The 143,367-nt window shown below is 49.0% G+C and overlaps 2 protein-coding genes across 3 annotated transcripts in view; both read left to right on the forward strand.

The window, feature by feature from the left end:
- The first annotated feature begins 1,972 nt into the window (after positions 1-1,972).
- On the forward strand, positions 1,973-115,557 carry RASGRF1 (Ras protein specific guanine nucleotide releasing factor 1). Of its 2 annotated transcripts, XM_003413852.4 has the most exons (28): positions 1,973-2,248; positions 28,892-28,998; positions 37,497-37,644; positions 45,104-45,196; positions 48,506-48,759; positions 58,275-58,354; positions 60,546-60,739; positions 61,468-61,577; positions 65,127-65,245; positions 67,757-67,917; positions 71,689-71,752; positions 73,005-73,141; positions 75,748-75,830; positions 77,376-77,670; positions 79,247-79,251; positions 81,097-81,470; positions 83,899-84,024; positions 85,643-85,813; positions 86,942-87,048; positions 87,551-87,663; positions 88,089-88,149; positions 91,416-91,519; positions 93,592-93,676; positions 98,540-98,737; positions 103,304-103,383; positions 109,294-109,411; positions 111,794-111,862; positions 115,110-115,557. In XM_003413852.4, exons 1-28 carry the CDS (start codon positions 1,973-1,975, stop codon positions 115,200-115,202), a joined length of 3,825 nt encoding a protein of 1,274 aa, XP_003413900.2. In that variant the 3' UTR covers positions 115,203-115,557. The 2 variants fall into 2 exon arrangements, with proteins under 2 accessions (XP_003413900.2, XP_003413899.2); XM_003413851.3 differs by lacking the exon at positions 79,247-79,251 and having other exon boundaries at positions 77,418-77,666.
- Positions 115,558-133,685: 18,128 nt separating this feature from the next.
- The window catches only part of CTSH (cathepsin H), a 22,158-nt gene continuing 12,476 nt past the window's right edge, over positions 133,686-143,367 (forward strand). Inside the window, exons 1-5 of the mRNA XM_003413850.4 lie at positions 133,686-133,816; positions 138,575-138,606; positions 139,228-139,333; positions 140,736-140,806; positions 142,197-142,301. Of these exons, the coding sequence (XP_003413898.1) occupies positions 133,726-133,816; positions 138,575-138,606; positions 139,228-139,333; positions 140,736-140,806; positions 142,197-142,301 (405 nt within the window). The 5' untranslated portion in view covers positions 133,686-133,725. The remainder of the gene's footprint in view (positions 133,817-138,574; positions 138,607-139,227; positions 139,334-140,735; positions 140,807-142,196; positions 142,302-143,367) is intronic.

Genomic DNA, 143,367 nt, shown 5'->3' on the forward strand with positions numbered 1-143,367 from the left:
GGTCAGCAGTTCGAATCTACCCGCTGCTCCTTAGAAACCCTATGGGGCTGTTCTACTCTGACCTATAGGGTCGCTATGAGTCGGAATCGACTCCACCACAAGGGGTTAACAATAATAGGCTTCCTTCTTTTTTTTTTTTTTTTTTAGTAAAAAAGGTTTAAATAAGGAGAGTCTGGCTTAAGGACCCCAGTCTTGAAAACTTTGCCCTCCATCAAAAAGGCAGAAGAAAAGCAAAGGTAGTCATTGCGCAGGGTTCCTCTTGAGAAGACAACTGAAGATGCTCAGCCTGCTCCTTGTTTTCATTATTTCTGAAGAAAAATCAGCACCAGAAGTCCTTACAGAGGTGCCCTTGCCCGCAGTGAGACACTGGGAGGGACGACTGAGGTCAGCCCTTCCCTTGAAAGGCTTCCCACCTAGGAACACAGGCCCGCACCATTGTGCCAAGGCCAGGGGCGGCTCCATTTCTCCACAGCAGTAGGGTCTCTCTCCGAGGACTACCCTTGCCCTACCCAGGACTACCTGATTCCCAGACCCACTGTCTCGCGCGTCGTGTGTGTGTGTGTGTGCGTGTGTGTGTGTGTGTGCGCGCGCGCGTGTGTGTGTGTGTGCGTGTGTCAGGGAGGGGCAGCTGCAGGATCCCTGCTGAAAGATGGTGTCCTTCCTCCCAGGGCTGCGTGCCCGCCCATCGCCACCGCAAACAGGCCGGGCCGGCGCCGCTCCCCCGTCCGAGAGTGGCCGCTGCGCTCTGCGGCAGACGGTGGTGCGCGCTCCCTGTTCCTCAGCTCGCCTGGCGGCCCGTGCGCCCTCCCGGTGCAGCGGGCGCTGTGACGTTCTCGGATAAATGCCGTGTAACTGTGTAGGCGAATGGGAGCTAAAAATAAGAACGGAAAATCTATCATTAAGGTATCATTGCGCCAGCGCAGCTATTTGAAGGCTCCCATAGTCCCCGGCGCCTGCGTTTGAAGCCCGCCTTCAGGCTTTGGGGGGTATTTGCAGAAAACTCCCAGCAGCGGCTCGCCAGCCAGACCTCAGGGCTCAGGGGGTGGAGCCGGTAATTATGGCAACGCTTAAAATAAAATAAAATAAACCTTCACCTCTCCCTTCCCCATCTTCCCCCCCCAGCCCCCCGCATTGTCCCCAGGTAGCTGGGGAAGCTGCCAGGAGTGGGACAAGATGCTGAGATGCTGGTCGGTTACGCAAAGATTAGGGCTGAAAGCGCTTTCAAATCTATTTCGCCATCCACTTTCCTCCGTCCACTTCGAATTAGACAAAGTACGGGGGGTGGGGAGGCCTTTGGAGGAGAAAACAACTGGCACTTGACCCCGGATCTACAGTGCGCCGCGGTGGGGCGCAAAGATGCAAACTCCCGGGATGGCGAGTCTCTGGGGTTCCACTGAGCTAAATGAAAATTGATCTGATTTGCTTTATAAACATCCGAAGAGGAGAAGGGGAGTCCCGGACGGGGGGCAGGATGTGTGTGTGTGCGTGTGTGTGCGTGCGAGTGTGCGTGTGTGTGTGTGTCCGAGGAAGGGGAGGGGGCGCCAAGGTGCAGCCTGCGAGCGGCTCTGCGCCTTGCCGGGGCTGCGTGCGTGTGTCCCTGTCCTCGCTGCTGAAACGGGCTCTTCGAGGGATCGGCGTCACATGACTCCGCCTGCCCCTCGCCAGCGCGCAGCTCGCCAGTCCCTCAGTTTGCCAGGCGCCCGGGGAGGGTCGGGCGGCATTTCCTGGGCCCGGGGGCTCTGCAGAGCAGAGGAGACGTGCGGTCGGGGAATGGCACATCTGGATTCGGGAAGCCGCGGTCTGGCGCCAGATCCTGGAGTGTAGACGTTTGGGGGAGGGAAGGGAGGAAAAGGGGGAGAGCAAACGAGCCGGCGCCAGAGAGAGGCAGCGCGCAGCGCGCACTGACTGGGGTCTGCGGAGTGCCGGCCGGAGAAGATGTAAGCGCGTGGGGTCTCGCTGGCCTCCGAGCACCATGCAGAAGGGGATCCGGCTGAACGATGGGCACGTCGCGTCCCTGGGACTGCTGGCGCGCAAGGACGGTACGCGAAAGGGGTACCTGAGCAAGCGGAGTTCGGACAACACAAAATGGCAAACCAAGTGGTTCGCGCTACTGCAGAACCTGCTCTTCTACTTCGAGAGCGACTCGAGCTCGCGGCCCTCGGGGCTCTACCTGCTGGAGGGCTGCGTCTGCGACCGCGCGCCCTCCCCCAAGCCGGCGCTCTCGGCCAAGGAGCCGCTGGAGAAACAGGTGAGGCGAGCGCCGCGTCCTGACCTCCCCGCGCCCGGACCGCGGTCCTCGGGGTGCAGAGCCTTCGGCTGGCCGATGGATCCCGAACTTTGGTCCTTCTACGCTCGCCGCCCTCGGCGGGAGAGGAAAGTTGGCCTTAACCGGGGGGGTGACCCCCTGGCGAGCAGAGGGGGCAGGGACTGCGGACGGGGAGTAGGTACGGGCTGCGGCTGCCCTTCGCCCGGCAAGCTGAGCCCCGTGGGAGGTGGGGACAAAGGGGCAGAGACCGGGAGATGCGGAGGGAGATGGGGTTGGAGGGATCAGACAGAGACGATGAATCTGGACCCAGGTCCAGCCAAAAATGGTCTTCCCAACCTCCTCTGCCACCACCCCACCCACTTCCCCCAGCGCGGGACAGCCCAGACTGTCAGGCCAGGAGGGGAGGTGTAATTCCCCGCGCTTAGGCACCGGAAGGGCTACACTGAGGCGCCCGAGGGCCGCAGCCCCCTGCCTCGCAGCGCCTGGGAGAGAAAAGGAGCCTGCGCCCGCTCCTCGGAGTTCGGGGTTGCGGAACCGCAGGATCGGTTGGATGCGATCGAGCGGTAGCGGGCTCCCAGCCGACTCCGGCCCCGAGCAACAAACCGAGGGGTTCGGAAGAGCGCTCTGACGCGCCGGGGGTAGAATCCGGGCTGCTGCGGGGGCGCTTTTTCCTCCCCCGCCCCCTGCGCCGCCGCCGCCGCCGCCAGCGCCGCCACTGCCACCGCCGCAGTCGTGGCTGTAGCGCTGCCCTCGCGGTTACTGAGTTGCAAGGCTAAAGGGCTAGGCCTGGACCTGCCGGGGGGCCTGGGCAGGATGGGGTGCGCCTTTGGGGTGGGGAAGGGGACAGGGGCACCTGTAGTTAAGGAGTGGGAATACCCAGACAGCGAGAGAGCGATCTGTAAGCTTGATGCGTTTTCCAAAGGCATTTGGCCCAAGCCCCTGGTTCTGGGAAGGTAAGTAATAGTGGATCCTAAAATGTCACCGATGGGACGGACCTGAGATCTGTTGGACCCAACCAGCTGGTTATTGCCTAGATGGGGACACTGAGGCCCAGAGAGAGAAATCCACCTGCCCAATGTCATACCAGGAGTCAGGGCCACCCCAAGGTTCTGGTAGGCAACTGAGATCTCAAAAGCCTTGCTGCTGGCAGACTGCTTGTGATGGATTGCCCAAAATAAAGCAAGGCTTAAAATACCCTTTCCTCCTAGTCACCTCCCCTCTAATCACCAGGACAGAGATCCTGGTTCAGTCGCCAACACACCTCCTCCTTCCCTGCCCTCTGCCTGCTCCTGATGGAGATGTTTCCTGGGGGCTGGGAAATGTGCAAAGGAATTTTTGAGGGTGGGCCTCTGGAGATGGCGAGCCACATGGCAGGCAGGGGCTTCCAGATGGCAAAGCATAGCAAAGAGCAGGCGGCTCCTTAAGCTTAGAGCACAGATGGGGCCTAGAGGACTCACCTGGGAGAGCCAGACCCAGGGAGGGCCAGAGATGCTGCTCTCAGCCCTTGATGACGTGCCCCAAGACAGCCTTCCAGAACATTAACAGCCCTCACTGTACTTACCAGTGACCTCCAGCACCAGCCTGAGCCCACCTCCATCCTTCAGCTGAGCTCCTGGGGGCAAGGAGGGACAAATGGGGGAAGCCAAGTTGGCACTGGGCTCAGAGTGTCAGTTCTCAGCACCCTGGACACAAATTAGACGGCCTGAAACTGAATCTCAGAGTTGCCACTTCTTGGCTGTGTGACCTTGGTTAACACACTAAACTTCCCTGAGCTTACATTTTATAATCTCTAAAATGGTGATAGTAACACCTACCTTTCCAGAGTCTGAGAAAACTAAATTAAATAATGTATGTGAATGCTCAGAGCACCTTTTAGTTGAATCTAGATAAATCTTAGTCGAATCTGAATTATACCCACCTGGACAGGCACTGGAAACCCTGGTGGTGTAGTGGTTAAGAGTTCAGCTGCTAACCAAAAGGTTGGCAGTTCGAATCCACCAGGTGCTCCTTGGAGACCCTATGGGGCAGTTCTGTTCTATAAGGTAGCTATGAGTCGAAATTGACTCAACAGCAATGGATTTGGTTTTGTTTGTTTGTTCTTTTGGCAGGCACTAAAGGCCTTAGGTCACAAAATATCAAAGGTGAAAGGAACCTCAGCCATTGTCCAACCCATCCTTCCCACTTTATAGATGAGGAAACTGAGGGCCAGAGAGGGAAAGGGAGCTATGCTAAGTCACACAGTAAATCAGTGGCAGATTCAGACCTAGAATTCATGCTGTGTCTAAGAATTCCTAAAAATGAGACTGTATGTTGATTCCAGATCATTCAATCCTGGCTCAGGTATCAAATCAGGCTAGGAGAGGCTCATGGAGAGGCAGGAGTGCAGACCAAGTGACAATCTGCACACATGTTCAGAGCTGTAAGCGTTTCCTCAGAACACCAGCAAAGACCCTCAAACATGCTCACAAGAGTAGCCCTCCTGCACTGGAGAACAGAACCGGGTTGAGAGTACCAGGCAATAATTTAGTGCTGCGCAGTCAAGGTGTAAACTTTCGTTAAAGTCTCACATCTCATCTCATACACTTAGAAAGGCTTTACGTCCTACTCTAGAACAAGATTTTGGTACGTGTGGAAAAGTCGATCCTGCTCCTTTGGCCTCCGTTGTTGTTGTTGTTAGGTGCCATCGAGTCAGTTCTGACTCATATTGACCCTATAGGACAGAGTAGACATTCCCCATAGGGTTTCCAAGGAATGGCAGGTAGATTTGAACTGCCGACCTTTTGGTTACTAGCCAAGGTCTTAACCACAGTGCCACCAGGGCTCCACTCTAGCCTCTATGTGTGTGCAAAAAATAATTTTTTCTAAATGTTTGCATAAAGTTGATGGCCCCAGAAGCTGCCCCGTGTTTATCCTTGACTTGAGCACCCCATGACAGAGCCCAGTGTAAGAGGCCCAGCTCCTGGCCATTCTGTGACCAGGTTTGCCTTGTGTCTGGGCCCGTAGGAAGTCTTGGCTCAAACCTACTGGGCAAGTGGCCAGGCATCAGCATTAAGAGGCCTCAATGAGGTGATCAGTTTGACAGGACTGGTTAGTATCTGGAGGTCTGTGGATGGCGCAAACAGTTTGCACTTGACTGGTTACCAGAAGGATGGCAGTTCAAACCCACCCGGTGGCACTGGGGAAGAAAAGGTCTTGAGATCTGCTTCCATAAAGATTAAACTAAAAACCAAACCGAAGGCCATGGAGTCAATTCCAACTCATAGTGACCCTGTAGGATAGAGTAGAACTGCCCCATTGGGTTTCCAAGGCTGTAATCTTTAAGGAAGCAGACCGCTACATCAAACGAACAACCTTTCAGTAAGCAGCCAAGCACTTAACCACTGTACCACCGGGCCTCCTCCATAAAGATTACAGCCAAGAAGGCCCTATGGAGCAGTTCTACTCTTTAACACACGGAGTCGCCATTAGTTGGAATCAAGTCAACGGCACAAGACAAGTTAGTATCTGGGGCAGCAGTTGTTCAGTGGTAGAATTCTCACCTTCCACGTGGGAGACTCAGGTGATTCCCTACCAGTGCACCTCATGGGTAGCCACCACCCACCTATCAGTGGAGGTTTGCATGTTGCTATGATGCTGAACAGGTTTCAGCAGAACTTCCAAACTGAGACAGACTAGGAAAAAGGCCTTGCAATCTACTTCCGAAAATTAGCCAGAGAAAACCCTATGGATCACAACGGTCCAATCTCATTGTGTATGGGGTCACCACCAGTCAGGGACTGCCTGGATGGCAGCAAAAAACAACAAGTTAGTATCTAGGGAAGACTTGGTTTTAGAAGGACATCATGTTTACCCAGATCCAAGCAGGCAGCTTCCTCCTTGAAGGCCCAGCAATGGTTTCTGAAGGAATAGAAACCAAGGTTTTGTTGGGAACCCACCCAATGGCAGGAGTGGGGTCTTATTAACCAAGGACAAAGCACATAGTAGGTGCATGGTGCCTACTGAACTGGACTTGTTGGTGTATCAGATGTTAATGCCACATTTCATGTTCTGAGGACTGACTGGGCACCAGGTCCTGGGGCCATGTCCCAGCCCTAAGAAGCTGTATCGTCACAGTCCCTGGGCCCCTGGGTGAGACAGATGCAGATAAAGATGAAAGTCACCTGCTGGGAAGGTGCTCTACTAGCAGGACGTACAGGTGCTCTGGGAACCCAGGCTTGGATCACCAGGTTCATCCCAACATGGTGCAGCCTCGCCTGGCTGCTTCTAGATTGGTCCGAGTCATCTGGTGCAGCTACAAGGTCCTGGAGCCCTGCCTGGTCCCAAAGCCTCCGTAAGCCAGACGGGCACAGCTGTTCCCCGCCCCGTGTCTGCTGGCACCTGCAAGCTGGCTCCCTGGCCTGGACCCTATTGTTCACCCTTGACTTCATCTCCTCCTGACCCTACAGTCCACGCGGCCCATACACCGAAGGCCTGAGTGCCTTGGACTCAGACTTTGAGTTCAGCTTCCCGTGAGGTTGACCCTGGGTGTTCCATAACCTGCCTTATCGTGGAGTCACCCACACTGCCTTTTCCCATCCTTGTCCCAAGCACACTGCAATAAGGTTTCCAGCCAGCTTCTGGGGTGGAGGGGCAGCCAAACCAGCCCCAGCACCCCCCAGCCCCCAGAGTGGTCAAAATGTGGAGACCAGGTTCTTCATTCACCTAGGACCGAGGCAGGGCCATGAAGAGGTGCAGGCAAATCTCTTCAAGCCAGAACCTTACCGGTGATGTGGGCAGAGACGCTGGAAGCTGGGGGCTACCTAACCAGTTGCCGTGGAGCCAGTTCTGATTCATGGCAGTCACATGTGTGTCAGAGTAGAACTGTGCTCCATAGGGTTTTCAGTGATTGATTTTTTGGACATAGATCACCAGGCCTCTCTTCCGAGGCACCTCTGGGTAGACTTGAACCTCCAACCTTTTGATTAGCAGCCAAGTGCGCTAACCATTTGTACTCCCTAGCTACTCTGAGAGCCACTCGGTACCTACTGTCTGCCTGGTTGGACCCTTTCCCTCCTAAAAAAAAAAAAAAAATTTTTTTCCCTCCTAGAAAAAAACCGTAGGCCTAGTCCTTGTTTATAGAACATGTTACCCATTGGCCAGGTCGATGCAGGTGAGCCACGGCCCTGAGGCCATGAGTGTGTCCCCTTTCAGGTGGAACAGTCTCTTCTGTGGTCACCCAGCAAGGCAGTGGCAGAAATGAGATGAACTCTTTAGCTTTCTCACTCTGCAGCTCTGCTCCCTCCACTGCAAAGCCCGCCCTCCTGATGAGCCAGCTCTAGCACAGTCTGCCTCTCAGCCAATCAGAAAAACACAAATGTGAACTGCAGGGGAATAAGATTGCACTAGAAACGGCACCCCTTGGACACAAAGCCCCGGGACTCTGGCCTAAGCAGTGCCAGCGGCCCAGACGATGGAGTCCTTGCACCTACGGAAAGGCTGCAAGGCTGCCTGACGGTCCAGGGCCAGGCGGGCACGGAGCCCCAGGACTAACCGTGTGGGCTGTTCATCTCCCTATTCCATTTCCAGGTTGGGGAGGCTCAGTGATTACATCTGGAATGAGACAAGGAAGTACCAGGCACTTGCCCCTTTGCCTGGTGACAGTGGGGCCAGGGTCAGGGACAGATTGTACCTACACAAGCTTGAACTAAAATTTCCGTCTTACTTATTTGTGCAGTAAACATCTTAGCTCTCACACCAAGCCTGTGCTAGATCCTGCAGATACAGAGAAGAATAACATTTAACCCTTGTCTTCAAAGCGCTCACAGTTGAGTATGGACCTCTCTTCTAGATTCACTCCCACAGCAATAACACGCACGCACGCGCGCGCACACACACACACAGCAGTTGCCATTGAGCCACTGAGTCACTTCCGACTCACGATGCCCCCGTGAGTGTCAGATTAGAACTGTGCTCCACAGTGTTTTCAATGACTGATTTTTCAGAAGAAGATCACCAGGCCTTTCTCCTGAGGTACCTCTGGGTGGACTTGAACCAGCAACCTTCTGGTTAGCAGTGAGGTTAAACCGTTTGCAACACCCAGAGACTCCAAGTACTGGAAATTCTCTCTCCTGAAGACTCAGACTCTCTCCCCCTGCCCCTGCCGGGGTTCAGGGGCTTATGGTGTGACACTGGATTTATTGAAAAACAGGGCCATTGTCTCACCTGGACCCACCCCAGTTCCCCCTCCACACTGCAAGTGCCAGAGTTATCTTTTAAGATGCAAATCAGGTCATGGTAGTATGCCACTGACAGCATCAGGATCTCCCCTTCACCTTTAGGAAAAATTCCATCTCCCAGCCATGACCTGGAGGACCCAGCGAGCTCCAGCCTCTCACTCTGTCCCTCCCCCACTCTCCTTCTTCCTCACCCTGCTCAGGCTGGTCTTCCCACTCCTGCACTGGCCTCCTCTCTTCTACCTCCAGGCCTTTGCAGAAGCTGTTCCCTCTGCCTGGAATGATTTCCCACCCCCACATACTTTGAATGACCAGTTCCTTCTCCCCCTTTAGGGATAGAGTGGGGAGATGAGCACCCCACACAGTCCTGGGGCCCTATTCCTGCCAGGCTGGGCCTGCCTCTGGAACTATGGGCAGCCTTGCTGGCCTTTCCATAGGTGCGAGGACTCCACAGTCTGCAGGTCTTAGCCAAGAAGCAGCCCCCTTGAAGAGAGGCCTTCCCTCACCACGGAGCGGGAATAACCCCATGTTCCCATCGTGTTCGTTGATAGCACACTTCTCTTCCTCCCTGTCACCACAGTCTGGGATGGGTTTACAGATTTGGATGGTTGTTTGCTGTCGATTGTCTTCCCCACTAAAACCGAAGTGCCGGGAGAGTGGGCTGAGGGGCGGGAGGTAGGCCCCCATCAGGGGCTGTTGCCATTAGTAGTCTAGGTGACAGATGTGGAAGTCCTGAAAGGGCGAAGGAACGAGGTCTTTATGATAAAGACTTTACCAAGAGATACTCGGGTGCGGAATTGGCAGGATTTGTGTCCAGTTAGGAGTCCCTGGGTGGCCTAGATGGTCAAGCGCTGGGCTACTAACAGAAAGGCTGGCAGTTCGAGTCTACGCAGAGGGACCTTGGAAGAAAGGCCTGGTGATCTACCTTTGAAAAAGCAGCCACTGAAAACCTTACAAAGCGCAGTTCTACTCAGATACACATGTGGTTGCCATGAGTTGAAGTTGACTCGACAGCAGCTGGTTTGGTCTTGGTTTTTGTGTCCAGTTGGATGTAACAAACCCTTCTGTCCGCGTTTATGCCTTAGGAATCTGGGCAGATGCAATGCCACCACTGAGACAATTTGGAGGAGAAGCAGGCTGGGAGGGAGTGGGAGACAACAAGTCCCCTTTTGGGGAGTCTCTTAGTCTGGGTTCTCTAGAGGAGCAAAACCAGTGAAGCGTGTATATAAGTAGAGAGAGAGATTTACTTCAAGGAAACCGCTCACGGGTCAGGCGGCAGGCTGGAGGCCTCCGTCGGCTCACAGGGTTCCAGGGGCTGGTGAATCCAAAATCTGCAGGTCAGGCAGCAAGCTGAAGACTTCTGCAGGCTTTTGTCCTGAGAACTGGAGGTCAGACGATGAGAAGAGTGTTGTTGTTGTTAGGTGCCACCGAGTCGGTTCCGATTCATAGCGACTCTATGTACAACAGAACTTTAAGAAGAGTACGGGGTCAAGAAAGAGAAAGAGATTTACCAGAACATCCATTTATATACTAGAGGCAGGCCACACCCCCAAGGAAACGCCCCTTTCAACTGATAGATCACATTGTGGACAGGCAGGCAGTCCGACGTCTGCCAAACCCCTGCGAATCATAGCCTAGCCAAGCTGACATACAACGTTAATCATCACAGGGAGGTCAAGCTTGAGGTGCCTAAGGGCAGAAAAGGGCTTTAGCCTCTCCCAAGGCGTGGTGAGGATGTTTATTAAAGAGACAAATGCAGTCCCACAAGGACAGCTGGGGAGTGTGCTGGAGGGATGGGCTGATTGGAAGGGCATGTTCAGAGGCTCAGCAGGTGGCACCCTGTTGCCCAGAGCCCATGGAGTGAAGTGATGTGGCTGCCAGGTACACAGCAGGGGACATGCAGGCTAGGCAAGGGCTGGTGGAGGACAGTGCCAACTGGGCAGAGCCTTCATGTGGTCTCTTTGGGATCTGCCTGCTTTAGACACTTTCACAGCTGGCTTAGCCAGTCAGCCTTTGCTTCCTCTTCTCCAAGTGCAGGCACTGGTGTGAAGGTCACTCGATGATACGGGGACTTCCTACAGGGTGGGGGCACAACCTCTCTCCTTTCAGTTCTACTACACTGCCAGGTAGGTATTTTCACTCCCCGTCACAGATGGTGGTGCAGTGGTTAAGAGCTTGGCTCCTAACCAAAAGGTCAGCAGTTTGAACCCACCAGCTGCTCCTTGGAAACCCTATGGGGCAGTTCCACTCTGTCCTATAGGGTTGCTATGAGTCAGAATCGACTCAATGGCAACAGGTTTGGTTTTGGTTCAGTCATAGATGGGGAGCCGTGGTGGTGCAGTGGTTAAGAGCTCCACAGCTAATCAAAAGGTCAGCAGTTCGAATCTACCAGCCACTCCTTGAAGACTACCGGGCAGTTCCTATAGGATCGCTATGAGTTGGAATCAACTTGACGGGAACAGGCGAGGGTTTTTTTGGTTTTGGGTCACAGATGGAGGAAGGGAGGCCCAGAAGGTTTGCCAATCCACACTCCTGAAGAAGGGTTTGAACCTTCTTTCCCTCCCAGTGACTGGACAAGTCACTCAACAACCCTGGTCTACGGTTTTCCTGCCTCATTCAGAGGAGCCTTGGGCTTCTACAGGGGCTCTTAGGTGGCCACCTTTGGGGCTGGGAGGCAAATGAGGTGGGGAGCATGCTGGGGGCCACACCCCTATGTCAACCACAGCAGAACAGCTTTTAGTTGTTGATAGTTGCAATCTCGTCGGTTCCAACTCATGGCAACCTTATGGATAACAGAACGAAATGTTGCCCAGTCTTGTACCATCTGCATGATCTTTGCTATGTTTGAGGCCATTGCTGTGGCGATTGTGCCAGTTCATCTCACTGAGGGTTTCCCTGGTTTCGCTGACCCTCTACTTTACCAAACCTGATGTTCTTTTCTAGAGATTGATCTGTCCTGATGACGCGTCCAAAGTAAAAGCAAAACCACGTCTCGCCATCCTCCCTTCTCTGGTTGTGTTCTGGTTGTATTTCTTCGAAGCATTCTGGTTGTATTTCTTCTGAGACTGATTTGTTTGTTCTTCTGGCCATCTACAATATATTCAGTATATTATGTTGCTGTTGGGTGCCGCTGAATCAATTCCAAGTCATAGCGACCCCATGTGACAGAATAGAACTGCCCCATAGGGTTTTCTAGGCAGAGGCAAATTGCCAGGTCTTTCTCTCGCAGAGCCAGCGGGAGGTTTTGAAACGCCGACCTTTCTGTTAGCAGCCAAGCAATTAACTGTTGCGCCATCAGGGCTCCTTCCACAGAGAGAGAGAGAGAGATGTATGTATTATAGTATACATTATATATGACGTTTCTGCATAAGTCTGACCTTCACCAACAGATAGTGCTTCAGCTCTGACATGCTATGAGTCCATATTTAAATATATATAATCTTGTAGCAGGATCCTTCAACACACTAGACCAAAAATACTGGATAACAATTTATCAACCATTTATCAAGCACCTATGATGTGCCAGGCACCGTAGCACATGTTTTACACAAGGCACCTCCATTAATCATCCCACCAGCCCTGTGAGGTAGTCACTAATATTACCACTTTAGAGAGGGCAAAACTGAGGCTCAGAGACATTAAGTAACTTGTTCAAGGTTACAGAATGAGTATGTGGCAAAGCTGGCACGTGATCCCAAGTCTGACATCAAAACCAGAGCCTTCAACCACAAACACACAATATAAAGATTTGGGCTAGGGACTGCTCGATCCTCTGCCAAGATAAATGAAGGAAAAATGGAGAACTAACAGGAAGTGGAAATAATGGCACAGCCTCTCTGGTGACTTTGGTGAAGGCGGCTTTTGTTTCTGCTTGGGTGGGAACCTTGTAACTCTGAATCCCATGAGTGTCGAGGAAAAAAATCAGCAAAGCAGGCATCCACGCCCTGCAGTCCGGTTTCCCTGGAATCCGTGGGAGTCTGGAGCTGATACCAAAGCCGGTGTTTCAGCCGTTGCCTGCGCGCACGCAGCCAAGAACAAGACTCAGCCCCCTGATGTTCATGCGGGAGCATCAGTGACGCGTGGACTTGAGAGGGGCCCAGAACACTGCCAACGCCCAGACGCTTCCGTCAGGGCGACTGTCGTGCAGGAGCAGCTGGGGGGCTTGGACACTCCCGGCTGAAAGAGGAGCACGCAGCCGCCAAATGCGCAGCCGCGATTTCCGGCCTCCCGCTTCACTCGTTGATGGAGTTCCACTGCCTTTAAGGATGAGGCAGCGTTAGGGAAAAACCATACAGACCTGGCTTTGTATCCTGGCTCTCCCCGCTCCTAGCTTGGGAAGTCTTCAAGCTCTCTGAGCCTCAATTTCCTCATCTGTGAAATGGCCGCCATAATAGAGCCTACATCCCAGCACTGTTCTGAGTGTTAAATTGGATGATGTTTGTAAAACCCTAGCACAGCACAGTTATTGCGATCCCACGTAACAGAGTAGAATAGGGTTTTCTAGGCTGCAGTCTTTACAGAAGGAGCCCTGGTAGTACAGTGGTTAAGCCTTTGGCTGCTGCGGTTCGAACCCACCAGCTACTCTGCGGGACAAAGATGTGGCAGTCTACCTCCATAAAGATTTCATACCAAAACCAAACCCTTTGGTTCGAACTCATAGTGACCCTATAAGACAGAGGATTATAGCCTTGGAAACCCTATGGAACAGTTCTACTCTGTCTTATGGGGTCGCTATGATCCATCCTTGTCGCTCCCTCGCTTCCCGCACAGCTCTAGTCCAGGCTGCTGTCATCTCTCAGCTGAACTTTCTTGGTGGCCTCCTAACTGGTGTACTAGTCAGGACACACTGGGTTGTGCTGCGGTAACAAACAACGCCAGGCCCAGTTAATACAACAAAGGTTTATTTCCCGCTCAGGCTTTATGTCCCGTGCAGGTTGGCAGGAGGGTTCTGCTCACTGTGACTGCTCTGGCCCAGGCTGGTAGGGGCTCCATCCTGACACCTGCTTCCCAGTCACCTGACAGAAGGGAGGGAATGGGACCAACCCCCTACTCCTGAAGCTCCCACCCAGAAATGATCCACTCCCCATACAGTTCACTGCATGAGGCAACTTGCACAGCCCTAGTGTCAGAGGTGGGGGAAGTGCAGACCTCCCGCGGGCTGGGAGGGCAGAAGTACTAGGTTGACAGCACTGATGTCACCCACTGTCTCCCCACAGTCACTGGGTCCTGCAGTTCAGAACAGTCTTTCCAAAATGCAAATCCGATCATGTCACACATACATACACAGAGTAGCTGAGGAGAAAGGCAAAGGAGCCTTAACGATGGGCTTAGTGGCAGGAGGCAGGGAGCCTGCTAAGCAAGCTGTGCTGATGCTTAGAGGGGCGGGGTCCTTGCCAGCCTCCCTTCTGTTCATCAAGCTCAGTGTCTCTGTCATCCCTGACCAAGTGTGACAAGAAGTACTTTAGCAACTGGGCTTCCCCTGAATTAATGAGGAAGAGGATTTTAAAGGCTGACATGGCATTCTGAGAATGTTAACACTCCCCATCAGTACCTTTGGCTCAACAGGGATTTACCAGGGCCTCCTAGGAGCCCAGGTACCTGGATGGAGCAAACGGTTAATGTGCTCGGCTGCTAACCGAAAGGTTGGAGGTTCAGGTCCACTCAGAGGCACCTCGGAAGAAAGACCTGGCAATCTTCTGTCAGGCTATATGAGTGAAATATAATCAACTTTGCTTAAATGACTCTTGGGCTCTTAGTCAAACTCAGGAAGTTGGTGGACTCATTTAGGAGAACCTGGTCAGTGTGCAGTGTTCTCAACATGCCTGGTTTCCCCCATCCCCTAAGCCTGCTGCTACCCTGCCACCTGCTTTCCTCCCACGCAGGGCCTCTTCTGCCCTCTTGCCACACTCACCTCCTGGTCAGCTCTGCAGGCAGTGGGAAGCTGGGGCTGGGAGGGGCTGGTGTTCCAAGAGGAGAGCAGATAGATAAGCTGATACCAGTTGGGCAGGGGTGAGGAGAAGGGGGTCATTACGTCTGAAAGCATCCTGTATTCTGGACAATGAGGGAAACAGACTGTTATGGAACACGCACTGGCCTGTAGAAAGACACAAACCAGCCAAGAAGCACTTGTGTCCCAGGGGCTTGTACAAGGGGCACCAGCAGGGGAGTGCTGCTGACACCAAGGACAGAGTCACTGCAAATAGAGAGGCCTCCCCTATCTGCCAGGGCCCTCAGGGGAAGCTGAGCATGCTCAGTGATGACCACTCTCTGGAAGGCTGGAACGTGGAGTGTCCTGGTGGCCAGACAGTGTAGGGTGCAGCTCGGAGGAGTAGGGGGGTGGGAATGGATGTCACCACACCCCTCAGACAGGCACTCCCAAAGAGCCACTGTCTTCTTTTATTTTAAAATTGTAGAATTGGCCACACGTTCCCATGATTCAACATTCAAGAGTGACACCCCTGACCCCAGCAACCCAGTTTACCTCCACAAAGGCTGCCATCATTACCAATTTCTTATGCGTTCTTCCAGAGTATAGATACATACATATGTATATATGCAAATACATGCATATATGTGCAAATACATACCAAATCAACCAGTTGCTGCCAAGTGGGCTCCAGCTCATGGCGACCTCATGTGTGTCAGAGTAAAACTGTGTTCCATAGCGTTTTCGATGGCTGAGTTTTTGGAAATAGATTGCCAGGACTTTCTTCTGAGGTGCCTCTGGGTGGACTCGAACAGCCACCCTTTTGGTTAGCAGCTGAGGGTGTTAATCATTTGTACCACCCAGTGATTTCACAAAGACATACACGTATATACAAATACGTGCAGATATATATATGTATGTATGCATATATATAAAATTATTGTACAAAACATACTACGTTGTAACATATTACAAATGCTATTCTACATCTTGTTTTTCTCACTGTGTGGTGGAGACAGTTCTTTATGAGTATATTGACCGTCATCGTTCTTTTTTACAGCTGCATAGTATTCCATTGTATGGACGTCTCCTCTTGAGGGACATCTGAGTAATTTGCAGTCTTTTGCTGGTACAAACAGTGATGCAATTAATAAATACCTTTGTGCTATTTCACTCTCGTTCAGATGGCTAAGATTAAAAAAAAAAAAAAAAAACAGAAAATAACGAATGTTGACGAGGATGTGGGGAAACTGAAACCCTTACCCACTGCTGGTGGGAATACAAAATGGTACAGCCATTGTGAAAAACAGTATGGCCATTCCTCAAAAAACTAAAAATAAAATTACTATATGACCCAGCAATTCCACTGCTAGGTACATACCCGAAAGACTTGAAAGCAGAGACTTAAAAAGAGACATGTACACCGATGTTCACTGCAGCACTATTCACAATAGCCAAAAGGTAGAAACAACCTAAATGCCCATCAACAGATGAATGGATAAACAAAATGTGGCACATACCTACAATGGAATACTACCCAGCTGGTAGGAGAAATGAAGTCTTGATACGTGCTACAGTGCGGATGGAACTAGAAGATATTATGCTGAGTGAAGTAAGTCAATCACAAAAGGACAAATATTGCATGACCTCACTTATATAAAAAGACAAGAAAAGACAAACATATAGAGACCAAAGTTTATTAGCAGATACCAGGGGTTCAGGGGAGGGAAGGGGGGTTAACGGTGATGGAAAAATCACATTCATTAAGGGTAGGGCTATATAGCCAAGTACTGTAATTGCTGTCGATAAGTTGTATACCTGTAAAAAGTTGAACTGGCAAAAGTTGTGTGATAGATATATTTACAACAATGATCAAAAAAAACGTAGCTGCTGAGGCTGCTTATATACAACCAACCAAAAGCCTCATGGATGTTCCTTGGTTTGGAGGTTTAGGGTCATGGTTTCCTGGGACATCCCAGTTAATTGGCCCAACAACATGCTTAGTGCTTCTGTTCTACCTCCTAGTTCATTGCATAGTGCCTGGGGTCTTAAAAGCTTGCAAGTGGCCATCCATGACACACAATTGGTCTTTATTTCCCCCCAAAAAGGAGAGTCAGGAATAGGAGGAGGATATGGAATGTGTGGCTAATTGCCTCCATGGACAACTACCTCCTTTTCCATGAGTCCAGAAGAACTGGATGGTGCCTGGCTACCATTACTTAACATTTTGATCAAAAATTCCATAGAAGGATACTGATCAAAAGGGGGGAAATGCAGAACACAATTTCAAATTCTCATGGACTCCAGACTTCCCAGAGCCATGGAGGGTGAATGAACCCCTGAAACTATTGCCTTGACATAACCTGTAAGCCTTAAACCAAAAATATCCCCTGAAGTCTTCTTAAAACCAAACAATAGTTTAATTTAACTGGTAAAAAATATCTGCCTTGAGCATTATGCTCTTTTAAGAACTATCTATAAGGGATCGAATTGACAAAAGCAACTTGAAAGATTCGTTAAGAACCTTAGATGACAGTGAGTTTATGTTAATGGACGAGGAACAGCTCAGAAAAGGGGAGTGAGAATGGTTGCATAACTCAAGAATGTAATCAGTGTCACTGAAGCGAACATTAGAAACTGTAAAAATAGATACATAAGTAAATAACCTTTATGTATAGGTCATTTCTAACCAGGTTTTTACAAAAGCTAAAGGACAGACACGTGCAGACTAAAGCTCATTCCCTTCTACATTTGGCAGACATCTAGAGGTGGTTGGGGGAACATCAAGGGCAAGCTACCTGATATTCATGCAGAATCTGCAAAGTGGGACAGCCGCCAGGAGTCATTTCATCCCGTGGCCACGACTCCTAGGGCCTGGAGTTGTTAGCTGCCATCGAGTCGGCCCGTGACTCATGAAGACCCTATGCACAACAGGATCCCATTGTGATCCATAGGGTTTTCAGTGGCTGATTTTTTGGAAGTAGATCTCCAGGTCTTTCTTCCTGGTCTTAGTCGGGACACATCACTGAAACCTGTTCAGCATCATAGCAACACACGAGCCTCCACTGACCAGTGGTGGCTGCACATGAGGAACATTGGCTGGACATTGAACCTGAGTCTCCTGCATGGAAGGTGAGAATCCTACCACTGAACGACCACTGCCCAGCAGGGCCTGAGTAATATACATTAAGGAAGAGACTGTTCTGTGGGCAGAATCTCAGAGGGCCACACTAACACAGGCCCCCAGACATGGCCAAGCTCTGCCTGGTTCCAGGCAGATTCTGAGAGAGGGGCTTTCACAAGTCTCTTAAGTTCTGACATTGCAGTTACTTCCCAGCAGATCTCCTCCCACCTATTTCACCGCTGTCCCCAGGGAAGGCCAGGCAGGACATACAGGTGAGCAACTATATGGTGTTCAGAGGTCAGTTCCTGGAGCAGGCCTCAGTCCTGGTCTGAGTTGGAGGCTGGAGCAATGCATGGCTCAGGCCCCATCGGAGCCCAGGAGCCTGAGACAGGCACTCAGCATGGGGACAAAGCAGAAATCCTGGCACAGTCACCAGGACCCTGGAAGACTCAGACCTGGGGACTAGGAGGCAGAGGTTGGTTGGAATGAGGCCACTGGGAATGGGGGAGAGGGTCGCAAAGGGGGAGTCCAGAGTCTGGGAAGCCTCATCAGGTGAAGTGGGGGGTGGTGATTTATGCAGGGTAGATATGTCCTTTCTGGTGGGGGAGCACCAGGGGCGTTGGCTGAGGCCAACACGGCTGTCAAGCAAGGCCCATTGGGGAAATCCTGGACCCAGTGAGGCCCCCACTGTGTGCCAGGCACAAGGGCAGTGCAGCCAGGGCGGGAGAGGATCCAGCACCTGATGAGCACGCGGTGTGTTGCAGAAGCTGTGAGAGAGGCCAGAAGACACTCTTGGGATCCTAGAGGTGAGAGGTAGAAAAAGGTCCTGAGGTGTATGTGAGGACCTAAGGGGAAGCCTGGATGGATGGCCCTGACTGAAGGAAGTGAGGGCAGAGATGACCAAATAGTGGGACTCCAGGCCAGGGCACGTGCATGCACACACACAGACACACATGGGCACACACGGACACACACACATACACATGGACGCAGACATACATACAAGGCTGGGGCCCCATCAAGTTCCCTCTAACACAGCCCCTTCTGTGGACTGGAACATCAGGCCACATCTGGCAGAACAGGGCTAGCTTGGGCACAAGGCCAGCTGAGACCTTGGAAGTGGACCAGGAGGGAGGGAGCCAGGACAAAGCGGAGGAGAAGAGGCCCTGCCTGGGTGGGGCAGCAGAGTGGGACCAATAAGGCATGAGGCTGGCCCAGCGTGAAGGCGTCCATCCTGCCTCAGAGGACCCAGCCCACTCCTCCCCTAGGAAGCCGCAATGAGCAGAGGCCCTGATAGTAGGCCTGAATCCCAGGCAAGCAGGATAAATTGGAGGGGGCGAGACTAAGGACAGGGAGACCGGACAGAGCCGTTTCATAGTCCAGGTGGCAGATGATGAAGCCTTGAAGCAGAGTGTGGCAGTGAGGATGGGGGCAAGGCATAGATCCCAGAGATATCAAAGAGGAGAAACAGAACTTGGTGACCAGTTGACTCTAGGGGATGAGACCCAGGAACTGAAGGTGATAGAGAGGATACCACAGATTGCTGATTCATAATAACCCTCTGATCTTGGCACAACTGTGACCATTCGGTTTATAAGACCTCCCCAGGCATGTGTATACGTGTGTGTACGCGTATGTATGCTTTCTAGTAATTTGCCACGGTCAGGTTGATGAGACCCGTCACATTGGCCTTGCAAAGGATTCAACTGGCTTAAAAGCCATTATTGAGCACTATATGAATCAAGAGCTTTCACACCGTTATGTTTTCAACAGAAGTGAGGTGGGTAACATCATTCCTATTTTGTGAAAAATTGAACAGGTCCACAGAAGCTAAGAGAGGTACTGAAGACCCCCAAGACTAAGTAATAAATAATAAATTTGAACACAGATTTATCATAGACCAAATGGAGGTCTGCCGACTCCAAACCCTGGCACATGTCACCACCCTAGGGTCCCAAAGTGCACTCTCTAGGAAGATCTACCACGGAGCAGCTCTACTCTGTAATACATGGGGTCACCATGAGTTGGAATGAATTTGATGGCATAGATTTGTTTTAAATCTTTGTGGAAGCTGATTGCCAGGCTTTTCTTCCCCAGGACTGTTGGGTAGATTCAAACCACCAACCTTTAGGTTAGCAGTCAACCACAAACGATTTATACTGTACAGGAACCTGTCTGGCTGATAGTGGGAACTTAATAAATTTTTGTTGGATTAATGAATGAGAAATCATTCAGGTAGGGAGTAAAAGATGGCAAGAGCTTTGTTTTCGATTATTAATAACCCTTGTTTTTAGCTGCCTGTTTGCCAGTGAGGAGCCTAGTGCTGAGAGAGAGGGAGGGGCTCCCCAAAGCCCCTTAGCTCCCTAAGCAACAGAACTAGATCCCAAACCCAGCTGGTTGGTCGGTTTGAACCCCTGCTAAGAATTTGCATTTCTAACAAGTTCCCTACTGAGAATTTGCATTTCCACCCCAGATATACTGAGTCAGAATCTACATTTTAACAAGATTCCCAGGTGATTCTTCCGTATAACTTCCTGGGAACTTGTTAGAGCTGCAACTTCTCTACAGGGAACTTGTTAGAAATGCAAATTCCCCACAGGGGTTCAAACCTGAGCAAACTGGTTCAAAGCCGTGGTTGAGACCCACTGGTTTAGAGATTAGAGCCTTGGTGGCACCGTGGTTAAGAGCTACGGCTGCTAACCGAAAAGGTTGGCAGTTCAAATCCACCAGCCGCTCCTTGGAAACCCTATGGGGCAATTCTATTCTATCCCATAGGGTCGCTGTGACTTGGAATCGACTGTACAGCACCCAACAACAACAACAAGGTGTTTATTAAAACCTCCAGCCCCACCCCTAGAGATTCTGATTCTGAAGGCCTGAGTGGGGCCTGGGCATCCGCATTTTTAGCAAGAGCCCCAGGTGATTTGTATGTGGACAGCTGGGATACCACACTAGGAGAAATGCCCCTACTATATCTAGTTACCTCTGGTGCAGCCGCAGCAAGGCGGAGCGATGGGTCTGAGCCTGATCCTGGAAAACAGGTGGGGTCCCCGTGACGCGGTGAATACAGACGTGGATCCCACGTGTGGTTTCATCTCAAGTAACAGAGCTTTGTCATAAGCAGTGGTTCTTACACTTTAGCGTGTATCTAGATCACCTACAGGGCTTATCTAAACACAGATATCTGGGCAGTTCGAATCCGCCAGGCACTCCGTGGAAACTCTATGGGGGTAGTTCTACTCTGTCCTATAGGGTTGCTATGAGTCGGAATCGACTTGACAGCACTGGGTTTGGTTTGGGTTGGGTTGGGTTGGGTTGGGTTGGGTTGGGTTGGGTTGGGTTGGGTTGGGTTGGGTTGGGTTGGGTTGGGTTGGGATGGGTTGGGTTGGGTTGGGTTGGGATGGGCTGGGTTGGGTTGGGTTGGGTTGGGATGGGCTGGGTTGGGTTGGGCTGGGTTGGGTTGGGCTGGGATGGGTTGGGTTGGGTTGGGTTGGGTTTGATCTGGGCCCCATCCCAGAGCTTCTGATTTGGGATTCTTGGGTGGCCTGAGAACTTGCATTTTCAACAAGTTCCCAGGCGACACTGACAATGACGCACCAGGGACCGTGCTTTAAGAGCCTCTGTTTTTGCACATCATGAAAAATGTCGTCAGTACCGTTGGATTTCAGATACGGAAGCTGTGCTGGCAAATGTTCTGCTGTGTGTGTTCTCGCCACAATAAAGAAAAGAACCTCTGGTTTTAAGGATTCTCGCGGCAGTGAGGGAGGTGGGATATTCCTGGGAAGGACAAGAACCCCAGTACAGGCAGCATTTCCAGCGGCCATAATCGGAAGACCCGGAAGCCACAGCAGCTCCAGGGCCAGGCAGTCTGTCCCCTACCCACACCTGGACCCCTACAGCCAGAGTCTATGGAGGTGCCATCTAGGGTCCCATTCCTGCGACTCAGCCCCTCCCCTGCAGCACTGGCCTTGCCTTCAAGGCTCCATGTGTCTCTGTTGGGCCTCCTGCCTTCTGCTGGCTCATGGCCCTTCTTGCCTGCTCCTGACCCACCTCCTAGTGGTCTTCCGATGTTACTGCCAACTTACTGCCTCTTCCCATACTCCCCAGTGCAGACCCCCAGCCTGGCTAGTGCCCATTGTCTCTGTCCAGGTAACTTGGGGAGCCCAGACCAGTCTAGAGCTTGGTCCCTTGTTTCAGGTGCCTAAAAAAAAAAAGTTTTTTTTCTTTTTTACCCCTGATCTAAGTGGTGAAAGTTAATGCACTTGGCTGCTAACTGAAAGGTCAGAGGTTCAAGTCCACCCAGAGGCACCTCGGAAGAAAGGCCTAGCTACCTACTTCCAAAACATCACCCCTTGAAATCTCTATGGAGCACACAGTTCTACTCTGACATACATGGGGTCACCATGAGTAGGTGTCAACTCAATGGCACCTGGAAAAAAAAACCCTGATCTAATTGGGCTCTGGTCCCGTTCAAAAAAGAGCTCAGGCCCAACTTCCCTCAGCAAAGACCATGCAGGGGTCAGAGGCCCATAGAAGAGGCCATGGGCTTATTAGGTACTGTGATTCCGTATCCAGTATCTCAGTGGGCTGGTGAGGGCCTGAGGGTGAGGCTGGACCTGTTTCTGCAACTCTAGTTAGGCCTCAGGGATGCCCAGGGTTTGTTTCTGTATTTATCCTATATCGTTGACAGCACACAGTGTGTGAGTCCTGATCCCACCCACTGTCCCGAGGAGGCCTCAGATGTGGCTCTGTATTGCAATGGAAAGTTCTACGGTGTCCCCAGGGCTGAAATAATGCTGCCGTTCTGTAGAGGCATACAACTGGGATCCAACAAGTGTATGTAGTCACCTTGCATGGCAGGGGTGGCTCAAGTCCTATCCTGCAGTCACACTGAGTCGCAAGGGTTGTTCTGGGGGAGTCTTCTCAACTCTGATAAGCTCCGAGGTGGTTCTGGTTGGCCACTGTCTCACTCTGGGGTTGCCCAAGATGTGGCCCTGGCTTCCTCTCAGCAGCGCCCACGGGGACCTGGTGTGAGTCTGGTTCCCACTCTGCAGCTTCAGATGGCTGTCTCCAAAGTCCAGGTGTGGTTCAGCTCCCAGGGGTGACTTGGTGTCTCTCTATGAGCCCTGATCCAACACCAGCAGAGGTTATAAGGCTGTCTCCTCCAGACTCACTGTTCCACTCTGGAAGGGACTGATATTAAAATTGTGATTTATCCAGAACCCCCAGGAATACCCAAATCCCATCGTAGACCACCACGTTTGTGAGATCCTCAGGCAAGAGGCCATTCAGGCAATGCAACATTCTTTAGGACTTTCTAGCTTTGGCTGCAGGGAAGAGCTGGCCTGGCCCCACTGAGGCTTTGGAGCCTGAGGCCTGGTACCAAAGCAGGCCAGTGGCTGGTGCTTTCTCCTTCCCCCCTGAGCCATGCCTCAATCGCAAGTCTTATGCTCTAGCATCAACAAAGCCTATCCACAAACACGCCAGAACCAGATGGACAGGAGCATAGAGAAGGGAGAGAGAGCGTCAGTCGCAGGCTCCCAGGGCTGGGGAGACAGTGGGAGCCCCTGCACCTGGGGCAACCAGTCACCAGGCAGAGGAAGAGGCGTGAAGCAAGAAAGGCAAAGCTAGAGGGTCCTGTGTCTGGGCCGCTTCTGAGAGGGGGCAACAGCCTCGGCCATTGACCTCACCTGCCCTGTGGAAGGAAGCTAGGAGAAGTGGGGAGGAGACACAGGGATGTGGAGGAGGAGAGAAGCAGGCCAGAACAGAGACCCAATGAGAGAATGAGACAGAGAGGCTTGGAAAAAGGACGAAAGATAGACACAGAGAAACAGCAAGAACAAAAGAAGAGAGAAGGGAAGACGATACCTTTTCCAGGCTCAAAACACCAAGAGGTGGGCTCCTCTTTGAACTGTGGCCCAGCTGATCCAGAGGACCCTGGCTGCCCCAGGACACATGTCCACACCTAGGCCCTCAGGCCACTCCAGGCTGCACACCTGAACCTGGATCCTAGCCGCCACAGCTCCACAGGGAAGTCGGGCCATGCCAGAAACACACCAGAGCCTTCCCAGAACTGTGGGGAGAGATCAGGAACCACCCAAGGCCATCCAGAATGCCAGGGAAAGACCCAGAACACACGCCCTTTCTCCATCTCCGTATCTCCCCTTCCCCTCATCTCTGATCCCACATACAACAGTCTCATTCATTTGGCTGCCCAAAGCCAGGATTTGTGATGACTCAGAATTGCTGGGTGGAAGTTAACTTTACCTTAGCAAACACGTTCTACTAGTCAGTCAGGCTGTGCGGTCGTGTAAACCAGAATTCAGGGAGAAGGTTCGCAGTCATGGAGGGAACAAACCACTCTCAAGTCATTTGAGGCAGTTATAATCTGGCTTCAGCCCTGAGTTCTAACATCACTTATGCTGTTTCCCGGCCTGGTGGCCCTGGGCAAGCCACTGTGTCTTGCTTCAGCTTCCTCCCATTTAATGGAGTGGATAGTATACTTAACTCCTAGAGTGGTCATGTTTCTAATGTGGTATACTGACAACCTAGCACCATGCCAGGGGCATAGTTGTTGTTGTTGTTAGGTGCCATCGAGTTGATCCCAACTCATAGCGACCCTATGTACAACAGAGCGAAACACTGCCCAGTCCTGTGCCAACCTCACAGTCATTGTTATGCTTGAGCCAAAGGAAACTAGCACCATGCCTGGGCATAGTATGTCCTCAAATTTCCCTTCCCCTTCTACCTTAGGGGAGTCCCTGGGTGATGTAAATGATTAACGCACTCAGCTGTTAACCAAAAGTTTGGCAGTTTAAGTTCGCCCACAGTGCCTTGGAAGGAAGGCCTGGTGATCGAACTTATAAAAAATCGGCCATTGACATTAATCCAAAAAACACAAAATAATAAATGTTGGAGAGGTTGTGGAGAGACTGGAACACTTATACACTGCTGGTGGGAATGTAAAATGGTACAACCACTTTGGAAATCGATTTGGCACTTCCTTAAAAAGCTGGAAATAGAACTACCATATGATCCAGCAATCCCACTCCTTGGAATATATCCTAGAGAAGTAAGAGCCATCACATGAACAGATATATCCACATGCATGTTCATTGCAGCACTGTTTACAATAACAAAAAGATGGAAGCAACCAAAGTGTCCGTAAACGGAAGAATGGATGAATAAACTATGGTATATTCACACAATGGAATACTATGCATCCATAAAGAACACCAGTGAATCTGTGAAACATTTCATAACATGGAGGAATCTGGAAGGCATCATGTTCAGTGAAATTAGTCAGTTGCAAAAGGACAAATATTGTATGAGACCACTATTACAAGAACTCCAGAAATAGTTTAAACATAGAAATACTCTTTGATGGTTACGAGAGCAGGGAGGGAGGGAAAGAGGAAGAGGCGGATTCCCTAATTACATAGTAGACAAGAACTAATTTAGGTGAAGGGAAGGACAATACATAATACATGAGAGGTCAGCACAACTGGACTAAACCAAAAGCAAAGCAGTTTCCTGAATAAACCGAAGACTTTGAAGTCCAGCGTAGCAGGGGCGGGGGTTTGGAGACCATGGTTTCAGGGGACATCTAGGTCAATTGGCATAATAAAATCTATTAAAAAAACATTCTGCATCCCATTTTGGAGAGTGGCTTCTGGGGTCTTAAACACTAGCAAGCGGCCATCTAAGATGCAACAATTGTTCTCAACCCACATGGAACAAAGGAGAATGAAGAACACCAAAGACACAAGGTAAGTATGAGCCCAAGAGTCAGAATGGGCAACATAAACCAGAGACTACATCAGCCTGAGACCAGAAGAACTAGACGGTGCCCGGCTACAACCGATGACTGCCATGACAGGGAACACAACAGAGAACCCCTGAGGGAGTAGGAGAGCAGTAGGACGCAGACCTCCAATTCTCATAAAAAGACCAGACTTAATGGCCTGACTGAGACTGGAGGGACCCTGGAGGTCATGGTCCCCAGACCATTTGTTAGCCCAAGACAGGAACCATTCCAGAAGCCAACTCTTCAGACAGGGATTGGACTAGACTATAAAAGAAAATAATACTGGTGAGGAGTGAGCTTCTTGGATCAAGTAGACACATGAGACTATGTGTGCAGCTCTTGTCTGGAGGGGAGATGTGAAGGCCGAGGCGGGCAGAAGCTGGCTGAACGGACACGGAAACACAGGGCTGAGAGAAGGAATGTGCTGTCTCATTAGGGGGAGAGCAACTAGGAGTATATAGCAAGGTGTATACAAGGTTTTGTATGAGAGACTGACTTGATTTGTAAACTTTCACTTAAAGCACAAAAAAAATAAAATAAAATGTTAATGAAAACAAAACAAAAAATCAGCCATTCAAAACTCTGTGGAGTGCAGTTCTACTCTGATGCATGTGGGATCACCAGTCGTGGTCCACCCAATGGCAATTGGTTTACTGGTTTCCATCTTAGGCTCCTGTAGCTGCCAGGACTGCAAGCCCATTGGCCACTCCCCAAAAGGTGCTCCGGGCATTCCCCAGAGCCACATCCTCCCCGGCCTCTGCAGCCTGGTTGTTATGAGATGCTTATGGGGCACTCCTGGGTCATGCCTTCTGCTAACACCCCCACACCCACCCCTCCACTTCACCTCAACTTCCAGCCCATAGATCACTCAGGGCCTCGAAACTGTCCCCAAAGAGGACCACAAATTCAGGACACTTGTTAGGAGGTTGTCACAGTGAAAACAGGAGAAAGGCCACAGGCCTAACCTAGAGCGGTAGCCATGAGGACGGAGGTAAGCCGACAGGAGGCAGAGTAGAGGGAGGAGGTGAGGGGCAGAGCAGGGGGAAGCCTCTGGGTAGCCTGCACCAAGCTCTCTGCAGCCTCAGAAGCCGTCCGTGTTCCTGGTCTTAGGGGCAGTGAGCTGAGCACTCCCACCCGCCAGAAGTTAGAGGTCCCTGGTGGCTGGATTCAGGCCTGGGGACTATCCTGGGTTCTTTCTCGCCTAAGACTTACTGTAGGGGCTGAGGTGCAGGCAACTTGCAGTACACAACCATGGCAAATGGCCTTTGCTTCTCCACAAAGCAGGGCCAGCTGGGAAGAAGCCTCTGTTAGGAGGGAGGGGCCTCAGCCAAGCCCATCACTCCCTACAGCTCAGAGAGGGTCCGGGCTGGCTTCAGAGCCCCCCAGACCCTCCCAGGGCCAGCAGCCCAGTGGGGAAGGAGGTCAGTCCTGCCCTGGGAACTCACCTTGGTGCCACAAATGGGTCCAGCCAGCTGTGACATCTGGCCCTTGGGACTCTAGGGGGACCCCGCCACACCACTGAGCCCCAGAGAAGCCCTGTGTGCAGTGGAGAGTGCCTTTTGTCTGGGTTAGGACCCCGAGTCTCACCTGACTACAGGCTTCGTGAGGTCAGGACCTCGCATTTATCATCTTTGCATCCAAGTGCCAAGCCAAGGGCCTGAGTGTAGGGCAGATGCCCAGGGAAGGTTCGTTCTCCTGGCTCCTCAGCTTGCCAGCTGTGTGACCTTAGGCAAGTGGCTCAGCTTCTCGGAGCCTCAGGTTTATCAGCTGTAAAGCAGACATAATCACCCCTATTCCACTTGGTTAATTTGGGAATAAATGAGATCATGGGCCACAAGCGTGTGTGTATTCATTATCTAGGTAGCCACCTGCAGCTTCCTTCTTTAAGGGGAAGGCGGGGGTATACCCATTGGAGCCTTCTGAGTTCAGTTATTCGAGGCTGCAGCTGACATTTCAGTCTACAGCCCCAGTTATCTGTTTCCTAGGAAACAAGAGAGACATTGACTCTGCAGCTTCTCTCTCTTACACACACATATAAACATACACTGGCTGCCACTGAGGCTGTCAATTAACAGAAATATGGTGAATGTCAGCAGAAACTAAAAATACTTCACACCCCGAACCTTGCGCTGTTGCTCCCTGCAACTGCACCCCGAGAGACAGGGGGTGGCCCCCTCTCTGGCACAGTGTCATGCCCTGGGGCTGGCCCACGAGGGTGTCTTCTAAGTGGGCAGACTGAGGGCTCTCCTCTGTACCCTACCTCCATCTCCCTCCTCCTGGTGTCTTCAGGACCAGATCCGGGTCCCCCAGAGGTTGGGCCCCAGCACTTTGCTTGTCTGCCATCTCACTAAGTGGCTCCTCTTCCAGCCTTCCGCTCCTCCCTGAGACTGACCCCCCAACGCCCATCTGCAGCCTGAGACACAGGGACTGAGGGAAGCAGAAATGTCTGCCAGTGTGGCTCACGGGCACTCACAGTCTGTATGTCCATCCCCTATCCACCACCCCTAAAGCCTGCTCTTTATCCTGCTAGTGCCCCACTCCAGTCTACTGCATTACCACCACCTGGGCACCCAAGCCAGAAAGCTGGGAGTTGTCCTTACCACTGTCCTCCCATCCCAGCCCTCCACCCAGAGCCACCACCCAGGCCCCTGCCCACCTGCCACTGGCACCCCTTATTCCTTCTGCACAGTCTGTACCGCCCACTCCAGAGCATGCCACATGCTGTAGACCTCTGTGCTGCCCCCCACCCAAAAAAACCATTCAGCTGAAGTTAAACCCAGGACCAATGTCCATCCTCTGGAAGCCCTCCCTGACTTTCCTGGGCTGAATCCGTGACTTCCCTGTGCCCCCGCAGACTTTCTTTCTTATCTCCATTACTGTAGTGATTGCTCCGCATTCGTTAGAGGGAACACTTTCATAGCGCTTACTAGGTGCCAGGCATTGTTCTAAGAGCTTTATGTGTATTTAGCGCCTATAACTATTACCTGTGTGTCTAATGTCTGGCTCCTCTGCTTCCCTGGGAGCTGGGGAGGGGGCAGGCACCATGGTTGACCCCGCTGTGAGTCCCCTGCCCCCAGCACAGAGGTGGGAGGTGGCTATGGTAGGCTTTCATGGGGCCATGTCCGTATTCACTGCTCTAACCCCAGGACCTAGGACAGGGTTTAGCAGATGTTTGTGGAGTGAATTAAATGCATGCTGGATTGAACTGGTATCCAACTCCCAATGGGACTGTCCTCTTGGTGTATTTTCCTGTCTCCCCTCCGACAAACCTGATGGTTTAAGACCGGCTTTTTTGCAGTTTGTTGGCAAATAGGGCTTTGTGGGTTGCGCTTCCTTCTTAGAACTTCCTAAGCATAGGTTCTGTTGCATCATACAAAGCCTGTCTTAATCGAGAGTTGGAAACTGCTAAATAGTGGCATCCTGACGATCACAAATAATGAATCTGTGCCTAGCTGGTACAGCAGCGAGCACGTTGCACAGCAGCTAGATTGACAGCAGGACGCGGCACTGGCTGTGTGGATGCCCTAGTAATCGGAAATATCTTTTCTTGGTGCAGCATTATTTCACGGTTAACTTCAGCCATGAGAACCAGAAAGCCTTGGAGCTGAGGACAGAGGATGCAAAGGATTGTGACGAGTGGGTGGCGGCCATTGCTCATGCCAGGTATGTCTACCCCCATCATAGGGTGGAGGGGTCCCACAGTCCAGGCAGTAGGGACCAATCCTAAGGGCCCCATTCTTGAGCAAACCCAAGCCTCACGGTGGGGAGGGCAGGTCAAAGGAGGAGAGAGAGGGGAAAAGAAAAGCTGTAAAGAGGAGCTCCTGACAGGGTCCACCCTTAAGCCGGGAGCTCTGGGCCTGGGCCCTCGAGGCCACCACAGTGAATGAGAGACCTTGAGAAGTGGTGGTGCGGTCTCCCACTCCTATCTCCTCCAGACTAGTTTTTAGTGATACTCAGGGAACTGAGTAGGATTTAGTTTGGCTAAAGGCTTTTATGGCTACCAAAGTCTAAGGCTGCCAGGACTCTAACCGAGACGCTGGGTGGCCGTGAACTAGTCGTTTCTTCTCTCCTGGGCCTCGGTTTTCTCACGTGTGGGCTGAAATTTTCTGAACTTTGATATTCAAGGATTCTAGGCCTGCTCTTCCCACACCCCAGCAGTACATGCCCCTCTCTGGAGGAAACTTACTGGGCCAGATGGGGAGAAAGGCAAGAGGAGTGTATCTGTTGCAGAGAATATAGGGCGCCAAGCTGGACTGAGCCCTTTTGGGTCCTGGGGAAATGAGACATGTAGGCTGGGGTACAGTCCCAGTGCTAATGATCCCCTGGCAGAGCTGAGTATTGTCAGGGAACAGAGGCACCCAGACTCACCCTTCTGAGCGGTGAGACCTCTCTGGCTCAGTGAGGAATGGTGTGTTTCCGTATCTACCTTCCCACTCAAATGTGAGCTCCTGACGGAGGGACCAGCTATGATTCTTTGTATCCCCAGGGACTGATAAAGGCATGGTCAAGGTGCTCAGCAAATGTAGGTTAGAAGAATACAACGATGAAAGGGTTGATGGAGGATGGATACAGGGATGAATGTTGAATTTATAGATGGGTGATGAATGGATGAGTGAATAGAGAATGGATGAGTGTTGAAAGTGTATATGGAATGGATGAGTGTTAAAAGTATACATGGATGATGAATGAGTGGATGTGTGGGTGGGTGGATGGATGGATGGATGGATGGATGGATGGATGGATGGATGGATGGATGGATGGGTGGGTGGGTGGATGGATGGATGGAAAGTTGATGAATAAATGATGGATGGATGATACATCTATCATGGTGGGATGGATGGATAGATCAGTGGGTCAGATGATGGATCGATCAACCCCAGGGTCCCTCCTTGAACTTTGGATCAGGCCAACTGGTCTTGGCCCTGAGATCAGACCATTTCCATCCCTGTCCTCAATAAGTGTCTAGTCTAACTGTGGAGACCAGGTTCTCACACATAAATCAATACAGTCAGGCCTTGTGCTGAGGGGACAGGGATGGATGTGACACATGTGTCCCCCAGGGATATCATAGTCTAGTCAGGGAGACATTAGATATGTGCACAAATAGCCTTGGTGGGTGAAAGCTGTGTTAAGTACAAAACACCACGGGTATATGGAGGAGAGACGCGTTACTTCCATCTTCAGGGAAATGGGTGAATCTGGGGAAGCTGGAAATAGGGTGACATTTGACCTGAGTGTGGCGGGGAGTCAGAGGCAGATTTAATGAGTTTAGATAACAGCATTTCAGACTACCCTTCCCCCACCATAGATTTAATTATGTCCCCCCAAAAATGTGTGTATCAATTTGGCTGGGCCATGATTCCCAGAATTCTGTAGGTATCCTCCATTTTGTGATTGTAATTTTATGTTAAAGAGGATTAGGGTGGGATCATAACCCCCCCTACCCAGGTCACATCCCTAATCCAATGTAAAGGGAGTTTCCCCGGGGTGTGGCCTGCACCAGCTTTTCTCTCTCAAGAGATGAAAAGGAAAGGGAGGCAGTCAAAGAGTGGGGGACCTCATACCACCAAGAAAGCAGTACAGGGAGCAGAGCGCGTCCTTTAGACCCAGGGTTCCTGTGCAGAGAAGCTCCTAGTCGGGGAGAACATTGATGAGAAGGCCGACAGAAAGAGAAAGCCTTCCACTGGAGCTGACACCCTGAATTTGGACTTGTAGCCTACTTTACTGTGAAGAAATAAACTTCTCCTTGTTAAAGCCATCCACTTGTGGTATTTCTGTTATAGCAGCACTAGATAATTAAAACACCCCCCATCCCCTGCCAAAAAAAAAAAAAAAAAACCTTGAATAAAGGCACTGATACAGCAAAGAGAATTCTAAGAATGATGAAAAGATAAAGTTGGGGTGCCTAGAGGTAGATAAGGTTGCACAGTGGGCTGAGACAAGACCGTACCCAGTCTTGACCACCCAGCCGAGATTTTGGGCCTCTCCTCTGTAAGCAAGGGGAGCAATCGAGGATTTTACAGCAGACGAGCAGCCTGATCAGAGCTATAATTTGGATGGAAGTGGCTGGTGGTGTGGAGGATAGAATCCACTGGGGAAGATCTCAGATTCAGGGGAGCAGCTAGACTTCTGTCTCCACAGCTGTAAAGTAGAGCCAGTAGCAGGGTTATTTTGGGGACCAAATGAAACCATGTACGTGAAGGGGCTTTGGAAGCGATGAAGCATTATAGAATTCTAATTTGTTATGCATTCCGAAAACCAGGGCTACATTGATTTAGAAAATCGATTAATACAAAAATTTTCTAGACGCAACGAGCTACCACCCCATATACACTGGAATGGCTTCAATGATAAAGACCAGCAACACCAAATGTTGGAGAGGGTGTGGAGCAGCCAGCACTGTCATGCATTGCTAGTGGGAATGTGAAATCATACAACCACTTTGGAAAATTTCAGACAATTTCTTAAACAGTTGAACATACATCTACTCTATGGCCAACCAATTCTACTTCTTGGTATTTACCCAAGAGAAATGAAAAAATGTCCACAAAGAGCCTTGTGCACAAATATTCTTAGCAGTTTTACATACAATAGCCAAAAACTAGAAGTAGCCAAGGTGCCCATCAACAGACAAATAGATAAACAAACCTTGGTACATTCACAGAACGGAATATCACTCAGCAAGAAAAAGGGACCAAGGAACCAACTACTGATATGGGGGCGGGGAGCAGCGATGGTTCAGTGGTAGAATTCTCACCTTTCGTGGGCGAGACACAAATTCAATTCCTAGCCAATGCATCCCAGGCACAGCCACCACCCATCTGTGAGTGGAGGCCTACATGATGCTATAATGCTGAACAGGTTTTCAGTGGACCTTCAAGACTAAAACAGACTAGGAATAAAGGCCTGGCAGCCCACTTCCAAAAAATCAGCAGTGAAGACCCTGTTGATCACAACGGTCTGATCATGTTGTGCGTTGGGTCGCCATGAGTCAGGAACAGCTCGACAGCAGCTAACAACACCACCAATACCTGTAGAAAGATGGATGAATCTCAAAAACAATACACTGAATGAAGGAAGCCAGACACAAAATAGTACACACTGTATGAGTTCAATTATATGACACTCTAAAATGGACAAAAGTAACTGTGGAGACAGAAATCACAGCAATGGTGGTTTCTAGGATGGGAATTGACTGGGAAGGGGCATGAGAGAACTTTCTAGGGTGATGGAAACTTTTTACTCCATTAGGGTGTGTACACTTGTCAAAACTGATCAAACTGTGCACTTAAGATCTGTGCTTTCCACTACACATACATTAAACCTCACATCTAGAAAGCGAATAGTGTATATCCATTCACTTTTTTTGCTGCATAACAAATTACCACCAACTTAGCAGCTTATGGGCTGGGTTTTAGCAGCTTAAAACAATACCCGTTACCTCACAGTTCTGTAGGTCAGAGATTGACCCATCATGGTTGGGTTCTTTGCAAGGGTATCACAAGACTGAAATCAAGGTGTTGGCTGGGCTAGACTCTTAGCTGGAGGCTGGGGAGGTCTTCACTTCCAAGCTTATTCTTATTGTTGGCCGAATTCAGTTCCTTGTGGTTGTAGGTCTGAGGTTCCATTTCTTTGCTAAGTGTCAGTTAGGGGTGGCTGTCAGTTCCTAAAGGTCACCCATATTCCTTGTCATGTGGCCCCCTCCTTCTTCAAGTCAGCGACAGCATGTCAAGTCCTTCTCCTGCCTCAAATCTCACTTTCTTGTGACCAGCTGGAGAAAACTGTTTCAAAAGGCTCATGTGGGTAGATGAGGCCCACCAGATAATCTCCCTATCTTAAGGTCATCTGTGCCATATGACATAACCTAATAAACATAACCTAATAAGGGAGTAAAATTCATTGTATTCCTAGTCCCAGGGATTATGCAGGGCATGTACATGGAGGCTTGGACAGGGTAGGAAATCTTGAAGGCTATCTTAGAATTCTGCCTATCACAAAGAGAGAACAATAATTTTTTAAGCAATTCACTAAATTGAAGACTGACTCTCTTTAGCCAATAAAATAATAACCCAGTTTACATAAAAAGAAAAACAAAAAACTGCCAATCCCATCTAGGAGCCTAACTGAGAATGTTTCACATCTGAGGGTGCTCCATCTTCACAGTCATTAACCCCACACTCACCGCTGCTGTCTAGTTAACAAAGAACAACTGTACAGTCCTCTACAGGCTGTAAAACTCTTTCACACAGTGTGTCATTTTCTCGCAGACCACCCAGCGAGTGGGTCCCTCCAGTCCCATTTGACAGACGTGCACAGTGAGGTCCAATGTCACAAAGGGCATGGATGCCTGAGTAGAGATGGGGGTGCCTCAGATCCTGGCTCCCAGCTTAGGGCTCTGTGACTCCCAGGTAATGCTGATTCAACCCAGGCTAGAAGCCTGCGCACCCTCAAAGGGGAGCAGTAAGGTGAATGGACTCCATCTACCTCTGAACCAAAACCTCTTCATACTCATCACCCTTTTGGAAGCTAGGAGATGTGCCCATTGGATGTGCTGATTGCTTCTCTTCCCTTGCCAAGCCCTGAGGTTTGGGTCAAACCACTGGCCTCCCACTATGCCCCCCATTCAGTCTGAGTAGGGGGCAGAATGATGATCGCTGGTAAGGGAAACCAAGTCGACTTCCCTAGAATAGTTACCATCATGAGCCTTCAGACTCTTACTTGGGGAGCTATCTATTTGATTAGAGGGGGATCTATAAATGGTTCTTTATTATTGCCAAGAGCTTTATTTACCCTCAAACCTCATACATCGTGTGTGTGTGTGTGTTTGTGTGTGTGTGTATCTTGACGGAGAAACTGGCTCTCTTCCACAGCCATATTGAGTATTAAGTATTTTTACATACTCCAAATTTAGTTTTTATTTGCATAGACATACAGATACAGTCTATATACAAAAATAAACACTGTAGTGTATTAATATCATATAGAGACACAATGTACTCTCAGGACATATCTATAATGGTCTAGTATTATGGGATGCCTCTGTGGTGTGTATATACGCAATGTATAAAATGCAATACACGGTGTGTCCTTACCTTTCAGTGAGGATAACTAGATGCCATACTAGATGGCCACATAGGAAAGTGAAGAAATGCACTGTTGGCGATAGAGTCGGATTCCAGCTTCGGCTTTGACGCTAATTGACAGTTGTTTTGGGCAAGGCACTGCCCCTCTCTGGGCCTCAGTTTCTTCATTTATAAAATAAGACGGTTAACCATTATTAAACAGAAGGGACAGAGAGAGGGAAGATGGGAGACAGAGGGAAGGAGAGAAGACGGAAGGAAGGAAGGAAAGGGAGAGTGGAGGAATGGAAAGAGAAAGGGAAGACAAAGGGCAGAAAGGGAGGCAAGCCAAGCTGAGACGCTATGGCTCTGGATTTTGACTGAGTGAGGCATTAGGGTGAAGCCATTGGCAAGAACAGAAAAATGAAGAAGCCGCGTTTTCACACCCCTGGAGAGGGGAGAGGTGTGGTGGTGTGAAAAGAGCCTCCTTCATGCTCTCAGCTGAGTTTCCTTTGCAAGTGAAGACAATTAAGTCTCTTGGGAAGTTGGAAAAAAAAAACTTTAAAACTTGATATTCTAGTTAAAATTCATTTTAATAAGAGAAGCACAAAATCCTCTTTTTAATCAAATAACATTAAAACCAAAGAATTCTCCAGTATAGCCTGTTATTTATCTTTAAGGTTGTAGTGGGGAGAGACCGTAGAGTTGGCAAGCAGAGGACAGTTGGGGACCCCAGAAAGGGAGGCAGTTCCTGGCTGGGGGCAAACATCAGACTGTCAAGGGTTGAAGAGGACAAAGGAATTGAGGAAATAGGACAATGAGTCAAGGCAGTTCTTTCAACAAACCTCACGTAGAAAGGGGGAGAAAGGGGGTAGGAGCTGGAGGCAAAGTTACGGAGGAAGGACAGCTTGATTTTGCCCTAAAGAGGAGCAACTTGAGCAGCCGAAGCGGCTGCTAATACAGAGGAGAGAGGCAGTACCTGAGGGACAGAGAGCCCTGAGGAGGGGCCAGGCACAGAACCTTGAACTTGGACTTGAGCTCACTGAGAAGAAATGGAAACTGTAGTTCCTACAGCTAACAGTTACCCAGCACATACTCGGGTTGGGGCACTGAGCTTCCTGTGTCGACTAATTTAGTCCTCACAGCAACTCTGTGAGCGAGGTGCAATTATTATCCCCATTTTATGGATGAAAAAACTGAGGCACAGAGACAAAGTGGCCTGTCCAAGGTCCCTCAGCCAGTGGGTGCAGGAGCTGGGGCTGGGCCCAGGCAGGCTGGATCCTGTGGGGCCTCAGCCAGGACACTATATATATGTTAGAGAGAGGATGGGTGTGATAGGCCGTGGGGCTGGCCAGGAAGTGACAGAACGTCTGTGAGGGATAGGCTCTGAAGTAGGAACAGGATCACCTGCAGAGGAAGGTGAGGAGTGAGGTACAAGTTTGGAGACAGGGAAGGTTTGGGGAGGCCAGGATGCTGACAGAGACACCCGGAATATTTCAAGGCCCAGCCAAGGCTGAAAGTGGGAAGCATGGAGCTCTCCACTGCTGGGGGACTGAGACGGGAGACACAGGACTGACCCAGAGATGGGGTTCTGCTAGTAGGAGGGAGAGAAGGACAAAGGTCAGAGGAAACTGAGGATATTGGCAGAGGGAGGCTTCTGGGGTGGCCCTGGGCTAGAGCAAAGAAAGATGGGACAAGCAGGAGGGCTGGGTAGAGGGGTCCAGAAACCTCTTAACTTTCCCCCAAATCAGTGCCTAAAATGTCCCTGCTCCCACCCAGCTGGCACTTCCTCCTGGGTTACTGGGGTCCCCTTCTCAGAGCCTCTCTGCCCTCTAAGGCTGGACCTACCTTACCTGGAATTGAGTCTTGCCCCAGTTCTGACACCTTCAAATGGCCTCGTTGGTGTTGTGGAGTGTCAGGGAGAGGCCCAGGCCTGCGAAGCAGGGGTCCAGGCTCTGCCTGGTATTCTTGGACAAGTCACTGAACCTCCATGGTCCTGGCAATCTTCCAAGCCCCCCTCCATACTGACGCTCTGCAAACTGAGTCATATTAATTTACGTAAATCCTGGCACTGCCACTCCACCCTGTGCTTATCCTCTGGGGCCCTCTCTGATCTGGCCCCAGCTAACTATCCAGCCCCACCACCAATTACCCCCAACACAAGCCTTCCACCCGAGGCTGCCCTCTGATGGGCATGTGTCTAGAACATTGGATTTGGAGTCAGAAGGCCTGGGTTCCAACTCAAGGGCCTCCTCCTCCAGGAAGCCTGCCCTGATTACAAGTCCTCACTGCTGGCTCTGCCCTTCACCCCACAGCGCTAATAGCCCATGACACACCATATGGCACTCAGGAGTACTATGCAGGTTCTGCAGATGTCCCTCAGATAGTGGCATGCACGTCCCTGACTTTCTATGTATCCCAAAGGGCTTGACACATCCATCCACCCAGTCATCCATCCACGTAACGAATGTTCACTGAGCACCTTCTAGTGCCTGGAGCTGTGCCCAGCCCTGGGGGTACAGAAGCAAGCAGCACAGACATGGCTTAGCCCTCAGACTATGCAGAGTCCAGTGACAAGGTAGACAAGTAACTGGACGACCCCTAACCAGTGTGGCTGGTGCTATGGTAATGGAAGCCCAGGGTGCTGAGGGGACACCCCATGCAGTCTGGAGACTAGGGAAGACTTCCTGGAGATAGCACACTTCAACTGGAACCCAGAGCTAACTAGGAAAGATGGTGGAGGTAGCCCAGGGAAAGACAGAGAGAGGGAGGAGGCATGTTTCAGGTCAGAAACCTGCCTGCGCAAAGGCCCAGAGGGGTGTGTGTGTGTGAAAGAGAGAGATAGAGAGAGACAGGATGAGAACTAGACGCGCTGGAGGAACCAGAAGTCAGTGTGGGAGGCAGGGGCTTGGGGAGGGGGCTGGAGCGCCCAGCAGGAGCCACAGCAGCCAGGTCAGGCCCCGAGCAGCACCTCTGAGAGTCGGGGCCTTCTCCTAAGTGCAGGTAGGCGGGTGAGCCCCACTTCTGGTTGGATCTCCAGGGAACAAGGAGGCAGTATCTTACCCACCGTGTCCATCTGTCCATCTGTCCATATGTCCGCAGCTATAGGACCCTGGCCACAGAGCATGAAGCACTGATGCAGAAGTACCTCCACTTGCTGCAGATCGTGGAGACCGAGAAAACCGTGGCCAAGCAGCTACGACAGCAGATCGAGGACGGGGAGATAGAGATCGAGCGGCTGAAGGCAGAGGTGACTGTTGGTGGGGCAGGACGAGGCTCAACACCTCCAACCCCAGGCGCCTGCGGGCTCTGGAGGCATATGGGCCTGGTGGGTCATGCTGGGTGGGGAGGACCAGCCTCCAGCTGCAGCTTTGCTGGGGTGGGGGAGAGGTGGGAGAGCCTGCCACCCCAATCCATGGCAAACAATCGACTCCCAAGGGATTGCAACGCAACCTCTGTGCTAGGATGTGCCTGGTGCCTTGTATATGAGAAACCGGGCTGAGAGAGCTCAAGTGACCTGCCCAGGCTCACACAGCTGGGAAGAGGCAGAGCTGGGATTTGAACCCAGGCCTCCCTGTGACTTGCTAGTCTTTGCACCATATTCACAGCTCTTCCAGGGAGCCCAGCACAGGGCTGCACTGCCTCTAAACCACCTGGTTTATTCTGGGATTAGTCCCGCTCTGAAGTCAGCCCCTGGGATCTCTTAGACCAACACAGATGCCTGAACCCAAGCTGACCCCCTGTAAGGGATCACGGAAGGAGTCTGGCCCCAGAGCCAGGTTATTTGCTTCATCACAGAGGATGTTTTCACTCATTCTTTCACTCACTAAATACTTAAGATCACCTAACCATTAATCTAAGGAGCCCTGGTGGTGCAGTGGTTAAAGCACTCGGCTGCTAACTGAAAGGTTGGCAGTTCGAACCCATCAGGTGCTCCAGTGGGAGAGAGATGTGGCAGTCTGCTCCCATAAAGATTACAGCCTTGGAAACCCTATGGTGCAGTTCTACTCTGTCCTGTAGGGCCACTGTGAGCTGGAATCGACTCAAGGACAATACGTGTAGCCACCGACCTCATCCCCATCCCCAAGCACCCTTCTCTCCAGTCCTGTTGGCCCTGGTCCACCTCTTGGCCTCTGCACATGCTGGGGCTTCTGCTTCGAAGGCCCTTCTCATCCTCACTCCTCCCCTCAGGGGAAATCCTACCAAGCTCAAATGCCTCCGTCTCAGGACACCTTTCTCTGGCTGTGTGTCTGTTGTCTCATCCAGCCTGGTGGGAATTCCTGGAGGGCAGGCTCTGTGCCCTTGATCACTCTCCCCCTTGTGCCTGGCACAGAGTGGGTGCTCACTGAGGGTCTGATGCTGGAATGAACGACAGGATCTGTGGTGGGCATGAGGGACACGGAAGTTTTTCCCCTTAGGGTCCAATCACAGTGTGATCAGTGCTGCTGCAGAGCTTGCAGTGTGAACCAAGTGAGGAAGTGAGTCAGTTTTTGTGTAGGTTCATGTCTCATGTGGCTTTGAAGGGTTTCAGCGGTTTGTAGGCCAGAGAAGGGGTGGGTGCAAAGGGCGGAGCCCCCCTGGTGCTGGGGAGCAGAAAGCAGGTCAATAGTGAGAGTGTGTGTGTGTGTCTCCAAGTGGCAGCAGAAGCCCAGTTGGTGGGAATTTGGATCAATGCTTCCAACTGTGTACATTACCCTCCAGGGCAAAAGATATTTTTAAAGAAAACTTTGAAAGAAAGACCAGCTTGGTAAAGCTTTCTGCCTGTAGTTAGTCTCTCTCCCTCTCCCTCTCTGCCTTACACACACACACTTCCTCTGAATGAGCTGCAGGAAGATAGGAACAGAGCTCATTTTCTACGAATTAGGCCATCAGGAGAATCCCTGGGTGGTGAAAATGATTAACATACCCAGCTGCTAACCAAAAGGTTGAAGGTTAAAGTCCACCCAGCGATGCCTTGGTAGAAAGGCCTGGTGATTGACTTCCTAAAAATCAGCCATAGAAAATCCTATGGAGTACAGTTCTACTCTGACACACATGGGGTGGCCATGAGTCAAAATCGACTCAACAGCAAGTGGTTGGTTGTTTAGGCCATCAGGTAGACAGGAGGCACTGAGAAGCCAGACGAGTGATCAGTGACCCCAGTGATGAAGACGGAGGGCCTTAGAACACCAGAGCTGGGAGAAATCTGAAGACAAAGACGCCGAAGTCCATAGAGAGGAAGAGACTTATCAAAGGCCACTCAGCTATTGCGTGCTGGAGTCCAGGCTCAAACCTGGATCTCCTAGCTCCAAATCCTTGGTCTGTGCCTGCACTACCACAACGTACCTCTTCCCCAGTGTGGAGACAGGCCTGGTTAACGGGGGCCTATTAGGGCACTGTGGAGCCTGGATGGTCCCAAGCTCTTACGGTCCACCTTTCCTCTGATATCCAAATAAAATTCTTCAAGCTTCCATCCCACATATGCCTGAGGATTTCCAGGGGGCCTACATTCCCCTGGTCACCCCTTGCTTTCAAATTCTGCTCTCCTGATTCATCACATCCCTTCCCACAGCAGCTGTCCTCTTCTCAGTCTTTATTCCTCTTTATCCCTTGGGTGGCCACCACATGTATCTGTCAGGATGGGCTACTTTCTGCTGCAATAACAAACAACCCTAAAATCTTAGTGGCTTAAAACACCTAAAGTTGATTTCTCCCTCACACTGTATGTCTTTTGTGGGTTCTGCTGAGGACTCTGGTCGACAGTATCCTCCCACAGAGACAAGGACACAGGCCAACAGGGCTTCCACCTTCAGGAAATTCTCCAATCACATACGAGGGAAAGGAGCATGGCAAATAACCTGTCTGCTCACATTTCATTGGCCAAACCCAGTCACATGACCATGGCATCTGAGAAACACAGTCCTGCAAGGAGAATTAGAGCATTAGCAAAAGCCCTAATGACTCCCAGACTGTGGCTCCTCCTTCATTCCCCAAACCCCATGACTCAGGATGTTGTATGTAACAGACTTCCCTGAAGGTTTGTACACAATGGAGGAGTATTCCACTACCCAATGAAAAACACCTTAAAAATGCATAGAAAACATCCCTGCCCTCAAGTCTTTCAGCCTTTCCCGTTGTGGTTAGATGCCATTGAGTTGCCCTGACTCATGACAACCCCATGCACAGTGGGATCAGGTGGTTATGATCCAAGGGTTTTCGCTGGCTGGTCTTCAGAAGTAGATATTCAAGCCTTTCTTCCTAGAGCATCTTAGTCTGGAAGCTCCACTGAAACCTGTTCAGCATCCTAGCAACAAGCAAGCCTCCGCTGACAGATGGGTGACGGGTGCTCATGAGCCGCGTTGGCCGCCAACCAAGCCCGGGTCTCCCGAATGGAAGGCGAGGATCTACCTCTGAACCTCCACTGCCCCTTCCTACTGGAAGGATTTCTCACCGTTCTCCTCTCCAGACATTCCCGCATGTGTTTTTTGTTGTCGGTGTTCACGATCTCTTTCTCTACCAAAACCCTCACCCTGCATCCAGGGATGTGCCGGGTCCAGCCCTCACCAGCTTACAAGAGCCAATTGTTAACATTCCAAGAATCTGATTGTTAAACCTTTGTTAGCTTGACATGGGGCCGAGGTAGGATGTTTACACTACAGATATTGGCGGATGCTACAAGTCAGAGCTTTTCTTTCAGAGAGCTGTTGTTTGAGCATTTACCAGCACACCACTGTGTCTGCGCCTCTTTTCAGGATGGGTTACATAATTTTTGGCCCCAATGCAAAATGAAAACGCAGGGCCCTACAGACTTTCAAGATGGCAATAGCAAAGTGTTAAACCAAGTGTTGGGTCCTTCTAAGCATGGGACCCCATGGGACTGCACAGGTCTCGTGCCCATAATGCCCATCTCTCCTCCCTCTGTGCCTTCCCCACCCTGAGCTTCCTCCCACCCCTAGCCATCTCTCTATATAGTAGCAGGAGATCACACCCAAACACTTATAACTTTCTTTGGCAAAGAAATCCACCTCTGTCTTAGTCTCTTCTTTCCCATCTAAACAATCCTCTCAGCCCCCACCTTTCATAACCAGAAGCCCCATCAAGGAACCATCCAAAACAAAGGAAACATCTACCTCTGAGAAGAATCCTCCCCACCCAAGAACGCTCAGTTTGGCACCATTTCATTTTTTTAATAGCTAGTGTTCTCCCATTTATGATTGGAAGTGAATTTGGCGAGTGAAGCCAGGCCCTAAAAGATAGTGTAGGAGTTTACAGATAGTTGTAATATTTTATTGGCTTGGAAGCACTCAGACTCCTAGAAAGTCGACTTGGGAAAAAACTGCAGAGATCTTTACTTCAGTTCAGGGTTTAAAATAAAAATTTACCCATGAAATCTGTTTTGCAAACGAACTTTGACTTAACGTGGAACCCCAATATATAAAATAGGTAAATAAAGAGGCTGCTCTGGGGAAGGAGGAGAGGAAAGCCCTGACCCTTCCCCACCCGACACCTTCCCTCATCAGGGCCCACCACCCATGCCTTGACCCCCTACTCTATCTCTCTTCCTACCATCCACCCACCGCATGCACCTGCTGACCTGGCACATAATGCCCTACCATACTCCTACACCTTTGTTCATATCATCCCCTGCACTCAAATTCCCTCCTTCCCATAGCCCGTATGTTGACCCCCTACTTACCCTTCAAAGCCTCTTCTGGGAAACCCTTACCACTTCCGTGGTCAGGCCCTCCCGTGGCAGTGGGTGCATGCCTCTGGTCTGGTCTTGCTTGTTGGATTATAAATTACCTCTGTGGATGTCTGACCCCCTTCTTAGGGGAGCATGGCTGGAAGCTCCTCAAGGGCAGGGATCTGACTTATCCATCTCCAGCTCATTTCACCAGTGCTTAGCATGGCGCCCAACACAGAGACACCATCAGAACATGCCAATGGCGTTGGTACAAAGCAAGATGGAGATGGATGCCTCTTGGGCTTGGCAGAGACTAGAGGGAAGCAAGAAGTAAGGAGAGAGAACTGAGTTGTATGGCAACTGTTTAAAAAGCAAGAAATGCAGAGATCTTTAGCAAAGCTGCTAACAGAGTGGGAAAAAAAACCTGGATTAATTTCACCATCAATAATTGCACCAAGTAAACACATTCCAGACTAAAGAAAGTATCTCCAGAGAGGGTGGGGCAGGAGCCAATGTGCTGTGCCCAAAAAGGGTGTTACAAACCAGTACTTGCCTCAGACAGACAATCTGGGGGTGCCAGGTGGCAGGGGCCAGCCCAGATACCACACATTGAACGCAGCATGGAGTCGGACAGCCAGAGCTGGACTCCAGCTGGTGTGTTGAGGTACAAGGAAAAGGTTAACACCTCATGGCCATCACTGACAAGCATCAACTAAGCTAGGCCTGGACGTCCGCTGAACAAACCAGGGTCCAAAGCAAATTCATTCCCGTAAAGCACCTGCCAAGGTTAAAGAAAGGCAGCTTTCATGAGCCTACTGGGCCTGGGGTTTCCACAGCCACCTGGTATCAGCTCCTGATAGTGATGACCTTCACACCCTGAGCAGGGTGCCCTGCTCAAGACTTCTGCAGGGTCCCCAGGCTTGTAACTCTCCAGAGCTTTGCACACCCAGACCAATCCTTAAATAAAGATTCCAAGACTGCTGGTATTGCCTCTGCAGGTAGCAAAGCGTCTGACCTAATTGCATCTATTTTTTGCCCTGGTCCCTGCTGAGTGGATGTCCTGGAATGCCTCTCTCAGAGAAGGGCACTGTCAGTTTTAAATACAGACTCCCTGCTCCCCCAAGACACACGGCCATCCTAAAGAGAGAAAAAATATATATATATGCAAATCCCAACACCGGTGAGGAAAGCATACTGGCTTGGAGGTGATAACCAGCCACCAGGCCAAAGGTGGTGGTATTGGCTGGGTATCTCTGCGTGTTGGGTAACTCCAAGAGTGTGTGTGTGTGTGCGCGCGCGCACGTGTGTGTATGTCCCCTAGCCCTTCAACGTGCAGATCAAAGAATCAGCCTTTATTTCAATGCGCAAATTTTCTCAGATTATCAAAAAAAAAAAGAGGAGAAGAGAAAAGAAAAGCCCTTCTCCGCCTGAGTGTTTCTCCGTTAGATATTTTCAGCCACTCTTCAAGCAGAGGCAGGGGTAATTTTAGCAACCAGGGAGTGAAGAATGGTTAACTGTTACATTTGCTTTCGAAGTGCTCCATGCGCCCAATTGTGAGAGCCCATTCATTCTGCGGTTCAGCAAGTGGCCTTGAGGGGACAAAGCCACGTGTTCTGAAGAGGCAGCAGCGCCCAGCTTGGTGGCAGTGTTTGTGGGATCCCCGGAGCTACTATCTTTAGACGTGTGGGGCTCAGTGACTGCAGTGTTTTTCTTTGGTGGAGGCTGTCGTTCTGATTTTTTATTATTCTTATTATTCACTAATTTATGTAGCTAACAAGTACGTGTTGTGTGCCAGGCACCGGGCTAGGCACGGGAATGAGTCAGTGAATTATACAGCTGCAGACTCTTCTCCCACAGAGCTCACGGCACAGATGGAAAGGTAACTAGGCAATTCCAGCACTTTCAGGGAGAGTCCACAGTACGGAGAGAGCCCTTGTGAAGGGCGCCCAACAGCGAAAAGACTTGTGGAATCGGGAATGGTTGGAAGGAGCCCAGCCCTGCCCATCTGAGCGGTCCCAGCGCCCCAGCTGCAATGTGGCTTCAGGTGGCCCTGCTGCTGGGCACCACCCTCCTTGTGTTGTTCTTGCAGCTATGCCGACCCCTCTGATCCCCAAATCAGGCAAACGGAGACTTTTAGGCAGCTCAGATGTTAATCCAAGGGCTGTCTTCTTGCTCTTGCTGTTACCTGCCGTTGAGCGGGCTTCTACTCATGACAACCTTATGTATAACAACGAAATGTCGCATGGTCCTTCACCATCTTCATGATCGTTGCTATGTCTGAGTCCATTGTCGAGGCTATGGTGTCAATCCATCTCATGGGGGGTTTTCTTCATTTTCGCTGGCCCTCTACTTTATCAGCCATGATGTCCTTTTTCTAGTGATTGGTCTTTCCTGCTGACATGTCCAAAGTAAGCAAGCCCAAGTCTCCCTGTCCTCCCTTCTCAGCAGTATTCTTGTTGTATTTGTCCTAAGACTGATTTGTTCATTGTTCTAGGCCAGGAGTTTTCAGGTAGTGCTTAGAAGAGGTGTCTAGTTCAGGAAAGTGCTTTGGGGTTGACCAGGGAGGGGGAGTCAAGCAAACAGGGGTTCACCCAGAGCCATGCATTTTTATCTGGTTTCCATGTCAGGGCTCTAGGTGAGGTTTTGTTTTAAAAAAAATAAAGGGACTGGTGGTTTGGGAGGAAATAGGTGGGAGTGAGAGGAAAATCAGAGATTGGGCCACAGCTCTAACATGACAAATGAGACGCCTGCCCCCAGGGAGGGGAGCAGCCTTGTTCATGGTCACTCGAAGAGTGAGCAGACCGGTCAGGCCTGGAACCCCAGTGGACAGGTTCCCAGTCCAGTGCCTGCTGTTCCATAGAAGTCTGGAACGTGTCTGTTCAAACAGCCTAGCTGCACAAAGCAGAAGACACACTGAGGAATCAGTGGTCCTCGGGTAAGAAAAGCAGCAGGGTCCTCCTCACCATGGCATGCCTGCTGGCCAGCCAAGGGTGACGGTCTGCCTGCCAGCGCCCCTCCCAGCAGCTGACCTATGTTTCTGTTGCAGATCGCATCCCTGCTCAAGGACAATGAGCGTATCCAGTCCACCCAGACTGTCACCCCCAACGATGAAGACAGTGACATCAAGAAAATCAAGAAGGTCTGTACCATCACCTGGGCTGGTGGGACAGCCCCAGAGGGCCTCCTGGCACACCCCAGCTTCAGCCCTTACTATCCCACTGCCCCCAGGATGTACCGTCCACCCACCCTCAGCTCCAAAGACAGAACCAACAGCCCCCTACCCTGAAGGTCACCTTGTCAAGCCATTTCTTCTCATTACCCCTTTAGGTAGGGTGATTTGGCCCCATTTTATAGATAAGAAAACTGAGACTCCAAGAGGGAAGGAGTTGGTGGAGGCAGGACAGGAACCACGGCCACAAGAGTCTCAGCTGAGAGCTGTCCTCACAGCACCATGCAGCCTCACCAAGATGCCAAGGCCACCCCTTTCCACTTTCACTTGCTGGTACCTCCGCAACCCCTGCAATCATGCCAACACCCTTTGGTCCCCAACAGACCTCAGCTTGGGGCCACATAGCAGACCCCACAGTTTGGCCCTGATACAGAGTCCAGAAGGGGCAGACATCTTAAAAGGCACCAGCTGAATCCACCCAGTGGCCAGGGTAGTGACCAGCACCATGGACCATCCTGTCAGGGGTTGAGAAAGGGGAAGAGCATGGCTTGGGTCTGCAGCTTGCCAGACCGGGCAGGGGAGCCTGACTCACCCTAGGAAAAACAAGTGAAATCAGAGAGCCTATTCATTGAGAGCACAAAACCACCACCACCGGCCTCCCCGTACCTTGCCACCAGCCCAGAAGCTGCCAGCCAGCATCCCAGGGGCCAACTTCAGCCCTCCAGTGTGTTTGGGGTTTTTAAGCTCACACAGCTTTTTGGCTTTTTTTTTTTTTTTTTTAATTAGTTGCCAGTGTTTTAAAAGGTAAACATCTCACATAAAAATCTGGATTTCTGATTCCTCTTGAGACCAGAAATTGCTGACATTCATTAAGCACTTTCTATGTGCCAGACACTATTCTAGGAGTTTATGTGGATTAAGTCGATCCTCACTGAAAACCCTCTGAGGTTTTATTATTGTCTCCACTTCATGTATGGGGAAGCTGAGGGGCAGAGAGGCAATGACTTGTCCAAGGTCACACAGCTAAGTATTTGCAGAGTCATGTTCACAGCTTGGCTGCCCAGCTGAGAAGCCCATGCCCTCAATCGCTGGGCTGCACGGCCTCTTGCAAAAGCAGAAGGTCCAGCTGCCCCCATATGACCACAGTCGAGGGGTTACTGTCCCCGTTAGGTACCCACCTGGCCAGTTTCATACATCTATAGCACCTGCCAGGCCCCTGCAGGCATTCGAATTTGCCACTGGGCTTCCCAGCTCACCCTGTCTGCCACCAGCCACTTTTACAGCCATTCTGGTTACAGTATTTTTTTAAAAACCAGCTGAAGTTCACCTCCCATCACTCTGATTTCACCCTCTGAGAGCTCCTGGGAGGTGGAAATGGTTAACACCCGCAGCTGCTGACTGAAAGGCTGGAGGTTCAAGTCCTACCAGAGGTGCCTTGGAAGAAAGACCTGGTGATCCACTTCAGAAAAATCAGTCACCGAAGGCCCTATGGGATGCAGTTCTACCCTGACACACACGAATCGCCATGAGTTGAAGTTGACCCAAACAGCTGGGTTTGGGAGTCTCAGGCCAAGCCGTACCACCTTTGAGAAAGTCCTTTCTACCTTCACAGATAACTGCTGGGGCTCTGATCAAGCCTCTCCTCTCCACAGCAAACACCCCTGGCCAGCTGTTGACTGTGTATCTGCTGCTTATGGCCAGTGCCCCTTTCAGATGATGATATTTTGATTATCACTCTGCCTGGTCCCTCAGCAGATGATCCCCAGAGCCAGACTCTCAGTACCCCCACCCCAGCTCCAGCCAGCCATCTTGCTCTGTTTCCTGCCCCCCACATCCCTCCCTGTGTGGACACTCAGCTTGCACACAGCTCGGGATGGGAGTGGTGGGGAGCCAGGTGGCCCCAGCGTGTACGTCTTGAGTGACTGACTCTCTGTGTATGTGAATCAAGGCCCTTTCCCAAGTTCTTGCCAAAACGAGGCCACTCCAAGCAGCCTGACTCCAAGTCAAAGAGTTAAGTGTGTGCCATTCCCCTCTGAGGCAGGAGGAGAGGCTCCGGGCAGGCGCCAGCACTCACAAGCCACCGATGAGGCCCAGACATAAAATTAACTAATTTGCCATGTACTATTCAATTTGATAGTCACTGTCTCTCCAGACGAGCTGTAATTGAGACTTCTGGGCTTTCAGGCCAGTCATTAGAAGAGATAAGGTGTGAGCCGTGCCCAGCACAGTGGCAGCCCTCTGTCCTCAAGCTGCCTTTCATGGAGACGTGGGGCCACATTGTCCGCCTTCAGAAAATGCTTCTGCTTAAAATGCAGAGTCTGATCCAGTGGGTCTGGAATGGGGCCTGAGAATCTGCATTTCTAACAAGGAAGATGTTGATGTTGCCAGTCCATGGACCACACCTTAAGTCCAGCCATCATCTCGTTAGCCCCACTTTACAGATGGGAAAATTGGCTCGGAAGGACCAAACAGCTTGCCCAGCATCATGCAGGCAGCAGAGCCAGGCCTGATCCATGTCTATGCTCTTTCTCCTGCAAGCCCAGCATGCCAAAAACAAAAACCCAAGCCTATTGCCGTCAAATCAGTTCCGACTCATGGCCACCCCATGTGTTACAGAATGGAACTGCTCCATAGGGTTGTCTTGGCTGTAATCTTTTCAGAAGCAGATTGCCAGGACATTCTTCTGCAGTGCCACTGAGTGGGTTCAAACCGACAACCTTTCAGTTAGTTGTTGTTGTTAGGTACCGTCAAGTCTATTTCAACTCAGAGTGACCCCATGTGACACAGTCGAACTCCATAGGGTTTTCTAGGCTGTAGTCTTTATGGGAAGGGGTCTTCGTGGTGCAACTCTTAAGTGTTTGGGTGCTAGCCAAAAGGTTGGTGATTCGAACCCATCTAGCAGCTTTGTGGGAGAAAGACCTGGCAGTTTGCTCCCATAAAGATTACAGCCTAGAAAACCCTATTGGGTAGCTCTCTGCCATATGGGGTTGCTTTGAGTCAAAATCAATTCAACGGCACCTAACAACAATCTTTATGGAAGTAGATTGTCGGGTCTTTCTCCCACAGAGCCACCAAGTGGGTTTGAACTGCCAACTTTGGGTTAGCAGCTGAGTGCTTAACCATTGTGCCACCAGGGCGTCAGTCGGGTGCAAACATTTGCAACACCTAGGGACCTTGGGGGATGACAAAGCCTTGGTCCCCGCTCTTGGAGAGCTCCAGCCTGTAAGGACAAGAGAAGCCAAGACTAACGGGAGACTCTCCGCTGGTCTGGGCACCCAGGTGCAGAGCTTCCTGCGGGGCTGGCTGTGCCGGCGCAAGTGGAAGACCATCATCCAGGACTACATCCGGTCGCCCCATGCCGACAGCATGCGCAAGAGGAACCAGGTGGTGTTCAGCATGCTGGAAGCCGAGGCCGAGTACGTGCAGCAGCTGCACATCCTTGTCAACAACTTTCTGCGCCCGCTGCGCATGGCCGCCAGCTCCAAGAAACCCCCCATCACGCACGACGACGTCAGCAGCATCTTCCTGAACAGGTGAGCACTCCCAAAGGTTCGCCCCACCTCAGTGCATGTGGCCAAGGCGGGAAGAAGGGGCCTCACCAGTATTGGCCACAGGGTACCGAGCTGAACTTTGACAGGAGTTCTCGTCTAATTCCCATGAAGTGCAGATAAGGAAACTGAGGCCCAGAAATGAAGGAAATTGCCCAAGGTCACGTAGCTAGAAACCACCCTGCCCCAACAGTTGTGGGGCCTGGAGCAAAGTCAATGCTTCTGTACTGGGACAATGGTGCTCCGCAGGGGACATTTGGCAATGTCTGCAGACATTTTGGGTTGTCGCAACTGGGAGAGGGTACTGGTATCATCTAGTGGGTAGAAATGCTGCTAAACATCCTGCAATGCCCAGGACAGACCCCACCACAAAGAATTATCCATCCAAGGTTGAGAGACCCTGCTTTAATAAAAGTTATAAATCAAGCTACAAAATGTTAAATAAAATATGTTCCGTTCTCTATGTCGATACTGTCCTAATGGCCTGGGGGCCAAGTTCAGATTTAGAATTCTTAGACCCCTCAGAGTGCTGCTCTGTACCATGCTCCACCTGTACTTGATAAAAACGGTCACTTTTCCCAGCTGGTGGCTCTGGGCATCAGGATGGGCTCTGTGGAACTTCAGAGGCTGCGCTGATGGCTATTCTTCTGCTCTCAGCCTCTTTAAGGATTTTCTAGGAAATGGATTAAAGGAGCTTCTTGATGGGCAAGAAAATTGTGTAAACTAGATAAAAATAACAAAACAGGAAAACAGAGAGAGAGTTCTGTTTGCAGACAATCTTCATCTAGGAATTAAAGCGAGTCACTGTGTGACCTTAGACAGTCTCCGAGTTCCCTAGTGCTGCTGTAACAGAAATGCCACAGGTAGTGGGCTTTAAAGAACAGAAATTCATTTTCTCACAGTTGTGGAGGCTAAAAGTCCAAATGGAGGTCTAGGCCATGTGGATTCCTTCCTCGTGGGTAGCTCTGGGTATTCCTTGGTTCTTGGTGATCCTTGCATGGCATTGTCTTCCCCAGTATATGCTCGAATGTCTCTGTGTCTGATCTGCTCTTTATATAACTCAGAAGCAATTAGGTCTAGGATCTCCCTTACACTGGTATAGCTTCAACTGACTCATTACATTACATTATGGAAGGTAATTACATTACATCTATACTAGATTACATCCACAGGTATAGGGGTTAGGATCCCAACACATATTTCGGGGGGACACCATTCAGTCCATAATATGGTAATTCAGCTGCATTATTAAAAAAAAAAAAGTCATCATTCAGTCATTTCACTAATTCTGACTAGCCAAGCACTCTACATAGGTATTCGTGACCATAGTCACCTTCTCTGTGCCCTCCTCTTCCCCCTTCCCCTGCCAGTGGTGTGGTGAGTTTGAGGGGACTTGGGACCCCCCAGGGGAGGTGGGAGAGGCAGTGGATGTGAGTCAGACACGGATCTGATGCCCAAACAAGAAATGGAAGCTGCAAAAGCTGAAAGTCATTGGGGTGGGACAGGGCTGACACCGTGGACATGGATGAGGCATCAGAAGAACGGGAAGCAGAGAGGCAGAGAGAGAGAAGCAGGAAGGGAGCATACTTTTGGCCTTACAGAACCTTCTAGAAACCCTGAATCAGTGAGTCTGACGATGTTAATCTTTAACATTGTCAATCTTTAATACACATGTTGAACACAATTTGTAAACATTACATAAATTACCAATATAAAGAAAATGTATATTATCTTTTTATGAAATCAGGTAACATTGGCCTCAGAATATACAGCTGAGTCTTTTAGACTCAGCGACTCAAATTGGCTGGAAAATGAAGAGCTTGGTTCTTCCTGAGGAAACCTTGGACAGTTCTGCTGCGATCCCCGCCTTGCTCTACAGCGAGGTGCTCACGCCTGAGCCTAGAACTTGGGCACTACCCTCAGAGTTTCTCAATCTCAGGGTCTGGGGTGGGGCCCCAGGATTCTCATTTCTAATAAGTCAGCAGGTGCTGCTGATGCTGCTGGTCCTGGACCACACTTGGAAATGTCCGCCTTTAGGTCAGCATGTTTGCCTGTATTGGTAGCTTGGCCTGGCCAACTCCTTCAGGAATCCTTCAGGAAGCCTTGTAAGAGTTTTATGTTGTTTGTATTTTTCAGGCCATTATTGCAAACTTTCAATGACTATTCTCATAATCACCAAGAGACAAAGGTTTTCTTTTGTTTTTGTAACTTTGTTAGACTGTATTGATCTTTAATGGAATGTTTTTAACCTAGAATCTTTGATTAAGAGTATTCATGCCAGATCCCAGCATTTGTTCAAAGGCTGTTTGAAAAATCACACCATGATTTTTATTTTTATCATTTAAGAAATGAATGAATTCGTGGGGCACGCCTGTAATCGAGAGTAAAGAAAAGGGAGGAAGGGGGACTTTTGCCTTCTCATGAAGCTGATATTTTCAACACTGACCCTAAAAATAAACAAGGAGGTAGAAACAACCCAAGTGCCTATCAGCAGATGAATGGATAAACAAAATGTAGCCTATACCCACAATGGAATATTACTCAGTCATGAGGAGAAATGAAGCTCTGATATATACCACCACATGGATGAACCTTGAAAACACTACACTCGGTGAAATAAGCCAGACACAAGAGAGCAGATATTGTGTGATCCCACTTACAGGGTCACTTGCATGATCTCACCCATGTGGAAGAGGTAAATCCATCCAGACAAAAGAAGAGTAGTAGTTTAAGGAAAACATTGTCACTGAGGGATGATACGTGTTGGGTGTGTACAAGAACTGAATATTTGTTTGCCAATTTTAGTGACGAGCAGGTCAAACCAAGGCCTAGGAAGGCAGGAGTAGATTTAAAAGGAGAATACTTGGGAAAAATAAAATTTTTTTTTAAGTGGGAGGAAAGATATATGAATAGTTAGATGATAGATGACAGATAGATAGATGACAAGTCAATAGACAGATAAATGACAGATAGATAGATGATAGATAGATAAGATAGGATGAATCTTGACACAAAAAAATGGGAAGTAGGAAATGATGGAAAATCTGTAGCAAAGAAAGCCATAAAGGAATAGGGAGAGGGGAGCTCACGCCGTGAGGGTTCTCTTCCTGCTCTCTATCTCAGACACAGCCACCTAGCATCCATTCCTCAACTCTAAACCCGAACCCTAAATCTGAAACAATCCCCAGCCTTGCTTCTGAAGGAGCTTTCGTGTATCCACTGTTGACCTAGGAACAAATCAGCTGAGTGTCTTTAGAGATATTATCGCTACCTCTACCCCTACCGCCCCCGCAAAAATAAAGAAACAGAGAGAGACTTCAAGCTAGACCCATGAATCCTCTGGCAGGGCAGGTAGATAGATTCATCCAAATCTGTTTTCCCCTCCCTGTTGTTGACAGGAAGCCAGCCTTTAGGAAGGGATCCAGCAATGATTAGGGGTGGAAGGAGAGGACTGGTGAGCAGTGGCCCCACCAAAGGCAGGGGCCATTCGCTCATTCTTTCAACAAATACAAATGAGTGGCATCCGTGCCGGGCTGCATGCTGGGTTCAGGGATGCGGAGGTGGGCCTTGTGGGCCCTGTCATCTCCCCAGCTGCTTGTTAAATAATGAGCTAGAATCTCCCCACCGCCCTCCCCTCTCCCAGACTGTGGCTTATCACAGCGCAGGTCTCCAAATGCACTCTCTCACGCTTGTCGGGTTAGATAACTTTCCCTTGCACATCAGCCCAGCCTTCCTCTTCCTGTGGGGACCCAGGGCATGCCCCTCCCCTGTCTCCCTGCCTCGACCACAGCCCAGAGCTCTGTGCATCAATAGCCCAGGGCAGAGGCTGGTAGCCCGCTTACCAGAAAGCATGGTAGCACATAGCTTTCCCTTGAATTGGCTTTTAGGCTGAAATGTAGAGCCACATTAAAAACCTGATGCTAATTTGGTGATTTAATTTACTGGAGCTCATTAAAAGAGGTCCTTGGGAAGTACAAGGCCTCCCTTCAGGTTGGCAGATTCATCCAGGATGTTGCAGAGCTCGGGAGGGTGTTAACTGTGGGCTTTACAAAAAGAGGAGAGAAGATCTTGGAGCTAAACAGCTGCAGCAGGCTTTGTTTCACCCAGACAATAAGCATATAAACTTGGACTATTTCCCTTTAATGAAAATCATGCCCACCGTCCTGTGCTTGCCCCATGATGAGAGCCGTCGAGCCCCAGGGGGCAAATAGTTTGTATCTGATTGATTGGCAGTGGGTGCCTGGAGCCCTGGGCTGAGAAGGACAATGAGGCCACATCCAGCTCAGTGGGGGCGAGTGCCACGATCAGTTTGTCATATCTGCATGGGCTGAGGAATGGGGAGGGGCAGGTGCCTGAACCCATGATGTCTGGAGAAGTGCAGCTGGCAGAGGGTGGGGCGGGAGTGAAGAGGCCTGGGTTCTGTCCTGCTCTGACCAAGCCCTATGCACCTTGGACTGGCTTTGGGCAGGTCAGGCCCCTTTCTGGGCTCAGGGAGGAGACAGGGCACGGTGAGCACTTCCCAAGTGTGTCCTGCTGACCAGCCATTTACTCTCCCTGGAAGATTCTTTTCACCCTACTCTCCTGTCAGTTTTCTCCTACTCCTTTTTTAAGTCTTCCCCCTGGATGTCACGCCCCTGACTAACTCCCATCCCCCCTCCCCCGACCTTGTTGCTCTTGGCTTATGTCCCCTGGTTTTACACTCCCAGGATCCCCGTGCTGCCCTTTTGTAGCATTTTTCACACTTAAATAATGATTTCTTTCATGTCTAGATTCCCCACTAGACTAAAAGCTCCCTGTGGGCAGGGTCAGGGCGGTAGAACACAGCTGTACCTGCTGTGTGCTGCACAATCCAGGAAGCACCATTCATATAGACCAGGGGTCAGCAAACCTTTTCTGTAAAAGGCCGAATAACAAATACTTCCTACTTTACAGGCCATATTTTTATAGTCTCTGTTGCAGCTGCTCAACTCTGCTGTTGTAGCTGGAAGCAGGCATGTGTAATGCATAAATGAATAGGCATGGTTATATTCACTAATTCCCTAACATTAATTATGTGCAATTTTTTATATGTCACAAAATATTCTTCTTTTGGTTTTTTTTTAACCATTTAAAACTGTGAAAACCATTCTAAACTCGCAGGCCATACAAAGACAGATTTGGCCTGTGGGCATAGTTTGCCAACCCCTGATATAGGGTAGGATGTAAATGGTGCCCCCTAGAATTGTGTGTCCAGTGGCCCTGGAGGGGACTATTTCTATTTTTATCTCTGCAGGAGTTAGACACAGGGATATCAATGTCTGACCAAGTGCCTGATACCTAGTTGGTACTCAGCAACCATGTGTTGAATGAATAAATAAAACACTAGTTCTGCAGGATGTTAATGGGTTGTTCCACTTTCAAAGGGTCATGTAGATTTAGGAAAACTGCACAGTAGTTTGCCCCTTAACCAAAAACCAAACCAAACCAAACCCATTGCCATCGAGTTGATTCCAACTCAAAGCCACCCTAAAGGACAGAGTAGAGCTGCCCCATAGGGTTTCCAGGGCTGTAATCTTTACGGAAGCTGACTGCCATATCTTTCTTCTGCGGAGCAGCTGGTAAGCTCAAACCACCAACCCTTCAGTTAGAAACAGAGTGCTTAACCACTGTGACACAGGCTCCTAGAGAGTCATAATAAACTAAGCATTTTAAAAGAGTCAGTCATCCTTATTTCAAGCTGTTATAGAGCATAGAAAAATATGGAAATTTTCCCAATTTTTTTTTTCCAAAACTCAATTAAAAAAATAGCACATTTCCACATGGACATACACACACCTCAGCCAGGCCACTCTCATTAATGACAGAGGAGCTATGCCAACAAAGAGAGTCAGTCAAGAGTGCTCCAAGCAAAGGGAATAGCCTGTGCAAAGGCCCTGAGGCAGGAAAAAGTATGGCAAGTTCAAGGAAGAGAAAGAAGGCCAGAGTGGCAGGAGGAGAATAGGGGAGAAGGAGTAACTTATGAGACAGGCAGGGGCAGTTCTTGTAGGGCTTTAAGGCCGAGTTAAGGAGGGTGCCGTTATCCCACTCCACAGGATCAGATTTAGGCCTTTAAAGGATGAGTCTGGTGACTGTGTGGAGAAGGGTTGGGACAGGGACAAGAGTGGAAGCAGGGGACCAGTTGGTGACCCATTAATGGTGGTCCAGGCAGAGATGATGGGAGTGGCAGGAGTGATAGAGGGAACAGGAAGAGCAGTGCTTGATGGGGTGAATGTTGGGGGTGGGGTTGGGAGGACTGATGACTCCCAGGTGCTGCCTGAGCACCTGGCCAGATGAGGCTGCTATTTAATAAGATGAGAAGCTAGTGAAAGAGGAGCAGCTCTGGGGCGGGCAAGATGAGAGTCAGAATCAACACTAAAACTGCTATGAGTTCAGATTGTGAAAGAAAGAGACCATCCAAATCAGTAGTTTTCCCCTGTATCTACAGTAACCAGTTAGAAAATATAATGTGCAAAAAGGATCCCATTCTTAATGGCACCAAAAATTTAGGCTACCTAGAAGTAAACGTACAGCCCGTGTGGCAAGGGCATAAATGAAGACGTCTGTAGGCAGACAGACATATCAGCATCTTGGATGGAAAAGTTCCATCTTGCAAGGATGTCATATTCTCCCAAAGTTTTCTGTAAATTTCATATCATTCCAATTGAAACATAACCTAGCGAAATGATTTTAAAGCTCAACTGAAGGAATAAATGTGTACAAACAGATAATAACGTTCCAAAAAAGAACCCTGTAATTAAATTATAAAAGTTTACAAATATAAAGCGTTAACTATGAGCCCTGGTGGTTAAGAGCTCGGCTGCTAACCAAAAGGTCGGCAGTTCGAATCCACCACCCACTCCTTGGAAACCCCATGGGGCGGTTCTACTCTGTCCGATAGGGTTGCCATGAGTCGGAATCGATTCGATAGCAACGGGTTTGGTTTTTTTGGTTTTTGGAGGATCAGTGCCGTAACAGACCAGTAGATCATGAGAACAAAATAGAAGTCCAGAAACAGATTCAGATTATATGAGAATTTAGTAAGTATGAAAAGACAGCCTATCAAATCAGTAGGAAACAGATGGGTAGTCAATAAACAGGACTGGGAAATTAACGAACCAAGTTGAGAGGAAGATTACATTTATATCCATTATTCACATCTTACACCAAAGTAAATTCTAGATATATTAAGTATTTATGTGTAAAAATGAGACAATAAAATCAATATATTATAAACTACAGGAGAGCACGAATGCAACCCGGGGGTGGGGGCAGACACGATGCCCAAGGCAGAAAGCTTGGTAGACCTACAAATGCAGAAAGGAAAAACTTGAAAAAATATATCTATATACACACACAAATAAAAAAAAAATAGCTAAGCAAAAATGTCTATGGCACATATGTTCAGGTTATATGCTTGGGATGTAAACCAGAAAAAAAAAAAAAAACCTGTTGCTGTCGACTTGATTCCAACTCACAGAGACCGTATAGGACAGAGTAGAGCTGTCCTATAGGGTTTCCAAGGAGCAGCTGGTGGATCAGGATATTTAAAATTCATAAGATAGAAAATAGGAAATGGACATGAATAGAAAAAGCAATTCGCAAGAGAAGAAATACAAATGACCAATACATATGATACATATGAAAAAATGTTCAACAAACCCATAACAATGATTTTTTTTAAAAGCAAAGCAAATCAAATCAAAGTGAGATACCTTTTTTCTTCCTTATCAGATGAGTAACAATGGCAATTTCTAGGTAATAGGATTACAGGTAAAATACTCAAAGTTCACACTTTAAAAAAAATGTAGGCTTCACCAACTATATTTTCATAGTTCCAGCTTATGCTATTCCTGACATGCTACTACACCAGTCTGTGCAGTACTGGAATTTAAGGAAGTTTCTTTCCTCTGGGGTGTATCCTGACAGTTGCCTGCTGGGGCTGCCTGGAAATGGCTTTCCTGAGCCTTGCTATGGCAATGTGCAGGGCCGTCTAGATCCTCCTGACTGTAGGAAGGAAGAGAACAAACAGCTCCCTCAGGAACCCCATGGAAGTCCCCTGACCCCCATCCTGTCCCCACTCAGGTCACATGTTCTTCCCTCTGTGCGCTGTCACACACCCAGGTGGTTTCTTGCTGTAGAGCTTTTTGAAGAATCTTCATGTATCGACTACCAGAGTCCTTAAAACTGGGAAATTTTGTTTATCCATTCAGCAAACTAGTTCAGGGGCCATGGTCAGACAGAAACAAGGATGATTCTTTAGGAACTTGCTACCTGACAAAAATGCCTTTCTCATCAGGTGGTTCCGGAAATCAATGTGTACCCACGCCCAAAGGAGCCCTTTCTCTTAGGACTTGAGGGAAATGATAGACAAATTCACAATCATGATGAGACCCACACTCAGGAATGAGAATGTGGGAAAGTCTTCTCCACTGAGATTGTTTTAAGTTCCCACTAGTTTCAGTATTTATGACATTTTCCTTCCAGTACATTCTGTGGAATGTAATGGAGTTCCAATGTTCTCGAAGGCTTGTCCTGGGAGAGGTGGGGCTTGCTGTGTAGCGGGCAGCTGCTTGGGGAGCGGTGGACAGGGAAGGTGGTGTGGGAGGGGAGCCTAGGCAGATGTGGCCTAGTGCTCAGAGACGCAGCCCAGCCCAGTGCTAGGCTGCTAGGGAGAATGCATGTTCCCGGGCATGTTCGGCAATGGCAAAGCAGGGAGATCCTGGGTCCTTGCGCTTCTGTGACTGAGATTCCCAGAAAGGGGGCGGTCATGGGGGTGGTGGCAGGAAACTAGCATTTGCTGAGCGCCTGCTGTGTACCAGGCACTGGGGTAGACACTTCACCTGCTGGAGTGACCCCACTTCACCTTCATATTTTACACTGAAGGGCCTGAGGTTCAGATATGTTAAGCATCTCACTGAAGGTCACACAGCTGGGAAGGGGCAGAAGGTGGATTCGAGCCCTGCTCTGTGTGGTTCCCAAGCCCTAGCTCTTTCCACATCATCAGTGGCTTTTACTCTGTGTTCCCCAGAGCCCTGGGTTCATCCAAGATACCTCAGGGGTGCCCCCAGTAGGTGGGGGCTCCAGGAAGCAGGGGCGGCCATCAGTCTAGGCAGCTCCACGCTATGGGCAACTGACCTGCAGGGCTGGTTTCCTGGGCATGCAACCCTTGAAGTTGACAGGGCCCCACACTTATTTAATGGTCTCTTAGTGCCGTCTTGACATTGTTAGTAATTTTTGAACAAGGAACCCCACATTTTCATTTTGCACTGGGCCCCAGGAATTGTATAGTCGGTTCTGCTCGTTGGGTATCCGCACAGGGACTCACGTGGGAAGGAGCTTTGCTGCTAAGAACTTCCACAGGCGGTGGTCGCTGGCCCTATCCCTCAGGCCCCTCAGCAGGGCTGAGTTTCGGAGACCCCCTAGGCCCTGGAGGGGCAGGAACACACTCCCTTGGCCGAGCTTACCCTGTGCTTCTTTTCCAGCGAAACCATCATGTTTTTGCACCAGATCTTTTACCAAGGCCTGAAAGCCCGCATCTCCAGCTGGCCCACGCTGGTCCTGGGTGAGTAGACGCCCCTGGCAGGGGCCCCAGCCACTCCTCGCCCCAGATGTCCCTGTCCAGGGGCCCTTGGCTGCCCCTCAAGGCTGGGGCACCTTCCGGAGCAGAATCCAGTGGCATCCTAAAACCCATGGAACCCCTCTGAGGGACAGAATGGAAAAGACAAGTTGGCAAAAGCTATATTTCTAGGAGGAAAAGATATATTTTTATCTCTTATCTGCTTTTCCCTTTTAAAAATAATGCACACGTCCACATTTGGGAAGATTTGAAAACCCAGAAAAGTAGAAAAAGTTTAAAAATATCAAGCACAGTTCTGCTCCCCAAAGATCACCACTATAAACACTTTGGGTGCTTTCTTCCAACTTTTTTTTTCTATGCATAGATCTTTTTTCCCCCATTTTTACATAATTGTAAACATACAGAATTTGAAGCTTGCTGTGTGTGTGCACGTGTGTGTGCACTTACACTTAACCTTATAGCCTAAGCATTTTCTCTTGCTGAAAACATCATGTTGGATCACTGTGTCACCCCCCAGTATGGTGAATGAGCCATCATTTATATAACCGGCTCCATTGTGGCCTCTTAGAGTTGTTTCCAACTTGTTATTGTAAATAGTCATCTTTGCACACAATGTTTTCTTCATATTAGACCTCGCTTCCCAAACGTACAATTACTAAGACAAAGGGTATCGATGCGACAAAGGCTCTTGCTTCATGCATGCTGTCAAATTGCTCTCCAAGAATAACATACACGCAAGAAACTAAAGTATCTCCCGCGCCTCACCTCACCAGCACTAGTTGTTTTGGGGAGTTTGTTGTTGTTACTATCTTAATGCGATAGGTAAAGGTGAAGGCTGGTGTCACCTCCGCCATGAGGAAACAGGCTGAGGGAAGTGCCAAACCAGACCCCAGACCCGGGGCTGTCAGAGTCTATCAGAGTTTCTCTGCCCTCGAGCTCTGGAGACTTCCTATGTGCAAGTGGGGGCATTTGTTTGTCTTCTCAAGCCTAAGACCCATAGGTCAAAACAAGAAGAGGTCTTAGCAGGGGCAGGGGAGCATTTCCTACGGTAGCATTGTTGAAGACACCATCCATTGGGTCATTGAATGCCCTTTTATGAGAGCTTCTCGTTTCACATGTATTACGAGGAAAGCATTTTTTTTTTCTTTTTTCAATGAGGTTTGTAAGCAGAAGTTTCAAATGGTTTCATCGGTTCCCGTCAAATGTTGAAGGGCAAATTCGGGGAGATGGCTTGGGCTTTCCGGGGGGGCTAGAAGGGCAGGATATACCCAGGAGAACCTGGGGGAGGTCAGAGACAGATGGGTCAAAGGGGGCACTCGTGACTGAATCAGAAGGTGCAGAGCTGGGGAGGCCTGGTAGGGACAAGGACAGACGGATGAAGGGACAGACAGACGAAGGAGCAGAGATTGACAGGAGGGCTTGTCATGTGGTGGGGAGAAACCATGGAATGGGAAAGTCAGGAGACCCAGTTCCCGGCCAGCTACTGACTCACCTGTGGCCTGGAATGTGTCACTTCCTGTCTCAGGTGGGAGAGTCTGGGATGGAGGTCTACTGGGGACTGCTCTCAGCAGCAACGCAGTGGGGAGGCGAGGGCAGCAGGATAAGGAAGAGGGAGAAGCTGGGCTTCCATGCGGTTGCAACAGAGGCCTCGGCCCACCCCACAGAGAGCTCTGGAGCCAGGTTGGCCCTCAAGAGATGTCCCGAATTGAAGCAGGGGGCTGGCCTTTATACCCTCACATGAACCAGTCTTTGGATGGGGCATGACCTGGGCAAAGCACCTTCCATCATCAGAGAGCAATTTTTGGACGGTGACCCTGCTAAGCACCATGAGCCACCATCTCTCCGGGTGGCTGGGAGAACGAATCCTGAGGGGATCCGGGCAGCACACTGCAGCAGCCACCACACCATGTGTGTGCTCTGACCCTGAGCAAAGAGGCGTCAGACGAGACAGGGCCCCACATCTCCAAAGATCTGTGGTTCCAACGTGATCCCAACAGCTGGGGCCCCTCTCTCTGGTCCTGGCTAGGGCAGCGGTACCAGCGGTACTTAAAGGCAAGGATCTCTCAGGGCAGGGGCTGAGCCTGGCCCCTGGCCTCACTGAGTGGTCTGCGAGATCCGAGGGCACACGGAGCATCTGTCTGCCCCGGCGCCTGGCTGACGCCCACCCTTCTTCCAGCCGACCTGTTTGACATCCTGCTGCCCATGCTCAACATCTACCAGGAGTTCGTTCGCAACCACCAGTACAGCCTGCAGATCCTGGCCCACTGCAAGCAGAACCGTGACTTTGACAAGCTGCTGAAGCACTACGAGGCCAAGCCCGACTGCGAGGAGAGGACGCTGGAGACCTTCCTCACCTACCCCATGTTCCAGGTGGCCACCAGCCCTGCCTACCTGGGGGCCCACAGCGGGGAGGGCATGGCGTGAGGGCCACAGCTGAGAGGAAGCCATGCCCCAGGGCACCGTCCCTAATATTGATTGCAGCTCTAGGCTGCCTGGGGAATGGCATTAGGACCAGCCCTGAATCCTGGCTGCTGGAGGGTAAGCTGGTGGTGGTCCACAGAACAGGTGGAGGAAGGAGCGGGGCAGCTCCTGGAGACGGCCATCAGGAGGCACTTGCCTCCCCAGGCCCTGCCTCCTGCCAGGGCGGAGCTGCCAGTTCAGGGTCTGGTCCCCAGAGGAGACCCTAGAAGGGCCTCTACAGTGGAGTCTGCAGCCCATCTCCTTCCTCAGCCCTGCTGTGGAAGTCCTCTGGGCTGAACAAATTGTTCTCTGCTTTTCTCTCTTTCTATCCCTCTATATTGCTGCTCTGTCTCTGTCTTTCTTGCTTCACATTGTCTCTCTCTCTCCCTGTCTCTGTCCCTCTCTTGCTCTTTGTCTCTGTCCCTGTCTCCCTGACCCTCCCTATTTTCCCATCACCTGTCTCTTTCTCTGCCCTGTCCCTGTCTCTCTTTCTCCATCCCTGTCCCTGTCCCCCGTCTCTCTGTCTTTCTCTGTCCCTGTCCCCCGTCTCTCTGTCTTTCTCTGTCCCTGTCCCTTGCCCCATCCTGTCCTTCTGTCTCTCTTGGCTCCCGGTCCCTCTGCGTCTCCCCTGCCCACAGATCCCCAGGTATATCCTGACACTACATGAGCTCCTGGCCCACACACCTCACGAGCATGTTGAGCGCAACAGCCTGGACTATGCCAAGTCCAAACTGGAGGAGCTGTCCAGGTAAGCCCGGCTGCCCTGCTCTCCCCCAGACAGGTGCACAGGGCAGGCCAAATACCCCTCCCTGGAGGCTACTGAGCCCCAGATGCTAAAACTCACGTTCAGATTCGGAGGGAACAGCCCGCCCCATCTCGAAGCAGAATCCCCTGAAGAGGTCCCGAGAGGTTTCAAATCAAGCCCAAGTGGGCACTGATGGGGACAATGTGGGTGAGTGTGGTGTCCCTGGCACCGTGTGGGGACAGTGTGGGTTAGTGTGGAGTCCCTGGCACCATGTGGGGACAGTGTGGGTGACTGTGGAGTCTCTGGCACTGTGTGGAGACAGAGTGGGTGAGTGTGGTGTCCCTGGCACTGTGTGGGGACAGTGTGGGTGAGTGTGGTGTCCCTGGCACTGTGTGGGGACAGTGTGGGTGAGTGTGGTGTCCCTGGCACTGTGTGGGAACAGTGTGGGTGAGTATGGTGTCCCTGGCACTGTGTGGGGACAGAGTGGGTGAGTGTGGTGTCCCTGGCACTGTGTGGGAACAGTGTGGGTGAGTATGGTGTCCCTGGCACTGATGGGGACATTGTGGGTGTGTGTGGGTTCCCTGGCACCATGTGGGGATAGAGTGGGTGACTGTGGGGTCCCGGTAGTGATGGGGACAGTGTGAGTGTGGAGTCCCTGGCACCATGTGGGGACAGCATGGGTGAGTGTGGGGTCCCTGGCACCATGGGGGGACACCATGGGTGAGTATGGGTTCCCTGGCACCATGTGGGGACAGCATGGGTGAGTGTGGGGTCCCTGGCACCATGGGGGGACAGCATTGGTGAGTGTAGGGTCCCTGGCTTAGATGGATCCCAGGAAAAGCCCTGGGCACTCCAGGTGTGCCCACCAGGTGCGAGAGTGGGAACACTGGAGGGAGTTCAGACCTGAGAATGTCTGGAAGGTGGAACGAGGAGGGTTTTCTGATGGATCAGAGGTGAGAGGGGAGGGGAAGACTGGAGTCCAGGTGCCTCCAGAGTCGGGCACCCTCACCCAGATGGAGAAAATGCAGGCAGGGCTGGTTTAAGGGCAATTCCAGGAGCTTTATTGGGGAGCATGTTCAACTTGACGTGCCAATGAAGCATCTGAGTGGAGATGACAAGGAGTTGGGTATTTGAATCTGTTGTTGAGGGGAGAGAGAAGCTTGAGAGTCATCAGCCTGGAGGTGGTAGTTAAAGTCACAGGACTGGCTGAGGTCCCAAGGGAGTGAGTTTACACAGAAAGGGACAGGACCAAGGCCTGAGCCCTGGACCTCCACCATGGAGAGGTCAGAGATGAGGAGCCTGTGGTTAGGATGGGCTGGCCCAGCCCCCAGCCCTCCCCAGGGCCCTACCAAGCCACTCAACACCCTAAACAGCTTCCCAAGTCTATCAGGGGCAGCGGGCCAGGCCACAGCCCCCAACTGGGCAGAGGGGGCAGAGGCTGGACCAGAGCGGGATGCAGGCTATCCCCTGTGATCCCGCCAAGGCCCAGCTGAGTTACAGACCCCAGAGTGGAGGGTAAGGGTGCAGAGGTGACCAGGATGTGACTGCAGAGTGACACAACCATTGTAGGGCACACCCCAGTCCTCACATGCACCAGGGAGCCAGACCCCACACACTCCCCTATAGGAGAAGACTTGGGTTCCCTGAGGCAGCGTGCTTCTCATCACTGCGGGACGCTCCATTCTGGTGCCATGCAGGGGAGCAGGTGGCAAATGGGTACCAAGGTATTTGGCCTAAGATCATGATCCCTTTCCCCTGGGTCCTGGGTGTGTCAGCCTGCTCTCTCTTGGTTCCGTCCAACCGCCTGTACCTGCCCTGAACCCCGCCCTGGTGGCACAGGAGAGGGTTTTCCTATTGCCATGACAACGGTCCTCTCATCCTCCTCATACACTCCCATGGGGGAATCCTGGCAGGAAGCCATCAGATAAGCAATGCAGGCCCACTCTGCTCAGAATCACACCTCCCCTCTAGGGACTGGCTCTCCCCAACCTCGGGCCTTTGTCCAGCTATTTGGTCCTGAACCCCCAGATCCTGGGTGACCCGAGTCATCACTTCCCAGAGCTCCCCAAATAAGTATGCGGCATGAGTCCCCAACACACACCCCAGCCTGGAGCTGGGACTTATCCTGAGCAGCAGTGGTATACACACACCTAACAGGAAACCAATGCTGCTACTTTGAAATCACCCTTTGTTTGTCACCAGATACAGTCTTTCCCAGCAAAGTCCCCACCTGCTCAAGAGACCAACTGACCAACCCATTGCCTTCGAGTTGATTCCCATTCATGGTGACCCCATAAAAGTAAGAGTAGAACCACACTCCATAGGGTTTTCAATGGCTGTGACCTTTCAAAAGCAAATTGCCAGGCCTTTCTTTCAAGGCACTCAGTTTGCAGCGGAGCACTTTAACCGTTTATGTGCACCCATTAACTCCCGATCAAAAAGTGCTTCTGATTACCTTTGGTTACTTCCAAAAATGAATGTATCTCCAGGAAACCAGTATATGCCCTGGAAGGTATCTCCTCTCAGACTTCCTTTCCAGAAGAGGGCTGGGGCCAGGGCTTCTGGGGAGAGCATCATTGCCTGAGGGGGTGGAGGTGGGACTGAGGCCCTTGAAGAAGAAATTCCATCTAAATGCCCCACTCTCTTTATAAGTTGAATAGCATCTGTGAGAGAACTTTGTAAGCTGCACACGCTAACCAGCCCTTTTGGTGGTCTTGGTGGAACTGCAGGCATAAGCGGACAAATAGAAGGTTTTGTGCTTTGCTTGGAGTAGGTGGGGTACTTTTTCCAGAGGACCAAAAAAATCACTCGCCACTTTCCTAAGACCCCTGGAAACCCACAAGATTCAGCAAAATTGACAGCTTACACCCATCCTTTATGTGCAACTTTTAGGAAAAAAAGTTAAATGGCGCCACCTTCTGGACAGGAGGGTTGTTGCAGCAGTCAGGATAGGGACAGCTAGGACAGTTGTCTTATTCTTGATTCAAGGGCCAACTGTGTCCTGCTTTCCTCCCAGACCTTCTGGAGCCAACTAGATTGCCAGGAGTTCCAAAAATGAGCTATTCTATGGTACCAACGACAGTTTTTTTTTTAAAAAAAACACATGAAGATCAGGGGAAAGAGTTTTCAGAGAAAGGAAACAGCAAGTGCAAAGGCACCGAGGCAGGAATGAGCATGGTTTAGTCTATGGATGGAAATACTATGGCCAGTAGTGGAATGAGGGGCAGGATGTCACCTGGACTCCCATCTCTTTCCCAGTGCTGGGGCTGGTCCTGCTGCCTCTGTTTCACATGGTTCAGACTTTGAAATCAGACCAACCTGCTTCTTAGTTGCTAACTTCCATTTTCTTTTCTCTGAAATAAGAACAGCTGCCTCCTTGGGCTGACAGACTGATAAAATGAGATCACACCTGTAAAGTGCCCAGCACACAGTGGGCACTCAGTAGATGCACGTTCCTTTATGACGACATCTGGCCAGAGACCCAGCATTCCCTCCTCCCTGGGAAGCGGGCAGCCCACCTCTGACCATGTGATTTATTTCCCGGCCCCACAGGATCATGCACGACGAAGTAAGCGAGACAGAGAACATCCGAAAGAACCTGGCCATTGAGCGCATGATCATTGAGGGCTGTGAGATCCTCCTGGACACCAGCCAGACCTTCGTGAGACAAGGTATGGCCCCTGCACCCTGCCTGACCTCTACAGGTGAGCCCCAACAGAGGCAGGGAGGTGGCACTTGGGGACACTGCTAGTTGGTGAGGCTGTCTGGTGCCAAAACCTGCCAGTGTGCCTGCCGAGTATTCCGGGGCTGCTGGCGGAACGTGACGGCTATATGTAGATGTTGGTATCTATACATATAGATGCAGATATTATTGGTTTTCACAGTTTCCTTCTCTCCAGATGTAAACATAATCCTACCCAGATGGCCTTGATTTGTCTATTGTATGTCATAGTAAACATTGGTATGTCCTTTTTGGGGAGAAAGTATGGCTGGAGGATGGAAGATAGATAACAATTGGCTCTTACTCAGTGAATCGCAAGCATTTTCAGTGCCTGAGAGGAAGTGGGTGTTGGCTCAGTCCGTCTGTCCTTTGGGCTTCTTGTACCTCTTGGGGGAAGCCGTGTTCATAGTTGTTCTCACAGGTGGAAGGCTTTCTCCACCCTTCCGCCTCAACTTACTTGAGGACAGCGTTTGAGAGATACACCGTGTTGAAAAAGCTGAGTAGAGGCTCCTTGTGACTGAGGGGACTGAAGACACTCAATTTGAGGCTTCAGAGCCGGAGTGTACTTAAAGTTCAGCTTGTTCAAATTCCATGTCCCGTGAGAAACTCAGCTTCTGCTTGAATGCCCCAGAGGTGACGTCCAACCTCAGGATGGACCCTCCAAGTCCCTTTTCTCTAACCTGTTGCTGTCAATTCCAACTCATGGCAACCCCATGTGTTACAGAGTAGAACTGCTCCACAGGGTTTTCTTGACTATAATCTTTAGAGAAGCAGATTACCAGGCCTTTTTCCCATGGTGCCACTGGGAATTGCGAACCTTTCGGTTAGTTGATCACAACTAGGCTCATCTAGCCCTGGGATTCTCTGATTAGATGAAAAACCTACCAGCGCCCCCTACTGGCCTGTGCAGCTGTCTCAGGCCCCTGCTGTCCTGGGCAAGGATAGCATCCTTGGAGTTTTGTCCCAAGCCGGTGTGTGGCCACTCTGCTCTTCCCTGAGGCCCATCCTGAGACCTACTGGGCCCAGAGCCAGCGCCGCCTGTGTCCTGGCTGCCCCCGAGCTGTGCTGGGTGCTGCCTATGCCAGAGGTGTCCCCATATGGTATTTTGAAGCCCCTTTAAAGAAAATTCCAAATGGACTTGGCTTGGAAGTCACCTAAGGAATCACTTCTTCTGGGTGGGAGGTGTCCGCACAAGCCAGGAGTCTGCACCATGCCCCGAGACAAAGCATTTCCTCACCTCCTGCGGGGCTGGGTGGGACCTGGTTATGAGAAGTTGGGGCCCAACAAGCCCTTTCTCCCTTGTTCCGTCTGTACCTGCCTGCCCTAAGCCCCGCCCTGGCAGCACAGGACAGAGTTTTCCTGTCATCCTGATTACAGCCCTCTCATCCTCCTCACACGCCCCCATGGGGGAATCCTGGCAGGAAGCCATCAGAAAACCCCATCCCTGGCAACAAACACTGATGCCTGCCCCATTCATGCCAGGCCCTACGTGGGGCTACAGGGACACCCAGAGAACCAGATCCAGCCTCATCCTCCAGCAAACTGTGTAGTGAGAGAGAGTCATAAAGAGAAATGCAGGAAAGTGTCCCGGGCAGGTAGTGGACATTAGCAGGAGATGGTGTGTCGGCCCAGAGCAGAACTGAGGATCTGGGGAAAGCTTTCCAGAGGAGATGACACTGGAGTGGGATCTTGAAGCATAACTAGGAGTTCACTCGGTAGATGGGGTGAAGGAGGGACTTACTAAGCTGAGGACCAGAGTTCAGGGAGCCACAGACGATTGACCTCGAACTAGCCTTGGAGCAGAAAAGGGAGACAATTGCAGGAGAGGAGGCTGGGGCGGTAAGCCTAAGCCAGACAGCTGAAAGACCTTGACTGCCCAAATCCCGGGGGTGATGAGAAGCTGTTGAAGGATTTTAAGTAGGAAAGGAGACCTGTAGAGCACGTATTGGGGGTAAGGATTCCAGAGCAGGTACAGCAAATGAGTGTCATTACAGGCACCTACTCTGCTCAGTAATGGCTGCCTGGAGTACCACGTGGGGAAGGACTGTGAGGCTCCAGTGGGCTCTGCAGGAAAGAGTGCGTTGATCGATTGGTGATGTCTGCCATGGCTGCTTGTGGCAGCCTCCTGCCATCCCCAAAGCCCTTCTTCTTACCACATGGGCTACACATCTCTTTTAGGGTTCCTTTTCTTGCCAAGGCCATGGCCTCTGGCTGGGAGGTCAAGGTGTCCCACACGGAGCTTACCTGATCAACGCCCCCCCGCCCCCTGCCAAAATCTGGTCCTGAGGAAGGGCTGGAAGGAGTGTCTGAGGGTGTGTTTGTTACCAGGAACTAGGATTGCCTTGCCGCACAGCCACTGCCGCTGGTATCTCAAGCCCACATTCAACCTCAAAGCCAGGTCAGAGTCAGAGAGAGGGTCGTCCTTGGAAACGGGCTCAGGGTCTCCCTCCTCCACCCACAGGTTCCCTCATCCAGGTGCCCATGTCTGAAAAGGGGAAGATCACCAGAGGGCGCCTGGGGTCTCTGTCGCTAAAGAAGGAGGGTGAGCGGCAGTGTTTCCTGTTTTCTAAGCATCTAATTATCTGTACCAGAGGCTCTGGAGGGAAACTCCACCTGACCAAGGTAAGGACCCAGGAGACAGCTGCTTCCCTGACCACAGGTATGACTGACCCTGACGGGGGCCCAGATGGTGGACAAATGTGTCAGAGACACATGCACACACACACACACATACACACACCGTGTGCCATGGTTTAACTGGCAGGTTGGAATGAACAGCCCATTGATCGATTTTCCAATGGAGGAATCATGAGACATGGGAAGGGGAGTATCTAGGCCCCCGAAGTCTCCCCTACGGCTGGGTACCTGGGCCAGAGGAGCCAGGCGGTCTGGACAAGCACATAGAAGGCCCATGATGTGTGTGTCTATGTGTCTGTGTGTCTGTGTTGGGGAGAGGTGGAAAGGGCAGGGCAGAGGATGATATCTCCAGAGCCTTTCTCTCATCTCCAACCAAAGGGGCTCAGACAGATCCCCTCCAACGCCCTTCTCAGACTCTCCTCTGCCAGTGCGGGAGTGCTGCCCCAGGGACGGCTGGTCAATCCCAGAAGGCCATTCAGGTGTTCACAGACACAGCCCACTCTCAGGACCCCACAGCCCTGCAGGGGACCCCACATGTTCAACCAACCCACCTTCCCTTCCCAAAATGTGGAAGGGAATAAGCATCCCCTCCTGCTTCCTCACAGACCCCTGGGCCCTTGCTCATGCTGTCCGCTCAGCTGCACAACTGTCCTTCTCCCCAGCCAGCCTCTTTTACGTCCTTCATGTCCTTCAAGGCCTGCTCCAACGCCCCCTCCCCTGTAAACCTACACCCTGGCAGAGTCTACTGCCCCCCAAGACTGCACACTGCTTCTCTCATTGCTCTGAGCTTGGGGTCTGTCCTACTTCTGTCACTGACACGTGTGACCGTGGACAAGTCCCTGGCCCTCTCTACACCTCAGTTTCTCATCTGTAAAATGGGGAGAACTGTCCTCACAGAGCCACCGGAAGGATGCAGGAAGCCAACGGTGGGCGTCTGTTTGCTCTGTGAATTACGGGGTGCTTCCCTCTGAGAAGCTGCAGTCCCCCCGCATCGTGCCTGTCACCAGAGCTTGCTCCTGCGGGTTGCAGATCCGCCTGGGAAGGGCCAGAAGGTACCCTCAATTAAGGCAGAGCATCAGGGAAACCGTTCTTCCAGACCCGGGATGCCTGTCCCATAACCACCTGCAGCGCCAATAGATCAACCCGTGACTTCGGGGAATACACTGCTTGTGTTAACGTGTCGACGAACTAGTTGGCTGGCTGCACAAGGAGAAATTAATTTACAAATATTGAATACTCCAGTCTCAACCAAATTATGTATCAAGGAAAGCTTTCATTATTTATTAGCTCTGGAGTTTCTACTGTGAAGACCTCTATCCAAGTTTGCGGGGACGGTTCCCTCAGTGGGCGGGGGCCGGAAGGGGCAGGTTGAACTGAAGACTTCAAGGCAACTTCCTGCTCTGAAAATATGAAAGCATTTGTTTCTATGTTTGTTCATTTTGTTTGGGGATTTTTTTTTCTTTTTTCTTTTTAAGTTTTAGGAGTCTTGTAGCATACTGGTGAAGAACACGGAATCAGATGCCACTCAAAGTCTAGAACTGCCACTTACCAGTGGGTGACAGTAGATAAATCATGTCACCTCACCAAGCCTCAGTTTCCTTATCTGCGTAATGGGGGTGAAAATACTACTGCATGTGAATACTATAAGGATTAAGTGAGATGGCCCATCCAAAGCCCTTAGTCCAGTGCCTGGTACATAAGTACTCAATACACGGGAATAATCGTTGTCATTCCTAGTTATATAATAATAAACTTGTAATCATAACAATAATAATAGCAAGCCCCTATATAATGATTACTGTGGGCCAGGCAGGGTCCCTGGGTGATGTAAATGATTAATGCGTTCAGCTGCTAACCAAAAAGTTGGCAGTTCAAGTCCACCCAGAGGCACCTCAGAAGAAAAGCCTGGTGATCTACTTCTGAAAAATCGGCCATTGAAAACCCTGTGGAGCACAGTTCTACTCTGACATACATGGGGTCATATCATGGAAGGCAACTGGTTGGAAAAGCCAGGTACTATCCCAAATATTTTATGTATCTTTAATTCTTAGAACAACCCACCAAGGTGAGTACTATTACTTTTCCCATTTTATAGATAAGGGAACTGAGGCAGAAGAAGCTAGAAAGTGGCAGAGCTGGGCTTTGAACCCAGGTAGTCTGGCTCCAGAGTCTGTGTTCCTAATCACTTTGGTAAATATCCTTCAGTGACCATAAATTCAAATCATTCCTCTTTAAGTGTGCAGATCAGAAATAGAATGCCTTTAGTCCTTTCTGAAGGGGGTATGCTGCAAATCTGCGAGATTTAAAACTACAAAACGGAATTTTTTTTTAAGACCTAAAGAATATCAATACTATGAGGCTTTCGTGATTAATGACATCATCGGGCAGGTTAAGACCCAGAAAGGCTGGAGACCCCCCCAAGGCCACCACAGAGCAAAGCAAGAAGCAGAACCCCAGATTTGGGGGGCCAGTCTTACGCTCTCCCAGCCCTTCTCTGCCTTCCAAATGGCCGCCTTCCCTCCAAGGACTTTCATTTATAGATTAGACACATGGCCAGGTCTCTACTGTTATTATCAGTCATTGTATTAGTTATCTATTGCTGTGTAACAAATTACCTCCAAAGTATACTGACTTAAGAAACATTTATTATCTCATGGTTTCTGTGGGTCGGGAATTCAGTAGTGACTTACCTGGGTGCTCCTGGCTCCAGGTCTCTCATGGGTTTGCAATCAAGATGTCAGCTTGGGTTGCAATCATCTGAAGGCTTGACTAGGACTGGAGGATCCTTTTCCAAGATGACCCGCTCATATGGCTGTTGGCTGGAGGCCTCAGTTCCTCATTCATAGAGCTCTTCTCACAACACATTAGCTGGCTTCCCCCAAAATGAGTGACGTTAGAGAGAGCGAAAGAGCAAGGAGTACCGTCAGTGCCTTCTGTGACCCACTCTCCAGAGTTGCATTCCATCACTTCCTCTTTATTCTTTTAATTAAAAGCAATCAGTAAGCCTGGCCCACACTCAAGAAGAGGGGAATTAGCCGAAGGGAGGAGTATCAATTTGTGGACATAATCTTAAAACCACCGTTGTTGTAGTTACTCTTCTCGTTACAACCTCAAGGGATCTCACACCCAAGAGACATTCAAACACTCAAGAATGGGAGGTGTTTGCCCATATATTTCAAATAACTGCCAACCAGGAGCTGACCCTGGGCTGGGATCAGCCCCCTGAGATTCTCTCTGGGCCCCACCACTAACTTGTCAGATCTTGAGCAAATCTCTTAACCTTTCTGTCTCCTTTTTTCCATCTGTAAAATGAGAACAACAATACCTGTGACATGTCCAGGAAATTGGTCTCAGTTTCCCCATTTATAATATGATGTGTTTGGCCCAGCACAGCAGATTTCAAGCTTCTGCAGACATAGGGCTACGAGGTGATGCTTCAGAGCAGCTGCTGTGGGAACAAGAAGAGGCCAAGCTGGCAGGTGCTGACCTCTCTGCCCACAGCCCGACCTCAACCCTCATTCAGGAACGGCCTCTCCGAGACACTCCCATTTCATCCACTTTCTCAGGCTTCTTATATGCAGATGAAGCCCTTCAACTTAAAAAACAAAATACCCACACACACCTGGCATGTAATATGCATGTACATATGTGTATATACATGAGTGCTCTCCAAAGGCTCTTGCAGCCTAGCATTTTGGGGCTCCTACATATCGCCTTACCCCCTTGACTCAAAGTGGCTCCGCTGCTCTTTTTCAGAATGGAGTCATATCCCTCATTGACTGCACCTTATTGGAGGACCCAGAAACCACGGAGGAGGAAGGTAAGTGTGAAGGTTCCGTGTGTGCACATTCACACAACCCGAAAGGTGGGCCCAGGTATTGTTTTTTTGTTGGGAGATGCTGCAATATGGTAGCCCACTCCTGAACACATGGAGAACCCGGGGTCTGGGTCTTTAGAGAAAGAGCTCCCTGGCTCAACAGGTGATAGCCTCGATCAGCCTTCTTGGTTCTTTTCAAGCTCCTCAGGCCCCTGTAGCAGTTGGCATCATTAGGGTGAGTAGACATGGGATCTCAGAGAGCACCCCTCATTTCCACACTCAAGGACTCAGTGGGCAGACTCAGAATCTGGCCCTGAGCTGGGTCACGTGGTGGACACTTAAGAGGTGCTCAGCCACATCCCTACCCTCCATGGGAAAGGATGGGGTATGCTGAGGCCACATGGGCCACTGACAGAGGACATGCAGGGCTGGGACCCTTAGAGAGGGGATGGACCACCGGGGTGGGGGAACAAGACTTCAGGGAGGAGAGAGTGCCTGAGCATGGCCTCAACAAACCAGAGGGGAGGCAGGGGATGTCCGAGCCTGGTGCTTTGGGTTTTTCTCCCCTGTCATCAGAGTTGGGGAATGGGGTCATTATTCTAGGTTAGGGGGTGGGATCACTACCACCTTTTGACTGAGCCAAAGTCTTTTCTGTCTCCCTTATTCACTGACTCCCCTCAGAGAGTGCCCTCGGTGTGCCCTGTGCTAGGCCTGGGGTTGGTATACCAGCAGGACTCCTGTCTGTGCCCTTCCCCAAACTGGGGGCTCCTGAGGAAGCGGGTGTATCTGATCCACTCAGCATCACAGTCTCAGCATGGCTGGGCTTAGGGTTTGCTAGAGGTGGGGGCTGGCAGCCCCAATACACACACACTCACACACAGAGGCATTCGCTGTTCAGCCACAGCTACAGCTGGGCTCTGCTCCCCTCTCTCATAACCTCAGTTCCCCACTGGTGAAATGAGAGCAGAAGGCAGATTCCAGATTATTTGGGGTTTCTCCCCTGTCCGGATCCAGCGCTGTCCCCGAGTGGTTGAAGCTCCTTCTGTACTCCAGGTCTTAGTCTTTCCATCTTTGAAATTGGGATTCTCTACCCTAGTTAAAAATAAAAAAAAAAAAAGGTTCTGAAAATAGCAAGTAGCCTGGTACTTCCCAATGCAGAAATTCCACCAGTAAGGCAGGCTATCCTTCAAATATATTCCAACTCGAAAAAGGGCCCCACACTCACTTTGCTAATTTCATGTTTTGCAACTGGAAGCCAAAGGATCCGGCCAAGATATAGACCACTTGGACTTTAAGATTGGGGTGGAGCCAAAGGACTCGCCTCCCTTCACGGTCATCCTTGTGGCCTCATCCAGACAGGAGAAGGCAGCGTGGACCAGCGACATCAGCCAGGTGAGCAGCGTCACCTGTTCCTGAAAGCAGGCAGTCCCTTCATGGCTAACCTGGTTGGGAACAGGGAGGCAACTGCATTGTGCTAATGGAGAAGATAAAAGTGCCCTCCAGCTACATACACCTGAGGCTGAGCTCAGCCACCCATCCCATTTGCATCCCAGGGCCATTCTCAAAGTGGGGTCTGGGGACCTCTTGTATCTGAATCACCCGGCAAGGTGTTTTAAAAAATCCAGATTCCTGGGCTTCCCCCCAGACCTACTGGGTCCAAATCTCTGGTTTGAGGCCCAGGAATCTGCATTCTCAATACCTGCCCCAGGTCATTGGTGTGCACGGAAAAGTTTGAGAAACTACTACCTGAGGATATTAGAGATGGAGGTTGTAGAGGGAGAGGAACGACCCCCAAAGCAGGGCATCTTCTCCAGTGAGGCAGGGCAGGTTCCTGAGACCAAGCTGAAGGTCACCTGTGCAGAAGGAAGATTTACCCTCTGCCTTTGAGAGAAGGGGTGGGGGGAGCATTAGGGTCAGTCACCCTGTCTGAAGAATTAACAGGAAGGGCAGCCCTCCTGGGTGCTGATGAGCAGACCCAGAGGCCTGTGAGCATGTGGGGTGATAGGCAGAGATCTGACTCCAGAAAGAGGCTGTGGGTGGCTCCCAGGCTTGGGCTCCAGGTTGGGCCTCTCTCTGAGCCCAATGTGGGCCTGTTATGAATCAGGGGCAGCCCCACTCCAGCACCTGAAAAGCCAGTCTACCTGTGGTCTCCCCACCACCGAGTGGGACGAGCAAGTTAGCTCAGTGGATGGTGGGAGAAGGAAGAATGCTAGACTAGCATTTTACCCCACCATTCAGGCAGTTTGTGCCATAGGAAAAAGGTCCCCGGGTGGTGCAGATGATTCTCGCTGGACTACTAATCTAAAGGCTGACAGTTCAGACCCACCCAGCGTGCTGTGGAAGAAAAGCCTGGTGATCTATTTCTATAAAGATTACACCCAAGAAAACCCTATGGAGCCATTCTACTCTAACACATGGAGTCACCATGAGTCGGAATCGATTCTATGACAGTGGGTTTGGGTTTGGGTTTTGGTGTCATACAAAGCTGTAAGGGCTGAGTCTTCGTTGTACTTAAGGAAGGCTTGCCTCCTCCCTCCCGCCCTCCTGTTTTCATGCCCCACTTCCAGCCTTCCCCGCCTGCCTGCTCCCCACCACCCTTCTGGCCTGCCTACCCATCTCAGTCCCAGAAGAGTCAGGCAGGGCGAGGCCACGTGCAGCACGTGTCTGCTCTTTCTGAGCCTCAGTGCATGTCTTCGGAAGCCCACCGTGCCCTGGAGTAAGGTGGGCCCCCCATGTGGTCACTGGGCCCATTCACAGCCCATATGAGCTGTAGCCGGCAAGATACCAGGGCTACCACCCGGAGGGTACCCGCAGGCCCCGGCCTCCTGATGCCACTGAGTGTTGGGTCTTCCATCCTCTCCCCCTGGGGAGTGGCAGTGACCACTTTCCCCAGGACCCCTGTTGCCTCCACAAAGCTCTGACTGGCCCCCCCGTCCCGCCCAAGTCTCTTTCTTTCCAGAGTTGCTAATAGAACCAGAGCTAAAGAGCCTACACGTTGTGGGTTGGAGAATTTAGACTGGGAAATGAAACGGGCAGACTCTGGTTCCTCAAGGCATCTTCAGGAACTTTCTTGGGGGCCTGGCCTTGACCAGAAAGCAGGCCCAGGAGCATCTACCACCCACTGTGCCAGCCTCTCAGCTGCCACTTCCCAGTGTCTTCGGCCCCACACACATTCTTAACACCAGAAGGCCCTGCCATGTGCCACAGAGGCCCCCACCTCCCCACTCCCCCCAACTACTCCACCCCCACCCATGAGAAACCCTCTTGTGGTGGAACTATACGGGCTCAGGGGAGGGGGTGACGGGGGGGGGGAAGACAGTCTCTATCGCTCCCCCACGCCACCAAGGATGTAGCTTTTATTTTTGTTTTATTCAAAACGAACCTCAGACTGAGTTTTTTCAAGGGATGAATAAAATGTACTATCATCTGTTCCCCTCCGGCAGCAGCCTGGCCTCCCCCAGGGGGCCCCCACACACGTGAGTTTTTAATATGTGACTCTGTCTACAGAGCCAGACAGAGCATTGGCAGAGCGTACAGGGCAGCGCTCGCATGCAGGAGGGACGAAGGCCCTGCTAGGCCCGCCTCCCAGGAGAGAGGGCACAATTGGGGGCCTCTTTACTCACTGTGGCTCTGACCCTATCCTTCGCTATACCTCCAAGGTCAGCAACAGAGTGGTCAATGACAGACACATCCATTTTGCAAACAACCCTATGAGGTAAAAAAATAGGAGGCATTATTTTGCAGATAGGGAAACTAAAAAAAAAAAAAGGCTCAAGGAAATCAAGTAAATCCCCCAAGGTCACCCAGCTGGGCCTTGACTTCCGGCCAAAGCTCTGCATTGACCCTGCTGTTGCCTGGAGCACGCATTCGGCAGGGCATGAGGTCACTGTGCCGGGCTGGGACTCGGGAACCGTTCACACCGCAGAGCTCCTGGGAGGGTGTGGGTCCTGGAATGAAAACTGAGGCTCTGACACGGGGGCTCTGCTCTCTGATTCCAGTGTGTGGACAACATCCGGTGCAATGGGCTCATGATGAACGCCTTTGAAGAAAATTCCAAGGTCACCGTGCCACAGATGATCAAGTAAGTGCCTGTAACCGGTCTTGGCCAGCCCACACGCTGACAGCCAGGACACTACGACAGGTGCCACTGGGCTCAAAAAGATGCTAGATTTCATCTTTGGGGGTTTGTTTACTTGCTTGCTTTGTTTGTTTGTTTGTTTGTTTGGAATTGTTAGTGTCTGTTTGGATGATGGCTTTGCCTTAGTTTTATTGTAGTTTGAGCATGTGAATTATTGCAATAAAAAAAAAATATATAGCATTATGAATGAAATTTTATGTACTTTTTTTTTAAGTAACTGTTTTTCTTTTCCTAATTACAAAATGAATATATAGAACACTTCAAAATCACAGAAAAGTCAAAAGTGCAGGCTCCAGGGCCACTGTACTTGTTTGAGTGCCGCAACCCCAGAGGTTAAGGGGAAGGCACCCTGCTGGACACCACCCTCCCAACCCACTGTAACCCAGCCTCCTCACCCAGCACAGGCACAATTCTCCTCCAGGGATCTGCCCTTCCAGCCCCCTCACCCTCACCCTCCTCCTGCTCCAACCCTGGTCACTGCAGCTTCATGGCCTCCATTGGAACCTCTGAGTTCTGAGGCTGCAGACACCCACCTGGTGCTCACTAGGTCCCACCAAGCCCACAGCCTCTTTGCTACTTCAAGTGCGTGCTCTGGGGACCTACAGACACAGCATCGCTATATAATTCCAGAACATTTTTATCACCCCAAAGAGAAACCTCATTCCTTCCTGCCCCCATCTCCTGACAACCACGAGTCTACTTCCTGTGTCTAAAGGTTTGCCTCTTCTGGACATTTCATCTAAGTGACGTCATACTATGTGTGGCCCTTTGTGGCTGGTTCCTGCCGTGTTTTCCATGTTCACCCGTAGCACAGCATGTATGAACACTCCATTCTTTTTTATGACCAAGTAACATTCCATTATGTGGATAGACCACTTTTTTTCTTTTTGTTCTTCAGTTGATGTACGTTTAGGTTATTTCCACTTTTGGGCTATTGTGAGTAATTCTGCTTTGAACATTTGAACATTTGTGCGAACAGATTTCCTTATACCTTGTGAGCTCAGCAATATGTTAAAAAAAAAAAGTTTGTTGTAGTTTATCTAAGGAGGCTGGTGGCGCAGTGGTTAAATGCTCAGCTGCTAACCGAAAGGTCAGAGGTTCGAACACACCAGCGGCTCCATAGGAGAAAAGACCTGGCGATCTGCTCCCATAAAGATTTCAGACTTGGAAACCCTATAGGGCAGTTCTACTGTGTCCTGTAGGATCACTATGAGTTAGAATAAACTCAACGGTACACAACAACATATTTTATCCAGTATTTCTAGGAGTTTTAGAGTGTAAGATTTTTAGGACATTGTTGGAAAAAAGAAGTTGCAGCCCTTTCATCAATGCCATCCTTCTAAGCTTTCCTCGTTCCCTTAAGAAGATAACTAGCCTTCAGCCAACCATCTTGGCTATTGTGCCTGGGGAAGACAGTGCCAAGTGGCCATGGCCCCAGCCCTCAGGGAACTTGCCACCTGGCCAGGGGACAGCTGTGGGCTCAGACAGCTTCAGACCCCGCTCACCTTTTCCTCCTTCCTCCCTCCTCAGGTCCGACGCCTCCTTATATTGTGATGACGTTGACATTCGCTTCAGCAAAACCATGAACTCCTGCAAAGTGCTGCAGATCCGGTACGCCAGCGTGGAGCGGCTGCTGGAGAGGCTGACAGACCTGCGCTTCCTGAGCATCGACTTCCTCAACACCTTCCTGCACTCCTACCGCGTCTTCACCACGGCCGTCGTGGTCCTGGACAAGCTCATCACCATCTACAAAAAGCCCATCAGCGCCATCCCTGCCAGGTGGGCTGGCCTCACAGCTGGAGCCCACAGTGTCCGCCTCTCCCTGGATCCACAGAGCTTCCAGGCCAGGGGGGAAAACTGAGCTTTGCAGCCGGGGGTGGCCTGGGAGGCCCCTGGAGGATAAGCTGAATGTGAGCTGCAGTGATGTGGACCCCCCCCCGCTACATACACACACACACACACACACACACACACACACACACACATGCTCTGCAAAGAGGCCAGGGCAGGCTGACCGGCCTGATGCTACTGCTTTCTCCACCCTCACCCCACCCTGCCCCTGGGTTTGGGGGAGCACACTTTGTTCTCTCCTCCCTGCTGTCTCCTCAGTCCACTCACTGAAGCATAGAGCCCCCACTCCTGCAAAGGGCAGTGCTTCCCCACTGTCTTATGTCCTAGCGCTGCCGTAACACAAATGCCACACGTGGGTTGTTTAAATAACGGAAATTTATTTTCTCACAGTTCTGGAGGCTACAAAGTCTGAATTCAGGGCACCAACTCTAGGGGAAGGCTCTCTGTCACCTCTGAGGGAAGATCCTTGTCTCCTACGTTTCTCGGTTCCTTGGCAGTCTTCATGTGACATCTATCTTCTCATGTTTGTGCTCCCTTGTCTGTGTGTCTCTGCTGCTTCTTATAACTCAGAAGTGATTAGGTATAGGACCCACCCTGTACTGATTTGGCCTCCTTAACATAATAAAGAATACCCTATTTCCAAATAGAGATTTACATCCACAGGTGTAGGGGTTAGGACTCCAGCACATATTTTGGGGGGACATAATTCAATCCATAACACCCATCTTTCCCATTTGAAAAAGAAAGAGAAAACCTTATCCTTGCTCTGCTTAAACCACATTCCTGCTCTGCCGAGAAAGGAAGTGGCCCTTTTTGGTGTACTTGGGGTGGTAAAACAAAGGGAGGCTGGGGAGCCACCTTAGTCTTGGCTTTCTGGCCATCTTTCCTACCCACATCATCACTGTTCAACTCAGCCCTGCCATTAGGCCAACTGGGGCCCAGAAGGTCAAAGAGACTTGCCCCAGGGCACCTGGCAAATCTGTGGCTAAGAAGGGCCTTGAATCCAGGGCCAGATCTCAGTAAGCCCACGCTGCAGCCCTCCTGTTGTCCTCACTTTCCTGCTCCAACCAGTGTACAACTGCCCACTCCCAGCCCTGGCAAACCCTCGAGGAGACTGCTGGGTCTCTGCGAACCGAGGGTCCCTATGGTGTGAGAATTACAGGGGCAGGCACAGCACCGGTCAGTGAGGAGCCTGAATAAGGCTGAGGTCAGCCCAAAGGGCCCAGCCTCAGATCGTCCAAGGAATAGAACTTTGCTGTCTGGTAAATCACCAGTCTAATTCCTGAGCACCCAGTGACCTGATTTAACAAAGAACACTCTCCCCCATCTTATCCCATGGGGCCTGGCCCCGAGTTAGGCCCTGGGGGAGTCTGTGTCAAATCAAGCAAGACCCTGCCTGCAGCCTGGTTTGAGATGCGTAAGGAAAGCAGTTATTAGTCCTCATTTAACAGAGGGGGGACTTGAGGCACAGAGCAGTGGAGGACTTGCCCAAGGCCACACAGCAGTAGGTCAGGTTCAGGGACCTGGCTGAGCCAGATGGACCCAGTCAGTAATGGGGCAGGCCACATGTGCTTTCTTTTCCTCAGAGACCACCTGTCTGGACTGCAGTTATGGACACCCCAACTCTCTTCCAGTTGCCATCGGGTCGACTCTGACTTGTGGAGACCTCACAGGTGTCAGAGAAGATGGATTTCAATGGCTGATTTCTTGGGAATAGGCCTTTCTCCAGGGCACCTCTGGGTGGACTCAAACCTCCAACCTTTCAGTTAGCAGCAAAGAGTGTTAACCATTTGCATCACCCAGGAACCCCATCCCAACCCTCAGGGCCCCAGAGCCCTCTACTGAATGTTTCTTCCAGACAAGACTTGGGGCCGGAGCCTCAGCTCTGGGGCTATCTGGGGCAAAGCTCCTGAATCACACTGTCTCCCCAGTGCCACCATGAGGTCAAGGCTGTGTTCAGATGGAGCCCTGGACATGGGAAGGGGCCAGGAAGCCTGAGGCATGAGGGCTCTAAGCGTCCCTTCCTAGAATACCCTCCCCATCTGCTTCCCTCTCCCTCACTCTGCCCCCACTGGTGCTCACTGTCCACCGGCAGCCTCAGGCCAGGCCTCCTGTAATTTTTACAGAAGGAGCCCTGGTGGTGCAGTAGTTAAAGCGTTCAGCTGCTAACTGAAAGATTGGCAGCTCGAACCCATCGGCCACTCTGCAGGGGAAAGATGCGGCAGTCTGCTTCTGTAAAGATTCCAAACCAAACCAAATGCGGACTCATAGCGACCCTAGAGGACAGAGTAGAACTGCCCCGTAGGGTTTCCAAGGCTGTAAATCTTTAAGGAAGCAGACTTCCACATCTTTCTCCTGCAGAATGGCTGATGGGTTCAAACTGCTGACCTTTCTGTTAGCACCCGAGCGCTTAACCACTGCACCGCCAGAGTTCCTTCCTATCTGTGAAATGGGGTAATAATACCTACCTTCTGGGGCAATGGAGCCCTGGTGGCACAGTGGTTGAAAGCTACAGCTGTTAACCAAAAGGTTAGCAGTTCAAATCCACCAGCCGTTCCTTGGAAATCCTATGGGGCAGTTCTACTCTGTCCTGTAGGGTCGCTGTGAGTCGGGATCAACTCGACAGCAACAGGTTAGTGAGGATTAAAAGAGAGAAGGTCTGTCCCGTGGGTGACGTAGAACCAGCATGTTCAATGCATTTTAGCTGTTGCTTTAATTATTAAGTACTATCACCTGTTTCCAGCCTGGCCCTGGGCTGTGGTCCCTGTTGTGAGGATGGTGGGAACATGACCAGGGGGCTAGGAGGTCCCAGTTTCAGCCCCCCTCCCCCACTGTACACCCAAGTGGAAAAGACACTGGGTTTAGAGTCCAGAGATATGACTACACATGAGTCATTTCCTGTCTCTGACCCTCAGTTTCCTAATCCAGAAATCATCCCTCAGGACCTCTGTAAGGATGAGGTCAGAGCATGGTGGTGAGAACAGCCCCTTGTGTGGGGTGAAAGGAGGCTTCACAGAAGCCTGGAGGTCATGGGGGACCCTTAGCCTCAGGTCAGACGCTGCTGCTGGCCAGATGGGAGGCAGAGGAGGGAGCATCAGACAGACCCACCTCCACCAAGAAAGCCCCATGTCCCCTGCCCAGACCATCAAAGCAGGCCACTTGTGTTTATGGACAACTGGCCATAAGTCATTTAATCCCATGGACACTTTGGCCTGCTCAGAGGGTCAGCACGGGCTTCAGGGATGGTGAGAATGAGGGAGCCACTGGTGCCACCCTGAGCCCCGTCAGAGGTGGGTCCCCCAGGCCGGAGTGTCATCAGGCCTCCCCTGACCATTTATTTCCATCCCCTGCTCTCCAGGTCTCTGGAGCTCTTGTTTGCCAGCGGCCAGAACAACAAGCTTCTGTATGGTGACCCCCCCAAGTCCCCACGCGCCACCCGCAAGTTCTCCTCGCCGCCACCACTGTCCATCACCAAGACGTCGTCCCCAAGCCGCCGGCGAAAGCTGTCCCTAAACATCCCCATCATCACCGGAGGCAAGGCCCTGGACCTGGCCGCGCTCAGCTGCAACTCCAACGGCTACACCAGCGTGTACTCAGCCATGTCGCCTTTCAGCAAGGCCACACTGGACACCAGCAAGCTCTACGTGTCCAGCAGCTTCGCCAACAAGATTCCAGATGAGAGTGATACAACCACTGAGAAGACCGAAGACCCCTCAGCTCTCAGCAAGCAAAGTGAGTGGCTGTCTGGGCTGAGCCGCTACTTGGTTCAGGGACCACGGAGGCTCAGCCCAGCCCAGCCCAGCTAGGCCTTTGGCCTGCTCCTTGGAGCTCCCGTGGGACAGGAGGGGAAAGGCTTCAGGGTCCCAGCCAGATCAGAGAGGCAGTGCAGAGCCTGGGCAGGGCAAAGCGGTGGTGTGTGGGAGCCCAGGCTGCCAGGGCGAGGCAGGCAGAAAGTTGCAGGGCATGTGCACACTCAAGATGAGTGTCAGCGCCTGCTGCCCTAACTACAGCTTCCTTCTGCATCCTTGTTCTCACCCACTTATGCAGTGGACTTGTCTGGCCTCCCACTCTGGGCTGGCCCCAAGTCAGGACCCCAGAGAGAAACAGGTAACAGACCTGGTTCCTGCCCTCCAGGATTCACAGTCTGGTGAAAAGCCAGACCAGACACGAAAACCTGGACACCTGATACGTGTTATATTAGAGGGGTCTTAAGGGGCACAGAGGGTGGAGTGGGGCCGCCATCAGGGCAGTCAGAGAACGGTTCCTAGAGGATGCATTGGATCTAGATTTTCCCCAGGAGGAAGGGAGAACATTCTAGACAGAGGGAACAGACTGTGCAAGACTGAGGAGCGAGGCAAAACATTGTATATTCAGGGAACAGCTTGAAGCTCAGCATTCCTGGGACATTTGGTATCGGGGGAGAAGCTGGAGATGACGCTGGAGCAGAGCCTCTCCTGACCATTCTAGAAGGGCATTTGTTTGGGTAGGTGGTCTGGCTCTATCTTAGATCAAGTCAGGGTACCACCAACATCTGTCTTGGTTAGCACACACATGCCCGCACATAAACACATACATAGCCCGGGGCTGGTCAGAAGACCCAGGCTTTGAGGAGGAGACCTTTGAAAAAGACTTTGAAGATGGTCAGGATTCCTCTCCTCTGGGACGAGAAGAGAGGAGGCAGAGGGCACTCCCAGCAGCAGGCACAGCTGGGGAGAGGCACAGCCCCCAAGAGGCTCTATCATCAAGTGACATTTACTGTGGCCCATATACTACAGAGATGACATGCACAGCTCAAAGCTGGTAACCAAGGGAACAGCCCACCGGAGAGCCCCAGATGCTGCCCTGCAGATGCAGAGAAGGATCCCGACGGGGGTGGGTGGAGGGACAGAATCCATCTTACATAAACCTAGAGTGATTCCCCTTCAGTGGGTCCAAAGCTGTCACATTATAAAACAGAATGCAGGACAGTCCTGAGAAATCTCTTCTGGGCTTCTTGATTGGTGACCCAGAGGTCTGTGGACTCTGCTAACTGTGTGTGTGTGTGTATACATATGGGCTATGTGTTTTTTTAGAGAAGTTCATGGCTTTGGGGGTTCTCTGAAGAGTCAAGTGTAACTCCACTTGTAGTTGGGGAAATTGGGGCCCAAAGAGGTTACAAGTTTTTGACCAAGATCTTGCTGTGCCAGGGCTGGGCTTTTAATATAATTCATCAGCTTTCCCCCAGGTGTGTACGCCCTGAGTCTCCCAAGGTGATGGTGACGGTTATTAGTCGCCATCGAGTCGGCTCCAACTCATGGCAAGCTTATTGCCGCAGAATGAAACGTTGCCCAGTCCTGTGCCATCTTCGTGATCGTTGATGTGTTTGAGCCCATTGTTGTGGCTGTTGTATCAATCCATCTCACTGAAGGTCTCCCTTGTGTTCACTGATAATTTATTGCCCAAACCAGAATAATTTTAAGAACGACAAGGGCCACAGGAGAATAAGTATAAAGCAGGACTGTCCTGGGCAAACAGGGACAGATGGTCACCCTAAGTAAGGTACTTCACAAAAAAAAAAAAAAAAAAAAAAAAGGAGCTTCCTGTTCAAAGTGTGGTCTATGAACCAGCTACGTGGTCATCACGTGGGAGATTGCTAGAAATGCAGACTCTCAGGTCCCACGCCAGCACTCTGAAGGGAATCTGCATTCTAACAAGCTCCCCAGGTGTGCGCATTAAGATTTGAAGAGTGCTGGTAGAGCAAGAAGGAGCCCTGGTGGCACAGTGGTTAAATGCTTGGCTGATAACTGGAAGGTCAGCAGTATGAACCCACCAGTCACTCTGTTGGAGAAAGATGTGGCAGTCTGCTTCTGTAAAAACATTACAGCCTTGGAAACCCTATGGGGTAGTTCTGTTCTGTTCTGCATGGTCACTGTGAGTTGGAATTGACCGGAAGGCAACAGGTTTGTTTGTTTGTGGTAGAGCAAAACCCTGTCTTGGCGATTTACAGTACACAGTAGCATGGGAAAAGTTCTGGTAAGTTCTATGACAAATAAAGCTGTGATACTTTGTTCAGTGGGCATATCCCAAACTTAATCTGGTTTGCTTCAATAAATTATAGATACAAATTTCAAGATCAATGAGTAGTTGAGAAAAATAAAATTATTTCCTTCTTTTTGCCCAGGCTCAGAAGTCTCCGTGAGAGAAGAGTCCGATATTGATCAAAACCAGAGTGACGATGGTGATACTGAGACATCACCCACTAAATCTCCAACAACACCAAAATCAGTCAAAAGCAAAAATTCTTCAGGTACAATTCACCAGCCCAAAGCTATAAACAGATTCCAGGAGGATGTGTACGATCAAGGTTGGGATTGGGCAGCAGGTTAAGTACAGGCCAGGCCAAGCGGGTGTCATCCCTTAGGCTTCATGAGTGAGCCCTGAGGACAGCTATTCCATAACCCCGGGGGAGCCTGTGGGTGCCACAGCGCTGGCTGGGTAAAAAACAAAAAAAAAATAGGCCCTACTTTTCAACTCACCCTAGTCATTCCCCATCTTCAGACAAGACTGCATCTAACCCACCGGAAACAGGTGAGCAGGGAGGCCCAGCATCTCATTCATAGAAGATCCAGGTTCCTAAGGTGCTTCTTAAACTCCAGCTTCATGTCAGACTCCGTGCCAGGTCCTTTAATTATCCTGACAATCTTGTGGAGTGACCATGTGATCTCATTTTTCAAATAAAGAAAAAGGCTAGAGAGCTTGTGACCTTGCCCACCCAACTTCTCAGACTCATGATCCTGAAGGGCCCTTAGAAGCCGTCTTGGTCTCCAGTTTCCATAAAGCACCTCACCACACACAGAGGGCTGGGAGATAGCCAAGGTGGAGAGAGCACACGGACCTCGCCCTGCAGCTGCCTTCTCAGAGCCCCTGTTCCCAAAGCCAAGGCCAAGGGGCAGTCTGAATCCCAAACTCCCAAACTATCCAGGCCTTCTTCACAGGAAAGCCGGTAGGTAACAAGTCGCCTAGCTTTAGAGAGAAGTTACAGCCATGCCTTATAGCTCCTTAGCCACACAAAAGCAGATTCCGTGGAGACTCAGATTTCAGAAATAAGTTTTAGATTTCAAAAATAAACCATTAAAAAATTTTTTAGTTTAAAAATAATTTTAAAAATCAACGAATGCTTCAGACATGGATTGGACTGGACAATGGGTTGGAGAGGGATGCTGGTGAGGAGTGAGCTTCTTGGATCAGGTGGATACTTGAGACTACGTTGGCATCTCCTGCCTGGAGGGGAGATGAGAGGGTGAAGGGGGTTAGAAGCTGGTGAAAAGGACACAAAAAGAGAGAGTGGAGGGAGAGAGCAGGCTGTCTCATTAGGGGGAGAGTAATTGGGAGAGTGTTGCAAGGTGTATATGGGTTTTTGTGTGAGAGACTGACTTGATTTGTAAACTTTCACTTAAAGCACAATAAAAATTATTTAAAAAAAAAAATCAAAGGATAAACCGTTTGCTCCTCACAGCATAAGTAATGCTACTTCATCCTAACTGAGTGTAGATTGCTTTCCAGAGATTTATAAGATGAAGTATGTCTGGAATCAGATTCTACTACTCTTATCACTATAAAATAATAATAATAATTATTAATAGCAGTAGTAGTCTATGGCATCTATATAACTTTTCACCCAATACAAAGTACTTTGATCTATGTTATCTCCTTTAATCTTTACAGCAACCTTTTGAAATAGGTATTAACATTCCCATTATCCAGAAGAGATTACGGAGGCTCAGAACACACAGCTAGTCAGGGGGCAGGGATTAGAGTTTCACCCCAGGTGAGCAGACTCTGAGTGCAGTGTTCACACCGTGCTGATGAGCCCGTCATATGCTGGGACCAGCAAAGGCTAAGGGTTGGCTCCATCCTCTCCACAGAGTTCCCACTCTTTTCCTATAATAATGGAGTTGTCATGACTTCCTGTCGAGAACTGGACAGTAACCGCAGTGCCCTATCTGCCGCTTCTGCCTTTGCCATAGCAACGGCAGGAGCCAACGAGGGCACCCCAAACAAGGAGAAGTATCGGAGGATGTCCTTAGCGAGCACAGGTACGTTGGGGGGTGGTCTACATCCATGGGGCCCTCCCCCAGGCAGCCCCACTCTGTGAGGCCCATGCCAGGGGTTGTCACTACTGGCAGGAGCACAGCCACAGCCCTAGGGAGTCATCCCCCTGTAAGTGTGGAAAGGAGCTCTGGTAGCATAGTTGTTAAAGCAATTGACTGCCAACCAAAAGGTTGGCAGCTTGAAACCACCTAGCAGCTCTGCAGGAAAGAGATGTGGCAGTTTGCTTTTGTAGAGATTTACAGCCTTGGAAACCCTATGGGACCACTGAGTCGGAATCAACTCAACTGCAGTGGGTTTGGTTTTTTTTTTTTTTTTGGTAGGTGTGGAACTCATGGTTAGAAAGCTAATTACCCTTACTAACTGGAGGCCAAGCTTCCTATGCCATTATCATGACTTTGGCAGCCCTCTCCCACTTATTGAGGCTCTGGGTCATGCTGCCGTCTCCCACCACCGGTGTCTAGGGCACGACCTGCTTCTGCATCCCTACCCTGCACCCCCACTCTCAGCTGCCATCACTAACCAGACAAAATCCAGACTGCTCGGCCTTGCATGCCCAGGGAGGGGGCCTTACCTCCATCCACCATCCCCCTACAGTCCATCCAAACCTACCCTAGCCTCCAGCCAGTTTAAACCAATTGCCCTGCCTCACCCCACAGCCTTTCCCAGTGCTGCCCCATCTGCCTGGAGTTCCTTTCCACCCATTCCCCTCTTCTGCTTGGCAAACATCTACTCATGCTTCAAAGCCCATTGCCCTTGAGAACATCTGTTACCCCATCCCTCAGGAAGAACTAGTCCTTCCCACCTCCCACTTGAGAGACTGGTCACTGGGGAGGGCCATGTGGCCCTGCCTGGGGAGGCTGCCTCAATCTTCCAGCAGCCCCTGAGTACATGGGGAGGCCTGGTGGAGATGGGGTATTTATGGACTGTATCTACTGAGAAGGCATATTGGCCAGCACCTGGGCCCATCATTAGATATTTTATGGCCTCCTGCCCACAGCCCTCCCCCAGCAGTCATGAGGAGCAGCCCCAGCTTCACCCAATCTGGAATGTGAATGCCAAGATCTGTTTCTGTCCCTCGTGTCCCCTCTCCCTTTTGCCATGCATGCTGCCAGGGTTTCCCCCAGACCAGAGGAACGGAGACAAGGAGTTTGTGATCCGCAGAGCAGCCACCAACCGTGTCCTGAATGTGCTCCGTCACTGGGTCTCCAAGCACTCACAGGTGGGTGGAACCCTCCCTGGGCAGGGGTGTGGAGGGCAACAGGCACTGGCCCAAAAACCAGGTGCCCTCTGAGAGCAGAATGAGACAGACGGTCACCAGTAGGGTGGCAGGTGGGAGGGAGCCCAAGTGTGCTGCCTCTATATTCTTGGAAGGGCCTGAGCAGATCCCCTCGGAGGGACCAAGGACATTCAAGGGGACGAGAGGGGTGGGGCGTCTCTGTACCTCTGTCTGCAGCAAGGTACAGGGTAGGTGTGTACCTCCCAGGGCCCTGGCCAAGCGGTGCAGCCGGCTGAAGGCTGGTCCTTGGTCTTGTCCTGGCACCTTTTACCTAAGAGCCCCTAGGCCCCACTTGTTCCCTACCATGCCACCAGCAAAAAGGAAAGTGGGGCAGGGCAGCTGCGTGGGCAGAGATAGAAACTGCAGCCTCCTCCCTGGCCTGGCCAGGACCACTCTCGGGTAGCTTGAGAATAGTAGCCAAAGCCACCCGACACATCTTCTGCAGGACTTTGAGACCAATGATGAGCTCAAATGCAAGGTGATCAGCTTCCTGGAGGAGGTCATGCACGACCCGGAGCTCCTGACCCAGGAACGCAAGGCTGCAGCCAACATCATCAGGTAAGTGAGGCCCCCGGCCCCCGGGGCCAGGGTGGCCTGCTGGGATAGGGCTACAGGGCTGGGCAGACAGAGTCCTGTCTTCCAGGGCTCCCTGCCCAGGTCTACCAGGGGCCAGGCACATACATAGCAGGTCCAACAGGGTGAGACCAGGGAGCTGAGATGGCAGGAGGCCCAGGAGCTAAGGGAGCCCCAGGCGGAGGCCTCACCCAGCCAAGAGGGTCAGTGAGCTGAGTCCTGAAGAGTGGGCCATCAGGAAGAAGTCTATGAAGAAGAAAGAGGCAAAGGGAGTAGCATGAGCGAAGACAGAGAGGCGAGAGAGCTTCGGGTGCATGGGGGAGACGTGCAAAGTGTTCAGTCTGGCTGGGCAGGGGGCTGCTGGATAGGTAAGGTACAAGTACAGACTCATTGTGTCTTCCCATCCCCAGGACTCTGACCCAGGAGGACCCGGGCGACAACCAGATCACGTTGGAGGAGATCACGCAGATGGTAAGCCAGGCCCGCCCTCAGGTGCTGGCCAAGGCTGTCCTTCCCCACCCCTGCACTGACTCTCCCTGACTCCCTGGATCCCCACCCCTTGCCCCCTTCTGCTCTTGCTCGGCTCTCACACTGTCCCTGGAAGGGGGGGATAAGAAGTAGGAACTATGATTGGTGGAGTGCCTCCTGTGGCACTGTGCTAGACTCCTAAAGACTTGAGCTCTTCTTACCAACAACACTGCAAGTTTCTACCATTGTCCCCATTTTACAGATGAGGCAAATGGGGCACACACACAGGAGGTTAAGTAACCTACCCAAGGTCGTGGGAAGGGGCAGAGCTGGCATTCTGGCTTAGGGCCAGCTGACTCCAAAACACCAACTCATTCCATCCCCTACACTGCCTTCTCCCAGGGAGTCAGGGTGCAGAGCTCCACCCACTCAGAAATGATGGACACCAGGGAGAGAGCTATACTTACCACAAGGCTAGGAGCTTCTGGGGACATTGCAGACCCAGCAAGGAACAATGGGTTTTCAGACTGCAAGTGCCTGGCTAGGGCCATTTTTCTCCCAGGTGGCTGATGTATGTCCCAGAATGCCACCGTGAACCACCCCAGAGCCCTTGGCCCTGCCATCATGGCAGCCAACAATGCTCAAGACCAACTCACTTTGACCTCCCTAGAGGTCGAGACTGCGCCCACTTCCCAAATTAAGTGACTTCCAGTCTGTTAAAAGTAGTCAGTGAGCACTTGAGACTGTGTTGGCATCTCCTGTCTGGAGGGGGGATGGGAGGATAGAGAGAGTTGGAAGCTGGCAAAATTGTCACGAAAGGAGAGACTGGAAGGGCTGACTCATTAGGGGGAGAGCAAGTGGGAGAATGGAGTAAGGTGTATATAAACTTATATGTGACAATCTGACTTGATTTGTAAACGTTCACTTGAAGCTCAATAAAAGTTAATAAAAAAAAAAAGTAGTCAATGAGGGTTTAGAACTCTGAGTTCTTGGCCCACTGACCTCTCTGGTCTTCTGGAGCTGGCTCTCCCTGCCCTGGGGTGTGGGTGAGGCCATCCACTAATTCTGGAGCAACAAGCTCCCCTGCCCACCTTCTGCCCACACTGCAGCCTAGACCTGCCCCCTGAGAACAGTCCCAGGTGCCCTAGGGAGCCCACACCTGTCCCTCAGGCTGGGAAGTTGATTGTGTAGGACCTGGCCTTCCCAACTCCTGGTGTCTCCCCACCCCGGGGCCAAGGCTGGAATAAACCCTGAGAGAGAAGAGCCCCACCCTGGCCCTTTCCTGAGGGGAGCGCACAGTACTCTAGCCAAGCTCCCAGTCAGGGCCTGGCTGGTCGCTGACCCTTCCAGAGCACAAGAGCCTCTTGTTCCATCCTGAACAGCCTGGACCTTTTCCAAAACAAAGACCGCTGAGCTTCCCTGGTCCTAACATGACCCAGAATCCACAGAAGGCCTGTGGGGGGCAGATCCAATGGGAGGAGGCCCCTGATGACCTCAGCAGAGAATAGAAAGGCCTCTTGTTGGAGGAAGTTATGAGTTCCGGACTCTGCTTTCAGGTCGCCTAGACCACATCAAAAAGGAAGGAGCTGCCTGCTCCTCCTTCCCCACCTTGCTGTTCCTGGAGAGGAGGCTATATTCAGGCCTTTCTCAAAGAGACACCCCGGGCCCCCGGGCCATACCCCACCCCACCCCTAGGCCTCTCCCCAGGCCAGACCTGGACTGGCCCTTGGCCCTGACATTTCAGCCATCCTGGGCCCAGCCCCAAGGCACCAGCACAGGACTCAGGAAAGAATATGGCTGAACTGCCTGTCTGCCTGCCTTCACCTGCTTCAGAGGCTGGGGGCTCCTCACTGTGCGCACACACAAGAGCCCCCTCCCCAGGGTCCAGATGGCCCTGCTGCTCTTGTCCTCAGATCCCCTTGTCCCTCCTGAGAGCTCATTGTTCCCTGGAGCATACTTCCCCCACACCCAAACAAGCCATTCTCCAAGGCACAGCGTCCCCACGCCCATGCTCCTGCCCGCATAGGGCCGTCTGTGCATACTGTTCCCTGCACGCAGAGATTTTACTGACACACAGAGAGAGGCTGAATTGGGAACTCCCTTTGTTTTCTTACAGTCCCTGTCCCTTCTCTGCTCACGTGACTGGAAACCCCTTCATCTGGAGCTTCTTGAAGCCAAGGACCCTGTTTTCTGGTCTTTATATCTGCAGTGTCTAACACAGGGCTAGGCAATGAATGTTCGCTGAGAAAATGGAAGGGAAGGAGACAATCTAGGAAGGATAGCTTGTCCCCTTGATATGGCCTAGGTCCCACTTCCTTTGTCATCAGTGGAGATGGGTTCTCCAGTGCTCAGCCAAGCTGCTGGGACTTCAATGGGCTGATCCCTCTCCTTCTGTATGGCCCAGGTGGCCCTTGAGACAGGAGGGGTGGCTTTGTCCCTGTCCCTGACTCACCCCTCAGTGAACACAGGCTTCCCTCCAAGACCAACCAGGGTTGTCCCTTTCCCCCCTTCTCTCCAGCTCCCTCCAGCTCCCACTCCCCCAGGTCCATCAGACATCTCATGAGGCCTTTGGGCCCCGAGAACACCTCTGATCTAATCTCTGCCACGGGCGCAGCTGTTTCCTGAGGATTTCCCCTGAGCAAGGGGCCCAGGTGGTGGACTCCCTTGAAGGTGGTGTTCGTGGGTGAGCCTGGGGCCCGGGACATGGTAACCCGGGGATGAAGGCTAGAAAGCTGCCTCTGGGCAGAGCACTGGGACACTGTGAGCTAATCACACCTGTGAGTCCACACCTGCTGATGGACTTTAAAAGAAAAGTGTATCTATCCAGTCGTGGAGCCGAACAGAACCTGATAGGAATGTAAAGCCATAGCTAGATGTCAGGTGACCTGGTCCCCAGTCTCAGTCAGCCCTGTTACATACAGTTGAGGGACTTGGGGCAAGTCATTAACCTCTGTAAGGTTGGGTTTTCTCAGTCCTACGCCAGTGGTAATGAAAGCTCGTTTGCAGGGCACACGAGGACTAAACAGGGCAATCCTCATGAAACACCACACACACACACACACACACACACACATACACGGCTCAACAAATGGTGACTCCTGGCTCCCTTCGCCCCCTTTCCTTCATCTCCCCTATCCTGGTCCACCAGGAGGGCCTCCCCAGTCACTCCCATCCACCCACCCAGCAGAGTCCAGTCTGAGATTCCCACAGAGAAGTGGCCAAAAGCCAACTGCTGTCCTCGTGGACCTAACTTAAGGCTCTGTTCTTAGGCTGAAGGTGTGAAGGCCGAGCCCTTTGAAAACCACTCGGCGCTGGAGATCGCAGAGCAGCTGACCTTGCTGGACCACCTCGTCTTCAAAAAGATTCCCTACGAGTAAGTGGGTGCAGATGCCAGGCCCTCCCCCGCCCCTTCCTCCAGGCACCATCTTTGGTAGCATCCCTAAAGCATGCGCAGTAGACTTCCAGAGCTTGTGGATTCTCCACAGCTTGAAAAAAAAAATGCATGTGTATGCAGGGGTGAAGGGCGATAGCCTGTGACCTTTTCCTGATGTTCTGTTCTTCCTGATGTTCTGTTCTTACCTGTCAGCTGCACACACACACACACACACACACACACACATTTCCAGAAGCACCTCTAACTCTGAGCTCCTCTTCTGGAGATTAGTTAGGAAAGAAGTGTGTGTTCATGTATGTGCACAATAGTACATGTGAGTAAATGGTCACGTCCACACATAATATGTGTGTGCATATGTGTACCTACAGTCTGAGGACCCCCAGGATCAGCCTTTGGGGATAGCTCTGGATTTTCAGGAAGCCCCAAAGCCTGGTGTTACATGCTCTGGCCTGTTGTCAATTACTCCCTAGTGTTTTTCCTTTCCTGTTTTTTTAGCATGTTGTTTTTACTACATTGTAATTATACTACTTAGATAATTTTGTGTTTTTCTTTTTTCATCTAAAAGTACACCAAAATGACATTTGTAAACCACATTTTTCATAAATATACCATATTCCCTAACATTTTACTTTTTCACTTTCATATTTAAAGCTGAGGTAAGCATCCTCATGGTTAAATATTTCTCTGACTTTCTCACAATTTCCTTAGAATAGCTTTCTGGAAGTAGAGTCACCGGATCTGAAGCTATGCATCATTTTAGGGCTTTCTATCCCTGCCTTCCAGAAAGGTGGCCCCACTTGGCACACTCCCATGCCCTCACCAACACAGGTGCCACCTCACCTAAATGAAGGGTGTCTGCATCCTGAAAACTTGCCGCATGTCCTGGGCGTATAAACAGTAGTTCTTCTCGATATGCTCCCACGGAAGGAGAAGCAGGATGTTTTTGCAAATACAAACCACCTCCTCTGTGGCTCTTCCTGCCTATGGGACACAGCCCAGGTCACTCTCCTGGTTGCTGTCCAAAAAGGAGCTCCTTGGAAGTTTGCACTATCCGGGGCTTTCCATAAAGTCACTGCTGCCTTGACTTGCTGGCTCTTTGATCCTTCTATCTGGCCCTTTTTTGTGATCTTCTCTCCTGCTATGTCTACAGACCAGCTGCTACAAAGTGATTCTAAGATATGACTTCTCCCATCAGAAAACAAGACCTATAACAAAACCTGATGTGCCCACCACACTTTACAGTTTATGACGTGCCCACTTCATTTCACAGTTTATGATGTGCCTTCCCAAACCTTAGCGCATTTCATCTTCGCAATAACCCTATTCAAGGAGTGTTATCATTATCCTCATTTTACGGTAGAGGAAACTGAGGCCCCAAGATATTAAGGGCTTGCCTGAAGCCACAAAGCTGGGACATTGTTGTTAGGTGCTGTCGAGTTCCAACTCATAGCGACCCTATGTACAGCAGAACAAACCAATGCCTGGTCGTGCGCCATCCTCAAAATCATTGTTATGCTTGAGCTCATTGTTGCAGCCACTGTGTCAGTCCATCTAGTTGAGGGTCTTCCTCTTTTCCACTGACTTTCTACTCTACCAAGCATGATGTCCTTCTCCAGGGACTGGTCCCTCCTGATAACATGTCCAGAGTATGTGAGATGAAGTCTCACCATTCTCCCTTCTAATGAGCATCCTGGCTGTACTTCTTCCAAGACAAATTTGTTCCTTCTTTTGGCAGTCCCTGGTGTATTCAATATTCAAAGGCTTTGATTCTTCTTTGGTCTTCTTTATGGATTGTCTAGCTTTCACATGCATATGAGGCAATTGAAAAGACGATGGCTAGGGTTAGGCACACCTCGGTCCTTAAAGTGCTGTCACTTTAAGGAGCTGGGATATGGTTGAGCTAAATTTGAACCCAGGGTCCCTTCTCTCCCTATAAGGCTCTGCTGGAAATACTTCCCCAGAAATGATAACCTCAGTCTGTAAAACAAAGTAATCAGCAAGGCAGAGTAACCTCATCATCCAACCTAATGGTTCCCCCTTACTTCCCACAGGGAGTTTTTCGGACAAGGCTGGATGAAGCTGGAAAAGAACGAAAGGACCCCTTATATCATGAAAACCACTAAGCATTTCAATGATGTGAGTATGGGGCAGGCAGCGCCTTCCTCTCCTGTGTTTTCTTGGGCAGGACCCTTGAGAGGCTGGATAGAGGGCGGGCTACATGCCTGGCTGGAGCCAGGCCACCTGTGTCCTCTCCAGCCCCACCTCCTATGTGGCCTTGGGCCAGTTACAACTTGGGCAACTTCCCCAGATTTCCCCAGACACTGACGCCTGGAACCACAGGGACCATCTCTGGCCCCATGACAGCCCTGTAGGGATTTTCTGTTCTCTGAATTTAATCATCAACACAAGTAAAGAGCCTTTGGCGGCCGGAGGTGAGGGAACATCGTTCCACTTGTCCTCAATGCCCTGCCCAGGTACACATCAGTCAACTACATCGAGGATTGCTGCCCCCCAAGCCCCCCCCACAACCCCTGGTGAGCACACTGCATCCTGGGAGGGGCCTCAGGGATATTGCAGCTCAGGGGAGGAGCCCTGTGGGGCTTCCCAGCACCCAGCAGTTCCTCCATGAGCACAGCAGCAGAATGGAGACCCACATGTAGCAGTAGAGACCAAGTGGTGGGTACAGGGCAAGCCCCCAGGACACACATCTGAAGCCTGAATCTGACCACACCATACACACAACTTGAACACAGCAACTTACACACAACTTGAATGAGGCAGCAAAAACTGTCCCTCTCGCTTTGCCCATTCCATTGTGTGCCCAGGACTCAACTAAGTAAAAGATAAGAATCTGAAGTGAACATTTATTGACTTTTTACCTTGTAAAAGCAAACAAGGTGTGCAGGGCACAAAATTTAAGGAGCCACACATTCTCAGGTGCCTGCACTTGCCCTCCCTGGGTGCCTCCTTTGCCTCACCCTAGTCCCAACCCTCTCCAGTACAGAGTTGATTGAAAATGGTGATAGTGAGTCTTGTTCTCGATTTTAAAGGGCTTGCTTTTAATATTTCTGCAATAAGGTAATATTTGTTTCTTTATCAAATTAAGAAAATTATTTTCTCTTCCTTGTTTGCTAATGGTTTGTACGATGAATGAGTACTGAATTTTGTAAAAAAATTTTCTGCATCTGTTGAGATGGTCATATGGTTTTCCTCCTTTACTCTGTTTATGTGGTGAATGACAGTTATAGATTTTTTTTTTCTAATATTTGGCCATCCTCGCATTCCAGAGACAAATCTAATATGGTCATGATATATTGAACAAATGGGTATATAATGTTCCTTTCTTATATTACCCTTATTTGGTTTTGGTATCAAAGTTATACTGGCCTCATAGAATAAATTGACAGATATTTCTTTTTTGTCTAATCTCTGGAAGTTTGTATAAGATTTGACTGATCTGTCCCTTGAAAAATTAATTATGTTAAGCTATTTGTGTTTTCTTTATGGAAAAAAATTTAACTGTTACTACAATTTTATTAAGAGTTAAAATATGTGTATTATTTTGTGTTATCATTCCTTCTTGAATCTCAAACCATTCTTAAATACTTTTTCAATCCATTCTTCTTGATGTACATCCATTATAAGTTCTTTTTGAAGTTTCTTGGTGGTAAAGCCCTACAGTTTTTATTCATGTGTAAATGTCCTTTTTCATCCTTTTTTTATTATTATTATTTCAATTAGTCTTTTTTTTTTTTTTTTTTACTTTTTATTTTGAAATATAGATTACAGGAAGTTGCAAAGCAATGTACAGGGAGATCCCATGTGTCCTTCACCCCATCCCATTGTTGACAGTTCCCATAACTATAAAATCAAAACCAGGTAATTGGCGTTGATGTAATCCACAGAATTTATTCAGATTTTTCCAGTTTCGGCCTCATTCTTAAAGGATAATTTTTCTGGGTACATAATTTTCTGTGGACAAGTGTTTTCCCTCAACACTATAAAGATCTTTTTTCTATAAAGATATTATTGCACTGTCTTCTGGATTCTGTTGTTGTAGCTGTGAAAATTACTGTCATTCTAACTATTGTTCTTTAAGGTGACCTGTTCTTAGCTGCTTTTAAGATGTTATCTTTGTCTTTGGTGTTCCACTGTTTTTCTATAATGTTTCTAGGAATAGATTTTTTTTTTTATTCTAATCAGGATATTTTGTGCTTCCTAAATCTGTAGATTTATGTTTTTCACAGTTTATGGCCATTATCTCTTTGAGTCTTGCTTTTTCTCCATTATTATTATTTTCTTCTCCTGAAAACTCTATTAAATTTTCTCATGTTTTCATATCTCCTAACAAGTCATATTTTCAATTGCCTTAGCTCTCTTTGTTGTATTTTGAATACGTCTAACAGTTAACAAATTCTCTCCTCAAATGTATCTAATCTATCTACAGTTCCAATTAAGTTTTCATGTCAACAATTATATTTTCATTTCAGGAGCACAATTTTTTTTTAATGCATCTGATATTCCTAATAGTTTCTTTTTGCATGTTTTTCTTTATAATTGCATCATTTAAGTCTTTACCATTTTATGCATAGCTGTTTCATGTTCTGCATCTGAAGTTTTTAGGATTCTAAACCAGTTCTTCTTGTTTCTGCTGCTCACCCTTATAGTCATTTGCTTTCTTATTTACCTTAGTCCTCAAAGTGACATCTTAGCTTTTTTAACAGTTTAAAGAGGTCTTTTGCAGCAGGTTTGCCCAATGCTATATGTCTTTTGATTTTTTGACTGCTGCTTCCATGGGCCTTGATTGTGGATCCAAGTAAAATGAAATCAATATTTTCTCCATTTATCATGATGTTGCTTATTGGTCCAGTTGTGAGGATTTTGATTTTCTTTATGTTGAGGTGCAATCTGTACTGAAGCCATAGTTTTTGATCTTCTTCAGTAAGGGCTTCAAGTCCTCTTCACTCTCAGCAACCAAAGTTGTGTTATCTGCTTAACGCAGGTTGTTAATGAGTCATCCTCCAATCCTAATGCCACTTTCTTCTTCGTATAGTCTGGCTTCTCAGATTATTTGCTCAACATACGGATTGAATAAGTATGGTGAAAGGATACAACCCTGACACACACCTTTTCTGAGTTTAAACTACATAGCATCCCCTTGTTCTGTTTGAATGACTGCCTCTTGGTCTGTGTACAGGTTCCTCATGAACACAGTTAAGTGTTCTGGAATTCCCATTCTTCACAGTGTTATCCATAATTTGTTATGATCCACACAGTCGAATGCCTTGGCGTAGTCAATAAAACACAGGTAAACCTCTTTCTGGTATTCTCTGCTTTCAGCCAAGATTCACCTGGCATCAGCACTGATAGCCCTCATTCCATGTTTTCTTCTGAATCCAACTTGAATTTCTGGCAGTTCCCTATCAATGTACTGCAGCAACCATTTTTGAATTATCTTCAGCAAAATTTTACTTACATGTGGTATTAATGCTATTGTTCTATAATTTCTGCATTCTCTTGGATTACCTTTCTTTGAAATGAACACAAATATGGATCTCTTCCAGTCCATTGGCCAGGTAGCTGTCTTCCAAATTTCTTGGCATAGAAAAGTGAGTTCTTCCAGCATTGCATCCATTTGTTGAAAATCTCAATTGGTATTCTGTTAGTTCCTGGAGCCTTGTTTTTCGTTGATGCCTTCAGTGCAACTTGAACTTCTTCCTTCAGTACCATTGGTTCTTGATCGTATGCTACCTCCTGAAATGGTTGGACAGTGACCAAACTTTTTGGTACGGTGACCTTGTGTATTCCTTCCACCTGCTTTTGATGCTGCCTACGTTGTTTGGTATTTTTCCCATAGAATCCTTCACTATTGCAACTTGAGGCTTGAATTTTTTCTTCAGTTTTTCCAGTTTGAGAAACGCTGAGTGAGTTTTTCCTTTTCGATTTTCTAACTCCAAGTCTTTGCACATTTCATTATAATACTTGGTCTTCCCAAGCCACCCTTCAAAATCTTCTATTCAGCTCTTTTACATGATCATTTCTTCCTTTCATTCTAGCTGCTGTATGTTCAAGAGCAAGTTTCAGAGTCTCTTCTGACAACCATTTTGATCTTTTTTTCTTTCCTGTATTTTTAATGACTTTTGCTTTCTTCATATATGATGTCCTTGGTGTCATCCCACAACTCGTCTGGTCTTCGGTCGTTACTGTTCAATGCATCAAATCTATTCTTGATATGTTCTCCAAGGTCATACTTTGGCTTTCGTGGACTTTAATTTTCTTCAGCTTCAACTTGAACTTGCATATGAGCAATTGATGGTCTATCTGTTCCACAGTGGGCCCCTGGCCTTGTTCTCACTGATGATATTGAGCTTCTCCATCATCTCTTTCCACAGATGTAGTCAATTTGATTCCTGTGTATTCCATCTGTTGAGGTCCACGTGTATAAAAAAAATAGTCACCGTTTATGTTGTTGAAAAAGGTATTTGCAATGAATAAGTCGTTGGTCTTGCAAAATTCTATCACACAACTTCCAGTGTCATTTCTATCACAGAGGCCATATTTTCCAACTACTGATCCTTCTTTGTTTCCAACTTTCGCATTCCGATCATCAGTAATTTATCAATGCACCTTGATTGCATGTTTAATCAATTTCAGACTGCAGAAGTTGGTAAAAATCTTCAATTTCTTCATCCTACATAGTTCTCATTAAATTAAATTCCTAGGTAATTTACAATTCTCGTTGTTATTTTGAAGGTAATCTCTTTTTCATTGAATTTTTTATTAGTTACAGTTGATACATAGGAAAACTTTTCATTTTTGCATATTATATCTTTAACCAGCCACTGTAATAAACTCCATTATTTGTTCTAGTAGTTTTCTGATTCCTTCTTTTGAGATTTTCATTCATGCAATCATATCATCTGCAAATTGTATCAGTTTATCATCTTTGCAATACTTATTCCTCTTAATTTTTTCTTGTCTTATTGCATTGGCTTAAAGATCAGCAACTTGATTGCTTCAGAAATCATCCGCAACGAGGACATCAACGCAAGGGTAAGCGCCATTGAGAAGTGGGTGGCTGTAGCCGACATATGCCGCTGCTTACACAACTACAATGCTGTGCTGGAGATCACCTCATCCATGAACAGAAGTGCAATCTTTCGGCTCAAAAAGACATGGCTCAAAGTCTCCAAGCAGGTGCGAGCAGGAGGCTGGCACCACTGCCTGCCTGGGGCTAGGCTGGGGCTAGAGCAGGGAGGCCAGAGGGCTGGCCACTGGGTATCCACAAGTGGGTGAAGGACAGGGCTGAGGGCCAATACTCCCCAGCAACATGGAGACTCTTCTCGTCTGTCACTTTGGAGCAGATGTCAGGTCCAATATATGGCACTGGAATCCATAGTATTTTAATTCCCAGCTGAATAATTAATACTCAAAGTGGGACTGTAGGACAGTGATTATTGGTACCAATACTCTTCTCCTTGAGTTGGAGGCAAAAGAGTGATGCCTTCATGGGGATCCCACCCAGATCTGCAGGGTTGTTGAGACAGTGGGCAAATGATTCTGCAAACCCCTTCTTAGAACTCTAATCTCACCGGCCCTTCTGGCCACCCAGAGAATTAGGTGGTCCCTGTTACCCATTGGATAGATGATGATCTTAAATGTGGGCTTGATTTTTATTCATTCAGAACATGATTCTGAAAAGCCATAAGGTGGATTCTTCCTCTGGAATAAAGTTCCCTGCACTAGGGTCACAAGAGGGCAGCTCTCCTGGAAGGAGAGCTTGGGCCACTTCCTTAGTGCACCTGGTGGATGTTCCAACCCTAACCTGCATGAGTGGAAGAGGCTAGTCAAGCATTACCAATAGACTGAGTGGGCCTCCAAAGTTATTGATTACTTAGCAATATTCCCCATAGTCCAACAGATGGGTGGAGTGTGGCCCAGTGTCTCCAAGGGGCCTGTCTCTTCTGGATCACTCTGGATTTGCATACTGTGTCTCCCTCAGTGTTCTCTTTGTCACCTGCTCCTCACTAACCCCCTCATGCCAGGCAGGTTATGATCCTACCCATCAAACAGGCAGGATGTCCACTAATCCCTCTTACGTAAATAAGCAGCCAAACTCAGGACAGCCTTGGGGTGTGCCTACTGCCTTTCCTCTGCCTTTTGGTCACTCCAGCTCCCTTACAGTAGAACTGCAGCGTGTTGCTAGACACCCCCTCAACTTCTCTGGTCTTGCATCCTAGTAAGGCTGGTCTTCTTGCTTCTTGGCACATGTAGATGCTGGGATCAGGGCAAGGACAGGGGAAGAAGCCACTCTTGTTAGTGGGCTTCTGCAAGGCACAGAGGCTGGGAGCAGGGGAGCTCAGGTCTGTAGGCACATCTGGCCACACATGGCACGTGTTGTCATGAACTCCTGAAGTCAGGAGTTGAGCAAGGCTGCTTCACAGCCTTCAACTCATCCAGACTGACTTGGCCTGTCACAGTTCAGGCAGGGTTATTACAGGGTTTGAGGAGCCCGTTTCTAACCAATGTCTTGTTTCCCCTGCCCTATACTACCTGGATAATGTTGTCTCTTCCAGAGGCCTTTGAGATCAGACTGCTCTTTCCCATGTCACTGTAGGTTTCTTGGTACCCACACTTGGTGAATTTCTTGGCCTCATTCTTTATCATCACTCTCTTCATGGAATTTGGAGGAACCACCTTGGCCATCTGAAGTCTTCCATTCTTTTTGGAGAGTACAAATCAAGGGCAGTTAGAGGTCAGGGCATGTGGCTTCAACCTTCAAAGCTGACCTGCACTCTAGGATGTCATGCAGGAACCTGGGCCAGCTGGCAAGCTCCAAAAATCAAAGATGCCTCTGACAGCACATCCAGGTGTGCCTCTAACACACACTGGGCAATAGTGGCTTCTCCCAGCCCCCCAGCTTGTGCTATAGTTACACGTCTGCATCACACTTGGCTCCAAGGGCTTCTGGAGTCCATGGTCATGGCCTGGTCAGCCCCAGCCAGGGACAACTCACTATCTTTCAGCAGGTCTTCCACAGACACTTTTGACAGACCAAAATGACCACATTTCCTAGAGGACCTGAAATGTAGCCTCATCAGCTAATTTTTATCACCCTATAAGTATTTTTTTTTTTTATATAAGTATACTGGAAACCTTGGTGGCGTAGTGGTTTATAGTTTGGGTGCTAATCCAAAGGTCAGCAGTTAAAATTCACGAGGCGCTCCTTGGAAACTTTATGAAGCAGTTCTACTCTGTCCTATAGGGTCGCTATGAGTTGGAATTGACTCAACAGCAAGGAGTTTGATTTGGTTTTTTTTTGTTTGTTTTAAATGTACCGGTCCAAAGCAGAAAAGCATTATGTCTAAGTCCAGTTCCTCCCTGGGCAAAAGGGTTAAGCGATCAGGTTTAGTTTGGAATTTCTGGGCTCCATCCCTCTTTCTTCTCCTTCCAACCCCTCTCTATACCCTCTTTGCAAATAAAACTTTTCCCTAGGAAAGGATCCGATGATACTCCTTCATGGGATGGTATGAATGACTAATATGGTTTCATGTGTTACCTCTCCCAGGGACAGTTGTATTTTGATAGAGACAGAAGCCCCTCTTTGGCTAACAGTATTTTTTGACCTTATTCTCCAGCATCGCCCTCCTCATGAATTTGGGAAGTAGCATCCTTGGCCATTCTGAAGTCTTCCCTTTGGTGAACAAGAAGGGATGGTATTTGGGAAGCCATATAATCACCTTTCTTCCTGACACTGCCTCCAAGGCAGCCTCCTTGTTTGGTCCCTGGCTTCAATGGCATATTCTAAGGGTCCCCATATTTATGCCCACTGGTGTCCGCACTCCAGAGATGCCCAAGATACAGGGACCTGAGTCCCCAGTAAGCACCAATGGAGAAAGTTCCTGGCTCGGCCAGAAAATTCTTGAACTGATTCAAGTTGAAACACACTTTTTAAGCAGCAGCTGGGAAAATTCTGTAGCCTCCCCAGCCACACAGCTACTTCTTGGACAGACTGTGAGAACCAGAGAGGAGTAGACACAGAGCAAGCAAGCACAGGGATGTGAAGGAATCAAGGTGTGCCCACCTAAAGGCCACGAACTGGCCCCAGGTGTATACAGAAAACCCCAAAAAGGGAATATTTCTATACATTTTCATGGCCTTTAAGCATGTTGACACTTCACCCATAGTCACCTGGCCACCAGGGCCTCTTGATCTACTTCTGTGTCACTCACAATTCTGGAATATCTGAGCCAGCACTGTTCTTCAGGAGCACCTGGACCTTCCATTTTCCAGATGTGGAAACTGAGGCCCAGCAAGGCGAGAGAAGTGGTGACTTGCCTGTGGGCACACCAACGGTGAGCGACATAGCCCAGCGAAGCCCCAGATCTCTGGATGCTCAGCCCCCATGTCTAGTCTCATACCATATCAGGTCATTCCTCTGCAGGTGGGTGGAAAAGAAGAGGAAAAAGGGATGCAACTCAGATCCACCACCCCCTCCTTGAGGGAAGTTTAGACCCTGGGGCAGAGGTTGCACTGGGCATCTAGCTTTCCTAGTCATCTGAGAGTAGACATCTCAAGTGAAAGCAGTATTATCTGCCCTTGACTCAGTGGGGCCTTCCTGGCTCTTGTCCCTTTCATCAGCTCCAGAACACTTTTTTTTTTTTTTTTCCCCTACCTTTCAGCAGGGTAAGCCCTAACCAGCTGGCCATGTTCCTTCTCTTTGTTAATGATGGACTGGATGGTTCATTTGGCCATTCTTTCCCCTTGAAGAACACACACTGATCTCTTCTTCCATGAGAATGAATAGTTAGATTGCCATTTTCTAAGGACAGATTTCTAAGATAAAAATTAACCCAAAGAATAAGCATGTGCTTGGCCTCTATGGCCGATGTCCCAAGGAACTACCTTCTCAGGCCGAAGGGCACTCCTGGCACATGGTGTACCACCATCCTCCATCATGGTTTCCCGGCCACATTCTGAATTCTTGTAGCAGAGCTGAAAGGAGGTCACTGATCCATGTCACCATTTTATTAATGAGAGAACTGAGGACCCCAGTGGTAAAGCCATTCCCTCCAGGCCACACAGGGAAAAGAGAGCAAAGCCAGACCCAACCCAGCGTGTTCTCCAAGACACACGGCTGATTTCTAGATGAACTCTAGCCACTTGAAACTTTGCTGCAGCCAATGTGTGGGGGCAGCCTGGCATGGTCACTTAGCAGATAGGACCTTTAGTCATAGGGTGCACTCTTCTACAGCAAGGCCTTCTCTTCTTTGATGATCAGTTCATTGACCATCTTTTGTCTTGATTCTTATACTTGAGTGGTGTTCCTGGCATGAGAAGAGGATCCCATCTTCTGAGTGTAGTTCATGAGAAGGAACATGATCATGAAAACTCAAGCCTTCTCTGCTCTGAGTTCAGCTCCTGAAAGTTACCCACCAAGCCCTGGGTCCCAGGACCCTGAAGTATTTCTGAGGGCCAAAATCAAAGCTCAGGTACCCACACCCCACGTCCATGTGTTTCCAAGAGATGTTTCCATGAGCATGGGCACGCAAAACAAGGATCTATGTCTGACTTCAAAGGGGTTCAGGGCAAGGTTCCTAGGCCCGGGAAGTCCCCCAAATCCACCTAGCCCTGCACAGGGCAAAACAAATGAGGTTTGGACCCCTATGGCTGAGCCATGGAAGGGAGCATGCTGGAGTGTGGGCCAGGGCCGCGGGCCTCCACATGTGCTGTGTGTGAGTAAATGCTTCTAATTCCTTCTAGACAAAAGCTTTGATTGATAAGCTCCAAAAGCTTGTGTCATCAGAGGGCAGATTTAAGAATCTGAGAGAAGCTCTGAAAAAGTAAGTGTGTGTCATTTTGTCACTGTTATTTTTTAAATATAGAACCATATTACAGGGGTATTCACATGCCACACCTGGCTAGAACAGGAAGTCTGTCTGTCTGTCCATCATTCTGTCTACCCACAAGACCTCTAGATGTCCTGGACCCCAAGGGCAGGTCAGCTTTTTCCTCATTTTCTGCTAAGCAAGTTCCAGGGTGTTGGTGTTGTTTCCTGGAAGAGGTACTGGAACCCCAACAAGCATGGTAACCATGATAATGAGAGAGACGCCAGAATCCTTGATGCTAAAATGCACCTTTTTTCTTTACATCTTAATATTTCTGACATCAGGATATGTCTGAAAAAGTCAATATATGCATTGAGTGTGATTGTGTATCCTTGTTTATGTAAGATGTAGCCACCAAATCAAGAGGGCATTTTCTAGACAATGGCATCTTGGTATCAAAGAAACAGTTTTACCAACAATAGCACCTTACAGTTTACACAGAGCTTTCCTAGCCATAAATGCCTTTAAGTCCAACAACATTCCCTACAAGGCAGGGTTTCTCACCCTCACATGGTTGTCATTTTGACTAGGATAACTCTTTGTCACAGGCAACTACCATGTGTAGCATTCCTGGCCTCAACCCACAAGATGCCAGTGCCACCCCTCCAGTTGGGATAACCCAAAATGTCTTCAGACATTTCAAAGGTCACCTGGGGTGCGGGGCCAAAATCGCCCCCACTGAGAACCATTGCTATAAGGCAGCTTCTCACATCCAATTTTTCCAGCCAAGGAAACTGAAGAACCAGTGGCTGAGCCAAGGACATATGACCAGAGCCAGGACTCAGTCCAGGCTGTCCTCCAAGGCCAGTGTCCCTGCTTGACCCAGTCTGCTCCCGTGAGATCCCAGGAACGCTGTCCCAGGGAAGCTAGGCTGTTTGTACACACAACTGTCTCGCCCTCCTTTCACTGACCAGATGTCCTCATGGTGCTGCCCATGGTCCCCTGAATACATGCTCTGTTGGGCTGGCCCTTGCCCTCTCTCTCCCTGCCTAATGACTGCTCACTGGACCTTGGAGAGACCCCAGGAGGCCCCTGGGGTCCTAGTTCCCTAGAGAACCCACTCTCCTTCTTTCTGCCACAAATCACATGATCATTCTAGGGAGGCCCCTAGAGTTCACTCCCTCCCCAAATGTGGGATTGGGACCAGTCAGACCCTCCAGCCCTGACAGTGGCTGTGGTATACCGCTCACCCCCACTCCGCCAGCCGCGGCTGCCTATTCTTGTTTTCTTCTTGCTATACTTGGCCTGTCCTTCGCCAGCTCTGTGTGCCATTGCCTTGACCATGTCCACTTTATTTGTGTCCTCAGACAGATGTTCCACCCATCTGTGCTGTCCGGCCGTCTCTCTTCCGCCTGGGCTCCCCGGAGCCCCTGTGGACTGTGCTTGTGGGGAGCTGCCCCATCGTGCATTCACCAACTTGTCCGTCCGTCCGTCCGCCCCTGGGGGTGCTGCTCCACCTGCCTCCTTCACATGGCTTCCTCGCCCACCGCCGCCTCCACCACCGCCTTCACTGCCTCCGTGGTCCCCCATTCTGTCTCAGAGTCCCCATCCTGACTGCCTTCCCTCTTTCAGGTTCCTTTGGGCCTGTGTAAGTGCCTTTCCTAGATGCCTCTACTCCTGCAACACAGGACAGAGGTGACCTCTGGGCATTCTGGGAGCTGAGACCTCTATGCAAACCAGGTTCTTACCTATGGAAACTTAGGCCAAGCCATGCAGAGGAAGACGGAAATAAGCAGACTTGGGGCAAAAGTTTACACCTTTCTCCTAAGGCTCTAAAGTTTTCACATAGAGCTATGCTGCCATGAACACTAGGGGTCTATTCAGCCAGGCAGGGGAGAATGGTCAGAGAGATGGAGGTAACAGTCTGGTGGGCATGGTTGGTGACCCATTCAGACAAGGGACCCTGGGGTGGGCCTCACCATGCAGGTTCTCAGCCCTGTTCATATGTCCTGGGCATCTTTTTCAGCCTCTCATTAAAATATTCAATCTTGTGCCTGCAGCCCTGCTCATGATTGGCCTTATTGCCTTTACCAGCCAAGACTTCACCCCCAAATCCCACATCATTGCTTCCTCCAGGCACTCTCTTCAAAACCCTCTAGCCCCCCTACAACTCTTGTGTGTCCTTTCAGTCTCCTGTCTGGGCACCCCAAGAATGACCTTATCTCCCATTCTCATTCCCCAAGCCCACACCCTCGTGAAGCCCGTGTTACTGTCCCCGCCTCTCAGCCTCCTAGTGATCAGACCTTCCCACAGCTCCACGCTGCAAAATTTGGCAGAGAACTAAATTTAGCAGTAAGATATGGTCATGAGCGCTTTGGGGACTGGTCTCAGCTCTGTCTGCCTTGTCTAATCTGAACCCAGCACAGGTCTGATTAGCTGCACCTTTTTCTTTAATTTGAGTAGAAAGTACTTGCTTTGGAGAAACAAAGCGGACAGGTTTTCATTGCAGGCTGCTTCATTAAAAGCTTTTTGCCCTTGTTCCCTTAAATTAAGTAGGTATAGCTATGGAGGAGCTAGCTGACCATCAGGGCGTCCCCAAGGCACCCTCCAAATGGGGTGAAATTCCATCCCTCCGTGTAAATATGAGTCCAAAGGCTGAGGTTCTAGACTTCCAGATTTTCAGAGGCTCCATGAAGGCCGACTGTCAATGTTTCTGTCTTCATTTTCTACCCTTGACCATGTTGCAAAGGCCTGGCCTCCTGCTGATAACACAAGGAGGCAATTACTGTACAGGAGACAAAAAGCAGATTGGACTCTGCTCCCCGTTGCATTTTTTTCTTCTTCTTCTTCAAAATTGCAATATCTAATTTCCCTGCACCGTGTGCCAGAACCTTGGACCAGGACCCCAAGGGATTCAGCCCACACTGCCCAGCCCCAAGTGCCCCCTCTGCTCCCTCCCTGAATGCTCTTCACGTGGCCTCAAGGCAGGAGAAGAGGAGACCCCTACCAGAACCAGCAGAGACCTACAAGAGAGAGGAGTCTGTGCCATGACTGGGGCCATGCAGAGACAGGAAAAGAAGGCAGAGAGAGGAAGGCAGGGTGGACATGGTTCCTGGCATCCAGTATAGGCAGGTGCACATCTTGCTCTTGGTAGTGGATGCCACTTGATGTCTGTCACTCCACTTGACATAATCAAGAGCTTCTTGGTAGACAGAAACATCGAGTTGGAGGGGCTCCAAACAACCACAGGCAAGGCCTTGATGCCAGGGGTCACCAGGCAGTGGCGTACCCCTGCTGGCCACTGCCCAGAAAACCAGAAGCAGCTTTGAGAATCTGGGGGTGGGATACTTTTCTCTCTGCTTCCTGAAACGTCAGACAGAGGCCATCTGAGAACTCTGCCAACAAAGTACCCCTGAGTCAGCTTTGCTGGACAGGATCACTGAGGGCAAGGCGGGATCCCACCTGAGGGAGACCCAATGCCCACATGAGAAGATCAGAGATAGCCAGATGCTGGGGTATTTTGCCTCCACAAAGCCCCAAACTCTGTGTTTCCCTTTCATTCAGGTACTCAGCATGGTTCAGTCCCCTCGCTGTGGTGCCCTTCCAGTGCCCTCTACCAGCCCTCCACCCCAGGCCTGTCCTCCACCACAACCCTGGCCATTCTGACAAGCCATACACTTACCTGCATGGCTCTGGATTTTGACTGGTTGGTTGTGTATGTGGACTTGCTGTGTGTATATGTGTGTGTGCGTGTCATTGAATTGATTAGGTGTGTGTTCTCCATGGCCCTCCTCCGAGGCTCCTCACTAAGAAAGTTCTGGGGCTGGGGGTACCACTTGAAAATGATTAGATTGCAAATCCATCACCTTCCCACAACAGGGTCACAAATCCTCAGGGAAATCTACTTCAGTGATCAGATAACCCCTCCTGAGCCCCACGGTAAGGTTCTCACTAGTCAGGTGGTCAGAGACCCTGGAAGGCCTTTGGTGTTTCAGAGCCCCTCTGAACCCTCCCACTCTGCACTGTCAGCTTGCAGGCACTTGGCCTCCCATCTCCTCCATCCAAGAAGAGAGGTTATTTATGGATGTAGGGTTTGGTTTAGTTTTGGAGTCACGTGCAGAGGTAGCAGGGTGAAGAGGCACGTGCTGCTCAGAGCCTGCCAGTCAGCAAACCACCTCGGCCTTCCACTCCAGAGTGACTTCTCAGACCTTTGAATTATTTCTCCATTAGATGCACAAGTCTTGTGCTTCAGACTTGGAGAAAGATAGAGAGGAAATGAAAAGTCGGGTATGTTGTAATCATGGACTGTAAAGACTAGAAGGACCCCGAAAGGCCTGACAGTGACCATTGTAACCCATACTTTTTTATCACAACCTACAGTAAGAATATAGTTGACATTGCCATCCAGTATACAAATGCATATATGCGTAACAGGGACAGAATTTTACAAAACAACATATAGCTTTATTCTCTGCAGTGAACTCCCGATATTTTCTGTTCTACTCCGTTTTTCTTTCTTTTATTAAAAATCTGGTCAGACCCAGTAAACTGATTTAACACCCATGAAAGGGTCGTGCCTACTTTTGAAAAACCCTCCTGCCCAATGTTTCCCAAAGGTCACATGTCCACCTCCTACGACTTTGCCCTGCCCATGTGCTAACTGTGTTTGTGCTTATTTGTGTCTCCTTGAAATGAACTCATTTTTTCCCCAAAATAAATTTAAAGAAAAACTTTTTAGTATGACAGTAAAAAGAAAACAGCGTAGTCACCATAAATACAAGGCTACCATAAAAAATAAATCAAGTGAAAACAAAACGTTAAGCTACTGATGTTTGCCAGCTCTCTGATCCTGAGACCTGTTGCTGTTTGTTTAAAAAAGAAAATAAAAAAAAGAGGGAAGAGATCAGGGAGAAAGTGTCAGAGCCACTTTACCACCAAACTGAGGCTCTCCTTGAGCACTAGGGAAGAAAAGAAAATCTAATACCTTTCTTAAAATATGAACCAGTGTTATTTAATCAGTTCTCAGGCCACCTGAAATGATCTTAGGGCTTTCAGGCTGAGGACCAAAGAGGGAAAGGCCTAGGCCAGGATCACACAGTAAGCAAGAGAGGGAGAAGGCCGGGTTTCTGTTCTTGCTCTACCTCCCCTCCCTGCCTCATCTCCTCTGGAGTGGCAGGATTGCCAAGTGGCCATGAGCAGACAAAGGTGGGGTGGGCTGGAAATGAGGGTCACCTACATCTGTGTGCTGAGCTGAGAGGAGGCTGTGGAGCACTGTGCAAGGAGTCCCCCTGAAGGAGCTAAATGAAGCCCTGCCAGAACGTAGTGGCCATTGGGCTCTATCACAGACTCACCTCCTTACCCCGCACCCACTCAGGGGCACCAGGACAAGCACAGTCAGCCCCAGGACAGAGCGGTAACAGGAGCCCCTGCTTCAGGCCCAGGGGTAGCAGGGGTGCTGGATAGGGTGACCAGTGGTGACTGCAGGAATGGGGTGGGGCAGAAAAGCCCACTTGTGGGAGATTCTGGGGTAGGGTTTCCATGGAGCATTTCAGCGGTGAGACAGAGAGAAAAGGTGAGCTGGGAGGGGGCTGGTGACAGCAAGTTTCTTGGTCAGTGCCAAGGGGACAAAGTCTAGAACGGAGGCTAGGGAGGTCAAGCAGGGCCTTCTGGCTCGGTAAGGGAGGGGGCACCTGACTGATAAGGCCCAGACTGTGTGAGAGGCCCCATTTAGCACCATATCACCCCCACCACCCAGAGGACTGGCCCTCAGACCCAGCTGACAAACTAAGAGCATACCGTTATTCTCAGTGAACAGAAATCCCTCTGCCTCTGGCAAAGCAAAAAAGCATGTAGGGTGTTCTGTTCTTAGTAGAGTCTTGTATTTTTAAATGAAAAAAACTGTCATGAATGCCATTTGCTTTGAAGTTGTGACCCTCCCTGTGTCCCTTACCTGGGGATGTACCTCACCGACCTGGCCTTCATCGAAGAGGGAACGCCCAACTACACGGAGGACGGCCTGGTCAACTTCTCCAAGATGAGAATGGTGCGTTTCCCACCACGGGCAGGGAGGGGATCAAAACCCAAACTCTAGCCCTGGGCCCACCAGGCTCAGCTTGCTAGATATGGTGCACCCATTTGAGAACCTGAATCCCGCTTCTCCATAAGAATCCCCACTCTCGTTAATGTGCTGTTAGCATTTGGCAGGCCCTGAGCCCTGAGCCTTCTTTGGAGCCTCAGTGGCGCAGTGGTTAAGAGTTCAGCCTCTAACCAAAAGGTCAGCGATTTGAACCCACCAGCCGTTCCTTGGAAACCCCATGGGGCAGTTCTACTCTGTCATATAGGGTCACTTTGAGTCAGAATCGACTCAATGGCAACGGGTTTGATTTGCTTTTTTTGAGCCTTCTTCAATCCTGACAGCCTGAGAGGTGGTTCTGTTATTCTCCATCTTACAGATGAGCAGATGGAGACTTGGAGAGGTCAAGTGAGCAGCCCAAGTAAAGGACAGAGCCGGGAGGGTCTGTCTGTCTCCAAAGCCTGTACTTTTTCCCTCCTGGCTTTGGGCTTGGGCTTGGGCTTGGGCTGCAGGCAGGCTGAGCCTGGACCAAGGACCACAGGGACCATGCCCCTCTCCATCCCATCAGATACTGTTCATATTAAAAAAAAAAAAAAATCAGCTGCCGTTGAGTGAACTCCAACTCATGGCACCTCCATGTGTGTCAGGGTAAAACTGTGTTTTCTTTTTTTTTTTTAAGATCCTTTTTAAATTTTATTTTATTTATTTTGTTGTTGTTGTTGCTGAGAATATACACCAATTACATCAAAACCTACACCAATTCAGTGGCTCCTACATGTACAACTCAGTGACATTGATTACGTTCTTGGAGTTGGGCAACCGTTGTCACCCTCCTGTTCGGAGTTGCTCCTCCCCTATTAACACAGCCTCACTGGCCCCGAAGGTTCCTATCTAATCTTTCAAGTTGCTGTTGTCCATCTGATCCCATAGAGATAGATCTTAGAAAAGCATAATGCTCAGACACATTTTTTATTAGTGAAACTAAACTACTGTTTGGTTTCAAGAAGACTTCAGGGGATATTTTTGGGTCGTAGGGTTTCCATGGCTGATTTTTTGGAAGTAGGTCACCAGACCTTTGTCCCAAGGTACCTCTGGGTGTACTCAAACCTCTAACCTTTCAGTTAGCAGCAGAGCGCATTAACTGTTTGCACTAGAAAGGTGCTCCACTGTTCATATAAACACTTGCTTTATGTAGTCGAAGGAAATCACTGGGTCATATGCAGCACCTCCTAACCAGTAGTTTTCAAATTTTCCCTGGAAGTTGGGGCGAGGAGACCCCTCTGAGCAGGGAGCAGGATTTCTAGGCATCCCCTTCTCCACCTCTCACTGCAACCAGACAGCCTCCACTTTTATCTGCTTTGTAGATTGGGCTTCCACATGAGATTTTGTTTGATAAAAAGATTTCTCTGTCAGACATAAATTGGAGGTGCTGTCCTACTGAAAGGATGAAAGTCCCTGAGCATCATGTCTTGCACACAGCAGGCCCTTGTTATGGATTGAATTATGTCCCCCAAAAATGTGTGTCAATTTGGCTAGGCCATGATTCCCAGTATGGCATGATTGTCCACCATTTTGTCATCTGATGTGATTTTCCTGTGTTGTAAATCCTACCTCTATGATGTTAATAAGGCAGGATCAGAGGCAGTTATGTTAATGAGGCAGGACTCAGTCTACAAGATTAGGTTGTATCTTGAGTCAATCTGTTTGGAGATATAAAAAAGAGAAGCAAGCAGAGAGACATGGGGACCTCATACCACCAAGAAAGTAGTACTGGCAACAGAGTGTATCCTTTGGACCCAGGATCCCTGCACTGAGAAGCTCCTAGACCAGAGGAAGATTGATGACAAGGACATTCCCTCAGAACCAAGAGAGAGAGAGCCTTCCGCTGGAGCTGGCACCCTGAATTCAGACTTCTAGCCTCCTAGACTGTGAGAGAATAAATTTCTCTTTGTTAAAGCCATCCACTTGTGGTATTTCTGTTATAGCAGCACTAGATAACTAAGATAGCCCTTAAAAAGTAGCAGATACCTTTAACTTTTGCTGGAGCCATAGGGTTCTGTTCTAGCTATGTTGGATGGTTTACGCCACTGATTAAGTGAGATTTTTTTTTTTTTTCACTCCATCGTGGAGCATAATTAGCCTATACAGTCTTGACAGGTATGACCCTTGGAAGCAGACTGCTGATTTGAAGAAAGCCATAATGTCCCGGTAGCACCTTCTAGGAGGCAATGTGATGTGAATTAAGAGACTGAGTTGGGGCTTCACTGTTGATGCCCTTTCTGTACTTCCACAAAGAGGGGGGTGTCACTAACAGCACAAACTATCTTCTAAAACTCTCCTTACTTCCCACAGATATCCCATATCATCCGAGAGATTCGCCAGTTTCAACAAACTGCCTACAAAATAGAACACCAAGCAAAGGTAAGAGGGCTGCGTTTTCACGGTCACGTTTGCTTTGTCACAGTTGCTCCGTCTGGACCGCCTTCCTCCCTTTTGCCTCCACCTGCAACCCCTTTTCCCGTCCTGAATCCTCTTGGGCCCAGCTCAGATGCCCTCTCTTTAAGAAAGCCCTCCCTATTCCCTGTTCCCTGCTTAGAGGCAAGTTCTCCCTCCAAATTTGTCTGATTTTATCTGCCATGGGATGATGTATAATGGTGTCGAATCCCCCCAAGGCAAGGGGCAACTCCTAGGAGGCAAAGATTCAGCACCGTTTTTTGAAAGGCAATATGTTCACAAGTTAGAAACCTCACAGATATACAACAAGACCCAGCGAGAAGTCCCCAGCCACATGGCAACTATGTCACCAGTTTCTTGTGTCTATGTAATGACAAGCAGACTTTTTTTACTATGATATACTATACTATATGTGTTATCAGGAGGGACGAGTCCCTGGAGAAAGACATAATGCTTGGTGAAGTAGAGGGTCAGTGAAAAAGAGAAAGCTCAGGAAAAACAGTGGCTGCAACAATGGGCTTAAACATAGGAACAACTGTGAGGATGGCACAGGACCAAGCAGATTTTCTTTCTGTTGTCCATGGGGTTGCTATGAATCCGGACTGACTTGACAGTATCTAACAGCAACAGTGCTCTGCAAAGGTCATTCTCCCTTAACAACATATCACAGAGATCATTTCCCTATTGAGATGCAAGAGAAATCCATTTATGTAGCCAGTCTTCTAAATTTAAGGGGAGTCCCTAGGTGGTGCAAATGGTTAACACATTCAGCTCCAACCAAAAGGTTGGAGGTTTGACTCCATCTAGAGGTGCCTCAGAAGAAAGGCCTGGCAATCTACTTCCAAAAAATGCACCATCGAAAACCCTATGTTGCACAATTGTACTCTGACACATGGGGCTGCCATGAGTCAGAGCTGACTCGGCAGCACCTGGTTTTGGTGATATCTGAAGCCATCTTCCCATAGACGCTGGGACTGGATCATTAATTAGACATCATAACCATTAGTCAGTATACTGGACAGCAGTTTCTGTCCATCACAGTAGCAGAGAGAGTCAGTTAGTCAAAACATCAAGCAACATATGTGCTTTTTCTTGAGCATCTATCAGCAGATTCTCAGACATAATAAGAAATATAATTCTTTTTTTTTCTTTCTGGAATTCTGTCTTAGCTACCTAATACTGCTGAAACTCAAATAGCACAAGTAAAAAGAAAAAAAATAGCACAAGTAGGTAGCTTTAAAGAACATAAATTTATTTTCTCACAGTTCTGGAGGCTGGGAGTTCGATTCAAGGTGTCAGCAGGGCCAGGCTGTCTGTCTCTCAGCTCTAGGGGAAGATCCTTGTCTTTCAGCTTCGGTAGCCTCGGGCTTTTCTTGACGTTCCTTGACTTGTAGATGGATCCTCCCGTGATCTCTTACCCCGTGTGTGTATGTGTGTGTGTGTGTGTGCGTGTGTGTCTATTCTCTTCTTTTTATAAGACTTTCAGAAGGAATTAGGTTTAGGACATACCTGGTACATCTGGTATTAGGTAGGACCTCATTAACATAATAAAAGAAAACCTTATTTCCAAATCGGGTCATATTTACAGGTACAAGAGTTAGGACTTCCACATTTCCACATTTCTTCTTGGGGACACAGTTCAATTCATAGTAGTTTCTTTGGGAAAATGCACTTTTAGTTGCAAACAACAGACAAATAGAGAGTCTCTTTGGACCTGGGTGCTGCCTTTGAGGCTCTGGTCTCTCACTGCACATCTAATGCACAGGAATTCAGCTCCCCACTCGGGAGCAGGAGCGGCGTGAGGAGGGAGGAAAAGGAATCATTCAGATCCCATGGGTGAATCTCCCTGTTTTCCACATTAAGATTTTGCCCCAGAGTAACCCAAGGGAAGGGACAAAGAGGAGGCTGTTCCCTCACAGTCCCCACTTGCCTCTCTTGGGGTGAACATCTCACAGTGGTATATAATCCTAATGTTTAAATATGTGTCTTCCCTACATTGGATTATAAACCATTTCAAACATACAAAACATTGGAAGAAATGTATAGTGAACCCCATACACTCACCACCTAGATTCTACAATTGACATTTTAAGATATATATGTATATATATTTTTTATTGTGCTTTAAGTGACAGTTTACAAATCACGTCAGTCTCTCATACAAAAATTTATATATACCTTGCTATGTCCTCCTAGTTGCTCTCCCCATAATGAGGCAGCACACTACCTCTCTCATGCTGTATTCCCGTGTCTATTCAGCCAGCTCCTATCCCCCTCTGCCCTCTTATCTCACCTCCAGACAGGAGCTGCCCACATAATCTCATGTGTCTACTTGAGCCAAGAAGCTCACTCCTCACCAGTAGCATTTTCTATCTTATAGTCCAGTCCAATCCCTGTCTGAAGAGTTGGCTTTGGGAATGGTTCCAGTCTTGGGCTAACAGAAGATGTGGGGACCATGACCTCCGGAGTCCTTCTGGTCTCAGTCAAACCGTTAAGTCTGGTCTTTTTACGAGAATTTGAGGTTTGCATCACACTGCTCTCCTGCTCCATCAGGGATTCTCTGTTGTGTTCCCTATAACATTTTAAGATATATTTTTTTAATGGAACATGGACCCAAAACACTTCATCGAGTGCTCAAGCAAAGAAATAGCCATCAAGGGTAATTTTGACAGTTGTTGTTGTTAGTTGCCTTCAAGTCAGCCCCCTACACAGGACAACCCCATGCACAATGGAGTGAAACACTGCCTGGTCCTGCACCATTCCCATGATTGGTTGTGAATTGAACCGTTGTGATCCATAGGTTTTTCACTGGCTGATTTTCATAAGTAGATCTCCAGGCCTTTCTTCCTAGTCCATCTTAGTCTAGAAGCTCCACTGAAACCTGTTCGGCATCATAGCAACATGTAAGCCCCCACGGACAGACAGGTGGAGGCCGGGTACGAGGTGCACTGGCCAGGAATCAAACCTGGGTCTCCCACATGGAAGGTAAGAATTCTACCACTGAACCACCACTGAAGCTAATGTTAATATTAAGACAATATTAAAAATAATAATAGTAATAAGACAAAACACTGCTTAACTCAGTGAATTTTGCCTCACCTGCCGACCTGACCGTGGTTCGACTCTGGTTCCCTCAAGACCCCTGGTGTCCACAGTCGGTGTATTCAGGGGGTCCCATAACTCTGCCATTCCTTTTCCTCTTTTCTTTTTTCAGGTAACCCAATACTTACTGGACCAATCTTTTGTCATGGATGAAGAAAGTCTCTACGAGTCTTCTCTCCGAATAGAGCCAAAACTTCCAACCTGAAGCTGTCCCAGCTCAGGTCCAGCTGCCCCCATGTACACTTGCTATATGACACTGTACATATTTGTTTGGTTTCTCTGGATTTTCTTCTTCAGTATGTGCTTCTCTAAGAATACAAATCCGTTCTTGTTCTTAGATTCCTGTAGACCCGGAATACGAATCTCTGCACCATTTAAGACTTCACCCACTTATTCCACCCTGTCTCCCGCAGTGCCTGTTTCTTTTAAACAACTCTACTCTTGGTCCATCCTTCCCAGATCCCTCACTCTTGTTGGAAGGGAAAACAGAACCCACGTGCACAAGACTCTTAAGCACCAATCCTGCTTCCGTCCTTCCCCAGCCCAGGCCCCTGGGTTGAGTCAGCCACCCAGGCATCCTCCCAGCATGTTCCATGTAGTTGTTATAACTGGGTGGGGGGTGGGAGGGTGGCGGGAGGGGGAAAACCATACCCTGAAGTCCAGTCATTGACAAATCTTTCCGCTGATGGTGATGCCAATTTCCAAAGCAGCTTTTTCAGCCACAATCGCAGGTCTCAAAACTCTCTACCTCCCAGTAACCTGGATGGAAGGGAGTCCTCTCTGCTGAGAACCATGCCATTTGACACCAACGCCGCGATCTTGTTCAGGCACCACCGTACGTCCTTGCTCTAGGATAACATCTGACAGCATGAATAGCCACCTCAATCAAACTGGACGGAGGCCCTGGAACTTTCCAAGGGAAACGGAGTCATAACACAAAGTCTTGTCGACTTTGACCGCTGCCCAGCATCCACTGGAAGTCGGGAACACAAAAATGTAACTGTTACTCTTCTAGCCGCCTAATGGTCACTACAAGCTTATGTGGAGATGCTCTGAGTCTGTAGACCTTGTGATAATTAGTACCACACTGTAGAATTAGGAAACCAATAACCGCGTGTTTTTATTGCATATACTGTAGTCCTGTCTAAATGCCTTCTAGCAGGAATATAGTACCGTAGTGCTTATTCTGTGAATATTACCATGTATTTTTTACATTGTACAGTATAGAAAACACAGGTTAACTCTGAAGTGGCAGGCATGGTCCACTACAACAAACAGACAACTTTTGCTGTAAGCAATACCTAGTGGTATGAGAATTCTATTTCAAGTCCTAAAATATTTCAACTTACAGCTTGTTTGGAAAAGAGAAATTTCCATTTTTGTAAAAATATATGTTTCCTGATTACCTCTTGCTAATAAATCTATTCTATCTCAGGGTGAACAGTGAGTTTTGATGTGTTTCATTTATTCACTCAAGGAATAGTAGCTGATCACTTGCTCCTTACCAGGCCTTGGGTTGGGGACCAAATATCCAAAGGTGACAAGGATACGACCCCTGCTTTTTGGAAACTCACAGCCTGGTGATGATTCCAGTTGTTTATTGCACTGGGAACAAACCACTCCAAAACTTAAAGGCTTAAAGCAATACTTTTTATTATCTTTCTCAGTTCTGTGACTTGACTGGGCCCAGCTGGTGGTTTTCGCTTGGGGTCCTTCATAAGGTCACGTCGCCTATCAGCTGGGGCTGGAGTCATTTAAAGGCTTATATGGTCTGGGTTCCAAGATGGCACTCTCATGTGGCTGGGACTTGATATTGGCTGGGAGCTGAGCTGGGGCTGTCAACTGAGGCCCACACCTGGCCTCTCTGCGTGGAGTACGGCAGCTGTGTCTCAAGAGCAAGCAGAAGCTGCAAGGAATTCCCAGAATGGCACACCCACAACTTTGTATTGGTCAGGCACATTACCAAGGCCAGCCCCATTATAAGGGGAAGGGAACTCAGGCTCCCAATCTCAACAGGAAAACAAAACCCGTTGCCATAGAGTCAATTCCAACGCATAGCAACCCTATAAGACAGAGTAAAACTGCCCCATAAGGTTTCCAAGGAGCAGCTGGTAGATTTGAACTGCTGACCTTTTGGTTAGCAGCCTGAGCTCTTAACGACTGCGCCACCAGGGCTCCTCTCAAAGGGAAGAGGAGCAAAAAATTTGCAGCCATCTTTAGGTACAGGTATCGGCTGCTAACTGAAAAGTTGGCCATTCAAACTGATCCAGCAGCTCCATGGGAGAAAGACCTGGTGATCTGCTCCTGTAAAAATTACAGCGAAGAAAACCTTGTGGGCTGGGGCCTAACTGTGGGAAATAGTGCCCAGGGCAACTAGCGTTAAATCGCTGAGTGTTTGCTCACAGCTGGAGATGGAAACTGTGATGGCCAACAGGAACTGCTAACTGGTGCCTCCCCTCAAGCGGCAGGCACCCTGGGCCCCCCTCCCCAATTAGGCTTCTGCCTATGGGGCAGTTCTACTCTGAGTTAGAGTTGACTCGGTAGCACCAATAACAGTTAAAAGCTCTAGAGCAGTGGATTTCAACAGGGGGTGATTTTGCCCCCCGGGGGGCATTGGACAGTGTCTGGAGACAATTTTTGGTTGTCACAACTGGTGGGGGGACTGCTATTGGCATCTAATAGGTAGAGGCCAGGGAAGCTGTTAAATATCCCACAGTGTACGACAGCCCTGTCTTAGTGATCTAAAACAGTGATCTAGTGCTGCTAAGATAGAAATACCACAGCAGGTGGCTTTAATGAACAGAAATTTATTTTTTCACAGTTTAGGAGGCTAGAAGTTCGAATTCAGGACACCAGCTCTAGGGGAAGACCTTCTCTGTCAGCTCTGGGGGAAGGTTCTTTTCTCTTCAGCATCTGTTTCCCGGTTCCTCGGCAGTCTTCATGTGGGAGGGCATCTATCTTCCCCATCTGTGCTTGCTTGCTTCTGTGCCTAATCTGCTTCTTTTAAACCTCAGAAGTGATTGACATAAAACACACCCTCCACTGACATGGCCTCATTAACCTAACAAAGAAAACTCTATGGCCAAGTGGCATTACATGGATATAGGTTTGCCATGAGTCGGAATCAAATCACTGGCAATGGGTTTGTTTTTTTGTTTTGGATAAGAGTTAGGATCCCAATACAAATTTGGGAGGAATACAACTGAATCCATAAAAGCCCCCCACAACCAAAACTTATTCAAGTTGTCACTAGTACTGAAGTTGAGAAACCCTGCTCTTAAGTCAGACTGCCCTGGTTCAAATCCCAGCTTCACTACTTACTAGTTGTATGACCTTAGGTGAATTACATAATCTCTCTATGCCTCAGTTTCTCCACTTGTAAAGTAGGGACGATACTACTACCTACCTCACAAGCTGGTTGTGAGAATTAAATGAGCTATTAAATGTGAGCTGATTAGCAAGCACACAGCAAGTGCTTGATAGCCATGAGCTGTTTTTGTCCTTCATGAAATATTTATAGAACACTTACTTTGTATTGTGAATCCCTGGTGGTGCGGTGGTTAAGCACTCTGTTGCTATCTGAAAGATCGGTGGTTCCAACTCACCAGCCACTCCGAGCAGATGTGGCAGTCTGCTTCTGTAAAGATTTACAGCCTTGGAAATCTGGTGGAGCAGGTCTGCTCTGGCATATACAGCTGCGATGAGTCGGAACCAACTGGACGGCAAGGGACTTTGCATCAGGCCCCAGTTTAGGCACTGCAGAATTTATAGTGATCAAAGCAAACAAGGTCCCTGCCCTCATGAGGTTTACATTCTAGTGTGCATGGGGAAAGGGTCATACCCAAGGCAGGGTGACAGGTGCCACGAGGACAACCAAACAGGGCGATGTTGAGGCTGACTGAGGCTGGGGTATCTGCCCTGAAACCTAGGTGCTACAAAGCCACATAGCCAATCATTAGAAGTTGTGAGGTCCTGGCTCATCTGAAGCACTCTGGTTTGGTATGAGGCATAAGGGGCTTCTCAGAGGCTTGTTCAGGGACTATACTATGATGAGGCAAGAGAAGCACCCACTTCAGGCACAAAATGTAAGGAGAGTGCCAAAAAACTCAAAAATTGAGATAAATAATATTTTTGTGTGTTTCCTTGTTTTTATTGTGGTACATATATGTAACAAAACATTTGCCATTTCAATAACCTCCACGCGTGCAGTTCAGCGACATTAGTAATGTTGATCCTATTGTCCAACTGTCACCCTGACCCACTCCCAGATTTCCTATCACCCTTAACAGATGCTCAGAGTCCCCTAAGCATTGAATCCTCCTTCCCCGCCCCCCCACCTGCCCCTGGTAACCACTAATAAACTGTGGTCTCTATACACTTGCTATTCTAGATATTTCCTGTAAGTGGGATCATATACTATTTGTTCTTTTGTGACTGACTTATTTCACTCAGCATAGTGTTTTCCAGGTTCATTCATGAGAGATAAATATTTTAATGCAATATATTAAATAGTTAAAATTAGTGTAAAAAAAAACCATGATGAAGAAAATATCAAAACTTTAAATAAAAGCAGCATCAGTGTGACTGATTTTTCCTTTTGACTCTGGCTCAGCTCGGCACTGGGATGCTCGGCACTGGGATGCTTGCCCTTTTGTAAGTGATGTAAAAAATGCCTCCAGTTCAAGAGAGGGAGTAGCACTGCTCCAGGTTATAGAAAGAAGGTCCCTAGGAGGCTCCAACTGTTTGCTCTGGACTGCTAACCTAAAAGCTGGCAGATCAAATCCACCAAGTGATACCACAGAAGAAAAAGCCTGGCAATGTGCTTCCATTAAGATTACAGCCAAGAAAACCCTGTGGAGCAGTTCTACTCTGTAACACATGGGGTTACCCTGAGTCAGAATTAACTCAATGGCAATTAACAACAACAACAATGAAGCTATTTCCTAGAGAGAGAGGCGGTGAATTTGATTTGCTTGTTTGTGTATGTGTTTGATTGGTTGGTTTTGAGGATTTTTCCCCTCAACTCCATTAAGGAGCTTTTTAAACATAAACTTCAACACCCAGGGAAAAGACTGCACCTGGTCCATTAGTGCTCTTTGGTGCAATTGGGATTCATGATGGCAAATGGAGTCGCCTGTTGACACCTGGCTGCCCCCTCAACAGCTTCTCGCTCACCCTGTGTTTAAAGATTACAGTCCCTTTCCCAACAGTCGCCCTGTGGAGGTCTTGTTGGCTGACATGGCAAAAGCACCTGAAGAAGTAGGTTGTTGTTGTCACAGGAATATGAAGGTGCCACCCAGACCCACGCATTGCCTACTATTTGTTAAGCTCATGTCCTATGCATACCCAGGTAACAAGCATTTGTTAAACTCATGCCATATGCATACCTAGGTAACAAACATCCAAACCAGTCCCTGACCTCCTAGAGTTTATGACACACCTGAGGAGAGGAAATCCATGGATGAAACAACTCTCATAATTCTAGCACCAGCCCAGACCTCCCTCTAGGCTCCAGACTTTTATATACTGGAAGTTTTGCCACAAGTGTTCCAAATACCAGCAAGGTCACCCTTTGTAGACAGGTTTCACCTGAGTTTTCCAAACTAAGACAGACTAGGAAGAAGGGCCTGGCAGTCTACTTCTGAAAAAACAAATTGGCCAGTGAAAACCTTAAAACAGCAGTGGAACGTTGTCTTATACAGTGCCAGAAGATGAGCCCCTCAGGTTGGGAGGCACTCAAAATATGACTGAGGAAGAGCTGCCTCTTCAAAGTAGAGTTGACCTTAATGATGGGGTTGGAGTTAAGCTTTTAGGACCTTCATTTGCTAATGTGGCATGACTCAAAATGAGAAGTAACAGCTGTAAACATCCACAGAAATCAAAACATGGAATGTACAGAGTATGACTCTAGGAAAATTGGGAGTCAAAAATGAAATGAAATGCATAAAAATCGATATCCTAAGCATTAGTGAGCTGAAATGGACTGGTATTGGCCACTGAATCAGACAATCATATGGTTTACTCTGCCAGGAATAACAAATTGAAGTGGAATGGCATTGAGTTCATCATCAAAAAAAACATTTCAAGATCTATGCTGAAGTACAACGCTGTCAGTGATAGGGTAATATCCATACGCCTACAAGAAAAACCAGTTAATACGACTACTGTTCAAATTTAGGCACCAACCACTTAAGGCCAAAGATGAAGAACCTGAAGATTTTTACCAACTTTTGCAAGCTGAAATTGACCAAACATGCATTCAGGATGCATTGATAATTACTGGTGATTGGAATGCAAAGTTGGAAACAAAGAATGTATAGTAGTCAGAAAACATGGACTTGGTGATAGAAACAATCCCAAAGATGGCATGGTAGAACTTTGCAAGACCAACAACTTCTTCATTGCAGATACCTTTTTTCACCAACATACCAACAGCAACTGTACACGTGGACCTCACCAGATGGAATACACAGGAATTAAGTCAACTACATCTGTGGAAAGAGACAATAGAAAAGCTCAATATCACCAGTCAGAACAAGGCCAGGGGCTGACTGTAGAACAGAACATGCAAGTTCAAGTTGTAGTCGAAGAAAATTAGAACAAGTCCATGACAGCCAAAGTACAACCTTGAATATATCCCTCCTGAATTTAGAGACCATATCAAGGATAGATTTGATGCATTGAACACTAATGACCAAAGACCAGACAAGTTGTACAATAACATCAAGGACATCACACATGAGGAAAGCAAGAGGTCATTAAAAAGACAGGAAAGAAAAAAAGACCAAAATGGATGTTAGAAGAGACTCTGAAACTTGCTCTTGAATGTAGTGTCTTAGTTATCTAGTTCTGCCATAACAGAAATACCACAAGTGGATGGCTTTAACAAAAAGAAATTTATTCTCTCACAGCCTATGAGGCTAGAAGTCTGAATTCAGGATGCCAGCTCCAGGGGAAGGCTTTCTCTGTCTGTTGGTTCTGAGGGAATGTCCTTGTCATCAGTCTTCCTCTGTCCAGGGGCTTCTCAGTGTAGGAATCTCGGGTCCAAAGGGTGCGCTTTGCACCTAGCACTACTTTCTTGGTGTATGAGGTCCCCTTGTCTCTCTGCTTGTTTCTTTCTTTTATATCTCAAAAGGGATTGGCTCAAGTTGCAGATTAATCTTATAGACTGAGTCTACATAACTGCCGATAATCTCATCAACATCATAGAGATAGGATTTACAACACATAGCCAAATTACATCAGATGACAAAATGGTGAACAATCAAACAATACTGGGAATCATGACGTAGCCAAGTTGACGGGTATTTTGGGGGGGACACAATTCAATCCATGACAAGTAGCTAAAGCTAATGGAAGAAATGATGAAGTAAAAGAGCTGAATAGAATATTTCAAAGGGTGGCTCAAGAAGACAAAATATTATAAAGAAATGTGCTAAGATCTGGAGACAGAAAACTAAAAGGGAAGAACACACTCGACATTTCTCAAGCTGAAAGAACTGATGGAAAAAAATTCAAGCCTCAAGTTGCAATATTGAAGGATTCTACAGGGAAAATATTAGACGACACAGGAAACATTAAAAGAAGATGGAAGGAATACACAGAGTCACTTTACCAAAAAGAATTGGTCAACATTCAACCATTTCAGGAGGAAGCATGTGATCAGGAGCTGATGGTACTGAAGGAAGAGGTCTTAGCTGCACTGAAGGCACTGGCAAAAAAAAACAAGGCTCCAGAAATTGGTGGAATACCAACTGGGATGTCTCAACAAATGGATGCAGCGCTGGAAGCACTCACTCCTCTATGCCAAGAAATTTGAAAGACAGCTACCTGGCCAACCAACTGGAAGAGATCCATATTTGTACTCATTCAAAGGAAAGATGACCCAACAGAATGCTGAAATTATCAAACAGTATCATTAATATCACACACAAGTAAAATTTTGCTGAAGATTATTCAAAAGCGGTTGCAGCAGTACATCAACAGGGAACTGCCAGAAATTCAAGCTGGGTTCAGAAGAGGACGTGGAACAAGGATATCACTGTTAAGGTCCGGTGGACCATGGTTGAAAGCAGAGAATCCCAGAGAGATAGTTACCTGTGTTTTATCAACTATACAAAGGCATTCAACTGTGTGGATCATAAAAAATTATGGATAACATTGTAATTGTGCCCACGAGGAAATTATACATAGATCAAGAGGCAGTCATTCGAACTGAATAAGGGGATACTTCATGGTTTAAAGCAAGAAAGGATGGCATTCTTTCACCACAATTATTCAATGTGTATGCTGAGCAAATAATCCAAGAAGCTGGACTATATGAAGAAGAATGGGACATCGGGATTGGAGGAAGACTCATTAACAACCTTCAATATGCAGACGACACAATCTTGTTTGCTGAAAGGGAAGAGGACTTGAAGCACTTACTAATGAAGATCAAAGACAACAGCCTTCAGTGTGGATTACGCCCCAACATAAAGAAAACAAAAATCCTCACAACTGGACCAATAAGCAACATCCCTCCATATGAATCCCAACATGATATGCACCACTGTCTCCATTTGACAGTGGAGAAAACACTGAAGTGGTCAAGAATTTCGTTTTACTTGGATCCACAATCAATACCCATGGAAGCAGCAGTCAAGAAATCAAAAAACGCATTGCTCTGGGCAAATCTGCTGCAAAAGACCTCTTTAAAGTGTTGAAAAACAAAGCTGTCGCTTTGAAGACTAAGGTACACCTGACCCAAGCCATGGTGTTTTCCATTACCTCATATGCATGTGAAAGCTGGATGATGAATAAGGAAGACCAAAGAAAAATTGACACCTTTGAATTGTGGTTTTGGCAAATATTGAATATACCATAGACTGCTGAAAGAACAAACAAATCTCTCTTGCAAGAAGTACAACCAAAATGATCCTTAGAAGCAAGGATGGTGAAGTTACGTCTCGTATACTTTGGACATGTTATGAGGTGGGATCAGTCCCTGGAGAAGGACATCATGCTTGGCAAAGGGTCAGCAAAAAAAATGGAAGACCCTCAAAGAGATGGATTGACAAAGTGGCTGCAACAATGGGCTCAAGCATAACAACAAACGTGAGGATGTCATAGGACTGAGCAGTGTTTCATTCTGTGGTACATAGGGTCTACACGAGTCAGAACCGACTCGATGTCACCTAACAACGACATGGCTGAAGGGATTTTGTTGAAGAAATTAAGGCTGCAAACTATAAAATAGGGAGAGTAGCCTGGACTATCCAAGTTAATGCAATTTAATCACATAAATCCTTAAAAGTAGAGAACTTTCTCCAGTCGGAGGCAGAAGAAATGCAGAACATGGGGAAGTCAGAGAGATGTGAAGCAGGAGAAGGACTTCTTGTACCGTTGCTGATTTGAAGATAAAGAGAACAATGTGAAAAGGAATGCAGGTGGCCTTAAGGAACAGGTGGCTCTCAGCTGGCAGCCAGCAAGCAAACGGGGACCTCAGTCCTACGACCACAAGAAACTGAATTCTACCACCAACCTGATTGAGCAGGGAGGAGATTCTCCCCCTAGAGTCTCCAGATGAGAGCCCAGGCCAGGGGCAGATTAACCAGTAAGTAAGGTATGCACCAGCTTACATTAAGCAAGGCACACATGGCTTACTTGTGTTTACTTACTAATCAGTAGTGAACAATTTCACGTGGGAACAGATGAAATTGTCCACTACAGATTAGTAAATAGAAATAAGCCCATGCATACCTTGCTTACTGGGTAATCTGGCCCTGGGCCCCATGCCAACAAATTCCTTGATTGCAGCCCTGTGAGACCTGCAGCAGAGGAACAAGTTGAGCCCACCAAAATTCTGATCCACACAGAACCATGAGGTAATAAATTTGTGTTATTTTAAGGCTAAGTGAAAACTTATTACAGCAACAATAGGAAACTAATACAAACACCCACCATGCCTGTCCCTCCATATGAATCCCAACGTGATATGCACCACTGTCTCCATTTGACAGGTGGAGAAACTGAGTCTGATGCACAACAGTGTCCAACCCAAAATTCCATAGCAAATGTCAGATGGAGGATCTGGTGGTAGGGCTACTTGTCTAAAAGCCCACATATTCTCCAATTTCCACTATCCATCTGTTATTGTGTCCTACTCTGGTGACTTACACATTGCTGTGATGCTGGGAGCTATGCCACTGGCATTTCAAATACCACCAGGGTCACCTGTGGTGGACAAGTTTCAGCAAAGCTTCCAGACAAAGACAGATTAGGAAGAAAGACCCGGTGATTTACTGCCAAAAATGAGTGAAGGGGAAACAGGTTTTGTGAGGCCAAACATGGGCACCTTCATGTGGTTCACTAGTTCACAACAGTTTGCATTCTTAGGTAAACCCTGTTATAGAGCCACTATTGTCCACCACCACTATAAAACCTCTGCCTTCCCACTGTGAAGTGAGGAGATCAGCTTTGGTCCTACAGCTGCCCAGGACTTAGTTTTGTATGTAAGTCTCCCTAATAAAATTCCTCTGCTGCTGCAGTGGAGTTGCCCACCTCTTTCTTTGGTCTCTTACAGCCTTCCATTTTTGGAGGCAGGTTTCACATTACTGGTCCAAGCCTGGACAATCAGCCAATGATATCCCTATTGATCACAACAGATACTGTCCAATGTAGTACTAGAAGATGAGCCACCTGATTGGAAGGCACTACACAGTAGCTACAACAATGAACTCAAATATGTCAATGATCATGAAAATAGAGCAAGACCAGGCAACATTTTATTATGTTATATATGTGGTTACCATGAGTTGGAGCCAACACAACGCAACTAACAACATTCTCCAATCCACAGCCCTTTCCCACCTCCCTGCCTTGGTTAATACTAGTCCCTCCACCTGGAGTACCACCCCCTCTTTCTGCCTTTCTAAATCCCAACTTCTTCGAATGCCTCTCCCTCTAGAAAGACTTTCCAGATTTTCTCCAGCCAAGGATTTCATCTGTACTTCTCTCCGGTCAATAGGCACTTCCTCATGTCACAGTCCTGTGTCGCTTCCCTCCCACATGATTTCACATGGGTCAGCTGGCCTGACTCAGCTAGTGTCTCCTGCAGCTCCCAGCCCCATGCTTGACCCTGAGAGATGGTCAGGAGTCAATTCCAAACTCAAAATAGGCCACAAAAAAAGGGGGACTGGTTAGGGAGAAAGGAGGCTTGGTGGCACAGTGTTTAAAGCACTCAGCTGCTAACTGAAGAGTCAGTAGTTCGAATCCACCAGCTGTTCCACAGGAAAAAGATGTGGCAGTCTGCCTCCATAAAGTTTTACAGTCTCGGAAACCCTACAGGGCAGATCTATTCTGTCCTACACGGTTGCCATGAGTTGGAATAGACTCAACAGCAATGGGTTTGGTTTTTTTGGTCAGGGAGAGCCTCTAAGAGGAAATATCTCAAACTGGACATTGGAGGAATAGAAATCCAGGGTTTCTGGCTGAAAGAAGAGGAGGGGCAGGAGTATTTCAGATAACAAAGAAACTAAGAGATGGGCTGAGCAGAGATGCGATGGGGGTCCCAGGTAGACAGAGAACTAGGCAGTGGGCAGGTGGGCAGATAAGTGGGTCCAGTGAGATGGGCAGGGCCTGCCAGCGGGCCTTGAGTGGCTTTTTCCTGAGCCCTCCAGTGGCTTGGTGGTGAAATCATAGAAGTTCCCCTTTTGCTCTGCTTAATTCAATTTTAATTCAGTCACTTCCTTACCTTTCTTTATCACAGCATATGCAATAATGTGTATTTATTGTGCAGTTATTACCCACACTTAGCCCAAGTGACTCATAGCCCAGAAATAGTCAAGCCCATTTCTTATTGCTGGGAAGGGAAGTTGGAATGTTCTGCTCATGTGGGGCAAAGTCCGAGCAAACTTGCTGATCCTCCCCAGTCACTGCCTCCTTCAGGTCTGGTGCCTTCCCACAGGCCCAGCTGCTGCTTTCTGTTCTCTTTTTCCCTCCAAGCCTTATACTCACTAACAAACTCCATACACATGTTTTTGCTTCCCCAAAAAGTTCCCTCAAGGCACCTCCAAGCCCCATCAGGAGATGAGTTCATCACCACCAAACATCTATCACCAGGACTTGAAGCCCTTCAAAAATCACCTCAGTGCCACAGGCCTTTTACCATCTGACTCAGAATAGATAATAACAACTACCGCTACTGCGGAGTCCCTGGGTGGAGCAAATGGTTAAGTTCTTGACTGCCAGCTTGGTTAGCGGTTTGAACTCACTCAGAGGCAACTCGGAATACAAGCCTGGCCATCTCCTTTCAAAAGGTCATAGCCTTGAAAACCATATACAGCAATTCTACTCTGCACACAGGGGGTTGCCCTGAGTGGGAAATGACTTAACAGCAACTAACAACAACAACTGCCACCCTGATGCTGTGCTTGCAGGATGTCAGGCACTGGGCATTTCTACCTCCACTTCACTGATGAGGGCAAGATATGGGAAACCATGGGTGATTTTCAATACACTTAACCACCAGTATGGCATGAGCTCTGCCACTCACAGCTAACACTGAATAGGTACAAAGTGGTTGAAAATCAGTCAGTTTTGCAGGGAACCCTCCAAAACAGTAAAGGCTCAAGCATAACAGTGCAGGTTATTAATTCAGGACTTCAAGAAGAGGAAGTTTCATGGAGGAGAGACTCAAGTGGGTGGCAATGGGAATGAGGGTAGAAAGACTGTGCCTGAGGAGGATGCAACAAGAGTAAAGGGATGGTGGCAGGGATGTGTTGAGGGCAGGAAGCAGACTGGTGGGCTGTGGTGGACATTGGCAGGTGGGATATGGATATATCATTGAGGGTCTTAAATACCAGACAAATAAGTAAAGAAGGCACTGGACAGGAAACAACTGGAGGCGGGCATGCTCTGGGGTCCAGCCTCCTCCAGATGCAAAAATGAGGCCAATTCAGCTGAGATAAGCTTCCACTGCAGAGCTATATGGGAACTTTCAGAAAAGTCCAGAAATTGGTGCTCCATCATAGGACCTGGACTAGGAAAAAAGAAGTGAGGTACATGCCTCAGGTACACAATTTTAAGGGATTGCCAGAAAGCTCAGTAATCAAGTAATAGTTTTTTTTAATCTAAAATTAATGCAAAAAAAATCCATGATGAACAAAATATCAAAGCTTTAAATAAACACAGGACTTGACCCTGCATTTGCAAGTCTTGGCCTCACTCGCCTCACCCTAGTTTCGGATCTGTGATGGAACACTGGCTTCTAGACATCTCTGCGAGCCTCCACATTTTCTCTACTGTGAGTACAGCATCAGGAGGACTTGTTCAAGGAGAGGGTGTTCTCCATATTGCCTGACTTCCCAGGGGACAAGCAATGCCTCCTTGTGCAGTCAGAGGACATTTTTCAAGTCAGACTTCTCTGGCCTATAAGGGGAATAACCAATGTGGCTAAGCAGAATGTCCTCCTGGCCAGCTAATAAGAGGCCCAAGTCCACATTACAATCCAACCAATGTTGCTTCAGTAGCTGAACTTCCTTAGTACAGACTTACACCCTCCTGTATTCATTTCTTTCCCACTCGACATCTATCCATCCAACCTTCTACCCACCCACCCACCCATCCTTCCACCTACCCATCCATCCATTTCTCCATCCGTCTATCCCCCTACTCATCCACCCACCCATCTACCCAACCATCTATCCATATTTCCACCCACCCATCCATCCGCCTTTCCACCCACCCATATCTCCTTGTATCCTCCTACCCATCCATCCATCTTGCCATCAATCATCAATTGAGTCATTCAGCCATAAAGCAATTTTCCATCTACCCATCTACCCCTCCTTCTATCCATTCACCCATATTTGCATCTATACACGCATCCCCTACAGGTAGCCATCCACTCAACCACCTAACCAACCCATTATGCCTACTACGTAAAATCAGCACTGGGTGTAGAAAAGAGCTCCACCACTTACCAGCAGGCCTACTTAATTTAAGTCTCAATTCCTTCATCTGAAAGGGGTTATCCATATGGTCACAAGAACCTCCCTAGGGTTTTTATGAGCATTAATTAACAAAATTCATGTAAATGGTAACTATTATATTGTTATTTTTATTGCAACTGTTATTATTATGAAATGCTAGGGGTTGAGTGCAGAAATAAATCTGGTGAAGAGCCTAGCTTGTCTGCTAAGATGTTGATTCTGACTGGTGATCTGAAAACCACCTCAGCCTGTAGTTAAGAGTTGGGGAGGTGGACAGAGGTCTGAAGGGGGTGTGGTGGTGGGAGAACAGCAGATTTGGCCTAAAGAAAATGAATAAATAGAGGTGGGGTAGGTAACAGTCACTACAGCGACCATGACTAAGGCATTCTGCATGCTGGCTTTGGTTGTGAATTCAGGAACTATGGTTGGTTGAATGTCTGGCTCCTGCGGATGTTCCAGAGAATTCTGGGGCCTGGAAATTTAGGAAGGCAGGCAGGTCTCTGGGCTCACCTTCATTCATCCTCTCCTCAGGGGCAGAAGTCTGTATTTTTGGAGTAGAACTCTGGACTCAGTTAGCCAGAGGTCCAAATCCCGGCTCTCTTACTTATTAGCTGTATGGCCTTGGGCAATTCACTGAAGTCCTGACTTCAGTAATCTCATCCATATGATAGGGGTGAGTAGTGAGGATTAACAGTTCATTCATGTAAAGCAGTTGTTACTGGGTCTAATACATCTCTACGGGAGGCACGGAGCATGTATCTCTACTCCTGAGCATTGAAGCTGAGCCAAGCTCTCCTCTTTTAACGTCCCAAGCCCTGTTGTTGCTAGGTGCCGTCAAGTCAGTTCTGACTCATAGTGACCCTATGCACAACAGAAGGAAACACTGCCCAATCCTACGACATCCCTCACAATTGTTGCTATGCTTGAGCCCATTGTGGCAGCCACTGTGTCAATCCATCTCATTGAGGGTCCTCTTTTTCACTGACCCTCTGCTGTACCAGCATGATGTCCTTCTCCAGGGGCTGATCCCTGAAAGTACATAAAGTGCATGTTTAACAGAGCCTTCAGCCACATCCAACCCTCTGTCACCAGACATCTGCCAGGCATGTATATTAGTCTTCTATTGCTGTGTAACAAATTACCACAAACTTAGAGGCCTAAAACAACACAAATTTATTATCTCACAATTCTATAGATCCAAGTGGACTTGCTGGCTCCTCTGCTCCATGTCTCACAATGCCAAAATCAAGGTGTTGGCCAGGCTATTTTCCTTTCCCTCTAGGGATGAATCAGTTCCCAGGATCATTCAGGTTGTTAAGAGAATCCATTTCCATGAAACTGTAGGACTGAGGTCCCCATTTTCTTGCTGGCTGTCAAATGGAGTCATTCCAAGCTTCTGAAGGCTTTTCATGTGTCTTGACTCATGGCCTCCTTCAAAGCCTGCAACAGTGGATACTGTCTTCAAGTATTAAATCTCTCTAAATTCCCCTCTGCTTCATCCCTCTCTGACTTTCCCTTCAGCTGCATCTCTCTGAGTCTTCACACTCTTCTTCTGCTTTAAAGGGCCCACGTGATTACATTAAGCATCTCTGGTGACACAGTGGTTAAGCACTTGACTGCTAACCAAAAGGTCAGCAGTTCAAACCCACCAAATGCTCCTCTGGAGAAAGATGTGGCAGTCTGCTTCCATAAAGATTTATAGCCTTGGAAACCCTATGGGGCAGTTCTAGTCTGTCCTATAGGGTCTCTATGGGTCAAAATCAACTCAACAACAATGGATTTGGGCTGGTTTTTTGGTGATTACATTGGGCCCTTCAGATAACCCAGGATTATCCAGGTTATCACATGATTCAAAAAAAACCCCTGAATTCCATCTGCAAAGTCCCTTCACAGCGGTACCTGGATTAGTGTTTGAATGAATAACCAGGGGACAGAAATCTTTAGAGTTCTGCTCCCTACACCTGGCACAGCCTAGGCTCTGCTGCCAGCACAGTCTTCTACCTCACCTCTGTAGGAATACCAAGGTCCAGAACTATGCAGAAGAAACCCTCTTGCTCTGTGGTAGGACTAGAGCCAGGCATCGGTCTCCTACTGACCAGGTCGGTGCCCTCCCTACCTCACCATCCCATCTTAGGCCCTCTGGAATGATCCATGAAGGAGGGTCACTGGGGATCCAGCACAGGGGGCAGATCTGGGGCCTGAGGTCTAATAGGCATGGCTTATTGCTCTTCAGGTAACTAGGATGGGCAGAGGGGTGTAATGGTCCCAGGGCACCTGGAAGGGAGAACACTTGGGAGGGAGGAATACTTTATCCCAAGGCTAACGATTTACTTTCCAAATAGTAGCCATGTAGGGTCTTTTCTATACGTTATCAGGCAGGACCAGTCCCTGGAGAAGGACATTATGCTTGGTAGAGGGTAAGCAAAAAAGAGGAAGACCCTCAATGAGATGAACTGACACAGTGGCTGCTACAATGGGCTCAAGCATAATAACTGCCTTAGTCATCTAGTGCAGCTGTAACAGAAATACCACAAGTGGATGGCTTTAACAATGAGAAATTCATTCTCTCACAGTCTAGTAGGCTACAAGTACAAATTCAAGGTGCCAGCTCCAGGGGAAGGCTTTCTCTGTCAGCTCTTCAATTCATCCACTGGTCTAGGAGCTTCTCTGCACAGGAACCTCAGGTCCAAAGGACACACTCTGCTCCCGGCTCTGCTTTCTTGGTGGTATGAGGTTCTCTATCTCCCTGCTTCTGTATTCTCTATTTTATATGTCAGAAGAGATTGACTTAAGACACAATCTAATTCTGTTGATTGAGTCCTGCCTCATTAACATAACTGCCAATAATCTACCCTATTAACATCATAGTGACAGGATTTACAATACATAGGAAAATCACACCGGATGACAAAAAGGTGGACAGTCACACAATATTGGGAAGAGTGGCCTAGCCAAGTTGACAGATATTTTTCAGGGACACAATTCAATTCATGACAACAACGATCACGAGGTCGGCACAGGACCAGGCAGGGTTTTGTTATGTTGTACATACCATCACTATGAGTTGAAATCGACTTGATGGCATCTAACAACAGTAGGGTCTTTTCTGGGACATCTGCCTCAAAGCACAGATGAGATGGTCACACCCACTGGGGCATCCGGACAGGGACAGATTCATAAACTGACAAAGATCTGCTTGATTTGAAATAGTATCTGTGGAGCCGACCCAGCACCCACAGGCTGCACTGAATACACAAGAGCTTGCAAAGAGGCTCTTTAAGTGCAGATCCCTGAGCCCGACCCAGACGGACTAAGGAGCCCTGGTGGTGCAACAGTTAAGCGCTGGCTTCTAACAGAAAGGTTGGTTGTCGGTTCAAGCCCGCCCAGCAGCTCTTGGAGACAAAGACCTTGCGATCTGCTTCCGTAAAGACTGCAGCCAAGAAAACCCTACAAGGCAGTTCCACTCTGCCACACGGGATTGCCACGAGTCAGAATCGACTCTGCAGCACCCAACAACAACACCCAGACCCACTAGGTTAAAACAAGGACAGCACTCTAGGAATCTGCTCCCCCAGGTGCCTTCAAGGCAAAGCCTGGGCTGAGAACTCCTGGGGAGGAAATACAGGTCCGAAGGACGACTTGAAAGAGGTCAGGATTCTGACACGAAACTCACAGGCCACTGTGACCACTCCAAAATGCTTTCGGCTGCAATAGAAGTGAATGAGTGTGGAGTAGGTCAAAGCTGGGCTCAGACTCCCTCTACACACTTATTGGGAAAGTTACCATCAACTCTTAAAGCCTGAGTGTCTGGGCCTGTAAAATGGGAGTCAACAGCATACCATGATAATATAAGTGAAGAACCCAGCCCCATCCCTGGGTGCCTGAGGGCTGAATGTGAGTCTGCCTCTCCCCCTTAACCCATGCAGTCTCAGAATGGTTTTCCTTAGTTTGAAATGGTCGTGGTTCTATTCGCTTCTCTTACACTCAGACCCTTAACCTCATCTTCCTCCTTTCTTCAGATTTGCAACATAGAATGGCCCTGCAGCTGCTAATGTAGCTTTCTGGGCAGAAAGACTAAAATGCCTGTTGGTGGGAGAAGGGGCTCACAAAGATGAACTGTCTAGTACCTCTAGCTGTAAATTCACCCCAAGGCAGAAGGGAAGACCAGAGGTGTGCAGTTAGTGGGGACAGGGAGACAGGGCTCTGGGAACATGGACAGGGAGTGAGATTGAGGCTCTGCGGGGCGAGACAGGCAAGGAGATGGAAGGTCTAGGGGCGAGAGCAGAAAGGAAGAGGAGGTCTCTGGGGGTAGGAACTGGCAGGCAGATGAGGGATCTGGGGGTGGGGGCAGGCAGGGACACGGGGGTTCTGAGGATAGGAACACACAGGGAGAGGTCAGGCTGCGACTTGCCCCCTCGCCACCGCCCGCCGCACGTCGGTGGCAGCAGTGGGAGCAAAGCAAGGACTCCCCCAAGCCCAGCGGACCAACACGTCTTCCTTCCAGAGAAGGAGAAAGGGGAGTGCTGTGACAAGGGCAGAAAGGGGTCGGCGAGGAGGCGGCAGAGACCAGGCGCGTCGGGGTTGCCCGCCCTCCGGCGACCCGGGCACCGGAGCCTGGGGAGCTGCGCCAAGGGCACAGGGCTGTCCCACGCCGGGCGGCCGCCCCGCCCCGCCGCCTCGCCCCGCCTCCCGCCTCCAGGTCCCGGCTTCGGGCCGCCACCTCCGCCCGCCTTCCGAGCTACCGCCGCCGCCACGATGTGGGCCGTCCTGCCACTGCTCTGCGCTGGGGCTTGGTTCCTGGGACCCCGCACCTGCGACGCCACCGCCCTGTCCGTGAGCTCCTACGGTACGGGAACGGGGGTTCGGAGGCGCGGGCCGGGCTCCTGGGAGGGCCTCCGGAAAGGGGCCGCGCAGGTCCGAGGCTCGGGATTCGGGAGAACTTAGGAGAGGTAGGGGCGCCGGGCTCAGGAGGAATGGGGGGCAGGACTTTTCCCAGTCTGAGGCTCAGGGGATCTTCAGGTTTTTATGGGAAGGGGTCTCCAGCCCGGAGACTGGAGGGCGGGCGACTTGGAGGGCCAGAGAAGTTGGTGGGCAGGGTATCAAAGGACCCACTTGCCCAGATGGCTCCAGAACCTGGAATACCAAAGAAGCCCGCAGGCCTTCTGCCTTCCCCCTCCCAACTTGACATAGAAGGCTCTGATCTGCCCCCATCAGAGGCGAGCAGGGGCTTTCCACTCTTTTCTATCAGCATCCACCCCTCCCCGGGGACTTGGCACAAAGGGGATCCCCATAGGGGCCTTGAGAGTCTATCTGTAGAATGGGTTCCAAGTGATTGCCGATGGCCAGGACAGCACCAAGACCAACAGCCCCTGATAACTGAGGGTACTCCAAGGACCCCTGGTGTCAGGTCAAGCCTCAGGACTCCCTGTTCCAGGCTGGTGGACTGTGACTGGTCCAGCGTCCAGCTGCTCTTACATCTTCCTCTGCTGCTGTGCCTCCAGGCCTGTCCCCAGGCTGAAGGCAAAAAGCCTGCTTTCCCAGCCCCCCTCCTTCCCTGCTGCCCCAGCCCCAGACCACAACCTACAGACTCTGGAGCTTCCAAGGCCCACCTTCCTCCCTCAGCCTGGGGAAGAGAAGGGTAGCCACAGAACAGCCTGGGCCAGGGGCAAAGGTCACTGAGGCTGAATTTTGTCTTGCCTCATTCCTTCCCACCCATTTATGGAATAAAGCTCCCAAGCCTTGAAGCCACCAAGGACCCTCACTCCAGGTCAGTCCAACCAGTTGCTGTCCAGCTGACTACAACGCATAGCCACCCCATGTGTGTCCAAGTAGAACTGTGCTCCACAGGGTTTTCATGGCTGTGCCAGATCACCAGGCTTTTCTCCTGAGGCGCCTCTGGATGGCTTCAAACCACCAAACCTTTTGGTTAGTAGCCCAGTGAAGGAAACCCCAGCTACAAACAAGCAAAAGCTTTGCTTCACCCTGACAGTGCTGCTGGCACCAAAAAAGGCCAGAGCTGAAAAGTTGTCTTAACTCTAAACAGGGATCAGCAATCTTCTTCTATAAAAGGCCAGGTAGTAAATATTTTGGGCTTTGTGGGCCATACAGTCTCTGTGACAACTACTCAACTCTGTCATTGTATGGTGAAACTAGTCATAGATAGTATGCAAATGGACATGTGGCTGTATGCCATTAAACCTTTATTTATGGACCCTGAAATTTGCATTTTATTTCATTTTCATATATCACAAAATATTATTCTGCTTTTGATTTTTCTCCAACTGTTTAAAACTGTAAAAGCCACTCTTAGCCTGCAGGTTGTAGTTTGCTGGCCCCTTCCCTAGATACTTCCAGCAGAGCCCACCAGGCAGAGCACACTAAAGCTACTTCTTCAAAAAGTCACAACTGGGTTGAAATGGATCCATTTGAGGTTGGGGCATGGGAAGCCTGAGGTCGCACCAGCAGGTCCTTCTGGTCCCACCCCAAAGTCATCTCTACGACCTCTGCCCTGCTGCCTGCCATGGGTGCTTTTCTTCCACCAACTGTCTACAAACACAAGTCCGGGAGTTTTCACACCTCTTGTTGCTTTTGAAACCTCCCAGAGGCAAACGCTATTCAGTTGTTCTAAATTGCGTCTTGCCTCAGACCTTTGTCTTTTCCGTGAAAGCAGCCAGCTGGAGCAGGGCCTTTAACCAAGACTTGGAATCCACTAAAACCCTCCAAAGGACCCATATTGGGTAGACAGTGAAAACTGAGAGCCGGAACTGAACTCAACAGGACTGCCTTGTTTTTCAGGTCTCGCGAGTTTTCCACCTTTGACAGGGTACAGCCTTACCACTTTTCTATCGCTATCGCTATTAGTGGAAAATATTTGAGTTTACCTTCTCTGACAGGTTTCTACCTTACAGAGGTTCTGGCTTTCACAGGTTTTACTGTATACGCATTTTTCCCAGGGAAAATAGTATAGTTCTCATGAGTTTCTGGAACATACTCCAGAAGGAGCTCTAAATGTTATATAGCTGTTGCTGTTAGTTACCATCGAGTCAGTTCTGACTCATAGCAACCCCATGTGTACACAGTAGAACTGCACTCCACAGGGCTTTCAAGGCTGTGACCTTTCAGAGGCTGATCGCCAGGCCTTGTGAGGCACCTGTGGGTGGCTTTCAACAGCCAACCTTTCAATTAATAGCTGAGCACTTAACCATTTGCGCCACCCAGGAACTCCTACTATACACCAATGGTCTTCAGACTGGGGGATCCCTGGGGGAACACGCAGACCTTCAAAGTGGTATGGGCTCAAATAGCTTTAAGGGAGGATGTTTGCAGATGCTTGCCTTTGAAATGTCATCTCCGTGAATACTGATCTGCTGGAGAAAGCTCCAGAAGGCAAGGGGCCCTTTCCTCTCATTCATCCTGAGTCTGAATTGACATTGACTGACATCAGGCAGCAAACAAAAGGACAGTTATTCAAGTCTGTTATTTCCAGTTCTTCAGTGAATCTGAAATTGTAGGAGAGAGGACCTCATCAAGGTATCAGCTGTTGAGGTCTAAACATAATTTTGGATGATAGAGCACCATGTGATTTGGGGCATCAGAAGGAATACAAGGAACTGAGTGACACTGCTCTGAAAATCTGCCTTCTGTTCCCAGCTGCTCATTTGAGCAGGATTTCTCAGTCCACGGATCTATAAAAACCAAAGATAGGACCAAAATGCATGCTGGGCCTTGTCTCATTTGAGCAATTGGTAATATTCACCTGTGAATACATTTATCCCATTAAGAGATGCATTTCCAATACAATTTTATTTTTTATGAATAGTAATTATTTTTTATAATATGTATTTTTTAAAAAACAAACCCATTGCTGTTGAATTGATTCCAACTCATAGTAACCCTATAGGACAGAGTAGAACTGCCCCATAGGGTTTCCAAGGCTATAATCTTTACAGAAGCAGACTGCCACATCTTTCTCCCGAGGAGCGGCTGGTGGGTTCGAACCCCCAACATTTCAGGTTAAGCAGCCGAACACTTAACCAACTGTGCCACCAGGGTTCCTTTCATGATATATAGTATATTTTAAATGTTTTGATCAGTTGGTGTACTAATTATGATTGCTGAAGTCAGAATAATTTTTTTGTAATATACAGAGACGTAGGTCATAAGAAATAACAATAATTCAAATTTATATGTTTTGCCATTGCTGTTGTAGAAAAGTATGTTAGGATGATCAAATATAATATGCTGTCTTCGGATAAAATTCTGTGCAGTGACAATGGAGATGCGGTTCAGGGAGAAAAAGAAACGAAAATATCCGACTCTTGAGGAAGATGGTGTTCAGGTTACTGATGGAGCCCTGGTGGCACAGTAGTTAAGAGCTCAGGCTGCTCACCAAAAGATCGGCAGTTCAAATCCACCAGTCACTCCGTGGAAACCCTATGGGGCAGTTCTACTGAAAAAAAAAAAAAAAATGTTATCAATAGTGGTTATCAAATCATGATACCATTTAGATTCCATTAGCTAGCTTTTTTTTTTTAATGTGGTAAATATATAGATAACAAAACATTTGCCATTTCTACAATCCACTGGCTAGCTTTAATGGAATGATGTAACCATCTTATTTATAATGCATTATTGTCAATTGTATATATTGGCAACGTTTACAATAAGCTGGAATACATCATTTGCAGGTATTTAAATTTGAAATGAAAATTTTAGAGAACTTAAAAATGTCCAAGGGGCTATATCAGAGGCGGCCAACACCTGGCCACCCTGTTTCTTTTAATGGAGCTTTGCTGCAACACAGTCTCACCTGTTTGTTTTCTGCATTATCTGTGACCGCTTTTGCACTACAACAACAGAGTTGGGTAGTTATGATAGAGACCAACTGGGCTGTAAAACCTAAAATATCTACTCTCTGTCCCTTTAAGAAAAAGCTTGCTTATCCCTGGAGTATATAGATGTTTTTTATTAACATCTTATTGAAATGTAACATCATACAGAGAAGTATACAAATTGTAAGCATGCATTTCAATGAATTTTCACAATCTAAACGCACTCCTATAACCAGCACCCAGATGAAGAAATAGAACATTACCAGCACCCCCAGAAACTCCCTTTTTGCCCCCATTAAGGATAGCTGCTGCCCTGACGTATAACACCATAGGTTAATGGTATATATATAGTAAAAAAAAAAAGTTGGCCCTGAGCTGATTCTGACTCATGGTGACCCCATGTGTTTCAGAGTAGAACTGTCCTGCATAGGGTTTTCAGTGGCTGATTTTTCGGAAGTAGGTTGCCAGGTCTTTCTTCCAAGGCACCTCTGGGTAGATTCGAACCACCAATCTTTTGTTTGGCAACCCAGTGCATTCACTGTTTGTGTCAACCAGGGACATCTAATGGTATGCAGGCTTTCAAAATTAATTTGGGTTATAAAAGACAAAGTGTGAGTTCCTTTTTGCACCCTACATTAAACAACAACACCATTTTTGGTGTTCTAAATTTAGCTTGGCTACTCAAGATGCAAATCAAGTCTAAAGCGCCTACTTGTCTGTAGACTCACTATTAGTGGGAGGCGGACAACATAATTCTTTTCTTCTTTTTGCAGAAAAGTTTCACTTTCAGTCATGGATGGCGCAGGTCAGTTCCCACTTCTTTTTGAAGTTTTACATCTCACAAGTTTCCTGTTGTCAAATCAAACTGTACCAGATTCGAGACAGCAGAGAGGGCTTTTCCGGCTTCACTCCCCTGGACATTTTGGCACAGGGATCTGGCCAAAAACTGGGAAAGATACCATTAACTCCACCCAAAGGTTGGTCCCCAGTGATACGTGAGTGTTGGCTGGCATCCATGCAACCTTTGGAATTCATTTCCTTGTTTGTTTTTCAAATCACCTTGTGTGCTGATTGCGAAATCCATTGGAGTACACTGGTACTTGAACTTTTGAAAAATGCTGATTTTTGCCACAAACTTGGCCCAGGGACTGGGCACTTGGCAGACCTCTTCACCAGGGCACCTGGGGCTGTCAGCTGACTTCCAGGCAACCACGGGCCCTCATTCTGGCCACAGGTCCCCAGAGGCAGGGGATTGCTTCTCCCTTCACTGCAGAGACCCGGGACCTAGTCCCACTGGGTCACACAGACATGGCCTAAGGGACTCGTGGCAGAAAGAAAGCTCCATCCCTATTCTAGAAAACAGAAAAGCCTCCCTCCTGAGCTGCATCCCGTTTCTGTGACTTATTGCTGGTGTGTTCTGTTTTAGCATCAAAAGAAATACAGCTCAGAAGAGTACCACCAAAGGCAGCAGACGTTTGTCAGCAACTGGAGGAAGATAAACGCCCACAACGCCAGGAACCACACATTCAAAAGTACCGTGATGGCACCTTTCCTGCAGGCTTCTGGGGACTTTGGGAGGAGAAAGCAACTCAGATCTGGAAAGAAATCAAAGAGTGATGCTTGCCAACTAAAAGGGCTTTGGAGTGGAGGGGGCAAAACCCAGGTGCTGAAGCTGTACTCAGCTGACCTCAAATTTTGGCTGGTGCTCTATATGTGACACAGGGCTGTCAATTTAGGTCAGTGCTGATACATTTCCTGGTGGTTTGTAAGGTTTACAGAAGTGTATAGAAGCCCCAGCTCTGTTCCTGCCATTTAAGGGTGGAGCCCAGATGCCGGACTCTGCCCTTGGGTTGCTGCGGTCATGAGCAGCCTCTTGGAACATCTGCCTTCACTGGAAACACATATATCAAGATTTTACTGAGGACTCTGAGAAATGATGGTAGTGCCACCTAAGTTGGTAAAATGGGCAACAAGCATAAACCGGGTCAGAATTTCATTTCTGCCCATGTTAGCTGTATGACCTTTCTGTCATTACTGTGTGCCGTTGAGTCAATTCCAGCTCCTCATAACCTGCTGCCGTTGAGTCAGTTCCGACCCCTAGCGACCCAGCTCCTCATAGCAACCCTTTATGACGGAGTAGAACTGCCCCATAGGGTTTTCTGCTTTACGGGACCAGATTACCAGGTCTTTTCTTGTATGGAGCAGCCGATGGATTCAAATCACCAACCTTTCGGTTAGCAGCCAAGCAATTAGCCATTGCGCTACCAGGGCTGCTTTGTGTGATCTTCGGGTAGTTAATATGTCTGAAGCTTTACTCAGCTGTAAAGTGGAGACGATAACGCTCTCTCGCTGGGTTGCTGGGAAGACTGAATGTGGTATCGGGTGGAAACGCACTTGGCGCAGATGTACTGGATCTCCACCCGGATATCCGTCAGACTAACCAGCAGGGCTTCTGAAAAAATGGGTGCCCAAGTCCCACTGCAGACCGCATCACATCTCTGGGGTGCAGCCTAGACACCTGTACTGTTTAAAAGCTCCCCAGGTGATGCTGACGCACAGTAAGGGTTGCCAGCTACCACATCAGTCTGGAATTATAAGACCTTGGTATGTGAAGGAAACCCTGGTGGCACAGTGGTTAAGAGTTCGGCTGCTAACCAAAAGGTCGGCAGTTTGAATCCACCAGGCGCTCCTTGGAAGCCCTGTGAGGCAGCTCTGCTCTGTCCTGTGTAGGGTCACTGTGAGTCAGAATTGACTTAACAGCAATGGGCTTCTTTTTTTGTTTTGTTTTGTTTTTTTGGTATATGAAATTTGTAACAAAGACTTAACAGAGCCAAGTTGCAGCAAGGGTTCGTCATTTTTTCCTGTGTTTATTAGTGATGCACTGAGATCAACTAACTAATTATAAACCCTGGTTTGGGTTTTTCTTCTCTTCAGTGGCATTGAACCAATTTTCAGACATGACCTTTGCTGAAATAAAACAGAAGTATCTTTGGTCGGAGCCTCAGGTAGGTGTTGTCCATTGTGACCAAATCTGAATCTTTTCACTCACACGTTTGGAATAAGTTTCCAGGCTGCTCTGCCTCCAGCCAGATTCAGTTCCATCTCCGGCCACAGCTGGGGGAGTCTCCAAGGTTCTTTGGGGAGCCAAAAGAGAGGTCAGCTCCCAGCCGACCAGGCCCATGGCCTAAGCAATGTGGACCCCTAACCTAGTGTTGCCAAATAAAATACAGAGACTCGGTTAAAATTTTAGTTTAAGTATATCGCAATTATTGCCTGGGACATAATTACATTAAAAAATTATTGATTATCTGAAATTCCATTTTAACTGGGCATTATGGATTGAATTATGTCCCCAAAAAATATGTGTGGTAAATCCTAACCTCTATGCCTGTGGTTATAATCCCACCTGGGAAAGAGTTGTTTGTTTTTGTTACATTCATGAGGCAGGATTCATGTAGGGTGTATCTTGAGTCAATCTCTTTTGACATATAAAAGAGATTAAATAAGCAAGTGAGAGAAGCAGAGCTGGGGAAAGAGAGATGCCAAGCCATATGAAGATTGCCCAGGACCAGAAGCTCAACGAGGCAAGGACCTTCCTCCAGGCCCAGAAGAGAGAAAAGGCCTTATCCTAGAGCCAGCACCCTGAATTCAGTCTTCTAACCCTAACTTCCTGAATCTGGGCCCTCAAGGGGACAGATCGGTCAGCATCTGGGCCTGTTAGACAGGGAGGATGGTTCTGACACCTACAATCTTTCTCAGTCTCTCTTGGTGATTCTGTTTTGTCTTTTCCACTTGACTTTTATAATTTATTCTTGTTGTTGATTGGTGATTCCATTTTAATTACATGGTGTGTTAGTTATCTAGTGCTGCTATAACAGAAATACCACAAGTGGATGGCTTTAACAAAGAGAAGTTTATTCTCTCAAAATCCAGTAGGTTAGAAGTCCAAATTCAGGGCGCCCGCTCCAAGGGAAGGCTGTCTGTGTTGGCTCTGGAGGAAGGTCCTTGTCGTCAGTCTTCCCTTGGTCTGGGAGCATCTCAGTGCAGGAACCTCAGGCCCAGGCACTGCTTTCTTGGTGGTATGAGGTCCCTCTGTCTCTCTGCTCACTTCTCTGTTTTATATCTCAAAGAGATTGGCTTAAGACACTATCTAATTTTGTATATCTCATCAATATGACTGCAACTAATCCATTATATAGGATTTACAACACATAGGGAAATCACATAAAAGGGTAGACAATCACACAATACTGGGACTCATGGTCCAGATAAGTTGACAAATATTTTGGGGGGACACAATTCAATCCATAACACATGGGTTTTTGTGTGTGTGTGTTTTTTTAAGCAAAAAAAAAAAAAATTTTTTTCCCTGAATGATTTATTTGGTTGTTTCAGAATTGCTCAGCCACCAAAGGTAACTACCTTCGGGGTACTGGTCCCTACCCACCCTTTGTGGACTGGCGGAAAAAAGGACACTTTGTGTCACCAGTGAAAAATCAGGTATGCATGGCCACCCCCACCCTTTCCAAAAAATAGCCACATTCTCGGGCAAAATATCAGAAAGAAAAACTCAAAAGAACCATAAAATCACCTGAAGCATATCCCCAACTCTATTTTCCTCATCTCTCCAGGCTTCTTCCTCTGAGAGGCCAGGGAAGTCATTACTTCTATGGGCCGCTCAGAAGGGTGAAAAAGCCCTTCTTTGTTGAGCTGAAGTTCACCACCCCCCAATTTTCCCCATTTTAGGTCTGCCCTGCAGGGTCATTCAAAACATTATGTTCCCTGCGCCCTTCAGAGATTGAACATCTGGGCCCCATCCCTACCATCCATGTGCTTCCTCCCTCCACCTACCTTGTCCTCCGTTACTCCTCAGGGCACCAGGTCCTCCAGGGAAGAGCGCCCCCTGCAAGGTGCAGTGGACTTGGCATGGGGAATGGCAGTACCTCTCTGCTCACCCTGAGAGCTAAGGACTTGGTCCCTTGTTGGGGAGTCTCAGCAAGTTCAGGAGAGTCTGGGCCCCACTCCCTGCTGTCCCCTCTGCCTGCTGCGGCCCATCCCCTGGAAGTAAGGTGCAGTGGCCTCCTTCAGAAAGATGCTGACCTGTCAGTTCCAGAAAATACACAGTTAACGTTTCCTTCCTGGAAACACTTGGTTTTCACTGAAATGCTCTATGAGAAACCTTTTTGTACTTCCCTAAAAGTCATGTGGCACAGCTCCAAATCCTTCAGGCTCACTGTGTTCACAGAGCTGCCAAGTGTTCTAGCCTTTTAAACACTGGGGCCAAAACAAAATCTCCCCTCCCAGCAGCGGATTGGTGGAAAGAAGCCGATTTGTGGACCATCTGAGAATCACATCACAATTCAAGGCAACAAACATTAAGTGTGGACACTTAAACCTGGTCACTATTTGGGCCAGTGGGAAGACGAGGCCTTGCAGGAATTTTCCAAGTTCTCATATTAACTGTTCCTGGGCCACCCAACAAGACCTGGGCTAAGAGTGTGGAAACGAGATGGCAAATCTCCTAGGCGTGTCACATCTGACTGTGGCCATTGTGGTTACAAATGGC

This window comes from Loxodonta africana, chromosome 13, assembly GCF_030014295.1.
Source record: "Loxodonta africana isolate mLoxAfr1 chromosome 13, mLoxAfr1.hap2, whole genome shotgun sequence".
Classification (NCBI taxonomy): domain Eukaryota; kingdom Metazoa; phylum Chordata; class Mammalia; order Proboscidea; family Elephantidae; genus Loxodonta; species Loxodonta africana.

Coding starts and splice junctions, on each gene's coding strand:
- RASGRF1 (XM_003413852.4), top strand. CDS start 1,973: ATGCAGAAGGGGATCCGGCTGAACGATGGGCACGTCGCGTCCCTGGGA. Junction 71,753..73,004: donor AGAAACCACGGAGGAGGAAG/GTAAGTGTGAAG, acceptor TGCAACTGGAAG/CCAAAGGATCCGGCCAAGAT. Junction 91,520..93,591: donor TTCAAAAAGATTCCCTACGA/GTAAGTGGGTGC, acceptor TACTTCCCACAG/GGAGTTTTTCGGACAAGGCT.